The following is a 108,206-nucleotide window of genomic DNA, read 5'->3' on the forward strand; positions in this document are numbered from 1 at the left end:
ATTAAAAATCATAAAAAATTATTTATTTGGCAAAATATCACAATATTTTTATTTACATACAAAACACTGAATTCTAATCACACCTTAAGAAGATGTGATGTGAATTCAGTGAAACGGCTGTTGAAATGGTGGACATCCGTCCTATGACAAGCCCATGTTAAATTCATCGCTTCAATTTTGCACCACTTCCGAATCAAAAAAAGACACTTTCAGTACTATTTTGGCGACGCTTTTTTGCTGGGATATGTAGATTTGTATACTGGGATCATGTACATATATAATATCGTATCCGTTGACGACCAAGTTGACTTTTTGGCAGGATCATATTTGTGCCTTACATGATGTTTTTGTTCCCATAATAATTCTCATGACGAACACTTTTCCTAGCGTATGGAAACAATCCAGAATTATACCAATGTCTAAAAACTCAAAGGAATTCCGTCCCATAGGTATTCTCTGTTATTTTTCAAAGCTTCTTGAATGGCAATTTTTAATGTTTGTCGTACGTCTCTGGAATTCTCTTCCTCATGATCTGCAAACCACCAGTAACGCGATAATTTTGAAGGACAAACTTTTAGAATACTTTAAGCAATTATGATTGTTTAATTGAAAATAATAAAATTTTGTTAAGTTTAATTTTTAATTTTTTTTTCATTATTTCTTTTTTAATTGTCTTATTTCTTTGTTCTGTTTTTTACAAAGAAAGAAAAAACAGAACAAAGACAGAAGACTATCTTTGTTGTTTGTCTCTGTGTGGACTGTCTCTCTTAAAAAAAAATTAAATTTAGCAATGTCAAAGAATTAAATAAATATGGTAAAGTACATATAACATAAACTACTGCTCCGAATTTGAGCCCACAGTGTCCTCTTCAATTGGCGTACATATGACTTTCTTAGCTTGGAAATTATATCTACGAACTTCATTGAGCTCTTTTTTTACGTTTTTATTTCTCATCACACATATTGTCTTGAATTCTCGTTTCTTTTGCAAATTTATGGCTTTTCTCAATTGATCCTCGGCAGGACCAATATGATTTGGAGGATTTGGTATTGCAGCTGAAATGTATAATGTTTTTTTTTACATGTTAGCGAAGCGAAGCAAATAATACTCTTTAATCGTTATTTACCCAATAAAACACTGTAAAAGTTCTCTAAATGTTTTAGTCCCTTTTTACCATGTACACCATCAATATTGTACTGCAAGGTAACTTTGGCATTTAAGACATATCTAAGATTTTTGCCAACACCAGCTGGATGTAGCAGGGAACGCAGGATTTTCAACTATTCAATACATTGAGAAAAGGTTGCGATTAATAAACGCATAAGTTGGCTTTGTTTTCATTGCTTACATATTCAGCTTTATTATCTTCGTTTATGGACTCATTGATTTCCTCTAGTTTTTGTGATGTTTGTATAGGAAATTGACTGCGTATTTCCAAGGTATCTCGGGTAAAGTGTTTACTTAGCATATATTTATGCTCTTTGCTATTATCGATAAGAATTTTCATTTGAGCTGTTTTCAAAGAAAGAAACACATTTTTTTAATTTTTGATTATTAAATTTTGGTTGTAGAAATCTTACCTTTCATGGCTTTCATCCTAGATACTAGTTCATTACATCTACAATGACTGGAAACTGAAAAGTTTACACAAATATGTATAGAGGAGTTTAGAGCTTTAGAAAAACAATGATTGTTTTTTTTTTCTTCTTATAAATTTAAAGTAAAGAAAATGGGTACCTGTGTTTGATTCTTTTAATGTTTTCGATTGATTGCGCCTTCCCGAACTTCGAGTGTTTCTTGATGCCTCCATTGATGATGACTGTTTGTGAGTAACAAAATAAGTTTCATTAGAATAGAAGATCAGTACAAAATATAATTAATCTGTTTGATATTCTCAATTATTTTTCGGACTATATCAGATTGTAGTCCCATATAATGTGGACCAGCTTTGGGTATACTACATAAGGTCATATGAAAATGTTCGTTGCTTAATTCTAAATCTTGCTTAATTCTAAATCTCTAAACAAGTGAGTAAAGTAGAAAGTCGGGCGGGACCGACTATATCATACCCTAAACCACCCCTACTGAATTAGTAAACATAAGCATTTGTTGGGTATCATTGAAATAGGGTTAGGAGATAAAGCGTATTTTCATATTTAAGAAAATTAAGGGTTACATGTTTATTTTATTTATTTATTTTATTTTTATTTTCATCATGTAATTTGAAGCCACTTAGCGGCCAATTTATATAAATTACAACGGACTACTATGAATAAAGTACAAATAAAGTTATGACAATGTGAGAACATATGCGTGTATGCGTGTATATAATAAATATAAATGTGTACACACAAAAAAATTTCACGAAAATTTTTCCAATTAAAATTTTAATTGAGTTTTAAAAAAATATTCAATTAAAAATTTAATTGATTTAACAAATTTTTTAATTGAAACAAAAATCAATCATAAAAATAATAGTATCAATTAATTTTTTAATTGGATCAATTAACTTTTTAATTGACCTTCAATTAATTTTTTAATTGATACTATCATTTCTGTGATTGAAGACATTTCAATTAAAAATTAATTGGATCAATTAATTTCGTGATTGAATCAGAAAAAAAAATTTTTGTGTGTATAAAATAGTATAAAAATAATTTAATTAATAAATATAAATATGTATAAAATAGTATAAAAATAAATTAATTAATAATATTAAATCAACCACAACAAAGCAACACTACTAACACGAGGTTGGATAACCTTCATGTAGATGATCCAAGATGATCGAGTAATTTTTTTCGATAAGTCGAATCAGAAATCGAGAAATCCTTTAAGTTAGTAGGGAGACAATTATATGATCTGGCGATTCTAGACTGAAATGACTTATCCATATAACCTCTGGCAAGCGGCATAACAATCTGATTTCGCCGCGAGCGGCCAAAAGTCCACGAGAAATCGAGATGACTGAGCACTGAAAATCTTGTGGAAAAGAACAAGTGACCTAAAGTCAATAAAACTAGAAAATGGGCACCCACGGAAATCCTGGGCATGAGGAGAAATATGGTCATATCGACGAAGTGAATATAGATAACGGACTATTCTATGAATTGCTAGTTTAACCTCCCTTATGTTACCAGCATTTGTGCCACAAAAAACCTCAATACAGTATAGAATATTGGGCATTGCCAAAGCAGTACAAGTCTTTTCTTTAATGAAAATGGCAGCATCAAATCAGAGTTGTACAATTGGCGTAGAGTCAAATTCGTATGACTAACAACATTGTCTATATGTACATCAAATGAAAGTCTATCGTCAATGGTAACACCCAAACATTTCAAATGGTGTACAACCTCAATATTACACCCATTGTAAGAGAGAGTTAGTCCAATATCAGGATGAGATGAAAAAATCAATGCTTTTGTCTTAGAACCATTGACGGAAAGATTATTGAGACACATCCAACTGTATAAATTACTAGTTACAAAATCAATCTTAGCTTGTAAGACATCTATATTCTTAACATCCCCCCGAAAAAGCAACTGAACATCGTCTGCGTACGAAAAAGGGGAACAAAACATATCAAGGCTTGTAAATAAATCATTAACAAAAAGTATGAAAAGCATTGGCCCAAGAATTGAGCCCTGAGGGACTCCACTCCTTACCGACAATATATTTGATATTTTCCCATTGATCTGGAAATATTGCTTCCTACCTGTAAGGTATGAAGCAAGAAGTTTGCAGGCACTAAAGCCGAAGCCGAAATATTTGTGAAGCTTTTTTAACAATATCAAATGATCCACACGATCGAAAGCTTTTTCCAAGTCTAACGAAAGTAAAACGCATAATTTATCATGCGTGAAATTCCCCCTTATAGCGTCGGTTAGTCCAAGCAGTAACATCGCTGCGCTTCTATGACTTCTGAAGCCACATTGACAATTGGAAAGCAAATTGTTAAATTCCAAATAATCATTAAGTTGCTTTTTCAAAATATATTCGAATACCTTAGATAAAACAGGCATTAGCGCTATTGGCCTATACTCCTGACAATTCGGATTTGACTTTTTCTTAATCGGACACACTCTTGCCGTTTTCCACTCTCGAGGGAACTTAGAGGTCATGATAATGGTGTTGACCAAATGAAGGAAGTGGTCGGCGATATAGAGTATTACTATTTTGTAGAATTTAAGTGGAAATCCATCATTTCCAGAAGCATTCGACTTAACGAACGAAAAAGCACAAATGACATCGTTAATAGTAACACAGTTGAATGAAAATCCCGCTTCACCAAGTGAAGAAGTTAAAAACGATCCAAAGTCCCCCACGACACTTAATTGGTTACTTACAAATTCCTCATTCAAATCATCAGCACTAATAAAATTAGCTGTAGAGTTGGAGATATTTCTCCAATTATACCGTTATCCCTAATTATGCTCCAAAATGCCTTTGGGTGTCCACAGCGATCAAACATAGCGGCATGACAATTCCTCTTTAATCTTCTTTTGACATTTTTGGCACGATTTCTGGCCCTACAATAACTTGACCAATTCTCGTGATTCCTGTCACGAAGAAAGGTTTTGTAAGCTATATCAGCCAATGACTGGTGGTAGCGTACAAGGGGAGACTTAATCCAGTCATCACGACTGTTATTGGAAAACTTTACTCTTCTTTTAGGAAAAGCAGTATGGATTGTATCAATCCCAGACATGAGCACACGCAGATGTACATCAACATCGGAGGTTAAGTATATAAGCGAGAAATCAACACACGAAATAGTATTTCGCAACAATTGATGGCAACTCCTTCATTAAGAAACAGGTGTTCAAAAAAGAAATAAAATTTTGGAAAAAATGTTCTATAGAAATAAAATTTTGGACAAAATGTTCTATAGAAATAAAATTTTGGACAAAATTTTCTATAGAAATACAATTTTGGACAAAATTTTCTATAGACATAAAATTTTGGATAAAATTTTCTATAGACATAAAATTTTTGACAAAATTTTCTATAAACATAAAATTTTGGACAAAATTTTCTATAAACATAAAATTTTGGACAAAATGTTCTATAGACATAAAATTTTGGACAAAATTTTCCATAGGTATAAAATTTTGGACAAAATGTTCTGTAGAAATAAAATTTTGACAAAATTTTCTATAGAAATAAAATTTTTAGAAAATAAAATAAAATTTTGAGAACTTTTTCTATAGAAGTAATATTTAGATAAAATTTTCTATAGAAATAAAATTTTAAAAAAATTTTTCTATAGAAATAAAGTTTTAACAAAATTTTCTATAGAAATAAAATTTTGACAAAATTTTCTAAAGTATAAAATCTATCTCCTGTCAACACAGTAATCATCAAAACCATCATCTTATGGGCAAGCAAGTACCACTCCGGAATGGCAGGCAGCATACCCGGCAAGTCTGAACAGAATTTACGAGGATACTTTAGCTGAAGCGGTAAGTAGCTACGAGAACAATCCTGTTCTCTGAACCCAACCACCGCCCATAGAACCGGAGGAGAGAAACCTCGCGCGGCCCAATAGGGAAGCTTTGCTCCAACTAAGATAAGACAGGATAGTTGACGTAGGTCCTATCTATAACCAAGGGCCACACCTTTTCGCTTGCTCTGCTAAACATAGCCGACAAAACACCAGATCACTCTGATATGGGTACAAGCCGATATACTTCGTAGCATTTACCTCATCCGAAACATCCATACTATCATCCTGGTCATCCTCACTTTGTATATATCTTCTCTGCAAGTCAGCTAAAGGATCGTCATCTTCTTGCTTAACATTTAAACATTCGGATATTATGTATTCTCTTGTTTTGCGTCTTTTACTAGTTGATGAGGGCACATCGGCCACTGTGAATGAAGGTCCTGGTCCGATATCGTCCTCATTTTCTTCCGCTTCAATGTCAAAGAAGGCTCGTAAATTCTTTTGAGAATCTTGTATTTGTTTAAGAAATTGATATGTTTTATCCAGTTTCTCTATACATTCCTGGCATATTGTTTTTGGTAGTGGACCAGAATCGAGAATATGAAGGCGACAACAAAACAATATCTTTTCAGCATTTTCATCAGAGCTGCTGGTTATTTTAGTTAATGATGGCTTTAAAGAGGCACACAATCGGCACATTCCAGCCATTATTTGCAGGATATTTGCGGCACGAATTCACTCTATATTTACGATTTTTATAAACAAAATTACTGTTTTACTATCTTCTTCTTTGTTTTCTAAGAAATTCACCGTGAAACGTTAACAGGATGCCATACTTCTATGCTGAAACTACCCAATAAACACAGGATGAGCGTTTTTCAAATGCAACAACTTTTCAATTTGAGGGTAACTATAATTATCAACATAAATTCAACTTGACTTGAAACAGCTCATATTCAATACATCTTCAAATTGTTTGCGAATTACTTCCAATTTGCCAAAATATTGACGAAATCTTTGAAAAGGGGTTGAAGATCATATGAGAAAACTTTGACAAAACACTACCCTAAAATGCAACGAAAAAACCATGTGGTTTTCAATACTTGTTTGTGCAACGAAGTTCGTGGTCAATTGAAAGAAATAAAAAACATTTTAGACAAAAAACTGAATTTACTCCAAATAGTTTCTAATAATACGTAAGTGAAAATAAAAAATGATATGAAACTTTAAGGAAGACACTAAATTATATCTCTTTGCCCAAAACTAAAATTATGGACTCTACGTTCTTTAAAACATTAAAAAGCTGACCGATGAAAAAATGTTGGACAAGTAACTGGAACTGCTTCAAATAGTTTATAATAATTGGTAAGTCAATATGAAAAATTAAATCAACACTTTAGAGAAGTCACTAAATTTAAATCTCATTGCAGAAAACTAAAATATTTGGATGCTGCATTCTTGGAAACATTAAGAGGTTGACCAATGAAAAATGATGGTGGCTTATCGAAAAGAGAAAGTTTCCATAAATCAAAGTACAATGAATTAAACTTGGTATTTATGCTTTTCCATATCAACTACTGGGTGATAATTCGCATCACGCCTATAGTTTAATTTACATCGCATCATCGGTTTAATTTGATATTTTGTGAATTGAAATTGCTGGAAATTTATTCTAACTCTCTAGTCATCAAGTTCCTTGCTAATTTCCCGAATTTTAATGAGTTTTACAACAATTTTGTGACACCAACGTTCTTGAGGAATTTTGTGGTTTTCAATACATTTTGTGCCACGAAGTACGTGGTCAGTTATTTTTATTGACATAAAACTGAAATTAATCCAAAACGGTAATTATAATTGGTAAGTCAAAATAAAAAGTGAAATGAAAACGTAATGGAAATCACAAAACTCGATTGTTTTGCAGAAAACTAAAATCATTGTATGTTATATTCTTGGAAGATGTTGGCCGGTGAAAAAATGATGAAGGAAACAACAAAGAAAAGATTCCAGAAAACTTGCAAAGTGCAACCAATTAAAACAAAGTAATCATCCAAACCACCATCTTATGGATACACAACCACCACCCAGGAACGTAAGGGTTGATATACATAATCTAGAGCGCGAGATCCAGCGCTATAAAAGAGAGCCTATAGATCAAGCAGCGTACCAGGCAGGTTTGAACAGGATTCATGAGGATACTGTAGCTGAAGCGGTGAGAAGCTACAAGGTTAATCCTGTTCTTGGAGTCCGACCACCGCCCATAGCACCGGAGGAAAGAGACCTCCCACGGCAGACTAGGGTAGGTTTGGCCCAATTAAGATCAGGCAAGTGCAGCCGCCTCAATTCCTACTTATCGGTGATTGATAGCAGCGTAGCTGACGTTTGTCCAGTTTGCAACCAAGGGCCACACGACACGCGTCATCTTTTCTCTTGTCCAGCCAAACCAACCCGACTTACCACCAGATCACTCTGGACACACCACACCTTAGTCGCAGAGTTCCTTGATCTGCCAACAAGCTGATGTACCAAGCGTATAACATGAAATGGATGAGATCACAATAAACTGTTACAACAACAACAAAACAAAGTGCAACAGTTCCTAAATCAAGGACTTCTGGATGAAAATGTGCATTACATCAATTTACATTCCGTCATCAGTTTGATATTTTGTGAATTCCTCTTGATGGAATCTATTCTAACACGCAGGCCATCAAGTTCCTCGATAGTAATTATTTGAAATTGTCAGCATATTAATTAATAATTAATTAATTAACAGTTATGTGACACCAACATTATGGGGGAAATTATACATGAAAAATGTTTAAGTTATTTAAAGTTGTATTGATAGTTTTAGCTATTAATACCTTTAATAAGATAATTATGTTTTGATTGGTATTATAACATATTATTATTTTTATATATTGTTAATGTTATTTTTAATATTATTATATTTTTAACGAAAAAATTAATAAAATGTACAAAATCACTAGAAATTTAGTGTTGACTTTCAGTAAGAACTGGGATTGACTTTCATGCAAATTGTGGTTAGAAAATATTCGCAGCAATATTAATTTTTAATTTGTCTCACATTGGAAACTGTTTGAGAAATTATTGAGTAGCAATGCATTTCAATTTGAGGATTACAATTGAGAGATTATTGCTATTGTGTTGAATTTTACTGTTGAGGGTAATGTCTGTTTTTTGTTGAGAACGCGATTTTCTCAACAATTTCTCAACTTGAATATTACCCTAATCCTTTGAAAAAATGTTTGAAAAATTATTGCATTTTAGTATTTTTCAAACGTTTGTGTTTATTGGGTAAGGGTAACGAGAGATGCCAGATTTGTTGGATGGAAGGAATATTTACGTTATTAAAAAAAGTTAATTTTAACAGTACAACTCATAATGCGTCTTACAGACTATAAGTTTTTCGGAATGTTTGTATTTGTAAAGAATCTGACAATACGTCCAATCGATACGACAATTGGTTGATGACTAAATAATCGGTAAATGTGTTATCGATCCCATAAACATGCAGCGGTATCGATTAAGCCTTCGGACTTAACTTATAATGTGGCTAATATATGGAATACTAGCGTAACCCGGCCCGCTTCACTGCGCCTTCCGAAGCGTTTTTGTAGGAACATTTGGGGTTAACTTCGTTTATAGGTACAAATACGGCGGATATGCATATGTAAAACGGTTCGTCTTAAAAAATGTCGGGGAGAGGGTGTACCCTTTCCACCAATTTTTTTAAATAATTTTCTGTATTCAAGTAGTTGGACAATCTCTATATTTCTTGTGAATTTTAAGTGTGGTTTATCAAGGGAAGATATCCTCCTCCTCAACATATCCGAAAATTAAGCACTATGTTATAATAACATACAAATAATTACTGTTTCCCATCCAATAAATCGGAAAAAGCAAAAGTAGTAAAAAATGTTACCACATTAACATTTGCTAAAATGTTGGAAAATGATGCACCCTCTACGCTGGCTGCCAAATTCATGTAAATTTAAGTTCTTTACTAAAAATAAGTCTGGCAGAAGCTCGTTCAAAAATCATAAAATTATGTACCGATTCCCATTTACGGACAACCCTCTACTTTCAAGTTAAGAAAAAAAACGAACAAAAGGGAACCCTCTCCCCACCTTCGCTCCACTCCGACCTGATATCGGACTATCACGTACCCTATATTAATTTCACAACTACTCAATGGTCCCTATAAATTCTATCGAAGTAAATCGACAAAGTTTATTTCAATTTTCCCCTTCCCCAACCAGATATCGAAAAATTATATACTAATTTAAAAATCATGTACAAATTTAATCACCTCCTCCCACGTTCCTTGTAAATTTCAAGTAGATCGGAGATGTTAAAATTTTTCTCTATTGTTTTAAAGGGACGTCACTGTCCCGGATATAATATCGACTAAGTTTCCCTGAAAATTCTTGAAACTTTCCTTCAAGTGTGGGGCAAGGAAGGTTGCCTCTTCGTTCATAATCTTCCCCCACTGCCTTTGTAAATTTCAAGAAAACTTAAGAATTTTTGTTTTATTTTTTTTGCAGTTTTAGAGGAGGACCTCCGACCAAATATATAAAAGTGATGTGGCGTATCTTTTGTAAACGTCCCAGAAAATGTCAAGCAAATTATAAGCCTAAAGGGGCGGCATCTCTTCCGTCCAAATAACCTCTCCCCAGTCCTCTGTAAATTTCAAGTAACTCGGTAAAGTTTATTTGTTTCTCTGTATGTACTTAAGAGAAGCGGATGTCTCCCTATGCCCTTTTGTTTTTATTAAAAAAATCTGGAACCTGAAATACATTTCATAACCTCACCCATTTTTTCCGTAAAATTTCAGTCGGGGAAGTTTAGTTTTGTTTTCACTGTACTTTAAAAAAAAAAGTCGGGCAAAGGGGTGGTCCCCCTCCCCGACAAAATATCGGGGAGGCGGATTTTTGTCTAAATGCCAACCCCAACATTCAATGAAAATTTCAAGAAAATCGCATAATTTTGTTCCAAGTTTCAAAAAGTAGGGCAAGGGGAAGGTCCCCCTCCTTGTCCACATATGAAATCATCAGGTACCCCATATTAATTCCATAACCTCACCCCATGTTCTCTGTAAATCTCAGATAATTTAGAGAATTTTAGTTTTTTCACTGTACTTTAAACAAAGTTGAACAAAGGGGAGGTCCCCTCCGCATCCAAATATCGAAATATAAAGTATCGGATCTTTATCTAGATGCCAACCCCAACATGCAATGAAAATTTCAAGAAAATCGGTCAACTTTGGTCCAATTTTCAAAAAGTCCGACAAAGGGGAGATCCCCCTATTTTCACCACATGAACGCCCCCTACGATCTCTGAAAGTTTCCAGTAAATCGGTTCAGCCGTTTCGGAGTCAACTCGGAACATACAAACAAACAAATAAACAAACATAGATTGAATTTTATATATATAGATAGATAGATGTTCGACACGACCACTACCGTCCGGATAAACTTATAGTCTGCAAGGCGCATAAAATACGAAGAGAATTACTTGGATTCTCTAAAAAGAACACACATTTGGTAAATTGTGAAACATTTTTTTTACAAAATTTTCTATGGAAATAAAATGTTGACAAAATTTTCTATAGAAATAAAATTTTGACAATATTTTCTATAGAAAAATATTATGACAACATATTTTAAAGAAATCAAATTTTAACAAAATTGTCTATAGAAATAAAATTTTAACATAATTTTCTATAGAAATAAAATGTTAACAAAATCTATGGAAATAAAATTTTGAGAAAATTTTCTATGGATATAAAATTTTGAGAAAATTTTCTAGAAATAAAATTTTGACAAAATTTTCTATGGAAATAAAATCTTGACAAAATTTTCCATAGAAATTAAATTTTAACGAAATGTTCTATAGAAATAAAATTTTGACAAATTTTCCATAGAAATAAAACTTTGACAAAACTTCTATAGAAATAATATTTTGAACATTTTTTTCTTATAGAAATAAAATTGTGACAAAATTTTCTATAGAAATAAAGATTTAACAAAATTTTCTATAGAAATAACATTTTGAGAAAATTTTCTATAGAAATAAAATTTTGAGAAAATGTTCTATAGAAATAAAATGTTGACAAAATTTTCTATAGAAATAAAATGTTGACAAAATTTTCTATAGAAATAAAATTTTGACAAAATTTTTGATAGAAATAAAATTTTGACTAAATTTTTGATAGAAATAAAATTTTGACAAAATTTTCTATAGAAATAAAATTTTGCAAAAAAATTTTATGTTCTTTCTACCTATCACCCAGATAGCCATATGATGTCGATTTACTTTTTTCACGAATTTAATTACCCACTCATCCAATTTTTTATTGTACCCATCGAAGAAAACGTTATCGCACACTGCTTCAAGTGTGACTTACAAAAAACAAGAAATCGAGCCAATTAAATATTTAATTGGTTTGAAACCGCCTTGCATACACAAGGTCGTGGGTTCGATTCCTGCTTCGACCGAACACCAAAAAGTTTTTCAGCGGTGGATTATCCCACCTCAGTAATGCTGGTGACATTTCTGAGGGTTTCAAAAGTTATATAAGTGGTTTCACTGCAATGTGGAACGCCGTTCGGACTCGGCTATAAAAAGGAGGTCCCTTGTCATTGAGCTGAACATGGAATCGGGCAGCACTCAGTGATAAGAGAGAAGTTCACCAATGTGGTATCACAAAGGACTGAATAGTCTAAGTGAGCCTGATACATCGGGCTGCCACCTAACCTAACCATGATCCGGACCATAGCGGGGTGGAGACAGAGGGATCAGCCGGATATATTACATCACAAGACCAAATACTAGGTTATTCAACAAAAAAATGTATTATGGCGATTTCGATTGGGAAAAAAGTGCAACATTCTCGAAATTGATTGCAACATATCAAGGACACTGTCATAGATTCTGGATCCTTTATACCTCACAATATTATAAATTAACAATAACTTTAGAATTACACTATCATTTGGGCGAAATGTCAATTAGGGAAAAAAGTAGTGTAACACCAAGGCAACATATTTTTAGCGAATCGAAAACGCCCTTAGTTATCCAAATATGGTAAAATTCTGGATTTCATCACATCAATGAATTAAAATTAATGCATATCCTACGAATAGGCTCCACAGAAGCATAATTCGAACGTTGAAAATCAATGAAAAGAAACTGTTTCCTTATTTGTTTTCTTTTTCCTACCAAATAACGAGTAAAAAATAAATTTATCATGCAAGATTTTTGTGGTTTTTATTGTCCCAAACTGGGGACCATGACCTGTTCAATTGGATGTGACGTAAAATCATTAGTTTCATTTGTATACGCATTTATAGTTTCCGTTATGCTATCATATATGTTATCACTTATGCTTTCGTTCATGGTTTCGTTCGTGCTTTCGTTCGTGCTTCCGTTCATGCTTTCATTTTTTTTCGATACGCATTTTGACCTGAATGTACGTTTCTTTACCAGTTGTATGGCTTTTCGTAGCTGATCTTCTGCAGGAGCATTATTATTTGGGGGGTTTGGGATGGCAGCTAAAATGAAAAGTATACATTTACAGTCAAAATTCCAGTAAAAAGAAACCTCATAGTTCAATAGTTTGACCAAATTCAATGTCACTGCGTTTGGTGTTGGAATTGCCAATATGAATAGCAGACTTTTATTTATTTGGTTTTTGAATTTCTTACCTAACAAAACCTTGTAAAAGTTCTCTAAACGCTTGAGACTCTTTTTGCCATGTACACCATCAATGTTGTATTCCATGATAAGATTGATACCTAAGATAAATTTTAGATTTTTCCCAACACCAGCTGGATGCAATATGGAGTGAATAGTATTTACCTAAATGAGAGATAATGCAGATACAATTTGAGATAACGAAATGTGATTTTTCAATACACCTACATAATCAACGTTATTGCTTGCATTTATGGATTCGTTGAGTACCAATAACATTTCTTCTGTGTGTATAGGAAATTCGCTGCGTAATTCAATTGGCTCATATTTTAAATGTTTTCTTAACATAGTTCTTTGCTCTTTACTACCATCAATAAGAGTATTTATTTGAGCTACAAAGAGATAGAGGCAATACTAAACATTCATTCATACTATAGCCAAATCCAATTAGGTATGGACTATTTACCTTTCATATCTTCAATTTTAGATAATAGGTCGTTGCATTTACAATGTTTAGATCCTGTAAAACATGAAAGAATATGCTAAAGTTGTTCTCAAAAAATATATAAAAAGATTTATGGTGGATTTATAAAGCTTACCAATATTATTTTCCATTGTAGTTTTTGTCCAACGGTTAGTTTCTGACTTTCGTTTGCTTCCAGTTTCGTGGAAAGGTATCTGTTTGCAATAAAAAAATATTCGAAATATAGGTAAGAAAAATTTTATTTCTACAGAAATTTATGGCAAAATTTTATTTCTATAGAAAATTTTATTTCCAAAGAAAATTTTGTCGACAATTTATTTTTATAGGAAATTTTGTCAAAAATTTATTTCTATAGAAAATTTTGTCAAAATTTTATTACTATAGAAAATTTTGTCAAAACTATTTCTATAGAAAATTTTGTCAAAATTTTATTTCTATAGAAAGTTTTGTCAAAAATGTATTTCTATAGAAATTTTTGTCAAAATTTTATTTCTATAGAAAATTTTGTCAAAATTGTATTACTATAGAAAATTTTGTCAAAACTATTTCTATAGAAAATTTTGTCAAAATTTTATTTCTATAGAAAGTTTTGTCAAAAATGTATTTCTATAGAAATTTTTGTCAAAATTTTACTTCTATAGAAAATTTTGTCAAAATTGTATTACTAAAGAAAACTTTGTCAAAACTATTTCTATAGAAAATTTTATCAAAATTTTATTTCTGTAGAAAGTTTTGTCAAAATTTTATTTCTATAAAAAATTTTGTCAAAATTTTATTTCTATAGAAAATTTTGTCAAAATTTTATTACTATAGAAAATTTTGTCAATACTATTTCTATAGAAAATTTTATCAAAATTTTATTTCTGTAGAAAGTTTTGTCAAAATTTTATTTTTATAAAAAATTTTGTCAAAATTTTATTTCTATAGAAAATTTTGTCAAAATTTTATTACTATAGAAAATTTTGTCAATACTATTTCTATCGAAAATTTTGTCAAAGTTTTATTTATATAGAAAATTTTGTCAAAATTTTATTTTTATAAAAAATTTTGTCAAAATTTTATTTCTATAGAAAATTTTGTCAAAATTTTATTACTATAGAAAATTTTGTCAATACTATTTCTATAGAAAATTTTGTCAAAGTTTTATTTATGTAGAAAATTTTGTCAAAATTTTATTTCTAAAGATATTTTTTTGAAAAATTTATTTCTATAGAAAATTTTATGATAATTTTATTTCCATATAAAATGTTGTCAACATTTTTACTTCTATAGAACTTTTTTAAAAATTTTATTTCTATAGAAAATTTTCTCAAAATTCTTTTTCTAACGAAAATTTTCTCAAAATTTTATTTCTATTTAAAATTTTGTCAAAATTTTATTTCTATTTAAAATTTTGTCAAAATTTTATTTCTATTTAAAATTTTGTCAAAATTTTATTTCTATAGAAAATTTTTAAAATTTCTTTTCTTTAGAAAATGTTGTCAAAATTTTATTTCTATAGATAATTTTTTTTGAAAATTTTATTTCGGTAGAAAATTTTATTACTAAAGAAAACTTTGTCGGAACTATTTTGTCAAAATTTTATTTCTGTAGTAAATTTTGTCAAAATTTATTTCTATAGAAAATTTTGTCAAAATTTTATTACTATAGAAAATTTTGTCAATACTATTTCTATAGAAAATTTTGTCAAAATTTTATTTCTGTAGAAAGTTTTGTCAAAATTTTATTTCTATAGAAAATTTTGTCAAAATTTTATTTCTATAGAAAATTTTGTCAAAATATTATTTATATAGTAAATTTTATGATAATTTTATTTCCATATAAAATGTTGTCAACATTTTTACTTCTATAAAACTTTTTTGAAAATTTTATTTTTATATAGAAAATTTTCTCAAAATTCTTTTTCTAAAGAAAAATTTCTCAAAATTTTATTTCTACATTTAATTTTGTCAAAATTTTATTTCTATAGAAAACTTTTAAAATTTCTTTTCTATAGAAAATGTTGTTAAAATTTTATTTCTATAATTTTTTTGAAAAATTTATTTCGGTAGAAAATGTTGTCAAAATTTTGTCATTTCTATAGGCAATTTTGTCAAAATTTTATTTCTATAGAAGATTTATGAGATACCCTGAAATCTCCCATTTACCAAAAAAATTGATTCCAACGAAGTGACCCATAGATGGGGAAGTACCCGGGTCTTGAGATATAGTCCTCGGAAGGGTCAACAAAAATATATTGATATATCTCCTTTGTTTCTTGTTCAATCTGAACAAACTTGGAATCGTATGAAAGCATATTCAATGCACTTTTATACGCAAAAAAAAAGTTTTATAGATATATAATATAGTTTGGTTTTTTACACAGTTTGAAAGCCTATATTCTGACCTTTCGATTGATGTACAACATGTCTTTATAGTGAGCTAACGCAGACCCAAGGGGGGCCAAATAGCCGGCCTTCGACCGGGGTTTAAGATTTTCTCCTATGGACAGAGTCCAAAGTGGGCTAACGCTGGCCCAAGGGGGGGAAAGTGGACCACTTCGTTGGAATCTGCTCACCGAATGACACAATATATATATTAATTTTAAGCAATTCGGTGAGGGGCCCATAAACTGCAGTTGCTTCGAAAATTTGTTTGTTGTTAAGTCGAAACTAGGATTGAACCAATGATATTTTATATGCAAGTCGTGCATGCCAATTATTGCACCACTGAGTCTTCCATCAATTGTCTCACCAAGTTTCCGAACCCTAATCATTACTCCCGTCGAGAGGATGGTCCATGGGGAAATGACTATCTTCAAATAAAAATAACAAATCTGTATAATAGCGTAATTACAGAGAACAAGTCGGAACTTCAAATTCATAGCTTATCATTTATATATCGTTTCTTGTTTTTATTTTCCTTCCCCCATATTACCTCATCAACAATCTCCATGCTGTCCACTTCATCATTTTGGGAATCGTCATATGCTTGGCCTTCACTACCAAAAAAGGCTCTTAAATTCTTTTGAGATTCTTCCACTTTTTTAAGGAATTTATATGTTACATCCAAATTATCTACACAATCCTGGCAAACAGTTTTTGGTAAAGAATTTTGACTTTCCATTATCTTAATGCGACAACAATGTAAGATTTTTTGGGCAATAGGATTTGATTTGTCGGTGATTTTAGTTACTGAGGGCTTTAGAGAAGCACATAAACGACACATTCCCGGCATGTTAGCTGGCGTTTTTTGTTACTACAATAATTTTTTGTACGAATTTAATTATGTTGTATATTTCTTTTTTTTGGTATTTGTATTGAATGGCGCTGTCCTTCACAACAAGCGATGTAGCATAAACAAGAGCTACATCTATTCTTGAAGTCGAGAAGATCCGTTTGTAAATCTGTTATAGAACGATGTCAGCCATTTATTCTCCAGAACCAATGCTGGGTGTGTTGACAATTATTTTGTATAAATTTTTCTTTGGATGTAAACAAAATTTTTCTTGTCTTCTTCTTTCTCCACTATATAATACAAATTCCCTATGAAATGTTAACATATGAATTAGAGTTACCAGACTTTTGTTAACAAATATAGTAGGTATTATAAACGAACAACAGCAACAGATAGCATTAGCTCCGTTCGAGGACCCGATAATTTTTGATAATTATTTTTACTGGAAGTCGTTCGTTTACACCAAAACGCCAGCCGAAGAGAGACTACATTTGACAGTTATGAAATAGAGAAATTGTAAGTTTTTGCTAGAGACCCTGCCAGCATTTCAAAGTTCCATTTCATCCTCATCGCTACCACAGACTCGTATGTGACACTGCAACAATCGCCAACTGTGATAGTATTTTGCCATCACTATTCGCAAGAAAGTATTTTGCCATCAATATTGTTACAAGAGCCATTTTATATTTTGTGAACCACCAAGCACAACTAGCTTCTTATAATTTATTTAAATAAAAACGATAATGAAGTGCTGAAAACATAGTTATTTCGCTTAAAATTGTGAAAGGTATATTGGTGAACAATTTTTGACTTTCCAAATGGAATAAAGTGATGGTTTTTCAAATATTTTTCCAGGCAGGCTGCCTCCATTGGGAATAAATGCATCGGCTGTAACATGTACAACATGTAACTTGCAACTTGAAACTCAATTAATGCTTTTATTAATGCATAAAAATATGTTAAATGTGATGTGATAGTCCTATGAATGTTATATTTATGAGAATTTATAAATGTATAATAAAATTAATAATCATCTAAACAATCGTGTTTTACTTGACCACAATGAATGCACTTTCTCTGATTGTTTGAAGGGGCTCTTATTGGCGTCTTTTTAAATGTATCCAGAAGGGCACCTAATAATTGCACTCATGCGATACTTTTTTGTAGTAACTTGGCGTGGTACAACTTCTCAATAGTGACGGCGCTTTTCCGAGGAGTTTTGGATATCGTATACGACTGTTTTCGACGTAGTGGGGATTCTCAAAAGCGCCCCCAAATTCAAAAAATGTTGGCAGGGAGATTTTCTCCCAGTAAAATCTTGGAAACCATAGCCCTGCCAGCATTTCAACGTTCCATTTCATCCTCATCGCTATCACAGACTCGTAAGTGACACTGCAACTATCGCCAACTGTGATGGGGTAAATATATCAAAAAGTACAAAATGTACATGGAAGTATTTTGCCATCACTATTGTTACAATAGCCATTTTATATTTTGTGAAACACCAAGCACAACTAGCTTCTTATATTTTATTTAAATAAAAATGATAATGAAGTGCTAAAAACATAGTTATTTCGCTTAAAATTGTGAAAGGTATATTGGTGAACAATTTTTGACTTTCCAAATGGAATAAAGTGATAGTTTTTCAAATATTTTTCCAGACACGCTGCCTCCATTGAGAATAAAAGCACTGGCTGATAGACGCTACAACATGTAACTTGACACTTGTAACTCAACATCAATCTTTTATTAATATATAAAAATATGTATGTATGTAAAATTGTCTTAAAGATTTTATCTAGTTTTTTTTTTTTTTATATATATACCATTGTTGAAGTTTATATTTTATTATAATTTTGTGTGATGCAGGATTTTAGGTCTATTTATTGACTTTTGTATCACTTCGTACGATAATAAATGAAAAAATGAAAATAAATGTGATGTGATAGTCGTATAAATGTTATATTTATGAGAATTTATAAATGTTTAATAAAATTAATAATCATCTAAAAAATCGGGTTTTACTTTACCACAATGATTCTTTTACAACTATCTTACAATTCACTTTTTCTGATTGTTTGAAGGGGCTCTTATTGGCGTCGTTCTAAATTTATTAAAAAAGTCACCTAATAATTGCACTCATGCGATACTTTTTTGTAGTAACTTGGCGTGGTACAACTTCTCAATAGTGACGGCGCTTTTCCGAGGAGTTTTGGATATCGTATACGACTGTTTTCGACGTAGTGGGGATTCTCAGAAGCGCCCCCAAATTCAAAAAATGTTGACAGGGAGCATACGTAGCTGGTTATTGATAACAAATAAAGTACCAGTACAATGTACATGTTCGGCAACTACGATTGGAAGTTAATTGATACGGTTCGTGTACTTTTCAGCAATTTTAAGCAAAGAGAGTTATACTACATTCGCACTAGACACGAAATCCTCCTAGATCTCAGTAGATTTGCAATAGGCAAATATCAGCTGGCTCGTAGAGGATTTCAACAAAATATCTATCAAAATCCCCTATACTGTACAAGGCAGTATATAGTACGTGGTTTTAGTACAACCCTGCCCCAATTTTCCTTGTAGATGAATGTGTGTGTGCATGTGCACACACGGGTTTGTGTTTGTATTGATATATTTACAAACAGCTGTTAAATCCTCAAATCTACGAAATCTCGTTATTTTGCCAGTCTGAACGCTTGAGTTTTGTAAAGAGATTTTGGTTCTAATGCTTAGTACTAAGTTCGTTTCTGCGAAAAACGTTTATCTTCATCTATCTTTGTACATAGGCTCTCAAACCCAGGGATGTTAAATTATTTATGCGAAATAATATGCCTGCCTATTTTTTCGTACGAAAAATCCAGGGTTGTATAAATATGTGTTTGAAAATGCTCAAAACGAAAATTTCGCATTTATTCCGCGCTAACGTTTTTTATATGGAGTATAACAATTTTTCGTGCGAAAACGTGATCTTAATACTAGGCTTAAATAGCGAGATTTCGTGACTAGTGCGAACGTAGTACTAAATACACTCTTACTAGTTTTTACTGGAAAAGTACGCGAACAGACCTAATATTTTATCTTGAACTATTCCCAACAAACACAAGGATGAGCATTTTTCATAGGTAACGCAATATCAATTTGATAGTGAATCCCATCTTCAACATAAATTCAAATGGCCTTGCAAATTGATTGCTTTCAACAAATTTTCCAATAGGTTTGAAGCATTAAAATGAAATTTAGTTTGAAAAGTTGTTGCTAATATGTTGCGAAATTGTTGCTAACGTGTTGAATTCTACTGTTGAGGGTAATGCCTTTTTTTGTTGAGAACGGTATTTTCTCAACAATTTCTCAAATTGAATTCTAATCAAATTCTTTGAAAAAATGTTTGAAAGCGTATTGAATATAAGCATTTATCCAATGCTTGTGTTTATTGGGTTTTATTTCTTTTGAGATGCGAAATGTATTAATTATACACTTCGAAAATCCACTTTAACTAGATATCAACTGTCCATTGCCTTATAAATGAGGAATTTCAAATCCACTTTTAATAGATTTCGAACCTAATGTCTATGAGTTGTTAGACCAAAAAAGTTGAATGCCAAAGTGATGTGTGTAAAACTTAACAATCGGAATGCTTTCTCCGGACATGTTTCTTAAAATTTGAGGCGTCGGTAAAGGTTTTTGGACAATGGGTGCAAGCAAATTGTCGAATTCCACTATGAACCTTGAGATGGGCATTTAATGCACTACGAAAACGAAATCTCTTCTCACATTGTGGGCATTGTAAAGGCATTTCTCCTGTATGCGTCCTTTCATGTGTATTCTTTTGAACTTTTGTAAGAAAACCTTTCGAACAAAAATCACATTTGAAGGGTTTTATTTTTGCATGGATAAGTTGGTGATTTATCAAAATGATATCGCTTTTAAAACTGCAAGTAGGGATATTAATTAAGCACAAAAATACAAATAATTTGCTTTGGGGATAAAAAATTACCTTTTCTGGCAAATGTGACAAATAAATTGCCTCGTTGTATCATGTGTATCAATATGGGCTTTTAAATTGGCTTTAGTAGAGCACACTTTATCGCATTGAGGACATTGATACTGGGGATTATCTATATGATATAGGAGAATAGTAAACATTCCGTATTCATTGTATTCAAAACTTACCGGAATGTATTTGCTTATGATTCCTTAAGCTGCTTTCCCAAGAAAACTGTTTGTCACATTTTTTACATTGATATTTTTCTTTTTTTGACACATCCTTGGTATGTTGCATTCGAATATGAGTTTGTAGTCCATTATAGGATTGAAAACTTTTACCACAATATTTACATGGCATTGAAGCGGGGTAGGACATTGCATTTGGACAATTGGTTACGCGATGTGATTCATAACTTTCAAAATCATTGCACTGAATATTACAAGCATCACATCTTAGTTTAAGACCTGGATGGTGTATCATGCGTATATGATTTAGAAACGATGAATAACTATTGATACTACGTTGACAATCAAAGCAACGATATTGGAATGTCTCAATATCATCTACTCCATGTGCGATTTTTGCATGTTTATGTAATTCAATGATAGATGAAGTCTTTGATCCACAGGCGGAGCAAGTATAGGGATAAGAATTCCAATTGGTGATTTGAAGATGGCAAGGTAGTGATGAGAATTCCTAAAAATAGAAAATATTAGAACCGAAACCTGAGCTGAGTACCATCAATTACCAACCCTTTTCGCATGGCTTTCCTCAACTTCTTCATTTTCTTCCTCTTCCTCAATATGCATTTCTTCTTCGGTTACTTCCTCCTCAATTTGCATTGCCTCTGTATTCTCACATTCAACATCAACCAAATTCTCGTCTACATTGACTATCTCAATTTCTTCAAATTGTTTGGGATGTATATCGTCTATGTCATCATCAGTTATTCCAAGTATATCGTAAACTTCTTCCATATAATCTTCATTGTCGGTATTGGCCACTGTCTCTTGTATTATGAAAACATCATTCTTCGAGGAAGAATCCTGACGTGCCTTGTGTAGGTTATTGTTAATAATGTTGGGTTCATTTCCAGTTTGCTTTCTCCTAACATGAACGTTTTGCTCTGGAGCTTTTTTTACATTTTTAGTTTTTATAGATTGCTTGACCTCTTTAGGACTTAATGATTTGGAAATTCCACTCTCTGTTTGTTGTGGTATTAGCGCATCAATTCGGGTGATCTTAAATGAGCTATCGCTTGTTTCATTCGTGGCATCTTTGTTTATATTTTTCTCATTTTCGATTTTCAAATTATTTACCTGATCTGGCGGATCATTAGGGTCTTCCCTCTTTGATTCCACTCCGGCTTTCGTCACTGTTTGCAAAGAACCATTATCACTATCATTAGTAGTAGTGGGATAAAATGCCTCTAGAATTTCTTGGGATTCTTTTACTTTACTGTAGAATTGAAACGATGTATTCAAGCATTGTAGACACTCCTGACAAACAGATTTCGGTAATGCATCATTTAAATCAACTTGCAACTGACAACACTTTTCTAATTTTTGACAAATGTTCTGTTCCGTAATTTCCAGCAAGAGTTCTGGTTTCTTAAGAGAAGCGCAAAGACGACACATGGCAATCATTGTTAGATGAATTTTTTTTTGAAGACGATATTTCTATAAATATTTTTCTACTTATTAAGCTTCATTGATAAGTTGTATGCTACCAAAGCATGGATTTCGTTGAATTCGAGCCTTCCTTTACCGAAAATTTCAATTGAAAGAATCTAATTTCTCTCTATTTACAAACAATGTTAGTCTTCTTCTTGATATATACCATGCAATGTTAGCAGAATGATAGCAGAGATGGGATTCTTTTCTTTCAGAGTAAATGTGTAAATATAACCATAGCGATAAGCGGCAGGCGAAACATTTTGTCCGCGACGACAAATACAATAAGCATGTCGGTACAAATTTCATCTTTTCTTGTTTTTGAATGTTTTTGTTTGTTAATATAATATGATTTATCAACATTTAATATTGGAGTCGCATAAAAAAATGTAATATCTTGTCATTTGTTGAGTTATTTAAAGAAAGAGACAACAGCAATGCCCCTCCCAGTATTTCAAGTTCCATTTCATCCTCATCGCTACCACAGACTCGTAAATGTCACTACAACAATCGCCAACTGTGATGGGGGAAACGTATCAAAAAGAACAAAATGTACATGAAAGTATCTTGCCATCACTATTGTTAGGAGTACCATTTTATATTTTGTGAAACGCCAAGCGCAACTAGCTTATTATAATTTATTCAACTAAAAAGGAAAATGAAGTGCTTAAAACATAGTTACTAAGCTTACAATTGTGAAAGGTATATTGGTGAACAATTTTCGACTTTCCAAATGGAATAAAGTGATTTTTTTCAGATTTTTTCCAGACGCCCTGCCTCCATCGAGAATAAACAAACAGCTGATAGACGCTGCAACATGTAACTTGCTACGTTTAAACCAAAACCATTCTTTTATTAATGAAAAAGTTATTTAAATGCAATGAGATAGACGGAAAAATTTCATATTTATAAGAATTTATAAATTGTTAATCAAATAAATAAACATCTACACAATCGTGTTTTACTTGACCATAATAATTCTATTATCTTAAATTCACTTTTTCTGATAGTTTGAAGGGGCTCTTATTGGCGTCGTTCTAAATTGATCTAAAAAGGCACCTAATAATTGCACTGATGAGAAACTTTTTTTTAGTAACTTGGCGTGGTACAACTTCTCAATAGTGACGGCGCCTTTCCGACCAATTTTTGATGTCGTATATGTTACGATTGTTTTCGACGTGGTGGGGATACTCAGTAATGCCGTCAAATTCAAAAACTGTTGGCAGGGTACCTATATGATAATATTTACACACTAAACGTACGACGATTCACTGTAATCGTGGTACAGAAGAGAGAGTATTAAACGTCGGCATTTTTCGCAAGAGGCGCATACCGGCCTTTAAACTTCATTTCCGTTCAAGCTGAAAACCACCTTGTTTTCACGGGTACCTTTTTGATTCAATTAACTTATAAAATTTTTTCGTCCGAAAACGTGAGTACAAGGCTTAAATTTGCAAATAACTAGAGAAACAGATAAGAATAAAATCCGTGATATGCGTGTTTGTTACAAAATCCCCTAAAAGTTATGGTAATACCTATTTTAACGCAACACTTTGAAATAGAGTTGAAAATTAGTTATTTCCCAATCGATTCTATATCCGCTATTTGCTCAATAACGGTGACGCTTTAAAACGAGTTTAGATAGGCTACCGTAAGGGGCTACGTCACTTTACTTTGACAAGTAATCAAGCTTTTATAGCCGCCAAATGCCAGCCATTTTGTATTTAACGATTTGTTTTATTAAAATTTAACAACAATTGCGAAAGACATTCCAGTCCAAGTATAATAAAAAAAAAACTTCCTGAGTGATACTACTACCTACAAATCCTCAAGGTTAAAACAAAATCATCAAGAGAATAACGATGTGGAATAATTTTGATCAATCACCTTTAGAGGATGAGACTATTTCTAATGCATTTTCCTCCAGAGGAATTTTTCGTATTAGCAGTGATGATGAAGTAAGGCCTATAGAATTCCCATTAAAGTTTGTACATACATGATAATTTTTATCCGATTTCTTATAGATCGTTAAAACTCCAACAGTCCAGGCATCCGTTCAAAATAAGAAAATGGTTGTTGGTGTCGATAAGACGATATTCCTTTTGGAAGATGAACTTGTTGCCAAATGTTTTGTGATCTCCTTTAATTCACACATTGATGTTATGGCCATATCACATACGGGCAATCTGATTGTTTGTGGTTTAAGTGATGGTGAAATTCATGGTATATTCATTAAAGGCACCCCACTCTTTAACCATTGCATAAAAGTTGAAGATACGCATCCGGCAGGTGGTAAAACATTTGCAGGAATACAACAGGTGGACAATAGATTTTGTATTACTTGCAGCAATGGAAGTGTATATAGGTATATAAGGAATAAAATTGGTTCTAAAATATATTGAGGACTAAGTCTTCTTGGGGGAACATTTTTTAAATCATTTTGATCACGGATCTATAATATTTGAATTCCTTAACTAATTTTATTCAAACTTATGTTACTTTAGTCTCACAGGTATCGATGAATCCTCATTGGAGGATAAACTAAATGAGTCATTGGTCGAAAGCGATATAGCTGAGTTGGAGAAACAATTCACTGGTGTTAGCCTACAACGACTATTCACTGTCAGGGGTTTAAATGAAATCAATGCCACATTATTGATAAATCAAAATAATAATTACACACAATCCCAAGAATTGGATCTTCTTATGATAGCTGGCACTCAGAATGCAATTTATATGAGAACCTCTCTAGAGGTAGTACGTTTAAATCTACCTGATGTATACCAAGGGGTAAAATCTATTTATAATTTTGATAACTATATGTGAGTATTCTAAATAGCGCTATTATACGAACAATTTAAAAGAAATAATTTTTTTCTTATGTTTTAGAGTAATACTAACTCATTCAGGACATTTACTTGAGCTATGTCCCTTTACAAAAATCTTATATCATCCCTCCGGAATTGCTGATCCTGACATTTTGATAGATGATCTGATAGTTATGGATTGTAATGATGAACACATAGAATTATTAATTCTAACTAAAAGTTCAAAGGAAAATGAAAAATGCATTAAAATTATTGATTATCCAAGTAAGAGATTTTGTTTTTACAATTTTAATTTTTCTAACGACCACAAATTTTCATTTCTAGGTCTTAAATGCCAAAATGAATTGGATGTTGTTAAACATTCTTGGCTTGTCCAACAACCCAAATGCTCTGTAAATTTATATTATCTATCTGGTTCACAGTGTAATTCAAATGATTTGCCTACCATTTTAGAAATGGTTTTAGTTTCGGAAACTCATCCTAGCGAAAGATTTAAAAAACTAATAGCTAAGGGCCATCTAGAAGAAGCCGAAGATTTTGGTGTACAATTTGAACTATGTTTACAGCCTATATATGAGGCGAAAGCAAAGAAAATTTTAATGGAAATGAGTACAGTTGGAGACGTAAGTATACAAATTAACATAGACTTTAAAATCTATATATGTATCTCGTTAAATTTCAGAATAACCCTGAGCTTTTAAATGAGCTTTTTACTAAGCTAATGGTTCTATTACAAAAAATTGAGAATAAAGAATTTTTCCGTCAGCATCGTATGTTTAATATACCATCACGTATAATATTGGAGAAATATTTGAAAGAAGTCCTTAATCATTTGGATGAAGAGGTAGTTAAACTGTTTTTATATTTCTTAATGATTTTGATTTTGTTTTTTGTTTTTCTCAACTACCCTTTAGATCGATGAACAACATATTTTGGAAATCGTAGAACAATTGGATCGTTTGAAAACTTTGGCCATTTTCGATCCCTATGAAATCAATATGGATTGGCAAAAATTTGTATATCATTCGAATTTGGTGAAATACATTAGTTCATTGTTTAAAAGTGATGTGGGTATGGCTTCGTTAATATGGAAACGTCACTCATGCTCTATAGTACCACAAACTAATGAAAAAGAATTGAAACAGCTATTAGGTTTAATACCCAATGATACTAAACCCTTTAATATACTCCAATGGTTAAGGCAATTCATACCGGTGGTCAGTAATACACATCCCAATGTAATGCCTTTCATAACTGATTGGAGCATAGAGAAAACTAGATCTTTACAATATGCCGACCATTGGCCTGAAATTGGTCTTGAATTTTCCACAAAAGTTACCGAAATATTTGAGGAGACACAATTTTTACATTCTGATGTCCGGAGACAGCATGAGCGTAATTTAAGCAAATTACGAGATTTGGTTAATGCCCTACAAGATTTGTTTGTTCTTAAGAAGAGTTATAATTTGATATTTACATTGGATAATTATTTGCAAGTAAGCCAACAAGATATTACAACAAAGAATATTGTATTAAATAGAAACCTTTTTCTCTCCCAGGACAGCATAGATGAAACAGCCAAATGTATTTTGCTACGTGTCCATTTGGATAATCTTAAAAGTTTGGTAAATGATTTCCTATATCCCATCTATCAAGAAAAAGGCCAATCGCCTGTAGCTGCCATAAGACGTTATATATGTCAATTGGTGGCCAGTAGAAATTCTTTTTCTACATGGTTAGAAAGATCTGTGGCTTGTATAGAACTTCTACACAATGAAGATGATAGATTGGAATCGGCCTTATTGGTATTACAGGTATGCAGAAAATTATTAATATATCAAACACAAAAAAATTAATATGGTTAATATTTTTTTTTTAATAAAATTTTAATTGAATTTAAAATTTAAATATAATAATTTTTTTACAAAAAAAAAAAACAAAAAACGATCAAAAACACAAAAAAGTATGACCTATATTTTTAAAAGAAAATGTTAATTTAATTTAAAAATTTTGATTAAAAAATTAGTTTAATAAATGTTAAAATTAAAACAAATGAATTATCGAAAATAAAAAAAAATAAAAGCGCATATTTAAAAAAATAAAATCTTAATGAAATTTCAAAAAGTTCACTTAAAAAATTAATTTAATAATTTTTTTTTATAAAAAAATCGTTTATTGAAGCAGATCTTTCTTTTTAATGAAAATCGTAATTTAAATTTAAATTTTTTATTAAAAAATTAATTTAATAAATATTTAACAAAAACAAATGAATTATCAAAAATAGATTTTATATTAATCTCCCTTCCGTTTCTTTCTAGAATTCTCCAGTTCCATGGCCTGATACCGTAGATCCATTGATAAAACTACGCTACTCGACTCATCCTTTAGCTATGAAAATAAATACCGAATATGAAATTCAAGTTATTAAAATAATGAAGGCCAAATATAATTGGCCAATGGATAATTCTTCGGATATGAATTTACATTTATTCATGTTTCGTATTGTTAAAATGGATTTACCCGATATGTTGGATGATATTCGAATATTAACAAAAGCAGCACCAGAAATTGCAACAGCAGCAAATTTTAATTGTTGTTATCAATTGGTACGATGTGGTAAACCTGATGTGGCTTCACAATTTTTTAAGTCATTGAAAGCTGAGGGTAATTCTAAACATGCCACTGAAGTTTTGGATTTATTTACGGTAAGTGGAGCGGAGTAAAATAGTCAATAGTCAATAAAGTTTTATAACAAATTATTGTAAAAGAAAAAAATCTACACTTTAGGTACGTGAATGCTATGTTACCATAAATCGTATGAAAATCACGGTTGCCATAGTTGGTAGAATTCTACCAAAAATGGTAGATTTTTTACTGTTTGATAGATTGGTAGAATACTTAATATTTTTGTAGAATTTGCAAAATATTCTTAAACTATTTCACAAATTGTCTATAGAAAAATACTTTCTATAGAAATAAAATTTTGACAACATTTTCTATAGAAATAAAATTTTGACAAAATTTTCTATAGAAATAAAATTTTGACAAAATTTTCTATAGAAATAAAATTTTGACAAAATTTTCTATAGAAATAAAATTATAACAACATTTTCTATAGAAATAAAATTTTGACAACATTTTCTATAGAAATAAAATTTTTACATTTTCTATAGAAACAAAATTTTGACAAAATCTTCTACTGAAATAAAATTTTGAGAAAATTTTCTATAGAAATAAAATTTTGACAACATTTTCTATAGAAATAAAATTTTCACAACATTTTCTAAGAAATGTACAGAAATAAAATTTTGACAAAATTTTCTCCAGAAATAAAATTTTGACAACATTTTCTACAGAAATAAAATTTTGAGAAAAATTTTTATAGAAATAAAATTTTGAGAAAATTTTCTATAAAAAAATTTTGAGAAAATTTTCTATAGAAATAAAATTTTGAAAAAATTTCTATAGAAATAAAATTTTGACAAAAATTTCTATAGAAATAAAATTTTGAGAAATTATTCTATAGAAATAAAATTTGAGAAATTTTTCTATAGAAATAAAATTTTGACAAAATTTTCTGTGGAAATAAAATTTTGAATAAATTTTCTATAGAAATAAAATTTTGACAAAATTATCTACAGAAATAAAATTTTGAGAAAATTTTCTATAGAAATAAAATTTTGAGAAAATTTTCTATAAAAATAAAATTTTGAGAAAATTTTCTATAGAAATAAAATTTTGAGAAAATTTTCTATAGAAATAAAATTTTGAGAAAATTTTCTATAGAAATAAAATTTTGAGAAAATTTTCTATAGAAATAAAATTTTGACAAAATTTTCTATAGAAATAAAATTTTGACAAAATTTTCTATAGAAATAAAATTTTGAGAAAAATTTTTATAGAAATAAAATTTTGAGAAAATTTTCTATAAAAAAAATTTTGAGAAAATTTTCTATAGAAATAAAATTTTGAGAAAATTTTCTATGGAAGTAAAAATTTGACTAAAATTTCTATGGAAATAAAATTTTGACAAAAATTTTCTATAGAAATAAAATTTTGACAAAATTTTCTATAGAAATAAAATTTTGACAAAATTTTCTATAGAAATATAATTTTGAGAAAAATTTATATAGAAATAAAATTTTCTATAGAAATAAAATTTTGACAAAAATTTCTATAGAAATAAAATTTTGAGGAATTATTCTATAGAAATAAAATTTGAGAAATTTTTCTATAGAAATAAAATTTTGACCAAATTTTCTGTGGAAATAAAATTTTGACAAAATTATCTACAGAAATAAAATTTTGAGAAAATTTTCTATAGAAATAAAATTTTGACAAAATTTTCTATAGAAATAAAATTTTGACAAACTTTTCTATAGAAATAAAATTTTGACAAAATTTTCTGTAGAAATAAAATTTTGAGAAAAATTTTTATAGAAATAAAATTTTGAGAAAATTTTCTATAGAAATAAAATTTTGAGAAAATTTTCTATAGAAATAAAATTTTGAGAAAATTTTCTATAGAAATAAAATTTTGAGAAAATTTTCTATAGAAATAAAATTTTGAGAAAATTTTCTATAGAAATAAAATTTTGAGAAAATTTTCTATAGAAATAAAATTTTGAGAAAATTTTCTATAGAAATAAAATTTTGACAAAATTTTCTATAGAAATAAAATTTTGACAAAATTTTCTATAGAAATAAAATTTTGACAAAATTTTCTATAGAAATAAAATTTTGACAAAATTTTCTATAGAAATAAAATTTTGACAAAATTTTCTATAGAAATAAAATTTTGACAAAATTTTCTATAGAAATAAAATTTTGACAAAATTTTCTATAGAAATAAAATTTTGACAAAGTTTTCTATAGAAATAAAATTTTGAGAAAATTTTCTATAGAAATAAAATGTTGACAAAATTTTCTATAGAAATAAAATTTTGACAAAATTTTCTATAGAAATAAAATTTTGACAAAATTTTCTATAGAAATAAAATTTTGACAAAATTTTCTATAGAAATAAAATTTTGAGAAAATTTTCTATAAAAAAAAATTTTGAGAAAATTTTCTATAGAAATAAAATTTTGAGAAAATTTTCTATGGAAGTAAAATATTGACTAAAATTTCTATGGAAATAAAATTTTGACAAAAATTTTCTATAGAAATAAAATATTGACAAAATTTTCTATAGAAATAAAATTTTGACAAAATTTTCTATAGAAATATAATTTTGAGAAAAATTTATATAGACATAAAATTTTCTATAGAAATAAAATTTTGACAAAAATTTCTATAGAAATAAAATTTTGAGAAATTATTCTATAGAAATAAAATTTGAGAAATTTTTCTATAGAAATAAAATTTTGACAAAATTTTCTGTGGTAATAAAATTATGAATAAATTTTCTACAGAAATAAAATTTTGACAAAATTATCTACAGAAATAAATTTTTGAGAAAATTTTCTATAGAAATAAAATTTTGACAAAATTTTCTATAGAAATAAAATTTTGAAAAAATTTTCTATGGAAATAAAATTTTAACAAAAATTTCTATAGAAATAAAATTTTGAGAAAATTTTCTATAGAAATAAAATTTTGAGAAAATTTTCTATAGAAATAAAATTTTGACAAAATTTTCTATAGAAATAAAATTTTGACAAAATTTTCTATAGAAATAAAATTTTGACAAAATTTTCTATAGAAATAAAATTTTGACAAAATTTTCTATAGAAATAAAATTTTGACAAAATTTTCTATAGAAATAAAATTTTGACAAAATTTTCTATAGAAATAAAATTTTGACAAAATTTTCTATAGAAATAAAATTTTGACAAAATTTTCTACAGAAATAAAATTTTGACAAAATTTTATATAGAAATAAAATTTTGACAAAATTTTCTATAGAAATAAAATTTTGAGAAAATTTTCTCTAGAAATAAAATTTTGACAAAATTTTCTATAAAAATAAAATTTTGAGAAAATTTTCTATAGATATAAAATTTTGAGAAAATTGTCTATAGAAATAAATATCAAACTTTGATAAAATGTTCTGTAGGAATCAAACTTTGACTACATTTTCTATAGAAATAAATTTTTAACAAACGAATATTTGAAATAACTAGAAAAATATATCGAAAACTTCAAAGAAAGATTTTTTTCAATTTGGTAGATTTGTGGTAAAATTTTCTTAAAATTTTGGCAGATTAATTTTGGCATGAGTGGCAAACGTGATGAAAATCCATTCGAAAGTGGTTTGATTGTGGCGAAAAATTCTTTTTTTTATTTCATTCAAATATTTGCCCAGTGTGACCATAACTTTGGATACCAAAATTTTTTTTTGGCCAACTACATGATTCGTAGTCAATCTTCTATGTGAATAAGTACCACAAACAAAATTTTCCCAATTTTACTTTTTTTTAGCATACAAACGTCACAATTTGGAATAACTGGATCCATGTTAATATCTATCTAAAGTAATTTCCTTTTTTGTCCATAACTTTTTTTAGGATGTTTTGGAGAACTCACCACCACCACTGACGGAACAATCTATTGAGGAGCACAAGAATTTAATCGAATTTTTCCGTTTCATAACACCACGAAATTGTCGTGCATCACAGAAACGCCTTAAGGCCATACAAAGTCGTTTTACACTACATAACAAATATGAAATACAAGTGGGCAATATTATTGATTTAACACCCTATAGCAATCGTCTTAATTTCCTTAACATGGGACTTGAGAATATTATCAAACGAAGCTTGGAATCGGATAACATTTGCCATTATTTCATAAACGAAATAGGAGAATTGGCCAATGCATTGGATTTGTCAAAAATGTTTGTGGTCCAACGTTTATGTCAACGTATGAAATGTTTAATACTCTCCTGTGCCATGACATATAGTATGCTTGATCTGTGCGACTGTACAGATGAAAATAAAAATGATTTCATTGATTTGGCATTGGTTCTCTTGGCTCAGCAAATACAATTGACAAAAAGTTCACAAAATTCCAGTACCTTAGCTGCCCTTCTAAATGATAATGATCCTTTGGCCTATCCTTTGGCTTATGAATTGCTTGTAAGAGCTTCTGTGCGTGGAGCAAAGCAAACCTTTGAATTGATGGAATTAATTAGCTATGTACGAGTGGCTAGTAATAGTTATAGTACAAATGCAATTGCCAAATTCTATGAGGGCAAAGAAAAAGAAATTTCAAAATTAATTTGTGAAGCTATAGATGCTTCGGAAATTACCGTTGGAGATATAACATTGAACTTTTCAACAACCATGAATAATTCGTTTGAGATTAAACAAGAAACAAAACCTAAGAAAAGATATTCAGTATCGGTATTTGATGAGATTGCTCCTTTGCCCCCTACACAAACCCAGGCAGTAAAGGTAAGTCCAAATTTAATTGTTTCATATATATTGAGAGAGTTTTTTGAATTGAAAAAATTTGTAATTAAATTTTATCACTTACGAGTGATGTCTTTTATATTATTTTTTTTTTCTATTAAGCCAGATTTTTATATTATAAAATTTATATTTCCGTAGGTTAATCACAGTGAACATATACACATTGTAAGATTTGTTTCCCGCACACTATTATTTATAATACTAAAAACCCCACCCACTAATTGTCTATTGGGCAAATTAAAAGAATCTTTATTTGATACGAATGATGATAAAATTAAAATTGATGTCGATGGGGCTAAAGATGATTTCTTTGTATCATTGGAACATTTAATTAAAAGCAAAATGCATATTGTTTGGTATACAATGGCAAAATATATGTTAAACTATCAAGAGCGACATAATTGTAAGCTACTGAATTCCGATCTCGTTTCTTTACAAATGGCCAGAGTATTCAGGCATATGTTGTCACAAAAGGATGTACATTTCTTGGGTAATCTATTATGAAATGATAGCAAAACAGAAAAAAATGTGTAATATTATGATATATATTTTCTTTTTAATATTTCATACAGATTTATATGTCATGCTTACCGCTGAACCTCATTCGGCTGAACTTTTAGAGAAATTACAAAATGATTTGAAAACGGATCAACAAAAGGTTAATCTATTAACTCTAACCGAAATGTATAATCTTCATTTCGAAGATACAGAGACCAAGGCAGAAATTATTCGTACAAAGTATGTTAAACCAATATTGATAATTTATGTAAAAGATCCTAACTATATATTGTGGTATTTTGTTTTTATTTTCTAGACGCATAAAACATTTCTATTATATGGAATTTTGTAAAAAGGATCCATCGATTAAGGGTAAATTTAATGCTGATATTGATCCCATTGAAAAACTGCTAAAGGAATTCCATAATAAACAATTGGATGTATCCCTTTTGGAAAGAATGAGCTCCGATTTTGATTTGGATTATCAAAAACTCTTGATAACACAGGTAAGTGCAATTAAATTTTTATGGGGCTCGGTTGCCACTCGAGCCAAAAATAATCTACAAAAATTTAGAGTATATTTTACCACAAAACTACCAAACAAAAAAATATATTTTGTCAAAACTTTGTTTCCATACAAAAATTTTGTCAAAATTTTGTTTCCATACAAAACTTTTGTCAAAATTTTATTTCTATAGAAAACTTTGCCAAAATTTTATTTCTATAGAAAATTTTGTCAAAATTTTATTTTTATAGAAAATTTTGTAAAAATTTTATTTCTATAGAAAATTTTGTCAACATTTTATTTCTATAGAAATTTTTATCAAAATTTTATTTCTATAGAAAATTTTAACAAAATTTTATTTCTATAGAAAATTTTGTTAAAATTTTATTTCTATAGGAAATGTTGTTATAATTTTATTTCTATAGAAAATGTTGTTATAATTTTATTTCTATAGAAAATTTTGTCAAAATTTTATTTCTATAGAAAATTTTGTCAAAATTTTATTTCTATAGAACATTTTGTCAAAATTTTATTTCTATAGAAAATTTTGTCAAAATTTTATTTCTATAGAACATTTTGTCAAAATTTTATTTCTATAGAAAATTTTGTCAAAATTTTATTTCTGAAGAAAATTTTATTTCTATGGAAAATGTTGTCAAAATTTTATTTCCATACAAAAATTTTACCAAAATTTTATTTCCATACAAAAATTTTACCAAAATTTTATTTCCATACAAAAATTTTTTCAAAATTTTATTACCATACAAAAGGTAGCCACCGTGGTGCAATGGTTAGCATGCCCGCCTTGCATACACAAGGTCGTGGGTTCGATTCCTGCTTCGACCGAACACCAAAAAGTTTTTCAGCGGTGAATTATCCCACCTCAGTAATGCTGGTGACATTTCTGAGGGTTTCAAAACTTCTCTAAGTGGTTTCACTGCTATGTGGAACGCCGTTCGGACTCGGCTATAAAAAGGAGGTCCCTTGTCATTGAGCTTAACATGGAATCGGGCAGCACTCAGTGATAAGAGAGAAGTTCACCACTGTGGTATCACAATGGACTGAATAGTCTAAGTGAGCCTGATACATCGGGCTGCCAGATAACCTAACCTAACCTACCATACAAACATTTTGTCAAAATTTTATTTCCATGGATAATTTTGTCAAAATTTTGTTTCTATACAAAAATTTTATCAAAATTTTATTTCTATAGAAAATTTTGCAAAATTTTATTTCTATAGAAAATTTTGTCAAAATTTTATTTCTATAGAAAATTTTGTCAAAATTTTTTCAAAATTTTATTTCCATACAAAAATTTTGTCAACATTTTATTTCCATACAAAAATTTTGTCAACATTTTATTTCCATAGAAAATTTTACCAAAATTTTATTTCTATAGAAAATTTTGTCAAAATTTTATTTCTAAAGAAAATTTTGTCAAAATTTTATATCTATAGAAAATTTTGTCAAAATTGTATTTCTATAGAAAATCTTGTCAAAATTTTATTTCTATTGAAAATTTTCTCAAAATTTTATTTCTATTGAAAATTTTCTCAAAATTTTATATCCATAGAATATTTTGTCAAAATTTTATTTCTATACAAAAATTTTGTCAAAATTTTATTTCTATAGAAAATTTTGTTAAAATTTTATATCTATAGAACATTTTGTCAAAATTTTATTTCTATAGAAAATTTTGTCAAAATTTTATTTCCATACAAAATTTTGTAAAAATTTTATTTCTATAGAAAATTTTGTCAAAATTTTATTTCTATAGAAAATTTTGTCAAAATTTTATTTCTGTTGAACATTTTGTCAAAATTTTATTTCCATATAAAAATTTTATCTAAATTTTATTTCCATACAAAATTTTGTTTCTATAGAAAAATTTGTCAAAATTTTATTTCAATACAAAAATTTTGTCAAAATTGTATTTCTATAGAAAATTTTGTCAAAATTTTATTTCTATTGAAAATTTTCTCAAAATTTTATATCCATAGAATATTTTGTCAAAATTTTATTTCTGTAGAAATTTTTATTTCTATACAAAAATTTTGTCAAAATTTTATTTCTATAGAAAATTTTGTCAAAATTTTATTTCCATACAAAATTTTGTAAAAATTTTATTTCTATAGAAAATTTTGTCAAAATTTTATTTCCATACAAAATTTTGTAAAAATTTTATTTCTATAGAAAGTTTTGTCAAAATTTTATTTCTATAGAAAATTTTGTTAAAATTTTATTTCTGTAGAACATTTTGTCAAAATGTTATTTCTATAGAAAATTTTCTCAAAATTTTATTTCTATAGAAATTTTTGTCAAAATTTTATTTCTATAGAAAATTTTGTCAAAATTTTATTTCTATAGAAAATTTTCTCAAAATTTTATTTCTATAGAAAATTATGTCAAAATTTTGTCAAAAATTTTAATTCTATAGAAAATTTTGTTAAAAGTTTATTTCTATAGGCAATTTTTTATTTCTGTAAAAAATTTTTCAAAATAATGTTATCAAAATTTTATTTCTATAGAAAATTTTGTCAAACTTGTATATCTATTGAAAATTTTGTCAAAATTGTATTTCTATTGAAAATTTTTTGTCAAAATTTTATTTCTATAGAAAATTTTGTCAAAATTTTATATCTATAGAAAATTTTGTCAAAATTTTATTTCTGTAGAAAATTTTGTCAAAATTGTATTTCTATACAAAAATTTTGTCAAAATTTGGTATCTATAGAAAATTTTGTCAAAATTTTATTTCATATACACACAACCTAAGGTGGAGGGAATAATTATTCGTTATTGAAGACGACTAATATTTTTTTCTGTGTATAACAGATATTTGCCAACATTGACATTATATGTTGGAGAAAATTGCAAAAACGTGGTTAAGTCCATGAAATTTTCATATAAATCTTTGCTTAAAAAAATCCAGGTGGTTTGTGTCTTGACTAAAACATTTTTTAACGTCATCCCATTTTTCCTAGGTTGTAAGCATATTGCAGGCTCAGGAAATGCAATTTGAAATAAAAACCGATAGTTTTGGCGATGAGGAATTGGTTATGATAACTACAGTGGAAAGTATACGAAACCTATGTCAGCCGTATATAGATGAAGTCAAAAATACAGAGTTACTAACATCAAAACTTAAACAATTCATTGATGAGGTAAGTGTAGAGCAACGGCATGGACTGTTATTAGGGACTAATAAAATTTTGTTGTTTGTTTGTTTGTTTGCTTTTTACCCAATTAAAATAGATTCACATTTATTTCTATGAGCTATATTTGTGTGTCATCGAAATCCTTTTGTATTTCGAAGCAGTGCCCAAAGAAATGCAGGTGTGGACTAGCATATTGCATTTTTTGAAACATAAAATGGTTTCGCGGCGTCGCAATCGTCCAGGTCAATTGGAGAATGATATGTGGTTTGAATCGCAAACCGAAATTGGGGTATTACCAAAAATAGCAAGATATCGTTTACCTTTCAAACCAATTGTTGAACAGCCGCTGAAGGATATTTTGGATTCAGAATTAAATGTGGATAATTGTGAATCATGGTTTCCATTGATAAAAATGCATACCGTACTTAAGGGCTCAACAGATATAGCCAACAATTGTGATTATTTCTGTATGTCAGCTGTTAAGAATTCCATAGCAGAATATAAAAGTCGGGACGATGGTGAAACATGGCATTTACAACCCACCAATAATGCCTTCCTGAAGTCGGTTCTACGTTTAGTTCAACATGTTCATAATCCTTCCAAGGCATTTTTACTATTGTATTTTGTTTCAAATTATGCTCCCGATGGAGCAGATCAAGTTGAAGCCTCATATGAATGTTACAAATATTGCCAAGAGCATGAGGAACACTTGAAGAGTGATTCCAAATGTCATGAACAATTTGTTAAGATCAAACGTAAATATCCCATTTTGAAGACTCAACATTTACTCTATATACATGGTTTAACGGATGAAAAGATTATGCGTTTAGTGGAGAATCCTACAGAGCTTATATATCAATTATATCATCATGAGCATATCCTGAAGGGTGGTAAATTGGATATAAATACGGTGGCGAAAATGATTGCTGAATTGCATAATATCAATTTGGATAATATACAGTATAAACTATTGCAAAAATGGTTATCATTTGCTGTGGATACACCCGATGGTACTGTCTTGGATGAGACTCTCTTTGAAGATCAAAATCTGGCCGATAATACACCGGAAGATTCGGGAACTGCAGCAGAGAATGTTATAAGGTAAGGTATGCAAAAAGTCAAAAATCTGGAGAAATCACTGACGAATATATCAAATAGGGCAAATTATATTATAAACAGTTGGCCCACAGAAGTGGCAGTACAATTTTTAGTGGCCCATATCTTTCCCTCGGATGGGTAAGTCAGAACTATTTTTTTTTTACTTTCGAAATTATATCATTTATTTAATTTTTTTTTTCATTACTTAGATCTATAAACACTTCGAAGCAATTGCAAATGTATGAATGCTATTGTAAATTATATGACGGCTCCAAGTCCTTTGATAATATGTTGAATCAATCCCAGTATATAACCATAAAATGTGTTCATGAGCTAAAAAAATTGGGCTATAATTCCAGTTTGGAAAAATTTGCCCAAAGCAATAAAATCGATATACTCAAGACAATATGGCAACGGAATACCCATAATCCTAATACATTACAGATTTTGGCAAATATATGTTTAGGTTTTGATATATATTTGGCCAAAGTATGGAATGGCATACTAAAGCGTATGGTTATGCTTGGTATGATTAAAGAATTGAATGCTTTAGTTGATTTGCTGTCATCGAAGGCCCAGTTGTTGCATACCGAAGGTCTTATACTTGCCTGGGATTATGTTCTAATGCATCCCTTTAAAAATGCCAATCAATCGAGATCTATGGAACAAGAGGAAATACTGCATAAAACTTTATTTAGATTACAGGTTTGTATAAAATCCTACATAGAGAGAAGTTCACCAATGTGGTATCACAATGGACTGAATAGTCTAAGTGAGAATGATATATCGGGCTGCCACTTAACCTAACCTAACCTAACCTAACCTAACCTAACCTTCATAGTGGATTTTAATTCAAATTCGAGATTAATTGGAATTTTTGTTTTTTTTTTCAGAGTTGTCCCGTTGTCCATTCCTTGAATCTTTTGAAATTTGCCGAGACCTGTGATCGCTTAAATAGGCCACATATGTCGGCTGTGTTCTTGGCGTTTTGCCGTAGCGAAGAACAAAGGCAACAAATAAAAAATGTAAGTGTAAGAATTTTGTTTTTAATATACACCCAAAGAAATTATTTCTGCTGTATCTACTAAATACAGCAGAAAAATATGGTAAACCAGCAAAATGTCTGCTAAAAAGGTAAATCAGTTGCTTTAGGTAGAAATAGCAAACATTGTCTGCTACTTTTTAATCGTTTATACAAACCCATTGTTTATTTGAAAACAACCTAACCTAACCTACGGTTGTAGAACTTTCACTTAAAGTCTCAATTTTTCCCCTACATCCTTCCTTAAATAATACAGAATACTTTTTAATATGAAATTTATTTGGTGGCCAAAAAGTAATCTAAGTAAATCTCAATTGTGCCACCATTGGTGTGGGCTTTCTGTATGTTATCATAAAGTCCTCTCTTTCTCACTTGTTTTAATTATAATTCTCCTTCTCTTTTTGCAGTTACTTACAATCCGAAATGCAAAGATGCGTCAAGATATTTTAGATTTAGAAGATGCTGGTATATTGTCATTTATTTTAAATTTTGCTTTAAAGGAATTGCAATTGTAAACTTTCATGCATCAGGGGGCGAAAAGCTGCTGCTTCTAGATTTCATGGTTTGTATATAATACTTCGATCAAATTGAATTTGTTATCATACATTTTACACATATTCATATATACCAATTAAGGTAGTATATCTCTTAAGAAATTAAATTTACAATATTTAAAATAAATGAACAATTTTGCTATTGTTATAATACATGATGAAACGGATATGCATTCTCATAACTCGGATAGAGATCGACTACTACAGTATGGATTTTTTCATACTTCATTACAAGACTTATACTTTATATCTGAAATAGTTCTCCTTATTAAACTGAACTTATGGTGCAGTAGTGGACCAGCAAGGTGTTGTAGTTCTGAAAATAATGACAGCCACGGTTACCACTCGTGCTAAAATTAATTACTACATTACTGTAACAACAAATCGAAATCTATTTTTACTCACCCAGCCAAATCTTACTAGAGACTACGCATTGGCCGACACTGAAACTCATGTATAGTCAGGCTTTTAAGATGGGCATTTGGCATTTTCTTTTCAATAGCTTAATAGTGCCAATTCCTTAATCTTCATGTCCAATTAGCTCGCATTAAAATTGTATAATTGTAAAAAAAAAAAAATATTTTGAAATTTTTGTTAAAATTCTTTTGGTTAGTATGAAAAAACAAAAATAATTATTCGTCGAAAGAAATATTTTATTTCAGTATTTGCAATATTATACATATTATTATTCCTCCTATTAACGACAATATTTTTGGGCGTATAAATATCTCTTGAATTTTATTTGTATAGAAAATTTTGTCAAATTTTATTTCTATAGAAAATTTTGTCAACATTTTATTTCTATAGAAAATTTTGTCAAAATTTTATTTCTACAGAAAATGTCAAAATTGTATTTCTATAGAAAATTTTGTCAAAATTTTATTTCTATAGAAATTTTTTATCAAAATTTTAGTTCTATAGAACATTTTTGTCAAAATTTTATTTCTAAAGAAAATTTTCTCAAAATTTTATTTGTATAGAAAATTTTGTCAAAATTTTATTTCTATAGAACATTTTGTCAAAATTTTATTTCTACAGAAAATTTTGTCAAAATTTTATTTCTATAGAAGATTTTTATCAAATTTTTATTTCTATAGAAATAAAATTTTCTCAAAAATTTATTTCTATAGAAAATTTTCTCAAAATTTTTTTTCTATAAAAAAATTTGTCAAAATTTTAGTTCTAATGTTGTCAAAATTTTATTTCTAAATTTCAAATTTTTTTATCAAAATGTTATTTCTATAGAAATTTATTATCAAAATGTTATTTCTATAGAAATTTATTATCAAAATTTTATATCTATAGCAATTTTTTTATCAAAATTTTATATCTATAGCAATTTTTTTATCAAAATTTTATTTCTATAGAAAATTTTGTCAAAATTTTATTTCTATAGAAATTTTTGTCAAAATTTTATTTTTATAGAAAATTTTGTCAACATTTTATTTCTATAGAAAATTTTGTAAAAATTTTATTTCTATAGAAAATTTTGTCAAAATTATATTTCTATGGAAAATTTTGTTAAAATTTTATTTCTATAGAAAATTTTGTCAAATTTTTATTTCTATAAAAAAATTTTCTCAAAATTTTATTTCCATATAAAAATTTTGTTAAAATTTTATTTCTATAGAAAATTTTTTCACGACAATTTCGTGTCACGAGCATACTTTAGTCGCAACGATATGTTCTTTCTATAGAAATTTATTATCAAAATTTTATATCTATTTATTAACGACAATATTTTTGGGCGTATAAATATCTCTTGAATTTTATTTGTATAGAAAATTTTGTCAAATTTTATTTCTATAGAAAATTTTGTCAACATTTTATTTCTATAGAAAATTTTGTCAAAATTTTATTTCTACAGAAAATGTCAAAATTGTATTTCTATAGAAAATTTTGTCAAAATTTTATTTCTATAGAAATTTTTTATCAAAATTTTAGTTCTATAGAACATTTTTGTCAAAATTTTATTTCTAAAGAAAATTTTCTCAAAATTTTATTTGTATAGAAAATTTTGTCAAAATTTTATTTCTATAGAACATTTTGTCAAAATTTTATTTCTACAGAAAATTTTGTCATAATTTTATTTCTATAGAAAATTTTGTCAAAATTTTATTTCTATAGAAGATTTTTTATCAAATTTTTATTTCTATAGAAATAAAATTTTCTCAAAAATTTATTTCTATAGAAAATTTTCTCAAAATTTTTTTTCTATAAAAAAATTTGTCAAAATTTTAGTTCTAATGTTGTCAAAATTTTATTTCTAAATTTCAAATTTTTTTATCAAAATGTTATTTCTATAGAAATTTATTATCAAAATGTTATTTCTATAGAAATTTATTATCAAAATTTTATATCTATAGCAATTTTTTTATCAAAATTTTATATCTATAGCAATTTTTTTATCAAAATTTTATTTCTATAGAAAATTTTGTCAAAATTTTATTTCTATAGAAATTTTTGTCAAAATTTTATTTTTATAGAAAATTTTGTCAACATTTTATTTCTATAGAAAATTTTGTAAAAATTTTATTTCTATAGAAAATTTTGTCAAAATTATATTTCTATGGAAAATTTTGTTAAAATTTTATTTCTATAGAAAATTTTGTCAAATTTTTATTTCTATAAAAAAATTTTCTCAAAATTTTATTTCCATATAAAAATTTTGTTAAAATTTTATTTCTATAGAAAATTTTTTCACGACAATTTCGTGTCACGAGCATACTTTAGTCGCAACGATATGTTCTTTCTATAGAAATTTATTATCAAAATTTTATATCTATTTATTAACGACAATATTTTTGGGCGTATAAATATCTCTTGAATTTTATTTGTATAGAAAATTTTGTCAAATTTTATTTCTATAGAAAATTTTGTCAACATTTTATTTCTATAGAAAATTTTGTCAAAATTTTATTTCTACAGAAAATGTCAAAATTGTATTTCTATAGAAAATTTTGTCAAAATTTTATTTCTATAGAAATTTTTTATCAAAATTTTAGTTCTATAGAACATTTTTGTCAAAATTTTATTTCTAAAGAAAATTTTCTCAAAATTTTATTTGTATAGAAAATTTTGTCAAAATTTTATTTCTATAGAACATTTTGTCAAAATTTTATTTCTACAGAAAATTTTGTCATAATTTTATTTCTATAGAAAATTTTGTCAAAATTTTATTTCTATAGAAGATTTTTTATCAAATTTTTATTTCTATAGAAATAAAATTTTCTCAAAAATTTATTTCTATAGAAAATTTTCTCAAAATTTTTTTTCTATAAAAAAATTTGTCAAAATTTTAGTTCTAATGTTGTCAAAATTTTATTTCTAAATTTCAAATTTTTTTATCAAAATGTTATTTCTATAGAAATTTATTATCAAAATGTTATTTCTATAGAAATTTATTATCAAAATTTTATATCTATAGCAATTTTTTTATCAAAATTTTATATCTATAGCAATTTTTTTATCAAAATTTTATTTCTATAGAAAATTTTGTCAAAATTTTATTTCTATAGAAATTTTTGTCAAAATTTTATTTTTATAGAAAATTTTGTCAACATTTTATTTCTATAGAAAATTTTGTAAAAATTTTATTTCTATAGAAAATTTTGTCAAAATTATATTTCTATGGAAAATTTTGTTAAAATTTTATTTCTATAGAAAATTTTGTCAAATTTTTATTTCTATAAAAAAATTTTCTCAAAATTTTATTTCCATATAAAAATTTTGTTAAAATTTTATTTCTATAGAAAATTTTTTCACGACAATTTCGTGTCACGAGCATACTTTAGTCGCAACGATATGTTCTTTCTATAGAAATTTATTATCAAAATTTTATATCTATTTTTTATTAAAATTTTATTTCTATAGAATTGTTTTTTATCAAAATTTTATTTCTGTAGCAAAATTTTGTCATGTGAAATACATGTATAGTCAGGCTTTTAAGATGGGTATTTGGCATTTTCTTTCAATAGCTTAATAGTGCCAATTCCTTAATCTGCATGTCCAATTAGCTCGCATTAAAATTGTAATAATATGTAAAAAACAAATATTTTGAAATTTTTGTTAAAATTCTTTTGGTTAGTATGAAAAAACAAAAATAATTATTCGTCGAAAGAAATATTTTATTTCAGTATTTGCTATATTATACATATTACGATTCCTCCTATTAACGACAATTTTTTGGGTGTATAAATATCTCTTGAATTTTATTTGTATAGAAAATTTTGTCAAATTTTATTTCTATAGAAAATTTTGTCAAAATTTTATTTCTACAGTAAATGTCAAAATTGTATTTCTATAGAAAATTTGTCAAAATTTTATTTCTATAGAATATTTTTTCAAAATTTTATTTCTATAGAATATTTTATCAAAATTTTATTTCTATAGAAAATTGTGTCAAAATTTTATTTCAATAGAAAATTTTGTCAAAATTTTATTTCTAATTATACAATTATTTTTCGAGCTTTATGGACAGATATAGATTAAGGAACATGGTTAATAGAGCCATTCAATTTGTAAGAGGAAATTTCCCAAATGTTTTCTCCATGAGGAGTTAGCATAAAGGGCCCAAAATTGAGTTATCTCTCCCAGCCAGATCTATACTAAAGGCTGTGGAAAGGTTCATTCGCCCGAACCGAAACATGTACAGTCCAGGCGTGTATAGATTGGTATCTGGCGTTTTCTTTTCAATGGCTCTATTAACCATGTTCCTTAATCTATATCTGTCCATAAAGCTCGAAAAATAATTGTATAATTAGATATAATGCATTTGGACGTCAATTGCCTGTTTCGGTATCAGGCTAACATGTAATATAATAAGCAACGATGAGCCCGTCGTAAAACTAGGAAAAACACGACTAATGTACGCGTTAGAATTGTTGTTGTTTCCTGGAAACCAGTTTCTGTTAATTGTCATATGTTGTAGTTGACTGTAGAAACAATAAGCATTGTTCGACTTTTCACCACTTAGGTGAATTCTAACAAATTAGCTTTCTAAAAATAAATTTCGTGTTGTTGCATTACTATGTAACAAAACGAAATAAAAATAAGATTAAGGGACTTGTAAGTTATATGAAAAGATGATGTACAGTGGGAGAAAAGATGATTCAATTTGTAAGAGGAAATTTCCCAAATGTTTTCTCCATGAGGAGTTAGCATAAAGGGCCCAAAATTGAGTTATCTCTCCCAGCCAGATCTATACTAAAGGCTGTGGAAAGGTTCATTCGCCCGAACCGAAACATGTACAGTCCAGGCGTGTATAGATTGGTATCTGGCGTTTTCTTTTCAATGGCTCTATTAACCATGTTCCTTAATCTATATCTGTCCATAAAGCTCGAAAAATAATTGTATAATTAGATATAATGCATTTGGACGTCAATTGCCTGTTTCGGTATCAGGCTAACATGTAATATAAAAATTTTATTTCTATATAAAATTATTGTCAAAATTTTATTTCTATAGAACATTTTTATCAATATTTTATTTCTATAGAAAATTTTGTCAAAATTTTATTTCTATTGAAAATTTCTATAGAAAATTATTACATTTTATTTCTATAGAAAATTATGTCAAAATTTTATTTCTATAGAAAATTATGTCAAAATTTTATTTTTATAGAAAATTTTGTCAAAACTTTATTTCTATAGAAAATTTTGTCAAAATTTTAGTTCTATACAAAAAGTTTGTCAAAATTTTATTTCTATAGAAAATTTTGTCAAAATTTTAGTTCTATACAAAAATTTTGTCAAAATTTTATTTCTATAGAAAATTTTGTCAAAATTTTATTTCTATAGAAAATTTTGTCACAGTTTTATTTCTGTAGAAAATTTTGTCAAAATTTAATTTGTTTAGAAAATTTTGTCAAAATTTTATTTCTTTAGAAAATTTTGTCAAAATTTTATTTCTATAGACATTTTTTATCAAAATTTTATATGTTTATGTTTTATCAACATTTTATTTCTATAGATATTTTTATCAAAATTTTATTTCTATAGAAAATTTTGTCAGAATTGTATGTCTATAGAAATTTTTTGATACAATTTTATTTCTATAGAAAATTTTGTCAAAATTTTATTTCTATAGAAAATATTATCACAATTTTATTTTTATATAAATTTTTTATCAACATTTTTTGTCAAGATTGTATTTCTATAATTTTTTTTATCAAAATGTTAGTTCTATAGAAATTTTTTATCAAAATTTTATATCTATAGCAATTTTTGATCAAAATTTTATTTCTATAGAATTTTTTTATCAAAATTGTTTATCAAAATTATAGTTCTATAGAAATTTTTTATCAAAATTTTATTTCTATAAAAAATTTTGTCAAATATTTAGTTCTATAGAAAATATTGTCAACATTTTAGTTCTAATGTTGTCAAAATTTTATTTCTAAATTTCTATTTTTTTTATCAAAATGTTATTTCTATAGAAATTTATTATCAAAATTTTATATCTATTTTTTATCAAAATTTCTATAGAACTATTTTTATCAAAATTTTATTTCTATAGAAAATTTTGTCAAAATTTTATTTCTATAGAAAATTTTGTCAAAATTTTATTTCTATAGAAAATTTTGTCAAAATTTTATTTCTATAGAAAATTTTGTCAAAATTTTATTTCTATAGAAAATTTTGTCAAAATTTTATTTCTATAGCAAATTTTGTCAAAATTTTATTTCTATTGAAAATTTTGTCAAAATTTTATTTCTATAGAAATTTTGCCAAAATTTTATTTCTATAGAAAATTTTGTCAAAATTTTATTTCTATAGAACTATTTTTATCAAAATTTTATTTATATGCAAAATTTTGTCAAAATTTTATTTCAATAGAAAATTTTGTCAATATTATATTTTGTATAGAAAATTTTGTCAAAATTATATTACTATGGAAAATTTTGTCAAAATTATATTTCTATGGAAAATTTTGTCAAAATTTAATTCTATAGAAAATTTTGTCAAAATTTTATTTCTATAGAAAATTTTGTCACGACAATTTCGTGTCACGTGCATACTTTAGTCGTAACGAAAGCTGGCAGTCTGAATTGTAATCAAAGCAAGGACAACAGCTTCACAAAACTGCTACGATAAGCTAACATTTTAAACCGATTTTTCTATGGAAGACCCAAAGTTAAAAAAAAATCCTGTTCTGTTGCTGCTTTCAGTAATATTTTGCTTATGCTTTTTTCTCTATCTTTGTGATGCATCATGAAAATATTTTATTTACCTGTGCGGATATTACCAATGGACTTTTCCATAATCTCGAATAAACAAAATTACGTATGGGAAAATTTATAATAATTGTTTATTGCTATAATCCAACAAAAGTTCATTATGGTTCATTTGGGGGGGAATGCCCATTATTGGCACAACGTGGTTTGCTTTTTATTAAATAATTTATTATCTGGCTGATATGGTCGTTCTCTCGAACGACAGAGAGTAGAATCTTTTTGTTTGACAACAAAGGCCGATTGTGGCCGATCGTTTGCCTTACTCAACTGTTTATTCATTCAGTAGAACACAACGAAATATGTGCTCCTCAGAAAGTTAATGTAAAGATTTTTAAAAATGAGGCTTGACAAGAAAATCCCACTGTTCGATGCAGTGAGTTCCCTGCATAAAGAGAGTCACCATGGTGGAGCACAATCTATGCCATCGACAGAATTCCCGACACCAGGAATAACCATTAAGAGAATAGCTTCAAGTGAACATCAAACAAAATAAAAAGATACGACCAGTCTTTTTTAATTCTACTATGTGAGAAGATAAGATAAACACAAAATTTAAGATCATAGAACGGGCGTAAGTGTGCAAAGTACTGCTAAAGAACGAACGGACTGTTACAAATTAAATACAAAATAAAAAGCAATGCCCCCGCCAACGACTACCAAACAAAAGCTAGGCGGCGGCGGCCTATCTATAACAGCAAATACGTGGACCCCAACAATATTTGCATTTTAGTAACGTAATTGAAGCCGACATGATAGCATTTAAAATTGTTAATTAGAAAAAAAAAAACAAGAACAAAAAGTGTTAACTAAAACAAAAACGAATTAAAAAACATGGGCAAATGTAAAGTTTTAATAAAGCCATGCTATGGCTTAATGATAATTATACTAATGATGGTGACAATGATCAATGGAGATGAGCAACAACAAAATAACGACATCCATGGAAAGGAAGATAGTGACAGTGATCTTTGTAATATAAACTGAATTATTCCACCAATAAAAAAAACAACTAAAATTTCTCACATCTTTTAGTGATACCCTGTTTCCTGCCAAATCCCCAATTTGATTGCCCATCAAATTCTCTTTGCACCCGAATAAATGCAACCAACCCCAATGATTTGAAATGCATTTGTTTGCAAAACTATCAATTAAATCCCCAATGGAAGGGATCCGATGACACAGTTAATTCCACTTCTGATAAAGAGGAACGTTATTGTATACCTGCTGCTGCGCATGGTAATGGAACCGAAGAACAAAGCAAAATTATCGTTTATATACGCTCCGCTTCTGATCCCCACCATTTGGTCTTTACCATTGTTATGATTCTATTGGCTGTTACATTGATTACAGCCTTAATTTATGGTCTTAAAGTTTTACGACCGATAAAGCGAACAAAGGCCGCCTATAAACAATTGAAAAATCGTCGACAAAATATAACACCTTTACAAGAAATGGATGAATTGGAATTGAATCGTCGTTATGAAATGCAAACATTTTAGTATTCTCGTTATAGAGAGAACAATAAGAAATCTAAACCAAATATACAAAAAGACTGAAATACAAAGGTGATTTTTGTTTTGTTTGTGGAGAAAAAAATTCTCTCTTAAGGTCATAAGCGTAGGAAGGCCTCTGTGGAGGGGGCTTAGACCCCCCCAGAAAAAATTTAGCCCCCCCCCAGAATTTGAAAACCTATTTACGATTTTACATTTTTATAAAAATTAAACAAGTATATACAACCGCACAAAGTTCCGCTAAAGACTTTCATGCACAATCGTGGGTCCGGAAGTGGTGCAAAATTGGCGGAGAAGCGATGAATGTAATATGAACTCGTCATAGAACGAGTTTTGAATGTGAATTAAAAAATTGTGTGATATTTTCCCAAATAAATAATTTTTATTTATTCGTTTTTTATTTGATTTTTCGTCGACCTTTTGTTAGAATTATATAAATATTTATAAAGACCTCGAGCTTTACGAAACATTAATTTATAATAATTTTTATATTTTTTTTATGATTTTTAATGCATTCCAACGCTTGTTTGAATATTTTCAAAAATTATCGATTTTATTTATTTATTTATTTATTTATTTCATAAAGAGTCAAGTCGCTAGACCATATATGACCCAAAAACTACACAATTCTTTGAATAATTGACTTGAATTATAACATTAATTAGAATAAAAAATATAATAAAAAAGAATCAAAAAAAATAAAAATAAATAAATAAAAAAAAAAGAATTTTCTATAATGGATTTAGCATTTTTGTGGCAAAATTTGAATAATTTTTACCATTTTATTTATTCTTACTCTTTTTTTAATCTATTTGAAAAATGAAAACAAAAATTACGCATTAAAATATGAAAAAACTGAAGTAAAAAACTTCCTGTGTAGTTAATATAAATAACTTCTTTGTGAGGACATTTTTGGAAGCGCTTTTAAAGTTGTGCCTTTAAAACAAATCCCAATTTTTTTGCTGGGAAAAGTGTGGAACTACTTTTAGTTGCTTTATTATATATTATTTTGATGTCTATTTTTTATTCTTTTTTATGAAATAAAACAATAATTGAACCTATGAGTTCAGTCTATAAATTTTTAGCTAGGGGGGGCTATAGCCCCCCCCCCTAGGAAAATTGTCTAGCTACGCTAATGCTTAGGGTGGGTATTAAGTTCGACTTTAGCCGCTAAAATCGTCATTTTTTCACTAAAGTGAAAACTAAATCAGTAAAAAAAGGTATAAAATTATACATATTTGTTGCAAATTTTATTATAACTTGATGGGGAATATTTTTCATATTAGCCTGATACCGAAACAGGCAATTAACATCCAAATGCATTATATCTAATTTTACAATTATTAATCGAGCTTTATGGACAAATTTAGATTAAGGAACTTGATTAATTGAGTCATTGAAAAAAACGCCAGATACAAATCTATACACGCCTAGACTGTACATGCTTCGGTATATATAGATAATTTGTTGTGAACTCCTATTAGCAGAACGTGGTTTGGATAGTTGTTGAATTGGAAAATAGGTTTCTACAGTATATATTTCTAACATCGGTTCGGGCGAATGAACCTTTCCACAGCCTTCAGTATAGATCTAGCTGGTATAGATAACTCAATTTTGGGCCCTTTATGCTAACTCCTTATGGAGAAAACATCTAGGAATTTTCCTCTTACAAATTGTACATCATCTTTTCATATAACTACAAGTCCCTTAATCTTATTTCTATTTCGTTCACAGAAAAAAATATCACCAAAATATTTCCAATTAAAAAGTTAATTGAAGTTGCAACTTTTTTCAATTAATAAATTAATTGGTACAATTAACTTTTTAATCAAGATAGAAACATTAATTTAATTAAATCAATGATTGAAAATTTTAAAATTTTTAATTAAAAAGTTAATTGATACAATTAACTTTTAATCAAATTCGGAAGACTAACTCAGTTAAAAAAGTGATGAATTTTTTTTTTTAATTTTTAATTAAAATTTTTTTCAAACAATCAATTGTTAAGCCAAATAAAAATTCTAAGCCAATTCAGAATGTAATTGAAAATAGTTACCTTTTTTTAATTACTAAATTAATTGAGTTTTGCAATCAACATCAATTAAATTTTTAATTGAATCAATTAAAAAATTAATTGAAATTTGGTAATGAAATCAATTAATTTTTTAATCAAGAATTTTTTCTATGTCCAATTAAAACTGTGATTGATACTATCATTTTCGTGATTGAAGACATTTCAATTAAAAAATTAATTGGATCAATTAATTTCGTGATTGAATCAGAAAAAAAATTTTTTGTGTGTTTTGTTACTGCAGTAATGCAACAACACGAAATTTATTTTTAGAAGCTCAGCAAATTTTCACAAAGCCCAAAGCAAATTTTCACAAAGTTTGTATTCCTTAAAATGGATTATTAAAGAAAAGTAATCGAGTTTGGCCGCTAAAAACGTCATTTTTTTCACGATTACTTTTCTTTAATAATCCTTTTTAAGGAATACAAACTTTGTGAAAATTTGCTTTGGGCTTTTCCCCATCAAGTTATAATAAAATTTGCAACAAATATGTATAATTTCATGCATTTTTCTTACTGATTTAGTTTTCACTTTAGCGATTTTAGCGGCTAAACTCGAACTTCATGCCCACCTTAAACCCCCAATTTTCAACTTATAAACCGTACAACAAAATTGATTGTAATTAGTGTTGCCGTTACCACTTTTTTCAAGCGGCGATAATTTTCTTCATACTGTGCCACTTTTTAATTTCAATTATTTTTACTTCCAGGTTTTTTGTTTTATAAATACCCTTAAGGTTACGGATATGGTTGGTGTCTTAACAAATAAATCAGTTTTGTTGTGTTTGAATCAAGGTTTATTGAACGACTCAAAAGTTACACTGCAAAATGTGTTAGTACTAATATGTTAAGCAGAGTTGTAAATAACAGGTTGGCTGATAAGTTCCCGGTCTGACACATAGATGGCGTCGCTAGTATTAAATGCATTTTTATATAGTACCAACCTTAAAATGATTCGTGTCAAAATTTGACGTCTGTAAGTCAATTAGTTTGTGAGATAGAGCGTCTTTTGTGAAGCAACTTTTGTTATTGTGAAAAAAAAAGGAATTTCGTGTTTGATAAAATACTGTTTTCAGAAGGGGAAAAATTCGGTGGAAGCAAAAACTTGGCTTGATAATGAGTTTCCGGACTCTGCCCCAGGGAAATCAACAATAATTGATTGGTATGCAAAATTCAAGCGTGGTGAAATGAGCACGGAGGATAGTGAACGCAGTGGACGCCCGAAAGAGGTGGTTACCGACGAAAACATCCACAAAATGATTTTGAATGACCGTAAAATGAAGTTGATCGAGATAACAGAGGCCTTAAAGATATCAAAGGAACGTGTTGGTCATATCATTCATCAATATTTGGATATACGGAAGCTCTGTGCAAAATGATGATTGTTGATGATTCTGATGATTTGATGATTGTTGATGATTCTGAGCGGTGTTTGCAGCTGTTAACTCGTAATACACCCGAGTTTTTCCGTCGATATGTGAGAATGGATGAAACATGGCTCCATCACTACACTCCTGAGTCCAATCGACATTCGGCTGAGTGGACAGCGACCGGTGAACCGTCTCCGAAGCGTGGAAATACTCAAAAGTCCGCTGGAAAAGTAATGGCCTCTGTTTTTTGGGATGCGCATGGAATAATTTTTATCGATTATCTTGAGAAGGGAAAACCATCAACAGTGACTATTATATGGCGTTATTGGACCGTTTGAAGGACGAAATCGCGGTAAAACGGCCCCATATGAAGAAGAAAAACAGTGTTGTTCCACCAAGACAACGCACCGTGTCCCAAGTCATTGAGAATGATGGCAAAAATTCATGGGCTTCGAATTGCTTCCCCACCCACCGTATTTTCCAGATCTGGCCCTCAGCGACTTTTTCTTGTTCTCAGATCTCAAAAAGATGCTCACAGGGAAAAAAATTGGCTGCAATGAAAAGGTGATCGCCGAAACTGAGGCCTATTTGGTATCAAAAAATTGGAAGGTCGTTATAATCGTTGTATCGCTCTTGAAGGGAACTATGTTGAATAATAAAAACGAATTTTGACAAAAAAATGTGTTTTACTTTGTTAGACAGGGGACTTATCAGCCAATTTGTTATATGTACAAGCAGTGGTACACTAAGAAGTACAGGAGAAATAAAGTGTCGCATACATCATTTTTCTTTCATTATCAACAAGTTTACCATTCGAATACTATATTTGTGAACAATTTCCCTTTTAAGGCCGGTACTCTGTTCGGTTTTCGCATTGAAACTCCATACAAAACCAAACATGCGAAAAATTTGCGAAATTTTTTCCATTTGTGATACTTTGTTTTTTCGTGTTGAAAAACTGACGTTTATAGCACGGCGCCATTTGCAATGTGAATTAAGAAATAATTTATTTATTAAAAACTATTTGTGCGGGTTTATAATTCAAACACGGACCATATTTTTGTTCCGAAACTATACAAAGGATCAAAGGAATAGCAGATCAATTGCCCAAGGAAAAATAAAATGTTATTTTGTAAAAACAAGCAACAACCACCAACTTAATCCAATATCGCTCTCTGTAAAATAGCGCTCCAAGCTACCTAAAAAAACATCGCTTTCTATGTGCGAAATAATGGTTTCCATAAAAATTTTTCGCAAGAATGAACATAGTACCGGCCTTATATAATTATGGACCGATATGGAGCCATATACTAACACCACGTATCAAATTTTAACCGGATCGGATGAATTTTGCTCTTCCCAGAGGCTCCGAAAGCCAACTCTAGGGGTTCGGTTTATAATGGGGCTATACGTAAAAGTTATCCGATATGGTCCATTTGCAATCCCATCTGATCCACATCAATACCTGCCAAATTTCAAGTCGATCTAACGGAACGAAACAAGCTATCGAATTTCACCACGACCCAGAATATATATACTTTATGGTGTCTTAGACCAATATTTCTATGTGTTACAAACGGATGGGGAGTATACAAATATGTTTTCAAAAAATGTGATTAATAGACTTGACGTTTTCGAAAATCAGCTCATCGATTGTTTATGTTGGATTTTGGCAATCATTTTTTTTTTTTTGAAATCAAAAAATCAGACTCGTCCACAAGTCTGAAATTTAATATCGAAAGCCGTAAATGTAAATTTTTGTACAACTAGCGTTGGTAGAAATTTCATGTGCCGATTCGTTACTAATTAAACCCCAACTTACAGAATTTTTACATTATCAAGACCAAATGCGTTTATAAACATTTCGAAAAAATCAATCAGTATTAAAAAATCAATCAATCAATGAAAAACCTACCCCTGACCTTAAAAATTTGCGTGTATAAATGTAAAAGCTTTCAGATCTATGAATTATGCCTTCTGAGTGAAGCAACGTTTGCTATTGCAACCAAATGGTTAATAAGAATTTAGTGCCTTCATTTAAATTACTTTTTTAGGGAAAAGTATACAGTTGAAATTAATGACGTGGATTATTCGATTAAAAAAAAAATAAAAAGTCGATTGGCCATTTACGAAATTTATCAAAAGTTGTTTTTGACAAAAAATCGATTAGTCGAAAAGATTTTCGACTTTTGGAACTCTAGCTCCAAATCGTGGAAAAACGTAATAGTCGGGCGTCAATTTTTCTTCTTTATTTTAGGATACCATTATGCATCTAATTAATATAACATACATTTCCCAAAAATCTATGAATTGGGCTTCGAATTACTTTCGCATCAGTCGTATTCTCCATATCTGTCTCCCATTTCCTGTTTATTGATCTCAAAACAAGGCTTGCAGGAAAGACATTTGCGTCGATTGAAGAACATTTAAATGTGAAAGCCGGACATCTTAACGGCCTCTATTCTGGAAGTGAATTATAAAAAAAAAGTTAAAAGGAGTTTTACTTGCATAGACCGACGACTTATGGCGCCATTTGAAGACCCAAAGGCCTTTCGTCCTATTTTATGAGTATAGTTTCCGAAAAAAAATTGCCTTGATTGTTTTGCAATCAATCCGCCTAAATTTCCCCAACAATTATCCGGATATACGAATTATGACAGCAATATATGTTGTGCGTTTTCATTTAGGTATATTCCACATGAACATCTGTCAATCACAGCTGCTTGCTGTAGCCCTTGTGAGCTGCATTATGCCGTTACACCCCTCAGCGCCCTTCTATAGAGACCAAAAATTGATTATCCAGTTCATGTTTTGTTTTTGTTTTAATTCTAACCTCGTCCGTATGGGTTTACGGCCTCTTCGTGGTTATCAAAGAGGCCGCAAGAGTTTCTCGCACAATAATAGTCAAGGAGGACTAAAACTAAAGTGAAATTTCAATGCAAAAATCCAAAGAATACAAGAAAATGTCAAATTAATTTAAGATCAATTTTAAGCTAAACAAAAACGCCTAGAAAACTTAAAACTCTGACCTCTCGCAGCAAACTTCTTCGCAAAAAAATGTTGAAAAGTGTTAAGAAGATTTTCCAAAGAAAGCATCATCTTGCTGAATTACTAGCCAAAATTACCTGCTGTATACTCTTGATTTATTCCGTTTTACCACATCGATTTGCTTCACACTATGATTACATACGTACAGAGGATATACCTGAAGCCTTGGTCAGTCAAGTGACAACAAATATCTCACAACAACATATGGAACAGTGCCATTATGAGGATATCATTGCCGAGAATCGTTATATGTACACATCCCAATATAATGTGGAAGTAATAAAACCGGAAGAGATCCTAGCCGGAGGCGAGTATTATCCGGAAGACTGTCGTGCACAGTATAGCACAGCCATTATAGTGCCTTATAGGCAGCGGGAGCAGCAATTACATAAATTTCTATCGTATATGCATAACTATCTGAGGCATCAGAATATCCACTATCGTATATTTCTAATCGAGCAATACGATCAGAAGCCCTTCAATAGGGCAAAATTGTTTAATATTGGTTCCATGATTGCAGCTGAATTTGAATTTCCTTGTCTGATATTACACGATGTCGATCTGATGCCCTTGAATTTGGGAAGTTTGTATGCTTGCACCCAACTACCCCGACATATGTGTGCCGCCTTGGATATGTGGCGTTTTCATTTACCTTATCGTGGTTTATTTGGTGGTGTAGTGGCCATACGTACGCAGCTATATCGTACCATCAATGGCATGTCCAATATGTACGAAGGTTGGGGTGGTGAAGATGATGATCTTTTCGAACGCTTGAAATCGCGCAATATTGATATATGCCGATTTGCTCCACATCTCAATGAGTATACAATGTTGCGCCACAAGCCCGAAAAGAAGAATGAAAATCGTGTAACCTTACTAAGATCTGGAGCATTACGTTACAAGACGGATGGTCTAAATTCATTGGTGTATACGGAGAAGGATAGACGTATTCACAGTTTATTTACCCATATATTAGTACAAACATAGATGGGGAAGTACCTAGTAGTACATGTTCGGGATGGGAAGGGGAAGACTAACAAGGTAGTTGATAAGCAGTGATATTGATATTGTGAGTAATTTGGTATTGTTTTCACATGAACTATGAGAAATAATTAGTATAGCTTGGCCAAAAAAAAATGGAAGTTTTTTCCATGTCATTGCCTTTACAGTACATCCAAAAAACGCTCTTGAAGAGAATTTTAATTTGAAATAATATTTAAATATATTTAAAAATTTTAATTTACCGGCTAAAGAACAGTAGGGAAAATTTAAATATGTACTGGAAATTAAAAAAAGAAAATAATATATTGGAATTTATTTAAACAGAAGAAAATTTCACGAACATTTTTCCAATTAACATTTTAATTGAGTTTTAAAAAATATTCAATTAAAAATTTAATTGATTCAACAAAGTGAAAGAAACATCAATCACAAAAATTAATAGTATCAATTAATTTTTTAATTGGATCAAATAATTTTTTATTTGCTTTCAATTAATTTTTTAATTATTACTATCATTTATGTGGTTGTAGACATTTCAATAAAAAAATTAATTTGAACCATTAATTTCGTGATTGAATCAGATTTTTTTTTGTGTATAATAAAATTTATGATAAATAAAATAAGAATTTATATTGATTTTTTTGGAAGAATGTTTTGGGAATGATTTTTAATAATTGTATCGTATTGTTTATTGTATTTATGAACACAATTTAATCTTTTTTGCTCTTCGAAATGATTAAAAAAAAACATAAAATTTTTAAGCAATTTTTTTTTTCATGTGTTTCTGAAAACAATACCAAATTGCTGCTGCTTTCCAATCGATTTGATAAGCTTTATCTCTTAGAACAAATTTCTTTTCATTAGTGATATAAAAATGATAAACAACTCTACACTTTTTCTACCACCTTTTTCTTATGTCTAAACAAGCTTCAAAGCAAATATTGTATTTTTTTTTTTGAAAAGCAACAACAAACAATCTTCTGCGCTATACACAAAAATTACTATGTATTGTAAATAGATTTTAATATCTATATTTATTTAAATAATTGTATAACAAAATTATTTTTTCCTAAGAATTTATTTAAGAAAAACTCAAAAAAAAAAAAAAAAAAAAACAATACGAATTTTGAAAATATTTTTTTACATATACATTAAAAAATATGCATAGGGTATTTACTTTTTGGTCTTATTTGTTTTTGCCTCGGTGATGTAAGATATATAAGTTTTTTTTTTGTAGTCTAGAGAAATAATGTGCTATAAATGCTTTAATAATAATAATTTATATTTATATAAAGTAGTTACTAAAGAATATTATTATTATTATTAGATACAAATTATCAAGGATGTATTGAATACCATCTAACTCCATGCTATGATGATGCCTTTTTAAATTGTTTTAAATTTAAAAGGTATTTTTTAAGAAAAAATACAATATTCTATAACACAACAAGAGCAATTAGTAAATAATTTTTTAGTCAACATTTGAAATTATTATAATACGCGAAAGAAACAAATAAAATTTTGAAATGCAACATTAACACGAAATGCAAAACACAAAAAAAAAAAAAACTAACACTCAAAAGCAAACGAAGGCAATAAATAATGACAAAAAAGAACAATATATTTGAGTTTTATTTGTATAGTCAAAAATGTAAATCTATAGGAAATTTTGTCAAAATTTTATTTCTATAGAAAATTTTGGCAACATTTTATTTCTATAGAAAATTGTGTCAAAATTTTAATTTATAGAAAATTTTGTCCAAATTTTACTTCTATAGAAAATTTTGTCAAAATTTTATTTCTATAGAAAATTTTATCAAAATTTTATTTCTATAGACAATTTTGTCAAAATTTTATTTCTATAGAAAATTTTGTCAAAATTTTATTTCTATAGAAAATTTTGTCAAAATTTTATTTCTATAGAAAATTTTGTCAAAATTTTATTTCTATAGAAAATTTTGTCAAAATTTTATTACTATAGAAAATGTGGTCAAAATTTTATTTCTATACAAAATTTTGTCAAAATTTTATTTCTATAGAAAATTTTATTTTTATAGAAAATTTTGTCAAAATTTTATTTCTATAGAAAATTTTGTGAAAATTTCATTTTTTATAGAACATTTTGTCAAAATTTTATTTCTATAGAAAATTTTGTCAAAATTTTATTTCTATAAAAAATTTCATTTTTATAGAAAATTTTGTCAAAATTTTATTTCTATAGACAATTTTGTCAAAATTTTATTTCTATAGAAAATTTTGTCAAAATTTTATTTCTATAGAAAATTTTGTCAAAATTTTATTTCTATAGAAAATCTTGTCAAATTTTTATTTCTATAGAAAATTTTATTTCTATAGAAAATTTTGTCAAAATTTTATTACTATAGAAAATGTGGTAAAAATTTTATTTCTATAGAAAATTTTGTCAAAATTTTATTTCTATAGAAAATTTTATTTTTATAGAAAATTTTGTTAAAATTTTATTTCTATAGAAAATTTTGTCAAAATTTCATTTTTTATAGAACATTTTGTCAAAATTTTATTTCTATAGAAAATTTTGTCAAAATTTTATTTCTATAAAAAATTTCATTTTATAGAAAATTGTGTCAAAATTTTATTTCTATAGAAACTGTGCCAAAATTTTATTTCTATTGAAAATTGTGCCAAAATTTTATTTCTATAGAAAATTTGGTCAAAATTTTATTTCGATAGAAAATTTTGTCAAAATTTTATTTCTATAGAAAATTTTGTTAAAATTTTATTTCTATAGAAAATGTTAAAATTTTATTTCTATAGAAAAATTTTTCAAAATTTTATTTCTATAGAAAATTTTGTCAAAATTTTATTTCTATAGAAAATTTTGTCAAAATTTTATTTCTATAGAAAATTTTGTCAAAATTGTATTTCTATAGAAAGTTTTTTCAAAATTTTATTTCTATAGAACATTTTGTCAAAGTTTTATTTCTATAGAAAATTTTATCAAAATTCTATTTCTATAGAAAATTTTATCAAAATTTTATTTCTATAGAAAATTGTGTCAAAAATTTATTTCTATAGAAAATTTTGTCAAAATTTTATTTCTATAGAAAATTTTGTCAAAATTTTATTTCTATAGACAATTGTGTCAAAATTTTATTTCTATAGAAAATTTTGTCAAAATTTTATCAAAATTTTATTTCTATAGACAATTTTGTCAAAATTTTATTTCTAAAGGGTGATTCTTTTGAGGTTAGGATTTTCATGCATTAGTATTTGACAGATCACGTGGGATTTCAGACATGGTGTCAAAGAGAAAGATGCTCAGTATGCTTTGACATTTCATCATGAATAGACTTACGATCTGCCACAACGTCGAATTTTCAGTGAATGGGCCCTAGAAAAGTTGGCAGAAAATCCGTTTTTTTATCGACAAATTTTGTTCAGCGATGAGGCTCATTTCTGGTTGAATGGCTACGTAAATAAGCAAAATTGCCGCATTTGGAGTGAAGAGCAACCAGAAGCCGTTCAAGAACTGCCCATGCATCCCGAAAAATGCACTGTTTGGTGTGGTTTGTACGCTGGTGGAATCATTGGACCGTATTTTTTCAAAGATGCTGTTGGACGCAACGTTACGGTGAATGGCGATCGCTATCGTTCGATGCTAACAAACTTTTTGTTGCCAAAAATGGAAGAACTGAACTTGGTTGACATGTGGTTTCAACAAGATGGCGCTACATGCCACACAGCTCGCGATTCTATGGCCATTTTGAGGGAAAACTTCGGAGAACAATTCATCTCAAGAAATGGACCGGTAAGTTGGCCACCAAGATCATGCGATTTGACGCCTTTAGACTATTTTTTGTGGGGCTACGTCAAGTCTAAAGTCTACAGAAATAAGCCAGCAACTATTCCAGCTTTGGAAGACAACATTTCCGAAGAAATTCGGGCTATTCCGGCCGAAATGCTCGAAAAAGTTGCCCAAAATTGGACTTTCCGAATGGACCACCTAAGTTCACCACTGTGGTATCACAATGGACTGAATAGTCTAAGTGAGCCTGATACATCGGGCTGCCACATAACCTAACCTAACCTAACCTAAGACGCAGCCGCGGTCAACATTTAAATGAAATTATCTTCAAAAAGTAAATGTCATGGACCAATCTAACGTTTCAAATAAAGAACCGATGAGATTTTGCAAATTTTATGCGTTTTTAAAAAAAAAAAAGTTATCAAGCTCTTAACAAATCACCCTTTATAGAAAATTTTGTCAAAATTTTATTTCTATGGAAAATTTTGTCAAAATTTTATTTCTATACAAAATTTTGTCAAAATTTTATTTCTATAGAAAGTTTTTTCAAAATTTTATTTATATAGAAAATTTTGTCAAAATTTTATTTGTATAGAAAATTTTGTCAAAAATTTATTTCTATAGAAAATCTTGTCAAATTTTTATTTCTATAGAAAATTTTGTCAACATTTTATTTCTATCGAAAATGTCCAAATTTCATTTCTATAGAAAATTTTGTCAAAATTTTTTTTCTATAGAAAATTTTGTCAACATTTTATTTCTATAGAAAATTTTGTCAAAATTTTATTTCTATAGAAAATTTTGTCAAAATTTTATTTCTGTAGCAAAATTTTGTCAACATTTTATTTCTATAGAAAATATTGTAAAAATTTTATTTCTATAGAAAATTTTGTCAAAATTTTATTTCTATAGGAAATTTTGTCAAAATATTATTTCTATAGAAAATTTTATTTTTATAGAAAATTTTGTCAAAATTTTATTTCTATAGAAAATTTTGTCAAAATTTTATTTCTATAAAAAATTTTATTTTTATAGAAAATTGTGTCAAAATTTTATTTCTATAGAAACGTTGTCAAAATTTTATTTCTATAGAAAATTGTGGCAAAATTTTATTTATATAGAAAATTTGGTCAAAATTTTATTTCTTTAGAAAATTTTGTCAACATTTTATTTCTATAGAAACATTTGTCAAAATTTTATTTCTATAGAAACCTTTGTCAAAATTTAATTTCTATAGAACATTTTGTCAAAGTTTTATTTCTATAGAAAATTTTGTCAAAATTCTATTTCTTAGAAAATTTTATCAAAATTTTATTTCTATAGAAAATTGTGTCAAAAATTTATTTCTATAGAAAATTTTGTGAACATTTTATTTCTATAGAAAATTTTGTCAAAATTCTATTTGTATAGAAAATTTTATCAAAAATTTATTTCTATAGAAAATTTTGTCAAAATTTTATTTCCATAGAACATTTTGTCAAAATTTTATTTCTATAGAAAATTTTGTTAAAATTTTATTTCTATAGAAAATGTTAAAATTTTATTTCTATAGAAAATTTTTTCAAAATTTTATTTCTATAAACAATTTTGTCAAAATTTTATTTCTATAGAAAATTTGGTCAAAATTTTATTTCTATAGAAAATTTTGTCAAAATTTTATTTCTATAGAAAATGTTGTCAAAATTTTATTTCTATAGAAAATTTTGTCAAAATTTTATTTCTATAGAAAATTTTATTTCTATAGAAAATTTTGTCAAAATTTTATTTGTATAGAAAATTTTGTCAAAAATTTATTTCTATCGAAAATCTTGTCAAATTTTTATTTCTATAGAAAATTTTGTCAACATTTTATTTCTATAGAAAATTTTGTCCAAATTTCATTTCTATAGAAAATTTTGTCAAAATTGTTTTTCTATAGAAAATTTTGTCAACATTTTATTTCTATAGAAAATATTGTAAAAATTTTATTTCTATAGAAAATTTTGTCAAAATTTTATTTCTATAGGAAATTTTGTCAAAATTTTATTTCTATAGAAAATTTTGTTTTTATAGAAAATTTTGTCAAAATTTTATTTCTATAGAAAATTTTGTCAAAATTTTATTTTTATAGAAAATTGTGTCAAAATTTTATTTCTATAGAAACTTTGTCAAAATTTTATTTCTATAGAAAATTGTGGCAAAATTTTATTTCTATAGAAAATTTGGTCCAAATTTTATTTCTATAGAAAATTTTGTCAACATTTTATTTCTATAGAAACATTTGTCAAAATTTTATTTCTATAGAAACCTTTGTCAAAATTTTATTTCTATAGAACATTTTGTCAAAGTTTTATTTCTATAGAAAATTTTGTCAAAATTCTATTTCTATAGAAAAGTTTATCAATATTTTATTTCTATAGAAAATTGTGTCAAAAATTTATTTCTATAGAAAATTTTGTGAACATTTTATTTCTATAGAAAATTTTGTCAAAATTCTATTTCTATAGAAAATTTTATCAAAAATTTATTTCTATAGAAAATTTTGTCAAAATTTTATTTCCATAGAACATTTTGTTAAAATTTTATTTCTATAGAAAATTTTGTTAAAATTTTATTTCTATAGAAAATGTTAAAATTTTATTTCTATAGAAGATTTTTTCAAAATTTTATTTCTATAAACAATTTTGTCAAAATTTTATTTCTATAGAAAATTTGGTCAAAATTTTATTTCTATAGAAAATTTTGTCAAAATTTTATTTCTATAGAAAATTTTGTCAAAATTTTATATCTATAGAAAATTTTGTCAAAATTTTATTTCTATAGGAAATTTTGTCAAAATTTTATTTCTATAGGAAATTTTGTCAAAATTTTATTTCTATAGGAAATTTTGTCAAAATTGTATTTCTATAGAAAATTTTGTCAAAACTTTGCCCCCCTCTATAAAATGAAACACTAATATTCTTGCTTGTTTATCGATACATGTTGTATATATTTTATTTTTTGTTTTATATATACGTTAATATATGTACGTAGTATCCCCACATACATTATTTATTTTTTATTGTAATGCAAATAAAATATGATACAATTTATTTTCTCTTTTTGTTTGTGATAATTTGTTAATATAATTTAGCTAAACTACAATAAAACGCATAAAATTGCATCCTATGATTGATTTTTATAATAATTTAAAGTTTTCTTTGTTTATTTTTCGTTAATTTTGTATAATCATATGTTTAATTTTTTGTTTTGTTTTCTTATCTCTCTTACTTTCATTTATGGGTTCGTTAACAAATTGGAATTGTACATTTAAGATAATCTCCAGCGAGGAAGGTGAATTTAACACCATTTAATTCCATCAAGTTTAAACACATTTCAGTTAAACATTATCGACAGCATTCAATCAAATTTCAAATTTCTAAGGTTCGTATTGCCTCAAAATTTCTTTTTTTAGTTAGAAAAAAAAATTGTATCTAGAGTTTTTCTTATGCAAAGACAACTGCACAGAAAAAACATAGTTTTGTATTAAATCACAAAATTAATTGGCGCATTTAATTTTCAATTGAAACTGCTTCAATCACTGAAATAATAGTGCTTCAATTAAAAATGAATTGATCCAACAAAAAATTTTATTGATGATAAAAAATTTTAATTTTTTTTGAGTTAAAAGTTTAAGTAAAAACATAGGGGTGATTTTTATTTATTTATAACAATTGATTATACAAGTTTGTTTGTGCGCCTTTTAATTCCAATTTTTTTCATCAGATATTTGTTGAGCAATTAGTTATTACAGAGATCGTTTTTTGGAGTCTAGATTGCATTATGTTTAGAATGTATGTGACAGCCCGAAACTTGATAGTGGTGTTTTCATTACATCTCATGGAATCTACTCGAATTTAGTAATGCCAAAATGTGTTTATAGTCAATTTTATAAGAGCGCTGGCCCTTCGACAAAAATTTCCATAGAAATAAAATTTTGCAAAAATTTTCTATAGAAATAAAATTTTGACAAAATTTTCTATAGAAATAACATTTTGACAAAATTTTCTATAGAAATAAAATTTTGCAAATATTTTCTATAGAAATAAAATTTTGACAAAAAATTTCTATAAAAATAAAGTTGTGACAAAATTTTGCAAAAATTTTCTATAGAAATAAAATTTTGCAAAAACGTTCTATAGATGTAAAATTTTGCAAATATTTTTTATAGAAATAAAATTTTGCAAAAATTTTCTATAGAAATAACATTTTACAAAAATTTTCTAAAGAAATAAAATTTTGCAAAAATTTTCTATAGAAATAAAATTTTGACAACATTTTCTATAGAAACAAAATTTGCTATAGACATTTTCTATAGAAATAAAATTTTGCAAAAATGTTCTATAGAAATAAAATTTTGCAAAAATGTTCTATAGAAATAAAATTTTGACAAAATTTTCTATAGAAATAAAATTTTGTAAAAATTTTTTATAGAAATAAAATTTTGCAAAAATTTCCTATAGAAATAAAATTTTGACAAAAATTTTCTATAAAATTAAAGTTGTGACAAAATTTTGCAAAAATTTTCTATAGAAATAAAATTTGCAAAAATTTTGTATAGAAATAACATTTTACAAAAATTTTCTATAGAAATAAAATTGTGACAAAATTTTGCAAAAATTTTCTATAGAAATAAAATTTTGCAAAAATTTTCTAAATAAATAAAATTTTTACAACATTTTCTATAGAAACAAAATTTGCTATAGATGTAAAATTTTGCAAATATTTTTTATAGAAATAAAATTTTACAAAAATTTTGTATAGAAATAACATTTTACAAAAATTTTCTATAGAAATAAAATTGTGACAAAATTTTGCAAAAATTTTCTATAGAAATAAAATTTTGCAAAAATTTTCTAAATAAATAAAATTTTTACAACATTTTCTATAGAAACAAAATTTGCTATAGACATTTTCTAAAGAAATAAAATTTTGCAAAAATTTTCTATAGAAATAAAATTTTACAAAAATTTTCTATAGATGTAAATTTTTTTTGAATTTTTTACAGAAATAAAATTTTACAAAAATTTTGTATAGAAATAACATTTTACAAAAATTTTCTATAGAAATAAAATTGTGACAAAATTTTGCAAAAATTTTCTATAGAAAAAAAAATGTTGCAAAAGTTTTCTATAGAAATAAAATTTTACAAAAATATTCTATAGATGTAAAATTTTGACAAAATTTTTTATAGAAATAAAATTTTACAAAAATTTTGTATAGAAATAAAATTTTGCAAAAATGTTCTATAAAACAATGTTTAAATGTTCTATAGAAATAAAAGTTTGCAAAAATTATCTAAAGAAATAAAATGTTGACATTTTCTATAGAAACAAAATTTTCTATAGAAATAAAATTTTGCAAAAATTTTCTATAGAAATAAATTTTTGACAAAACTTTTTATAGAAATAAAATTTTGCAAAAATTTTCTATAGAAATAAAATTTTCCATAGAACCAAAATTTTGCATAATATTTTTTTGTTTGTTAGTTTTTTAGTTTTGGCGCGAGTGGCACCCGTGGTTCTGAATCGCTGCCGTATTCACGTCCTCCTATTTCGCTTTTATTCCCTCATAACTGGCATCGCCCATCAGGTGAATTGATTCTAAGTCCTTCTGAAATCGAACTGGATGGCCTTGGCTCTTTCAAAGTGTGCCCTAATGGAACTAGGTTAGGTTAGGTTAGGTGGCAGCCCGATGTATCAGGCTCACTTAGACTATTCAGTCCATTGTGATACCACATTGGTGAACTTCTCTCTTATCACTGAGTGCTGCCCGATTCATGTTAAGCTCAATGACAAGGGACCTCCTTTTTATAGGCGAGTCCGAACGGCGTTCCACATTGCAGTGAAACCACTTAGAGAAGCTTTGAAACCCTCAGAAATGTCACCAGCATTACTGAGGTGGGATAATCTACCGCTGAAAAATTTTTTGGTGTTCGGTCGAAGCAGGAATCGAACCCACGACCTTGTGCATGCAAGGCGGCCACGCTAACCATTGCACCACGGTGGCTCCTCTCATGGAAATAACATGGACGGGTCCAAACTTTCGGGGCCCGCGGGACACGCGAACAATTGTTGAGGCCAATGAGTTGAGGCAAATGTCAACACTTTCAGAAGCGAGAATAGCGTCTTAGCATTGACTCTATACCTTTTGTACGATAAATGAATTCCGGGACAAATTGAAGAGTCTGGGGCCAAATCACCGCAGTCGAAATCGAGTACTTCGTCATCGTATGTAGTTTACGCGGATCACCGCAGTAGTTATCGAATTGTTTCTACTCGAAGTTGAACACGATAGGTAGCATGCTATCGAAAACGAAGTATGTAGTGATTTTAAACAGAAAAAGGTAAACAAAAAGAAAAAAGTTGTTGCAAATGTAATTATTATTCTATTTTGGCAAAATACATTTAAAAAAATATAATATTACTTGCATTTAGGGAAACGGATCAAAGAAAGGAATGCTCAGTAGCCGCTTCAAAAAAACTTATTTTTTCAAGAACTCTTTTTAAATCTATGGATGTTAAAAACACTCACTTCAAAATAGAACCACTTACTCTACTTCAGGCAATGCTAAAGGACTGCTTTTGTCACGAATATTTTTCCTTATTAATGCCCCTTTGTACTCATCCTCTGAAGCTTTGAAGCCGAAGCGAGGAAAACCAAAAAACACTTGAATTCATAATATATTTTTACACATATATTTTAACACACAAAAACAATATAAATATCTCAGAAATACCCTAATTTGGTAACAAAAAATTATTTTGAAATTCTACTCTCTTCCAATTTCTTATTACCATATGTCTACAGCAATGTAAAAAAAAGTAGTAGACAAAATAAATTTCGATCGAATGCGGTGATTTAAAAATTTAATGCGATCGAAATGTTTCTCTATACGAAACAGAACTCGATGACGAATGTGGTGATTTGGCCCCTGATCTGTTAATATATGGTAAATTCCTGAAAAAAAGAAAAAAAAAAAGACAAAGAAAATTTGAACATACGAGGTCGAGGTCTGTTAACTATCTTGTCCCCCTCAGATGTCACAGTTTTTCCCAAGCTTCTGTTTCTGTTTTTCTTTTAATCAATTTCCTCATATACACCAAGCATCGATGTGTGGGCTGGTGCATGTCATACAAAATACGAACTCGTATTCCATCAAAATCGAAAGCTTAAGCCAATATTTTGGGGGGGGGGAATTTTTTTGGAAAATCCATATATATATTTTAAAGTTTTTTGCTTTGATAAAGCGAACCCTAATCTTATAACTAAAGGCAATTTATCCTAATGACTTAAATAAGATTTGCATAATAAGTGCATAAAATACCGCTTCATTTAGAAGTGATCGTTCGACAACTTTTGTTACATATTTCATTTTAATATAGATCATCATACACACAAAAAAAAAATGTTCACTCACAGTTTTCTTATATATCTTTAACTCTTGCATTGGTTTTCATGAGAGGATAAGTGTTTTATGAAACCAAAGAAGAGATACAAAAATACATTCGTTAAACGACAAAATGTAGAAAAGGTTTACATTCATAACATCAAATAAATAAATATTTAAAATAATAATAATAATACAATAATAATAGTAATAAACTAGAAAAACAAAATACAACAACAATTAGATTAAAGTTAAAAAAGTGTGGGATTAGAGTTCTTCCAAAGTGGAATATGGGAATGTTTTGGTTTGACACGAGACTTTTAGTTTCAGTTGAGAATTCACACCATACTCGAAACACATATCATCTATGTGCTCTCAAATACCTTTATGGCAATTAATTCAAAAAACTTAAAATATCCTGTTGACTTAAGGTATTCAAATTACGACTATCTTGTGACTGTTGATTATTCATAGATGATTGTGGCATTAGAGGTGTTGCTGACATAGCATTCATATTCATTGTATTGTTAATCCCCATTAGGGGAGTATTTGAATTGCTCTTCATGGCATTGTAACCCGTTGGATAGATATAGTCCACTGTGGGTTTTTGTAATGTAAATGAATTTGCTTGTGGTGTTGCTGCAGACATGGGTTGCTTTTGTTGTTTATTGCCTCCAAATGGATCTAAATCATCTAAAGATGAAAAATTATTATTTGCATTTGTCGATGTCAATGATGTAGAAGAACTTGAGGCTGTGGGTGGTGGTAATTGATGATTCATTACTAGAGGATTAGCACTGTGCCAGGAATTCTGTTGCCAAGAATTATCATTGGTGCTAGGGCTATAGGGATTGTGTAAGGTCTGGGTTGATACCAAAGGATTGCCAGCTGAAGGAGGTTTTGGTATAGCACTATTACCCATATTGTTAACATTGGAATTCATAAGTGACGATAAAATATCTGGTTTTGCTGTAGAATTATGCGAAATCCTATTATGGTAAAAGAAATTTGTATTTAAAAAAAATTAAATTGTCTTCTAAGTGCAAATGCCTCAAGTACATACTTTAACTGCTCTCTGGGTTTATTGTTAACTGGCTGTGTTACTCCTGCTCCTAAGGTTGAAGAAGAATTCTGTGATTTATTTCCCACTTGATTACTTAGCGAGAAACCCGAAAACATATCCTCATCATTAGAAGAGGACATTTTGCTGCCTGTAGTGGATTTTTCCATTTCAGCAGCTAGAATTTCTGAAGCATCTTTGGGTCTAGAAAATAAAATGAAAAATATATTTTTTTATAATTAACTTGTTTTTCATGGACTTACTTATTATCCCTTTGTATTGTTGATAGTTGTTCTAATTTTTCTCTTTGCTCTTTTTCAACTCTGGCAAACATTTCCTTTATTAAGGCTACAATTGTATTGAATTGAGCAATTGTTAAACCATTCTCAACACTCAACGGTATTAGGAATGGTATACATTTATGGGCCATCACATCCTTCGTAATACCCAATTTGGTATTTGTCATTGCAATTTTATATATTCCTGGAAGAGAATGGAGAATAGATTATCATTTAATTATAAATACTGGATACAAGAAGACTTTAACTCAAAGTATTAAGGTCGAATTCAAAGTTAAGCGATCTTTAATCTCTGCATAATAATCGAAATAATTTTTTGCAAAAAATTGAAAATTTTGAAAAATTTTTTATATAAATAAAATTTTGCAAAAGTTTTCTATAGAAATCAAATTTTGACACAATTTTCTATAGAAATAAAATTTTGCAAAATTTTTCTACAGAAATAATATTTTGACAAAATTTTCTATAGAAATAACATTTTGACAAAATTTTGTACAGAAATAAAATTTTGCCAAAATTTTCTACAGAAATAAAATTTTGCCAAAATTTTCAATAGAAATAAAATTTTGACAAAATTTTCCATAGAAATACAATTTTGACAAAATTTTCTATAGAAATAAAATTTTGACAAAATTTTCTATAGATATAAAATTTTGACAACATTTTCTATAGAAATAAAATTTTTCAAAAATTTTCTATAAAAATAAAGTTTTACAAAAATTTTGTAAAGGGTGATTTGTTAAGAGCTTGATAACTTTTTTTTTTAAAAAAACGCATAAAATTTGCAAAATCTCATCGGTTCTTTATTTGAAACGTTAGATTGGTCCATGACATTTACTTTTTGAAGATAATTTCATTTAAATGTTGACCGCGGCTGCGTCTTAGGTGGTCCATTCGGAAAGTCCAATTTTGGGCAACTTTTTCGAGCATTTCGGCCGGAATAGCCCGAATTTCTTCGGAAATGTTGTCTTCCAAAGCTGGAATAGTTGCTGGCTTATTTCTGTAGACTTTAGACTTGACGTAGCCCCACAAAAAATAGTCTAAAGGCGTCAAATCGCATGATCTTGGTGGCCAACTTACCGGTCCATTTCTTGAGATGAATTGTTCTCCGAAGTTTTCCCTCAAAATGGCCATAGAATCGCGAGCTGTGTGGCATGTAGCGCCATCTTGTTGAAACCACATGTCAACCAAGTTCAGTTCTTCCATTTTTGGCAACAAAAAGTTTGTTAGCATCGAACGATAGCGATCGCCATTCACCGTAACGTTGCGTCCAACAACATCTTTGAAAAAATACGGTCCAATGATTCCACCAGCGTACAAACCACACCAAACAGTGCATTTTTCGGGATGCATGGGCAGTTCTTGAACGGCTTCTGGTTGCTCTTCACTCCAAATGCGGCAATTTTGCTTATTTACGTAGCCATTCAACCAGAAATGAGCCTCATCGCTGAACAAAATTTGTCGATAAACACATTTCGAACCGAACACTGATTTTGGTAATAAAATTCAATGATTTGCAAGCGTTGCTTGTTAGTAAGTCTATTCATGATGAAATGTCAAAGCATACTGACCATCTTTCTCTTTGACACCATGTCTGAAATCCCACGTGATCTGTCAAATACTAATGCATGAAAATCCTAACCTCAAAAGAATCACCCTTTATAAAATAAAATTTTGACAGAATTTTCTATAGAATTAAAATTTTCTATAGAAATAAAATTTTGAAAAAATTTTCTATAGAAATAAAATTTTGACAAAATTTTCTATAGAAATAAAATTTTACAAAATTTTCTATAGAAATAAAATTTTGACAAAATTTTCCATAGAAATAAAATTTTGACAAAATTTTCTATAGAAATCAAATTTTGACAAAATTTTCTATAGAAATAAAATTTTACAAAATTTTCTATAGAAATAAAATTTTGACAAAATTTTCCATAGAAATAAAATTTTGACAAAATTTTCTATAGAAATCAAATTTTGACAAAATTTTCTATAGAAATAAAATTTTGATAAAATTTTCTATAGAAATAAAGTTTTGACAAAATTTTCTATAGAAACAAAATTTTCTATAGAAATAAAGTTTTGCAAAATTTTCTATAGAAATAAAATGTTGATAAAATTTTCTATAGAAATAAAATTTTGACAAAATTTTCCATAGAAATAAAATTTTGACAAAATTTTCTATAGAAATAAAATTTTGACAAAGTTTTCTATAGAAATGAAAATTTGCAAAAATTTTGTATAGAAATAAAGTTTTACAAAAATTTTGTATAAAATAAAATTTTCTATAAAAATAAAATATTGACAAAATTTTCTATAGAAATAAAATTTTGACAAAATTTTCTATAGAATTAAAATTTTGACAAAATTTTCTATACATATAAAAATTTTGACAAAATTTTCCATAAATAGAAAATTTTGACAAAATTTTCTATAGAAATAAAATTTTGACAAAATTTTCTTATAGAAATAAAATTTTGAGAAAATTTTCTATAGAATTAAAATTTTGAGAAAATTTTCTATAGAATTAAAATTTTGACAAAATTTTCTATAGAAATAAAATTTTACAAAATTTTCTATAGAAATAAAATTTTACAAAATTTTCTATAGAAATAAAATTTTGACAAAATTTTCCATAGAAATAAATTTTTGACAAAATTTTCTATAGAAATCAAATTTTGACAAAATTTTCTATAGAAATAAAATTTTGACAAAGTTTTCTATAGAAATAAAGTTTTACAAAAAATTTGTATAAAATAAAATTTACTATAGAAATAAAATTTTGACAAAATTTTCTATAGAAATAAAATTTTGACAAAATTTTCTATAGAACTAAAATTTTGACAAAATTTTCTATAGAAATAAAGTTTTGACAAAATTTTCTATAGAAACAAAATTTTCTATAGAAATAGTTTTGAAAAAATTTTCTATAGAAATAAAATGTTGACAAAATTTTCTATAGAAATAAAATTTTGACAAAATTTTCCATAGAAATAAAATTTTGACAAAATTTTCTATAGAAATAAAATTTTGACAAAGTTTTCTATAGAAATGAAATTTTGCAAAAATTTTGTATAGAAATAAAGTTTTACAAAAATTTTGTATAAAATAAAATTTTCTATAGAAATAAAATGTTGACAAAATTTTCTATAGAAATAAAATGTTGACAAAATATTCTATACAAATAAAATGTTGACAAAATTTTCTATAGAAATCAAATTTTGACAAAATTTTCTATAGAAATCAAATTTTGACAAAATTTTCTATAGAAATCAAATTTTGACAAAATTTTCTATAGAAATAAAATTTTACAAAGTTTTCTATAGAAATGAAATTTTGCAAAAATTTTGTATAGAAATAAAGTTTTACAAAAATTTTGTATAAAATAAAATTTTCTATAGAAATAAAATGTTGACAAAATTTTCTATAGAAATAAAATGTTGACAAAATATTCTATACAAATAAAATGTTGACAAAATTTTCTATAGAAATAAAATTTTGACAAAGTTTTCTATAGAAATGAAAATTTGCAAAAATTTTGTATAGAAATAAAGTTTTACAAAAATTTTGTATGAAATAAAATTTTCTATAGAAATAAAATTTTGACAAAATTTTCTATAGAAATAAAATGTTGACAAAATTTTCTATAGAAATAAAATAAAATTGTCCATAGAATTAAAATTTTGACAAAATTTTCTATAGAAATAAAATTTTGACAAAGTTTTCTATAGAAATGAAATTTTGCAAAAATTTTGTATAGAAATAAAGTTTTACAAAAATTTTGTATAAAATAAAATTTTCTATAGAAATAAAATGTTGACAAAATTTTCTATAGAAATAAAATGTTGACAAAATATTCTATACAAATAAAATGTTGACAAAATTTTCTATAGAAATCAAATTTTGACAAAATTTTCTATAGAAATCAAATTTTGACAAAATTTTCTATAGAAATAAAATTTTACAAAATTTTCTATAGAAATAAAATTTTACAAAATGTTCTATAGAAATAAAATTTTGACAAAATTTTCCATAGAAATAAAATTTTGACAAAATTTTCTATAGAAATCAAATTTTGACAAAATTTTCTATAGAAATAAAATTTTGACAAAGTTTTCTATAGAAATAAAGTTTTACAAAAAATTTGTATAAAATAAAATTTTCTATAGAACTAAAATTTTGACAAAATTTTCTATAGAAATAAAGTTTTGACAAAATTTTCTATAGAAACAAAATTTTCTATAGAAATAAAGTTTTGAAAAAATTTTCTATAGAAATAAAATGTTGACAAAATTTTCTATAGAAATAAAATTTTGACAAAATTTTCCATAGAAATAAAATTTTGACAAAATTTTCTATAGAAATAAAATTTTGACAAAGTTTTCTATAGAAATGAAAATTTGCAAAAATTTTGTATAGAAATAAAGTTTTACAAAAATTTTGTATGAAATAAAATTTTCTATAGAAATAAAATTTTGACAAAATTTTCAATAGAAATAAAATGTTGACAAAATTTTCTATAGAAATAAAATGTTGACAAAATTTTCTATAGAAATAAAATGTTGACAAAATATTCTATAGAAATAAAATGTTGACAAAATTTTCTATAGAAATAAAATTTTGACAAAATTTTCTATAGAAATAAAATTTTGACAAAGTTTTCTATAGAAATGAAAATTTGCAAAAATTTTGTATAGAAATAAAGTTTTACAAAAATTTTGTATGAAATAAAATTTTCTATAGAAATAAAATTTTGACAAAATTTTCTATAGAAATAAAATGTTGACAAAATTTTCTATAGAAATAAAATAAAATTGTCCATAGAATTAAAATTTTGACAAAATTTTCTATAGAAATAAAATTTTGACAAAGTTTTCTATAGAAATGAAATTTTGCAAAAATTTTGTATAGAAATAAAGTTTTACAAAAATTTTGTATAAAATAAAATTTTCTATAGAAATAAAATGTTGACAAAATTTTCTATAGAAATAAAATGTTGACAAAATATTCTATACAAATAAAATGTTGACAAAATTTTCTATAGAAATAAAATTTTGACAAAATTTTCTATAGAAATCAAATTTTGACAAAATTTTCTATAGAAATAAAATTTTACAAAATTTTCTATAGAAATAAAATTTTACAAAATGTTCTATAGAAATAAAATTTTGACAAAATTTTCCATAGAAATAAAATTTTGACAAAATTTTCTATAGAAATCAAATTTTGACAAAATTTTCTATAGAAATAAAATTTTGACAAAGTTTTCTATAGAAATAAAGTTTTACAAAAAATTTGTATAAAATAAAATTTTCTATAGAACTAAAATTTTGACAAAATTTTCTATAGAAATAAAGTTTTGACAAAATTTTCTATAGAAACAAAATTTTCTATAGAAATAAAGTTTTGAAAAAATTTTCTATAGAAATAAAATGTTGACAAAATTTTCTATAGAAATAAAATTTTGACAAAATTTTCCATAGAAATAAAATTTTGACAAAATTTTCTATAGAAATAAAATTTTGACAAAGTTTTCTATAGAAATGAAAATTTGCAAAAATTTTGTATAGAAATAAAGTTTTACAAAAATTTTGTATGAAATAAAATTTTCTATAGAAATAAAATTTTGACAAAATTTTCAATAGAAATAAAATGTTGACAAAATTTTCTATAGAAATAAAATGTTGACAAAATTTTCTATAGAAATAAAATGTTGACAAAATATTCTATAGAAATAAAATGTTGACAAAATTTTCTATAGAAATAAAATTTTGACAAAATTTTCTATAGAAAAAAAAATTGACAAAATTTTGTATAGAATTAAAATTTTGACAAAATTTTCTATAGATATAACATTTTGACAAAATTTTCTATAGAAATAAAATTTTGCAAAAATTTTCTGTAGAAATAAAATTTTGCAAAAATTTTTTGTAGAAATAAAATTTTGCAAAAATTTTCTATAGAAATAAAATTTTGACAAAATTTTCTATAGAAAGGAAATTTTCCAAAAATTTTCTATAGAAATAAAAATTTGACTAACTTTTCTATAGAAATAAAATTTTGCAAAAATTTTCTATAGAAATAAAATTTTGCAAAAATTTTCTATAGAAATAACATTTTACAAAAATTTTCTATAGAAATAAAATTTTGACAAAATTTTGTATAGAATTAAAATTTTGACAAAATTTTCTATAGATATAACATTTTGACAAAATTTTCTATAGAAATAAAATTTTGCAAAAATTTTCTATAGAAATAAAAATTTGCAAAAATTTTCTGTAGAAATAAAATTTTGCAAAAATTTTCTATAGAAATAAAATTTTGACAAAATTTTCTATAGAAATAAAATTTTGACAAAATTTTCTATAGAAAGGAAATTTTCAAAAAAATTTCTATAGAAATAAAAATTTTACCAACTTTTCTATAGAAATAAAATTTTGCAAAAATTTTCTATAGAAATAAAATTTTGCAAAAATTTTCTATAGAAATAACATTTTACAAAAATTTTCTATAGAAATAAAATTTTGCAAAAATTTTCTATAGAAATAAAATTTTACAAAAATTTTCTATAGAAATAAAATATTGACAAAATTTGCAAAAATTTTCTATAGAAATAAAAAGGAAATTTTCCAAAAAAATTTTGCAATAAAATTTTGCAAAAATTTCCTATAGAAAAAAATTTTGCAAAATTTTCTATAGAAAACAATTTTGAAAAAATTTTCTATAGAAATAAAATTTTGCAACACATCTTTCTTTTCTTTCTAACATATCCTTTCTGTGGCATCTTCTATGATATTTATCTGTCGCATATTCTAAAGATAATGGGAGAGCATGAGCTTTTAAGTAGGCTGCATCAAATCAATCCGTTTTAAACATATATGTTAATTAAGCACTTACCTATAATAGCCATTATGATGGCCGGTTCACGACTCTGTATCTGTTGTAAAAATGGTAATATTTCATCCAATACCAACCATTTGTCCAAATTTTCCAATAGTTTACCAATCGATATCAAACAATTAACTTTGACCGAAACATTTGTGCTGACCAAGCATAATTTCTTAATCCGTGGTATAACCGAATTTTTCATGGCATTATAATCAATCAACGTAGAGAAGGTTGGCAAAACATTCAAACATAATTCTTGTATTTGTGGCATATCACATTCCAACGACCGATATAGCAGTGGCAACACATGCAATTTAACTTCCTCGGCTGGTGTTAACTTTAAAAGTAAATCCATTTTTTGCATAAATATGAGTAGAATTTGTATGGGATCGGTGAGTTTAAATATAGGTTTTAGGTGGGGTAGGATATGGTCACAATATTCTTTTTGGCTACTCATTTCAGCAATGAGTAAAACATTGGGTAATACAAATGGTATCATTGGTGAATTTACAAATTCCTTAACCAAATAGGGTAATATTGAATGTAGATTGACTCGATGTGGTAGAGTGGGTATTATTTGTGGTAGTCCTTTGTAAAATTTCGATTTTTGTAGATTATCCCATTGATAAAGGGAATCCAAGTAGCTGAGAGTCTTAACACCAACATCATGGAAGTAGGTTACCTGCAATGCAACAATAATAGAGATAATGCCAGTATGTCCAATCAGTAATTAATCCAAATGGGAATGAAATCATAAAATGATAGATTTCTATGAATTTCTAATATTGAGATGAGATGATGGAAGCGATAAAGCTGCAGTGAAAGCTCTTAGAATTGGACACACACGGTCATCTAGAGTAATTTTCCAAAATTAGGAGGTGTCCTGTAATGAGAGTTATGTTTTTGTGTCATGCAATTACAATGAAACCTCTCAAGCTTGGACACTCAGAAAACCGGACACCTCCCAAATGTGAACAGTTGTCTGGGGACGTTTGTTATATTAACACATTAAAATTAAGCTCTCATAAATTGACACCTCCCAAATATGGATAAAATTTAGGCGACCATAAGTGTCCAGCTTTCAAAGGTTTCACTGTATATCCTTTTCTCAATGTGTCCAATTTTGAGAGGTTTCACTGTTACCTCAAACAGCCCTCCAAATTTATATTATTCCCATAAACAATTTACCTCCTTTAAGTCATGTAATTTTGGCCTTAAGTGAGGACTAGGATGCAGTAAAGCCTTTAGGCTCTCGGTCAATTCACTTGGCACTGCATTCATGGGTGGATATTTACGTTGATTCAAATCATTGGCATGTCGTCTAAAAGCACTGTAATCCGAACCGAATAACTTTAATGGTTTACCCGAATAGATGGTGAATATTAAAATGCCCAGGGAAAACAAATCACTATCCGTAGAATTGATATTATTTAAGGCAATCTCTGGAGCTGTATACTCCAAACTGGGTTGTGCTAACATATGCATTGACGTGGAATATTCTTTGCAGGGCCAATAAGGCTTGCCATCGGGTTGAGGCTGATTGGCTACACAAAAATCAAATCCAAATAATTTCCAGCTACGATTCTTATTGATAACAATGGTCTCAGCCGATATGTTACGATGGACAATCTTAGCATCATTATGAAGAAATTGTAGACCATCGAAGAGCTGCAGAAGTCCATGTCTTATTTCCACATCGTATAATTTCTTTTCGGCCCTCACTTGATCGCCCACAACATTGGCGAGGGAGGCAAAAACGGGTTCTGTGGCAAAAGCCAATGAGTCACGACTCTCTTCCAGAGGATGTTGAACGGTAAGTACATGCGGATGTCTTATTTTTGTTATTTGTTGCACACCTCTACGCAAAGTCTCCAATATGGCTTCCCTATCCTCCTTGGACCATCGATCTAGGGCTTTCTTTTCGAACACGAATACCGACACTTCTTGTTTGGTGGACTTTTTAAAGCCATTGTAGACCTTCCATAGTTGGCCAATACCTGCCGTACACACTTGGTCTAGAACTTCATATTCTCTTGTAACATTATTTCCAGGCAATACTCCCGACAATTGTGATACCGTAGTGTGTACAGTAGAATAGAATTTGTTGATTACATCCATTGCGTTTTTGTTGAAAAATTGAAAATCGTCGCGTTTTATTGCACTTTTCAGGAGTTTAGGATCAATGGGTGGCCTATTAATATTTTGTACCTCTTGTTTTTTTTTTCGCCTCTTGTACCTATTGTTTGCATGGGTGTGTTCAGTTAATGTCGCTATGAGTTGTCAATTTAGAGTGCTGCTGTAAGTAATGCCTGCTGCGATTTTCGAACTTGGCATCACTTTTTAAAACTGTTAAATTGAAAGCAGTTAGGGGGTGCGGTTCAAATTAGAAATAAAGGAAAATGATTTCTTTTACCCACTTGCAGCAAGGAGAAACCGAATATTTGAGCCCTTATAAGTTAAGAAATCAAAAAATATGCTAATATTAGAGGTCCAGGCATTTTAAATTTAAAAATTTGTGAAATTTATTTATTTATAATATTTAGCATGTAAAGAATTTTTATTTTACATTTTAGAAGAGTAGAGAGAATACTAGGGCAATTTTAACTCTAAGAGCCCATGTAAACCAATTTATGAAATTAACTTCATGGATGTTGATTTTTCGCCCATTCGGCTTGTTATTGGTAGATATTGGAAGCGCAAATTAAAAATGATGGATTTTTTCAAATGTTTGAGAATTTATTCCGAGAAAAATTGTAACGTACTGATCAATCGAAGTATTGCCCATTACTACACACTTTTTTCTTATCATTCAGACAACATACAGATATCGCAAAAACAAAAAAAAAAACTACTGTAGGAAAATTTTTCAAAACTACAATAATATAAAATTTTATTTCTATTGCAAAACTGTTGTCAACATTTTATTTCTATAGAAAATTTTGTTAAAATTTTATTTCTATAGAAAATTTTGTCAAAATTTTATTTCTATAGAAAATTTTTTTCAAAATTTTATTTCTATAGAAAATTTTTTTAAAAATTTTATTTCTATTGAAAATTTTTGCAACATTTTTTTTTTCTATAGAAAATTTTCTCAAAATTTTATTTCTATAGAAAATTTTCTCAAAATGTTATTTCTATAGAAAATTTTGTCAATTTTTTTGAATACAAAATGTTGTCAACATTTATTTATTTCTATAGAAAATTTTGTAATTTTTTTTTGAAAAAAACTTTTGTCAAAATGTATTTATTTCTATAGGAAATTTTGTCAAAATTGTATTTATATAGAAAATTTTGTCAAAATTGTATTACTCTAGAAAATTTTGTCAAAATTTTATTTCTACAGAAAATTATGTCAAAATTTTATTTCTATAGAACATTTTTGCAAAATTTTATTTCTATAGAAAATTTTCTCAAAAGTGTATTTGTATAGAAAATTTTGTCAATATTTTTTTGAATAATAAATTTTGTCAACAATTTCTGTAGAAAATTTTGTCAAAATTTATTTATTTTTATAGAAAATTTAGTAAAATTTTTTTCTATAGAAAATTTTTGCAAAATTTTATTTCTTTAGAAAATTTTATCAATATTTTAATTTTATAGAAAATTTTGTCAAAATTTTATTTCTATAGAAAATTTTCTCAAAATTTTATTTCTATTGCCAAACATTTGTGAAAATTTTATTTGTATAGAAAATGTCAAAATTTTATTTCTATAGAAAATTTTGTAAAATTTTATTTCTATAGAAAATTTTGTCAAAATTTTATTTCTATAGAAAATTTTTGCAAAATTTTATTTCTATAAAACAGTTTTACTAAATTTTATTTCTATAGAAAATTTTGTCAAAATTTTATTTCTATAGAAAATTTTGTCAAAATTTTATTTCTATAGAAAATTTTATCAAAATTTTATTTCTATAGAAAATTTTTTCAAAATTTTATTTCTATAGAAAATTTTGTCAAAATTTTATTTCTATAGAAAATTTTGTCAAAATGTTATTTTTATAGAAAATTTGGTCAATTGTTTTTGAATAAAAAATGTTGGCAACATTTATTTATTTCTATAGAAAAATTTGTCTTTTTGTTTTTTGAATAAAACATTTTCTCAAAATTTTATTTCTTTAAAAAAGTTTTGCAAAATTTTATTTCTATAGAAAATTTTCTCAACATTTTATTTCTGTAGAAATTTTTCTCAAAATTTTATTTCTATAGAAAATTTTCTCAAAATTTTATTTCTATAGAAAATTTTCTCAAAAGTGTATTTGTATAGAAAACTAGCGTAACCCGGCCCGCTTCGCTGCGCCTTCCAAAGCGTATTTGTAGGAATATTTTGCGTTAAGTTAGTCAACCATATCCTTCGTGCTGAAAACAAATTCGAAAAGATTTGAATTCTTTCAAACAAATCCGACTACGTGCTTTTTCGTTTATAGGTACAAATACGACGGATATGCATATGTAAAACGGTTCGTCTTAAAAAAGTCGGGGAGAGGGTGTACCCTTTCCTCCAAATTTTTTAAATAATGTTCTGTATTCAAGTAGTTGGACAATCTTCTATATTTCTTGTGAATTTTAAGTGTGGTTTGTCAAGGAACGGTATCCTTCTCCTCAACATATCTAAAAATTGAGCACTACATTATAATAACATATAAAGAATTACTGTTTCCCATCCAATAAATCGGAAAAAGCAAAAGTAGTAAAAAATTTTACCACATTAATATTTGCTGATGATGATGCACCCTCTACGTTGGCTGCCAATTTCATGTAAATTTAAGTTCTTTACTAAAAAGAAGTCAGGCAGAAGCCTGTGCATAAAATATGTCATAAAATTATGTATCGAGTTCCCATTTACAGAAAACCCTCTACTTTCAATTTAAGAAAAAAAAAACGGACAAAAGGGAACACTCTCCCCACCTTCGCTCTACTCCGACCTGATATCGAACTATCACGTACCCTATATTAATTTCACAAACTATTCAATGGTCCCTATAAATTCTATCGAAGTAAATCGACAAAGTTTATTTCAATTTTCCCCTTCCCCAACCAGATATCGAAAAATCATATACCTACTAATCATCAATCATGTATACATTTAATCACCTCCTCCCACGTTCCCTGTAAATTTCAAGTAGATCGGAGATGTTTGCTCTATTGTTTTAAAGGGACGTCACTTTTCCCGATTCAATATCGACAAACACCGTAGTGAATAGCATCCCTAACTTTCCCTGAAAATTCTTGAAACTTTCCTTCAAGTGTGGGGCAAGGAAGGTTTCCTCTTCGTTCATAACCTTTCCCCACTGCTTTTGTTAATTTCAAGAAAACTTAAGATTTTTTTTTGTAGCTTTAGAGGAGGACCTCCTCCCCGACCAAATATCGAAAAGTGATGAAATGTAAAGCAAATTATAAGCCTAAAGGGGCGACCTCTCTTCCATTCAAATATCACAAAATCAGGTATCAACTATTAATATCGTAACCTCTCCCCAGTCCTCTGTAAATTTCAAGTAACTCGGTAAAGTTTAATTGTTTCTCTGTATGTACTTAAGAGAAGCGGATGTCTCCCTATGCCCTTTTATTTTTATTAAAAAATCAGGAACCTGATATAAATTTCATAACCTCACCCATTTGTTCCGTAAAATTTCAGTCGGGGGAGTTTAGTTTTGTTTTCACTGTACTTTAAAAAAAAAGTCGGGCAAAGGGGTGGCGCCCCTCCCCGACCAAATATCGAAAAATAATGTAGCAGATTTTTGTCTAGATGCCAACCCCAACATTCTATGAAAATTTCAAGCAAATCGCATAATTTTGTTCCAAGTTTCAAAAAGTAGGGCAAGGGGGGGGACCTCCCCCGTCCACATATGAAATCATCAGGTACCCCATATTAATTCCATAACATCACCGCATGTTCTCTGTAAATCTCAGATAATTTAGAGAATTTTAGTTTTTTCACTGTACTTTAAAAAAAGTCGAACAAAGGGGAGGTCCTCCTTCACCACCAAATATCGAAATATAAAGTAGCGGATCTTTGTCTAGATGCCAACCCCAACCTTCAATGAAAAGTTCAAGCAAATCGGTCAACTTTGGTCCAATTTTCAAAAAGTCCGCCAAAGGGGAGGCCCCCCTCCGCGACCAGGTGTCAAAAAATGAGGTACCCTATTTTCACCACATGAACGCCCCCTACGATCTCTGAAAGTTTCAAGTAAATCGGATCAGCCGTTTCGGAGCCAACTCGGTACATACAAACAAACAATCAAACAAACAAACAAATAAACAAACATAGATTGAATTTTATATATATAGATTGACAATTGTTTTGAATAATACATTTTGCCAACAATTATTTATTTCTACAGAAAATTTTGTCACTTTTTTTTATAGAATATTTAGTAAATTTTTTTTCTATCGAAAATTTTTGCAAAATTTTATTTCTTCAGAAAATTTTATCAACATTTTGTTTCTATAGAAAATTTTGTCAAAATTTTTATTTCTATAGAAAATTTTATTTCTATTGAAATTTTGTCAAAGTTTTATTTCTATAGAAAATTTTGTCAAAATTTTATTTCTATAGAAAATTTTGTCAAAATTTTATTTCTATAGAAAATGTTGTCAAAATTTTATTTCTATAGAAAATTTTGTCAAAATTTATTTATTTTTATAGAAAATTTGGTCAAAATTTTATTTCTATAGAAAATTTTGTCAAAATTTTATTTCTATAGAAAATTTTGTCAAAATTTTATTTCTATAGAAAATTTTGTAAAAATTTTATTTCTATAGAAAATTTTGTTAACATTTTATTTCTAAAGAAAAATTCTCAAAATTTTATTTCTATAGAAAATTTGGTCAAAATTTTATTTCTATAGAAAATTTTCTCAAAATTTTATTTCTATAGAAAATTTTCTCAAAATTTTATTGCTATTGAAAATTTTCACAAAATGTTATTTCTATAGAAAATTTTGTCAAAATTTTCTCCAGATTTTACTTTTATAATTTTTGGCCTGTATGTTTTTTTTTTTACATTCGTAGCTCCCACCTCATAGCAACGTATCTGGCTTGTATGAATGACATATTACGTTGGGGCTGCTTTGATGATTACTACAGCTATGGTATGTGAGTGAAATTTTTTTGCGTGTGTTTGTTGTGGACATCACTTTCAGGAAGTTAATTAAAATTTTAATTGGGAAAGCTCTGGAAGCTGAAGCTGAGAATATAGTGAATATTAGCATATTTTATGAATATCTTAATTACATCAAGGTCAATAAGATTTCGTTGGGAATCCATAATGGCAATTCGCGAGTTCCTTCTTCTTCTTCTTCTTCTTCTTCTTCGGTTACAGAAATCCGGTTAGTTTAATGATATTTTCTCTTATTGATTTGTATATGTAATTTTGCTTATATTATGAGCTGATAGTATTTGTATTCCGAATGGATTGAATGATTCATATGTTGAATACAAGGAACAGTGTTGTGCTTTACATAATTTTATGGCAATTTGAAATGTGTGTTATTGTCTTATTGTGTTCCAATAACCTGCACAATAAGAATTATTTTAATATAATTACAAGACAGCTATTTTTTTATCAATAACAATATCCTTTGGTTAGGTTGGTTGCAGAAGATGACAATCCTTGAATCGAATTACTTCCTCGAAGTAATTTTCCCAACTCCTTCTTCGTGAAGTCGCTCAAGAACTTCCATTTATCCGTCTTCCTTAAAGTTGCCTAAAACATCCAACCAGAGGCCCCGATGAAGGCGAGTATGTTCCTTAAGCTACACTCCGTGAGGTCAATGAGAGCCTAAGAGGATCCCATTAGAACCCCACTAAAGTCAACGAACCTGGTCAAAATTTTATTTCTATAGAAAATTTTGTCAAAATTTTATTTCTATAGAAAATTTTGTCAAAATTTTATTTCTATAGAAAATTTTGTCAAAATTTTATTTCTATAGAAAATTTTGTCAAAATTTTATTTCTATAGAAAATTTTGTCAAAATTTTATTTCTATAAAAATTTTTGTCAAAACTTTATTTCTATAGAAAATTTTGTCAAAATTTTATTTCTATAGAAAATTTTTGCAAAATGTTATTTCTATAGAAAATTTTTGCAAAATTTTATTTCTATAGAAAATTTTTGCAAAATTTTATTTCTATAGAAAATTTTTGCAAAATTTTATTCTATAGAAAATTTTGTAAAAATTTTATACTATTTCTATAGAAATAAAATGTTGACAAAATTTTCTCCAGATTTTACTTTTATAATTTTTTGCCTGTATGTTTTTTTACATTCGTAGCCCCCTCCTCATAGCAACGTATCTGGCTTGTATGAATGACATATTACGTTGGTGCTGGTTTGATGACTACTACAGCTATGGTATGTGAGTGAAATGTTTTTGCGTGTGTTTGTTGTGGACATCACTTTCAGGAAGTTAATTAAAATTTTAATTGGGAAAGCTCTGGAAGCTAAAGCTGAGAATATAGTGAATATTAGCATATTTTATGAATATCTTAATTACATCAAGGTCAATAAGATTTCTTTGGGAATCCATAATGGCAATTCGCGAGTTCTTCCTTCCTCTTCGGTTACAGAAATCCGGTTAGTTTGTTGATATTTTCTCTTATTGATTTGTATATGTAATTTTGCTTATATTATGAGCTGATAGTATTTGTATTCCGAATGGATTGAATGATTCATATGTTGGATACAAGGAACAGTGTTGTGCTTTACATAATTTTATGGCAATTTGAAATGTGTGTTATTGAGTGTTTTATTGTGTTCCAATAACCTGCACAATAAGAATTATTTTAATATAATTACAATACAGGTATTTTTTTTTTTTTTTGATCAATAACAATATCCTTTGGTTAGGTTGGTTGCAGAAGATGACAATTCTTGAATCGAATTACTTCCTCGAAGTAATTTTCTCAACTCCTTCTTCGTGAAGTCGCTCAAGAATTTCCATTTATCCGTCTTCCTTAAAGTTGCCTAAAACATCCAACCAGAGGCCCCGATGAAGGCGAGTATGTTCCTTAAGCTACACTCCGTGAGGTCAATGAGAGCCTAAGAGGATCCCATTAGAACCCCACTAAAGTCAACGAACCTGGTCAAAATTTTATTTCTATAGAAAATTTTCTCAAAATTTTATTTCTATAGAAAATTTTGTCAAAATTTTATTTCTATAGAAAATTTTGTCAAAATTTTATTTCTATAGAAAATTTTATCAAAATTTTATTTATATAGAAAATTTTATCAAAATTTTATTTATATAGAAAATTTTGTCAAAATTTTATTTCTATAGAAAATTTTGTCAAAATTTTATTTCTATAGAAAATTTTGTCAAAATTTTTGTTTCTATAGAAAATTTTGTCAAAATTTTATCTCTATAGAGAATTTTGTCAAAATTTTTTTTTCTATAAAGAATTCTGTAAAAATTTTTTTCTATAAAGAATTCTGTCAAATTTTATTTCTATAGAAAATTTTATTTCTATAGAAAATTTTGTCAAAATTTTATTTCTATAGAAAATTTTATCAAAATTTTATTTCTATAAAACAGTTTTACAAAATGTTATTTGTATAGAAAATATTGTCACAATTTTATTTCTATAGAAAATTTTGTCAAAATTTTATTTCTATAGAAAATTTTGTCAAAACTTTATTTCTATAGAAAATTTTGGTAAAATTTTATTTCTATAAAAAAATTTTCTCAAAATTTTATTTCTATAGAAAATTTTTGCAAAATTTTATTTCTATAGACAATTTTTGCAAAATTTTATTTCTATAGAATTTTTTTGCAAAATTTTTATTTCTATAGAACATTTTGTCAAGGTTTTATTTCTATAGAAAATTTTGTCAAAATTTTATTTCTATAGAAAATTTTTGCAAAATTTTATTTCTATAAGAAATTTTTCAAAATTTTATTTCTATAGAAAATTTTGTGAAAATTTTTATTTCTGTAGAAAATTTTGTCAAAATTTTTGTTTCTACAGAAAATTTTTACAAAATTTTATTTCTATAGAAAATTTTGTCAAAATTTTATTTCTCTACAGAATTTTGTCAACATTTTATTTCTATACAGAATTTTGTCAAAATTTTATTTCTATAGAAAATTTTGTCAAAATTTTACTTCTACAGAAAATTTTGTCAACATTTTATTTCTATAGGAAATTTTGTCAAAATTTTATTTCTATAGGAAATTTTGTCAAAATTTTATTTCTATAGAAAATTTTGTCAAAATTTTATTTCTATAAAAAAGTTTGTCACAATTTTATTTCTATGGAAAATTTTGTCAAAATTTTATTTCTATAGAAAATTTTGTCAAAATTTTTGTTTCTATAGAAAATTTTGTCAAAATTTTTATCTCCATAGAAAATTTTGTCAAAATTTAGAAAATTTTCTCAAAATTTTGTTTCTATACAGAATTTTGTTAAAATTTTATTTTTATAGAAAATTTTGTCAACATTTTTTTTCTATACAGGATTTTGTCAAAATTTTATTTCTATAGAAAATTTTGTCAAAATTTTATTTCGATAGAAAATTTTGTCAAAATTTTATTTCGATAGGAAATTTTGTCAAAATTTTATTTCTATAGAACATTTTATAAAATGTTTATTTCTGTAGAACATTTAGTCAAAATTTTATTTCTATAGAAAATTTTATAAAATGTTTATTTCTATAGAAAATTTTGTCAAAAGTGCATATCATCAAGGACATTCTAAATGGCTAAAATCAATTAAAGCATCTTTTTTTTAAGCCATAATATTTAAGTCACGATCTTTTGATGTTTCATGCAAATCTTTGCCATCAACTTGATTTATATTAAAGATCAAACATTGTCCACATCCATTGCACAGAGAATACAGAGCAAAGGCTTTCAATTTGACGAAACTCCAGACACAAAGCTTTCAAGCATCATAAATCGTCCGATGGCATAAAATCCGGGGAAAGACATTAAACGCATCATACATCAAATCGTAAACAACTTAATCAGCAGGGAATTACACAAACGCGCACAATCAGACATCGACAAATCTACGCATGCTCATTGTTCTCTGGTTTCAAGAACAGAGTAGTTCTCTTTTTTTTTTTGATTTTCCAGAAGGGGATTCAATTGAATTCTTTGCAATTCTATTAAAAATTCAAAACGTATAATCAAATTTGAACATTGCAAACAAATGTATTTTACACCACCTAACCAAGGGGATGGGATGGACAATGTCTCGATTAACTCATTATCGTCCTCTGTTTCTGTACGATGATATTCTGGTTCGAGATTGTTTCGCTGGTTGTTTGCTTGCATCCATATTCCCCACCACTATGACTAAGAGAACCAGAAAAAATATTCCATGAATGGATAAGATTTAAAAGTAATAATGTGCGCTATCTTATGGAATGCATACGGAATTAATGTTCATTAATGTTCTATTGATTGAATTGATCAGTTCGACCATAGCTAATACCTTCTGTGCATACATATTAAGACGTAGAGGTGGTAAGACTTTCTATGGCAAGCTCTTTGAGAGATAGCAGCATATTAGACGACGAACTCCGTATGGGAATAACATTTTTCTTTGGCGATCTTCCACCATGACCCGATAAAGATCAATAATGTTTTCATAAATGTTGTTTTGGTCAATGGTATCTACACTGAAAAAACCTATTTAGCTAATATCAAAGATTATGCAATCTAAATTTGAAGACACACAATTTAATAAGCTCACTTTTTTTTAAATAAAGAAGTTTTTTTTTTACAGAAAGTCTATAAATTCGTTTATATTCGGTGGTGGATGAGAACGTCCCTTCGTCGATGATCGGTAGTTGATTAGGACTTTGATTTGCTAATGAGGAATTCGGTTCGTAGGTGATTGGTAAATTATGAGAACTTCGGTTTGTAGATGGGATCGGGGTCTGTTGCATTTATTGGTAGCTGGATTGGTTGTAGCAGAGTAATTCGGTTCGTTGATGGTTGGGAAGTTGTACGTTCTTCTATTTGCATAGGGAACTAGTCGATTTCCGAAGTTCTCAATGCAGGAACTGTAGGCTAATAGGTCTCAGTGGTGGAACGCTAGAACCGAATGTCTCAGTGGTGTAATTGCAGATCCGAAGGTCTCAGTGAGGGAACTGTAGACCCGAAAAGATCAGTGGGGAGAACTGTTGGCCCGAAGGTGTCAGTGGTGGAATTATAGATTCGAAGATTTCAGTGGAGGAATTGTATGGCCGAAAGGTCCTATGGGAGAATGGTAGTCCGAAAATATCAGTGGGGGAACTGTAGACTGGAAGGTCTCAGTGGTGGGACTGTAGACCCGAATGTCTCAATGGTAAGACGCTAGGACCGATTGTCTCAGTGGGGGAACTGTAGGGGCTGAGGTATCAGTGGTGGAATTATAGATTCGAAGATTTCAGTGGAGGAATTGTATGGCCGAAATGCCCTATGGGAGAACGGTAGTCCGAAAATATCAGTGGGGGAACTGTAGACCCGAATGTCTCATTGGTGAGACGCTAGAACCGATTGTCTCAGTGGTGGAACTGTAGGGGCTGAGGTATTAGGGCCCGATTAAATTTCAGGCTTACTTAGACTATTCAGTCCATTGTGATAGAGGTATTAGTGGTGGGACTGTAAACCCGAACGTCTCAGTGGTGGGAGTGTAAACCCGAACGACCCAGTGTTGATACATTAGGCCCGAAGCTCTCATTGGGGGAACTGTAGGGGCTGAGGTATCAGTGGTGGAAGTGTAAACCCGAACGACCCAGTGTTGATACAGTAGGCCCGATTGTTTCAAAGGGAGAACTGTAGGCCCGAAGCTCTCACTGGTGGAATTGTAGATTCCAAACTCTCACTGGGGGAAGTGTAGGACTGAAGGTCCCACTGATGGAAATGTAGACTTGAAGGTCTTAGTGATGGAACTGTAGATCCGAAGATCTCAGTGATGGAATTGTGAATTCGAAGATATCAGTGGGTGTGGGAGAACTGTAGGCCCGAAGGTGTCAGTGGTGAAATTTCAGATTCGATGATCTCAGTGGGGGGAATTGTAGACCCGAAGAGATCAGTGTGGGAAATTTTGGCCCGAAGGTGTCAGTGGTGGACTGTAGACCCGAAGATTTCAGTGGGGGAACTGTAGGTCCGAAAGTCGTAGTGGAAGACTCGAAGATCTCAGTAGTGGGACTGTAGGCACGAACGTCTTAATAGTAACACTGTAAGCCCGATCGTCTTAGTGGAGGAACAGCAGGCTCGAAGGTATTAGTGGGGTAACTGAAGACCTGGAGGTCTCATTGGTGGATCTGTAGATCCGAAAATATCAGTGGTGGAACTACAGGGCCGAAAGTATCAGTGGAGAAACTGTAGACCAGAAGGTATCTTTGGAGGAACAGTAGGCCCGAAGGTCTCAATTCTGGAATTGTAGATCCGAAGATCTCAGTGGTGGAGCTATAGGCGCGAAGGTCTCAATGGGGGACTATAAAACCCGAAGATCTCAGTGGGAGAACTGTTGGCCCGAAAGTCGTATTGGGAGAACTGTAGGCCCGAAGGTATTAGAGGGGGATCTGTAGGCCCGAAGGTATTAGTGAGGGAACTGTAGACCCGAAGGACCGAATGCCTCAGTAGCGGCACTGTATTGTCGAGAGTCTTAGTGGTGGAACTGCAAATCCGAAGATTTCAGTTGTGGATGTGTAGAATTGGACATATCAGTGATGGAACAGTAAATCCGAAGATCTCATTGGTGGGATTGTAGATCCGAACAGGCTCGAAAGTATTAGAGGGGGGACTATAGACTCATTGTTGGATCTGTAGATCCGAAGATCTCAGTGGCGGAATTATAGCCCCGGAGGTATCAGTGGTGGAACTGTAGGCCAGAATGTATCTGTAGGGGAACAGTACGCTCTGTGCTGGAATTGTAGGTCCGCAGATCTCACCGGGAAGCTGTAGGTGCGAAGGTCTCAGTGGTGGAATTGTAGATCGGAAAATCTCAGTGGTGGAGCTATAGGCGCCAAGGTCTCAATGGGGGACTGTAGACCCGAAGATCTCAGTGGGAGAACTGTTGGCCCGAAAGTCGTATTGGGAAAACTGTAGGCCCGAAGGTATTAGAGGGGGAACTGAAGACCCGAAGGTTTCAGTCATGAAACTGTACACCCGAAGATCTCAGTGGTGTCGCTGTAGGCTTGAAGGTCTTAATGGGGGAATTGTCGGCCCGAAGGTATCATTGATGGAACTTTCGACCCGAAGGTCTTAGTGTTGCGAATGTCTCAGTGGTGGAAATGTATGCCCTTATGTATCAGTGAGGAAACTGTGGACCCGAAGGTCTTAGTGGTTGATATGTAGGTTGGAAGGTCTCAGTGGTACGGCTGTAGAGCCAATGGCCTCAGTAGCGGCACTGCATGCTCGAAAGTCTCAGTGCTGGAATTGTATATCCGAAGATTTCAGTTGTTCTCAGTGTTGGAACTATAGGCCCGAACGTATCTGTGGGGGAACTGTAGACCCAAAGGTCTCATTGGTGGATCTGTGGATCCGAAGCTCTCAGTGGTGGAACTATAGGCCGGAATGTATCAGTGGAGGAGCTGTAGGCTAGAATGTATCTGTGCAGGAACAGTAAGCCCGAAGGTATCAGTGGTTAATCTGTAGGTCCGAAAGTTTCAGCGTGGATCGAAGTAGATCGAAGATCTCGAAGTAGATCGAAGATCTCGGTTGTGGAGCAGTAGATCCGAATGTCTCAGTGGTGGAAAAGTAGAACCGAAGGTCTCAGTGGGGGAACTGAAAGTCTCATTGGCGGATCTGCCGATCCAAAGATCTTAGTTGTGGAACTATAAGCCCGAAGGTATCAGTGGAGTGGCCTGAAGATATCCGTGGTGGAACTATGGGCCCGAAGGTCTCAGTGCGGGAATTATAGTTCCGCATATCTCAGTGGGGAGCTGTAGGTGCGAAGGTGTCAGTGGCGGAATTGTAGACACGAAGATGTCAGTGGTGGGGCTGTATGCGCGAAGTTCTCAGTGAGGGACTGTGGACCCGAAGGTGTCAGTGAATAACTGTCGGCCAATAGGTATCAGTGAGGGAACTGAGAGCCTGAATGTCTCCGTGGTGGAAATGTAGGCCCAAAGATGTCATTGGGGTACTGTAGACCCGAAGGTATCAGGGGGGAACTATGGGCTTGAAGGTCTCAGTGGTGGGACTGTAAGCCTAAAGGTATCAATGGTAGGCGGAAAGTCTCAGAGTAGGAACTTCAGTCCCGAAGGCCTCGGTGGTGGAATTGTGCTCCCGAAAGTCTCCGTGGTGCAACAGTAGGCCCGAAAGTCTCAGTGGAGGAACTGTCGGCCCGAAGGTCTCCCTGGTGGAACTGTAGATTCAAAGATATCAGTGGTACTGTGGGCTCGAAGATATCAGTGGTGGAACTGTAAGCCTAAAGGTATCAATGGTAGGCCGAAAGTCTCAGTGGGGGAACTTTAGTCCCGAAGGCCTCGGTGGTGGAATTGTGCTCCCGAAAGTCTCCGTGGTGCAACAGTAGGCCCGAAAGTCTCAGTGGAGGAACTGTCGGCCCGAAGGTCCGAAAGAAAGATATCAGTGGTTGGAAAAGTGCGAGAAGTTGTAAAAGTCGATAATACAAGGTTGATTTTCAAATAATCGATAGCAAAATACGATTGTCAAGAATGAAATTCGATTTACTTTCCAGTAAAATCGTGAAACACACGGTCACTTCTATCCGACTGTCCGTCTATCTAAACATTGAAGATTTTGGTTTAAAGAGAATAATTTTTCGTCAATCGAGATCGAATTTTGGTATAGCTCACCTTACTTTAAAAATACTTGGAGATTTCAGAAAGATGGACGTACATGTGAAAATGGAAATTATGTCAAAAAAGACATTTTTGTAATCTTCCAATTGGACTAAGCGTCTCTTCAAAATGTTTAAAGTCTGTATTCACCAAAATCGAATTTAAAAAAAAATGACTTTCGAAATTTTGAACAAGTCGATTTTTTCGAATTAAAATTCCTATATAGGATTATATTAATTATTTATCAATCGATTAAATTACCTTCGGACAAATTGTTTATAGCAAAATCTACGAATACATGGTGCATTTGTTATAAACAAATATAAATTAGATTATCAAATGATACCAAACTTTTATTATTATTATTTGCCATCATCTCTTCCAAAAATATAGCGATTAAGCCATTGTCCGCGGATGTGATGGCTTCTTCGTTTTGAGAGAAGTTAATGAACTCTATGGAAGTGGTAAGTAGTCCAACCGGTGGTAGTTTCCTATTGTTTATGGTTTGTTTTCTAGTGTCATTTATGTAAAAATAAAAATTTTACCAAAAATGTAAATTAGACCAGTTATTTGATTTTATTCTATGTCATTTAAATAATTTTGGGCAAATATTCATTTTCTTTTCTTGTTTCGAAACTTTTTCATATTACGATTTTTTTTTAGCAGTATGAGGCAACATTTTTTTTTTTTTTTGAAATGGTGGACATTCCAAAACGATGGCCCAGATAACCTTCATGTGAGAGTAAAAGTTTAATGAACCTTTGACAACGAATTGTTTTCTACTTCCTAAAAAAATAAAAGATATCTTTTTGTAGAATTGATTTAATTTATTTGGTTTGATTCGGATCCGATCTTTGGTTAAATTGTGATATTAATCATTCGCTTGGGATTTAATTGCGTATTTTGTTTTTAAAGTTTTGATGTAGTTTTGTTATAAATTAAAATCAAATAAAGAACACCTTTATTTAAAGAATTTGAAATTAAAATTGCAAAGTAATAAAAAACATTTGCAAAATTTTTGCTAAGCACTTAATTCCCTTCTAAGATCGACTGATATTAGGGCATTGACCTTGTGGCAAATGCGTAATAAAATGTTGAAATTTTGCAAAACATATGCAAGAATTTAAATATTAAAAAAAAATAGGTTTTCATTTAGTTTTTTATTCGTGCGAATAAAAATATGCTTAAATTAGAATGTATTCTGGTTAAAACTGAATTTTTTCGGGGGAGGGGCACAATTAAAGAAGGCAACATAGGTCATTTAATGGTCTTTGCATGGGATTCAATCTCTACTAAATCCATTGCCAATGGCAATGTACTGGCGTAGTGTAATTGCACACAAAGAAAAATACTTTATTCCAGAACGAAATTATTGTATCTAGCACGGTTCCAACGGCTAGTAGATTTTTTTATGTTCTTGAAGTTTTGATAGTTTTTGCAAAAAATCTCCTCTCCAACTAAGAGGTACTTCAATATTCTATAGAAATAAAATTTTGAAGAAATTTTCTATGGAAATACAATTTTGAGAAAATTTTCTATAGAAATAAAATTTTGACATTTTTATACCCTGCTCCACACTGTGGAACAGGGTATTATAAGTTAGTGCATATGTTTGCAACACCCAGAAGGAGACGAGATAGACACATGGTGTCTTTGGCAAAAATGCTCAGGGTGGGCTCCTGAGTCGATATAGCCAAGTCCGTCTGTCCGTGAACACATTTTTGTAATCAAAGTCTAGGTAGCAGTTTTAGTCCAATCGACTTCAAACTTGGCACAAGTATGTGTTTTGGCTCAGATTAGAACCCTATTGATTTTGGAAGAAATCGGTTCAGATTTAGATATAGCTCCCATATATATCTTTCGCCCGATATGCACTTATATGGACCCAGAAGCCAGAATTTTACCTTGATTTGCTTGAAATTTTGCACAGTGAGCTCAAGTAGTAGTGTAGTCAAGTGTGCCAAATTTGATTGAAATCGGTTCAGATTTAGATATAGCTCCCATATATATCTTTCGCCCGATATGCACTTATATGGACTCAGAAGCCAGAATTTTACCTTGATTTGCTTGAAATTTTGCACAGTGAGCTCAAGTAGTAGTGTAGTCAAGTGTGCCAAATTTTATTGAAATCGATTCAGATATAGATATAGCTCCCATATATAGCTTTCGCCCGATTTAGACTCATATGACCACAGTGGCCAATCTTTTACTCCGATTTAATTGAAATTTTGCACAGGGAGTAGAATTAGCATTGTAGCTATGCGTGCCAAATTTGGTTGAAATCGGTTCTGAGTTAGATATAGCTCCCATATATATGTTTTTCTGATTTCGACAAAAATGGTCAAAATACCAACATTTTCCTTGTAAAATCGAAAAGTTGTAAAAATGACTCTAATTTTCCTAAACTTCGAATACATATATATCGAGCGATAAATCATAAATAAACTTTCCTTAAAATTGCTTCAGATTTTTTTTGTTTTTTTTTTTTTTTTTTTTTTTAAATTTTGAGTCTATAGATTTTGTAGAAGTCTATCAAATTCTGTGCAGATTGAGTGATATTTAAATGTATGTATTTGTGACAAACATTTATATATAGCCCCCAACACATTTGACGGATGTGATATGGTATCGAAAATTTATATCTACAAAGTGGTGCAGGGTATAATATAGTCGGCCCCGCCCGACTTTAGAGTTTTCTTACTTGTTTTTTTTTTTTTATAGAAATGAAAATTAGAGAAATTTTTCTGTGGAAATAAAATTTTAAGAAAATTTTCAATAGAAATAAAATTTTGACTACTTTTACTATAAAAATCAAAAATTGAGAATATTTTCTATAGAAATAAAATTTTCAGAAAATTTTCCGTAGAAATAAAATTTTCGTTTTGTTTTGTTATTGTTGGTTTTGTTCTTTAATCATTTTTGTTGTTTTTTATAAGATTGTACGAATTTATTTCGGCATAAGCCGGCTATCATGTAAAACCTTTTTTTCGGAAGGTTCAAGTGTGGTTCATTGTTGGGTTTAATGAACTGCCTGAATTTATTCTGATAATTGGTTGATTGTTTAGCTGCAAGTAGAGGATGCTTATGAGGAATGTGGTAATTCCGAAACGTGCGTCCATCCAACCATTTTGCAGTCTATAGGACTTTGCCCAAATAAATTTGACAAACATTCTTTTCCACTGTTGGTTAAGCTACACTTGTAGTTTAGTCAATGCATGGTTTTAAGCTGACATCAAAAAAAAAAAAACAACAACAACGAGTAAAGAACAAAACCAACAATAACAAAACAAAACGAATGAAAGAAGAGGATGGACGCTAAACCCAGCCAACTGCACTCAAATCGATGATTTCACGGTGGCAAAGGAAAAGAGATATGTTTGTACGAATCTATTTCGGCATAAGCCGGCTATCATGTAAAACCTTTTTTTCGGAAGGTTCAAGTGTGGTTCATTTTTGGGTTTAACCCTTTCGACCCTAAAGTTGCCTGTGGGCAACTTTTTGTGTTTTGAGACTCACTGACAGCGTTGTTTTTGTTTTTGTTCATAAAACTGTAACGGTATCGAAAGCTACAAGTGTTTTCTTCAAGTTGAATGAAAAATCAGCTAATTTGGTTGTCAATTAGCAAAAAATTTTTCATTAATACGCACGTACCTCAAGAAAAAAATATTTGCGAATTTAAAAAGAGGTTTTTATACATGTGACTTTTTTCAAAAATTACAACTAAAATGTTGAAAGTTTTTATTAAATCTATTGTAGTACATGCTAAATAAAATATTTCTGGAAGTCAAATCTTAGAATTGCAAAAAAACAACAGATGGGAAATTTTTAAAATTGAAAAGTTGCCTGTGGGCAACTTTGGGCAATTGTGGTAGTAAAATTACATATTTTTGAACATAAGACCTAGAGAAAAAAGGTTTGAAAAACAATGATTTTGAAAAAATTTCGAACTTCAATTGGGATGTCCCAGTGACGAGAAATGCGGCGATGATGTGGAAAACATATCTGCAGTGCAGTGGAGAATTTGGAAGGAATCGTAAAAAGGGAGGAAGCCACTTCTTGGCAACATACTAGTGGATTAGCACGAATATTGACGCTTTATAATGCTTTGGTTTTTTACACCGCCAGTTAAATTGACATGGGTCAAAAACAAAAAAAAAACCAAAACATTTTCGTGAGTCACGCGTGATTCACGCGAAGCCGTGAATGAAATTTAAACGAAATCTCGTGAATGAAATTTAAACGAAACCTCGTGAATGTGCGTGAACGGGATTAAAGAAAAATGTGTGGCGCGTGAGCGTGAGTAAAAATCAAATTGTGTTCGTGATTGTGCGTGAGTAAACTTTCTCCGAAATCACGCTCCCGATAAAAATTTACTTTCACGATCCAATCCACGCTCAGGATAAAATTCACGTTAACAATAAAATTCATATTCACGATAAAATTCGCACTCACGGTAAAACAGACACAAAAAGTCACAATCACGAACAAATTCACGTTCACGATTAAATTCAAGCTCACCGATTTTAATCACCTTTACATATTTAATCACGCTTAAGATTTCAATAGCGTGAGTCACGAGAAATTTCGTTAATTACCAGAATTTTATTGAGCCACGAAAATTGTCGTGTTCCGAAAATATTCGTGACTTACGAGATTTGTCGTGAATTACGAAAATTGTCGTGAATCGTGCGAAAGCGTGAGACATAAACATTGTTCATGTGTGAGCGTGTGCGAGTATGACTTTTCATTTCGTGACCGTGAATTCCTACCCACATGGCATGCGTGAGTACAAATATTTCTTCGTGAATGTGTTTGAGCGTGATTGAAATTCCACTCACGAGCGCATCTAAGTATATATTTACTGTAAAATAACAAAAAACTTAACAAAATTCCAATAAAACGTAATACGTCTATCATTACAAAACAAAATAGTTTGTAGTCACAATTGCCTAAAGTTGCCCACAGGCAACATTCTCTACCGCCTAAACGAATGGGCGTAGCGACCCGAAATTTTGGCTAGACGCTTCTTAAATGACTTCAACATGTTTAAAAGTAAAAAAAAAAATTTTAGCGATACCTATAAAAATTCGGGGTCGAAAGGGATAATGAACTGCCTGAATTTATTCTGATAATTGGTTGATAGTTTAGCTGCAAGTAGAGGATGCTGATGAGGAATGTGGTAATTCCGAAACGTGCGTCCATCCAACCATCTTGCAGTCTATAGGGTTTTGCCCAAATAAATTTGCCAAACATTCTTTTCCTCTGTTGATTAAGCAACACTTGTAGTTTAGTCAATGCATGGTTTTTAGCTGAAATCAAAAAAAAAAAAAAAAAACAACAGAAATAAAATTTTGACAACTTTTTCTATAAAAATAGAAATTTGAGAAAATTTTCTATAAAAATACAATTTTGAAAAAAAAATCTAGAGAAATAAAAATTTTCATAGAAATAATATTTTGACAACTTTTTTTATAAAAATAAAAATTTTCTATGGAAAAAATTTTTTTGACAAAATTTTCTATAGAAATAAAATTTTGAAAAAAAATGTTCTTAAGAAATAAAATTTTGACAAAATTTTCTATACACACAAAAAATTTTTTCTCTGATTCAATCACCAAATTAATTGATCCAATTAATTTTTTAATTGAAATGTCTTCAATCACGAAAATGATAGTATCAATCACAGTTTTAATTGGGCATAGAAAAAATTCTTGATTAAAAAATTAATTGATTTTTTCAGCAAAATTCAATTAATTTTTTAATTGATTCAATTAAAAATTTAATTGATGTTGATTGCAAAACGCAATTAATTTATTAATTAAAAAAGGTAACTATTTTTAATTAATTAGTTAGATTGGCTTAGAGTTTTTATTTGGATTAACAAATGATTGTTTGAAATACATTTTTAAATAAAAAATTAAAAAAAAAATCAGCACTTTTTTAACTGAATTAGTCTTCCGAATTTGATTAAAAAGTTAATTGTATCAATTAATTTTTTAATTAAACATTTTAAAAATTTCAATCATTGACTTAATTAACTTAATGTTTCTATCATGATTAAAAAGTTAATTGTATCAATTAATTTATTAATTGAAAAAATTTTCAACTTCAATTAACTTTTTAATTGGAAATATTTTGGTGATATTTTTTTCTGTGTATAAATTAAAATTTTGTCAAAATTTTCTATAGAGTAAACATTTTTCTATAGAAGTAAAAAATTTTGACAAAATCTTCAATGGAAGTAAAAATTTTAATAAAATTTTCTATAGCAATAAAATTTTGAGAATATTTTTTACAGAAATAAAATTTTGAGTACATTTTTCTATAGAAATGAAAATTTGAGAAAATTTTCAATGGAAATAAAATTTTGAGGACATTTTCTGTAGAAATAAAATTTTCTATAGGAATAAAATTTGAAGGAAATTTTCTATAGAACTATAAATTTTTTGACAAAATTTCCTGTACCCGAATAAAAATTGAGAGATCTAATTTGATACAATGAGATATGAGTAGACCCGAAAAATGGTAAGATCTAATCACATCTTATTACTATGGAATTAGATCTGATCAGATCCCAATATTGGCCTAGATCTAATGTCTTAGATATGATTATATCTATCCCAGCATATAGTTGGATCTAAAGTTAGATCTAGTCGTATGTGGATTTATATAAAATTATATCTAATTCTGTCTCATCATATAAAGGAAAATCTGCTTAGATCTAAAGTGGCCAATTTTTAGATCCAATCATATCTAATTAGATGCCCTAATTATTAAGCGGGTAGCAATAAAATTTTGAAAAAAAAAATCTATAGAAATACATTTTTGTGAAAATTGTCTATAGAAATAAAATTTGAAGACAATTTTCTATTGAAATAAAATTTGGAAAAAAATCTATAGAAATAAAATTTTGAGAATATTTGCTATAGAAATAAAATTTGAAGACAATTTTCTATTGAAATAAAATTGTGACAAAAGTATCTATAGAAAAAGGGAGCCACCGTGGTGCAATGGTTACCAGGCCCGCCTTGCATATACAAGGTCATGGGTTCGATTCCTGCTTCGACCGAACACCAACAAGTTTTTCAGCGGTGGATTATCCCTCCTCAGTAATGCTGGTGACATTTCTGAGGGTTTCAAAGCTTCTCTAAGTGGTTTCACTGCAATGTGGAACGCCGTTCGGACTCTATAAAATGGAGGACCCTTGTCATTGAGCTTAACATGGAATCGGGCAGCACTCAGTGATAAGAGAGAAGCTCACCAATGTGGTATCACAATCGACTGAATAGTCTAAATGAGCCTAAATGATACATCGGGCTGCCACTTAAAGGGTGATACGGTCAAAATTTGGTCAATATAAACTTGACGTATTTCTTTCAATGTTGCATTTAAAAAACCTGAACACCCCTCATTTTGAAGGTGTGTGTGTAGAATGTTGCTCCTATTTTGATTTTGGAATTCACTCTTCAGTTGTCAAAATGCCGTCCAAGCAAGAAGAGCAGCGTATCAAAATTTTGCTCGCGCATCGCGAAAATCCGAGCTACTCGCACGCAAAGCTGGAAAAATCGCTAAAAGTTGCTAAATCAACCGTTACAAATGTAATTAAAGTGTTTGGGGAACGTTTGTCGACAGCCAGGAAGTCTGGATCGGGGGGAAATCGAAAACCGGAACCTAACCTCTCTCTCCGAGATGCCGCAAATAAGCTGGGTGTATCGTCTACAACCGTGCATCGAGCCAAAAACGAGCCGGACTATCGACTTACAAGAAGGTAGTGACTCCAAATCGCGATGATACACAAAATACGACGGCCAAAGCGCGATCCCGGAGGCTGTACACGACGATGCTGACGAAGTTTGACTGCGTGGTAATGGACGACGAAACCTACGTCAAGGCCGACTACAAGCAGTTTCCGGGACAGGAGTTTTATACGGCAAAAGGAAGGGGAAAGGTAGCTGATATTTTCAAGCACATAAAACTGTCAAAGTTCGCAAAGAAATATCTGGTTTGGCAAGCCATCTGTACGTGTGGCTTGAAAAGCAGCATTTTCATAGCTTCCGGGACTGTCAACCAAGAAATTTAGGTGAAAGAGTATTTGAATAAACGTCTGCTGCCTTTCCTGAAGAAACACGGTTGTTCCGTACTGGATTCAGCATCTTGCCATTACGGTAAAAAGGCCATGGAGTGGTACGCCGCTAACAACGTGCAGGTGGTTCCCAAGGACAAGAACCCTCCCAACACACCAGAGCTCCGCCCAATTGAGAAATACTGGGCTATTGTCAAGCGGAACCTAAAGAAGACCAAAAAAACTGCTAAGGACGAGCAGCAGTTCAAGGCAAACTGGCTTTCTGCGGCGAAGAAGGTGGCTGTACAAAATCTGATGGCAGATGTCAAGCGTGAGGCCCGGCAATTCGGATTTGGAAAAGCGAAAGCCTAACTGAATAATTTTCTTGAATTTTATACTAATTGAACTTGAAAAAGAAATTTAATTTGATTTTTTAAATAAACGATTTCACCGATTTACACGCGTTTTCCCTTGATCAAATGTTGACCGTATCACCCTTTAACCTAACATAACCTATCTATAGAAGTTAGAATTTTGTAAAAAAATTTTTTTAAAGTTAAAAGTTTTCTATAGAAATAAAAATTTTGACAAAATTTTCTATAGAAGTAAAAATGTTGACAAAATTTCGTCTAGCAATAAAATTTTGAGAACATTATCTATAGAAATGAATATTTGAGAAAATTTTCAATGGATATCAAATTTTGAAAAAAAAATCTATAGAAATAAAATTTTGACAAAAGTTTCTATAGAAATAAAATTTTGAAACAAGTTTCTATACATTTTTATAGGAATTAAAAGTTTTCTATAGAAGTAAAAATTTTGACAAAATTTTCTATAGAAATGAAAAATTGAGAATATTTTCTATAGAAATCAAATTTTGAAAAACATTTTCTATAGAAAAAAAATTTTGAAAAACATATTCTATAGAAATAAAATTTTGAGAAAATTTTCTATAGAAATAAAAGATTTCTATAGAAGTAAACATTTTGACAAAATTTTCTATAGAAATGAGAAATTGAGAATATTTTCTATAGAAATAAAATTTTGAAAAACATTTTCTATAAAAAAAAAAATTGAAAAACATATTCTATAGAAATAAAATTTTGAGAAGATTTGGTATAGAAATAAAATTTTGAAAAACATTTTCCGTAGAAATAAAATGTTCAAAAGATTTTCTATAGAAATAAAAGGGATATTTATATACCTAAAAAATTATCGCTAATAGGAGAAATAAAACATATATGATATTGCAAACTTCTTTCGAAGAAAAAAAATTGTTTTTCATACTAACCATAAACGTTTGATCAAAAACTTCAAAATAAGATTTTTTGCATTTAGTAGATTTTTGGTAAATTTTTCTTTAAAGTTTGGTAGATTGACAGACAGTGGCTGTCAGACGACTGGTTAAAAATGATAGAAACCTGGTTGCAATACATATAGGTACCCTGTATGGGTTCCCATGTCAAGATCAAGTTTGCACTATGGTACTTTTTTACACAAAACATATTAGAAAAAGTACCAGTATTATCAACCCAGCATCCACCGTGGTGCAATGGTTAGCATGCCCGCCTTGCATACACAAGGTCGTGGGTTCGATTCCTGCTACGACCGAAAACCAAAAAGTTTTTCAGCGGTGGATTATCCCACCTCATTTATGCTGGTGACATTTCTGAGGGTTTCAAAGCTTCTCTAAGTGGTTTCACTGGAATGTGGAACGCCGTTCGGACTCGGCTATAAAAAGGAGGTCCCTTGTCATTGAGCTTAACATGGAATCGGGCAGCACTCAGTGATAAGAGACAAGTTCACCACTGTGGTATGACAATGGACTGAATAGTCTAAGTGAGCCTGATACATCGGGCTGCCACATAACCTAACCTAACCTATCAACCCAGGATCAGGGCTACCACTATAGGGAATTTGAAATAATGAAGTACAGTGAATCCTGAAAAAAACCTTTCCTCTTTATTCCACGATGGATTTGTGTTTTGAAATCTCGTTGTAAATCGCAAACTGGCATAACAACATTTTGAGATTTATTTAATATTTAAATTATTACGGATTTTCTGCAGACAAAACTTTCAAACTTTGGGGACGAAAGCATGCCAATGTGGGTCAAGAGTCAGGAAAATACTGGCAACACTGTTTAGGATTATGTATTCCTCTCTTTCTCTCTCTCTCTCTCTCTCTCTTTGAGTTCTCCTGTTCTACTAATAATCTCCAAAATGTTCATCAAATACGCAACAAAGTGTTTATGCTTTAAATAGGACAAACTAACAAAAATTCATTTCGAGCCTTTTTTTGAGGATATTTTGCAAATGACTAGTGTTCAACTTCTATTGAACCATTGCAACAATTTTGGGTTTTGTTGCTACTATTGTTTAAAATCGAAATGCAAATAATTTCATTTCCATATGAATTGATTTCCTTTGTATACCTCCCCTACCATCCCACTGCCAATAACTCAAGTCAGGTGGCTAATTCCTAGAGTGCATACGCATGAACAAATCCTATTGACTTCAATCTAAATTCCATTCCAATGACTTTGGGGCAAACAATTTTTCATAGGTCAACACAGGCATGCTGTTTCAAAATGCAAATGGTAATAATGTCATGCATTCCCATTCTCATATTCATTGAGAAAAATCCATTTGCACATAGCATCAGCTATTTTCCACGTGAATTGTTCTAGCAACAATTCTAAGTTTGTTTTGTTTTATTTTTCAAAAACACAAAAAAAAATATGAAAACTTTTCCCCAACCAATTCCCCAAACACCCGAAAATCCATACAATATGGCTATCCATCCTCACATTTATTTACTTAGTTCATAGAGTAGTTTGGTGTATTTTTCACTTGTTCCTTTTTTCAAAATCAATTAACGCTCTTCATATGTGAAAATAATAACTAAAACAATATATATTTTTTATAGTTTTTTTTGTTTGTTTTCAAAGTTGTCGGTTTATTGTTTTTGTTTTTTTTTACTATTTCGTTTTGTCTAAATCTAATGCATTATTTCATATTGTCAACAAAAAACTTGAAAAGCTTTTAGAAATTGAATATCGAAACGATGCCAAAATTGCATTAAAATAGAAAAAAAAAAACCTTTTTTCCACACTAACAGTCGATATAAATCCATTTGAACACTTGACATAGAAATGTTTTTTTATTTTTTATAACGATATAGCGTTTGGATGTCCCCTTGTAAGGGCTGGTTTTGGTGCCTAAGGCTTAACAGTAGTTTGTAATTTGAAGGCTTAAGATCTAAGGATTATTATGTGTATTTAATGAACATATTGAAAATTTAGTAAATTAAATCCTTATCTACTTCACTTAAATCCATCACTAAATTAAATAAATCATTAATTTTCCCCATTAAGATTATCAAAAGTCTTGTCATTTTATTTCTATAGAAAATTTTCTCAAAATTTTATTTCTATTAAAAATTTTTCTCAAAATTTTGTTCCTATTAAAAAATTTTCTCAAAATTTTATTTCCATAGAAAAATTTTGTTTATAGAAAATTTAAATAAATTTTCTTTAGGAGGAAAGTTTTGTTGCAATTTCATTTCCATAGAAAATTTTGTCAACATTTTATTTCTACAGAAAATTTTTGCAAAATTTTATTTCTATAGAAAATTTTCTCAGCATGTTATTTCAATAGAAAATTTTAACACAATTTTATTTCCATAGAAAATTTTTGCAAAATTTTATTTCTATAAAAATTTTTTGCAAAATTTTATTGCTATAGAAATTTTTGCAAAATTTTATTTCTATAGAAGATTTTCTCAACATTTTATTTCTATAGAAAATTTTAACAAAATTTTATTTCTATAGAAGATTTGTTTCAATAGAAAATTTTTGCAAAATTTTATTTCTATAGAACATTTTTGCAAAATTTTATTTCTATAGAAAATTTTGTCAAAATTTCATATCCATAGAGAATTTTTGCAAAATTTTATTTCTATAGAAAATTTTGTCAAAATTTTATTTCTATAGACAATTTTGTCAAATTTTTTTTGCTATAGAAATTTTGTCAAAATTTTATTTCTATAGAAATTTTGTCAAAATTTTATTTCTATAGAAAATTTTGTCAAAATTGTATTTCTATAGAAATTTTGTAAAAATTGTATTTCTATAGAAATTTTTTCAAAATTGTATTGCTATAGAAAATTTTGTAAAAATTTAATTTCTATAGAAAATTTTGTCAAAATTTAATTTCTATAGAAAATTTTGTCAAAATTTTATTTCTATAGAAATTTTGTCAAAATTTAATTTCTATAGAAAATTTTGTCAAAATTTAATTTCTATAGAAAATTTTATTTCTATAGAAATATTTGTTAAAATTTTATTTCTATAGAAAATTTTAACAAAATTTTACTTATTCTAAATTTACTTCTGTAGAAGTTTTGTTTCAGTAGAAAATCTTGTCAAAATTTTATTTCTATAAAAAATTTTGTCAAAATTGTTATGCTATAGAAATTTTGTCAAAATTTTATTTCTATAGAAATTTTGTCAAAATTTTATTTCTATAGAAAATTTTGTTAAAATTTTATTTCTATCGAAAATTTTGTCAAAATTTTATTTCTATAGAAAAGTTTTGTAAAATTTTATTTCTATTTTATTTCTATAGAAAATTTTAATAAAATTATATTTCTAAAAAAGATTTGTTTCAATAGAAAACTTTTGCAAAATTTTATTTCTATAGAAAATTTTTTCAAAATTTTATTTCTATAGAAAAGTTTTGTAAAATTTTATTTATATAGAAAAATTTTTCAAAATTCTACTTCTACAGAAAATTTTGTTAAAATTGTATTTCTATAGAAAATTTTCTCAACATCGTATTTCTATAGAAATTTGCTATAGAAATTTTGTCAAAATTTTATTTCTATAGAAATTTTATCAAAATTTTATTTCTATAGAAAATTTTGTCAAAATTTTATTTCTATAGAAAATTTTGTCAAAATTTTATTTCTATAGAAAATTTTGTCAAAATTTTATTTCTATAGAAAATTTTTTCAAAATTTTATATATATAGAAAATTTTGTCAAAATTTTATTTCTACAGAAAATTTTTGCAAAATTTTATTTCTATAGAAAATTTTAACAAAATTATACTTCTATAGAAGATTTGTTTCAATAGAAAATTTTTGCAAAATTTTATTTCTACAGAAAATTTCGTAAAAATGTTATTTCTATAGAAAATTTTGTATAAATTATATTTCTATAGAAAATTTTTGGAAAATTTTATTTCTATAGAAATTGTTTCAAAATTGTATTTCTATAAAAGGCTTTTGCAACATTTTATTTCTATATAAAATGTTCTCAAATTTTATTTCTATAGGCAATTTATAAACATTTTCTATAGGAGGAAATTTTTTCAAAATAGCATTTCCATAGAAAGTTTGTTGCAAATTTTTTTTTTCCATAGAATTTTTTTTTTTGCAAAATTTTAATTCAATAGAATTTTTTTTTGCAAAATTTTATTTCTATCAAAAATTTTTCAAAATTTTATTTATATCGAAAATTTTTGCAAAATTTTATTTATATCGAAAATTTTTGCAAAATTTTATTTCAGTAGAAAATTTTTGAAAAATTTTATTTCGATAGAAATTTTTTGCAAAATTTTATTTCTGTCAACACTTTTAATAAAATTTTATTTCTATAGAATTTTTTTCAGAATTTTATTTATATATAATTTTTTTTTCTCCAAATTTCGTTTCAATGGGAAATTTCAACAAAATTTTACTCCTATAGAAAATTTGTTCAAAATTTTATTTCTATAGAATATTTTCTCAAAATTTTATTGCTATAGAAATTTTTGCAAAATTTTATTTCTATAGAAAATTTTCTTAACATTTGATTTCTATAGAAATTTTGTAAAAATATTATTTATATAGAAAATTTTTGCAAAATTTTATTTCTATAGAACATTTTGTCAAAATTTCATTTCCATAGAAAATTTTTGCAAAATTTTATTTGTATAGAAAATTTTTGAAAAATTTTATTTGTATAGAAAATTTTGTAAAAATTTTATTTCTATAGAAAATTTTGTCAAAATTTTAATTCTATAGAAAATTTTGTCAAAATTTCATTTCCATAGAAAATTTTTGCAAAATTTTATTTCTATAGAAAATTTTGTCAAAATTTTATTTCTATAGAAAATTTTGTCAAAATTTAATTTCTATAGAAAATTTTGTCAAAATTTCATTTCCATAGAAAATTTTTGCAAAATTGTATTTCTATAGAAAATTTTCTCAAAATTTTATTTCTATAGAAAATTTTCTCAAAATTTAAATTCTATAGAAAATTTTTGCAAAATTTTATTTCTATAGAAAATTTTGTCAAAATTTCATTTCCATAGAAAATTTTTGCAAAATTTTATTTCTATAGAAAATTTTGTCAAAATTTCATTTCCATAGAATATTTTTGCAAAATTTTATTTCTATAAAAAATTTTGTCAAAATTTTATTGTTATAGAAATTTTTGCAAAATTTTATTTCTATAGAAAATTTTCTCAACATTTTATTTCTATAGAAAATTTTAACAAAATTTTATTTCTATAGAAGATTTGTTTCAATAGAAAATTTTTCAAAATTTTATTTCTATAGAAAAGTTTTGCAAAATTTTATTTCTATAGAAAATTTTGTCAAAATTTTATTTCTATAGAAAATTTTGTCAAAATTTTTGTTGCTATAGAAATTTTGTCAAAATGTTATTTCTAAAGAAAATTTTTTCAAAATTTAATTTCTATAGAAAATTTTGTCAAAATTTAATTTCTATAGAAAATTTTTTTAAAATTTTATTTCTATAGAAAATTTTTGCAAAATTGTATTTCTATAGAAAAAATTCTCAAAATTTTATTTCTATAGGCAATTTATAAAAATTTTCTATAGGAGGAAATTTTTTTCAAAATAGCATTTCCATAGAAATTTTTTTGCAAAATTTTATTTCTATCTAAAATTTTTCAAAATTTTATTCTATCGAAAATTTTTGCAAAATTTTATTTCAGTAGAAAGTTTTTGAAAAATTTTATTTCAGTAGAAAATTTTTGAAAAATTTTATTTCGATAGAAATTCTTTGCAAAATTTTATTTTTTTTTTTAATATTGCATTTCTATAAAAAATTTTTGCAACATTATATTTCTATAAAAAATTTCTCAAATTTTATTTCTATAGGCAATTTATAGAAATTTTCTATAGGAGGAAATTTTTTTCAAAATAGCATTTCCATAGAAAGTTTGTTGCCAAATTTTATTTCCATAGAAATTTTTTTGCAAAATTTTATTTCTATCTACAATTTTTCAAAATTTTATTCTATCGAAAATTTTTGCAAAATTTTATTTCAGTAAAAAATTTTCGAAAAATTTTATTTCAGTAGGAAATTTTTGAAAAATTTTATTTCGATAGAAATTTTTTGCAAAATTTTATTTCTATTAACAAATTTTATCAAAATTTTAATTCTATAGAAATTTTCTCAGAATTTTATTTATATATACAATTTTTTTCCAAATTTCATTTCAATTTCAACAAAATTTTATTTCTATAGAAAATTTGTTCAAAATTTTATTTCTATAGAAAATTTTATCAAAATTTTATTTCTATTAAAAATGTTTATCAAAATTTTATTTCTATAGAAAATTTTTGCAAAATTTTATTTCTATAGAAAAATTTTGCAAAATTTTATTTCTATAGAAAGCAGAATTTTGTTTCTTTAAAAAAATGTTTACCAATATACCATACCAAATGTACCATTTTAGGTAGAATTCTACCAACTGTGGCATCTGTGTGGATATAAAGACACGTGAAATCTTTATTTAGCTATGAAAAGAAAAATTCTATTTTTATTATTCAACCTGAGGAACATTTCATAGTTATTAAAATGAGAAAATTTGTCAATCCATTTAGTGACCATTGAAAAAAAAATAGACAAGGGTCAAAAATTACCTTTCCATGGCCTCTAAGGGACTTGGGTTCATAAAGCAAATATGTACATGTTAGCCATCATCCACTACCATGGCTAGTGTTTATCTCTTTGCGGCTTCTTCGGTAGAGGGTTTTTCATCATTTGGTTGTCCAAAAACACCACAAGTCAACTCTAGGAACCTTTACGGTTTGATGTGTAAACATGTGGTCATAATGTTTAGATGAACAGTAACATTATGGGCATTGACTGGCTATGGCATAAACTTTAGTGGAAAAAGGTGTTTATGTTAAAATAACTATGACAACATTATTTTTGAATTCTCCAAATGGTTGTGAAGCCGATGATGATGATGGTGACACTGGTGGAGCATAGTCTGCTGACAATTATGAGATATGGGTATAGAGTTGTTGTAGTCTCATGGATTCCATGTAACCATTGTATCCAAATATGGGATCACCCATAGAAAATGTGAAAAATTTTCACTGTCAAAGAGTCTACGAAATTTGATTTAAGTTTTTTTGTGAATCAATAATGGATTACATTTCTTGGTCAACCTCTATAGATATGCTACTTGAGTGGGCGTTATAGGAAATTTGAGAAGACAGATGTTGTAAAATAGTTTGAAATATGATTTAAAGAAAATAAATTGTGACTGCATGGGTATTGACTAACAAAATTTCATTTCTATAGGAAGAAATTTTCAAAATTTCATCTCTATAAGAAATTTCAACAAAATTTAATTTCTATAGGTAAATTTTGTCAGAATTTCATTTCTATAGGAAAATTTTGTCGAAATTTCATTTCTATACGAAATTTTGTAAGAATTTCATTTCTATAGGAAATTTTGGAGAAATATCATTTCTACACGAAATTTTGTTAAAATTTCATTTCTATAGGAAATTTTGTCAAAATTTCATTTCTGTAAAAAATTTTGTAAACATTTCATTTTTATAGGAAATTTTGTCGAAATTTCATTTCTATAGGAAATTTTGTCGAAATTTCATTTCTATAGGAAAATTTTGTCGAAATTTCATTTCTATACGAAATTTTGTAAAAATGTCATTTCTATAGGAAATTTTGTTAAAATTTCATTTCTACACGAAATTTTGTTAAAATTTCATTTCTATTGGAAATTTTGTCAAAATTTAATTTCTATTGGAAATTTTGTCGAAATTTCATTTCTGTAAA

At 28.3% G+C, this 108,206-nt stretch overlaps 7 protein-coding genes and 1 long non-coding RNA gene across 9 annotated transcripts; 4 read left to right on the forward strand and 4 right to left on the reverse strand.

The window, feature by feature from the left end:
* Positions 1-621: 621 nt before the first annotated feature.
* On the reverse strand, positions 622-6,248 carry LOC142220380 (uncharacterized). Its single transcript, XM_075289480.1, has 6 exons — positions 5,706-6,248; positions 1,739-1,820; positions 1,582-1,635; positions 1,350-1,513; positions 1,128-1,281; positions 622-1,056 (listed from the first exon to the last, which is right to left on the reverse strand). The coding sequence occupies exons 1-6, from the start codon at positions 6,153-6,155 to the stop codon at positions 836-838; spliced, it is 1,125 nt and encodes a 374-aa protein (XP_075145595.1). The 5' UTR covers positions 6,156-6,248; the 3' UTR covers positions 622-835.
* A 202-nt stretch (positions 6,249-6,450) lies between these two features.
* On the forward strand, positions 6,451-7,602 carry LOC142220381 (uncharacterized). 2 transcript variants are annotated; one of them, XR_012717863.1, is made up of 4 exons: positions 6,451-6,643; positions 6,751-6,812; positions 6,878-7,304; positions 7,369-7,602. It is a non-coding gene; the product is annotated as an uncharacterized LOC142220381 (long non-coding RNA). The 2 variants fall into 2 exon arrangements; XR_012717862.1 differs by having other exon boundaries at positions 6,454-6,812.
* Positions 7,603-12,711: 5,109 nt separating this feature from the next.
* On the reverse strand, positions 12,712-17,165 carry LOC142220382 (uncharacterized). The gene is made up of 6 exons (XM_075289481.1): positions 16,564-17,165; positions 13,763-13,841; positions 13,630-13,683; positions 13,392-13,555; positions 13,175-13,328; positions 12,712-13,021 (listed from the first exon to the last, which is right to left on the reverse strand). Exons 1-6 carry the CDS (start codon positions 16,861-16,863, stop codon positions 12,738-12,740), a joined length of 1,035 nt encoding a protein of 344 aa, XP_075145596.1. The 5' UTR covers positions 16,864-17,165; the 3' UTR covers positions 12,712-12,737.
* Positions 17,166-20,265: 3,100 nt separating this feature from the next.
* LOC142220383 (uncharacterized) lies at positions 20,266-22,676 on the reverse strand. The gene is made up of 4 exons (XM_075289483.1): positions 21,607-22,676; positions 21,040-21,550; positions 20,864-20,984; positions 20,266-20,798 (listed from the first exon to the last, which is right to left on the reverse strand). The coding sequence occupies exons 1-4, from the start codon at positions 22,498-22,500 to the stop codon at positions 20,489-20,491; spliced, it is 1,836 nt and encodes a 611-aa protein (XP_075145598.1). The 5' UTR covers positions 22,501-22,676; the 3' UTR covers positions 20,266-20,488.
* A 1,584-nt stretch (positions 22,677-24,260) lies between these two features.
* rod (kinetochore component rough deal) lies at positions 24,261-39,788 on the forward strand. The gene is made up of 19 exons (XM_075289484.1): positions 24,261-24,485; positions 24,552-24,892; positions 25,032-25,349; positions 25,417-25,619; positions 25,680-25,978; positions 26,038-26,199; positions 26,270-26,851; positions 26,915-27,169; positions 27,674-28,060; positions 31,865-32,752; positions 32,909-33,260; positions 33,343-33,508; positions 33,585-33,774; positions 36,758-36,937; positions 37,029-38,032; positions 38,090-38,167; positions 38,239-38,734; positions 38,923-39,054; positions 39,479-39,788. Exons 1-19 carry the CDS (start codon positions 24,390-24,392, stop codon positions 39,584-39,586), a joined length of 6,237 nt encoding a protein of 2,078 aa, XP_075145599.1. The 5' UTR covers positions 24,261-24,389; the 3' UTR covers positions 39,587-39,788.
* A 7,323-nt stretch (positions 39,789-47,111) lies between these two features.
* On the forward strand, positions 47,112-48,423 carry LOC142220385 (uncharacterized). Its single transcript, XM_075289485.1, has 2 exons — positions 47,112-47,829; positions 47,892-48,423. Exons 1-2 carry the CDS (start codon positions 47,691-47,693, stop codon positions 48,356-48,358), a joined length of 606 nt encoding a protein of 201 aa, XP_075145600.1. The 5' UTR covers positions 47,112-47,690; the 3' UTR covers positions 48,359-48,423.
* A 6,148-nt stretch (positions 48,424-54,571) lies between these two features.
* beta4GalNAcTB (beta1,4-N-acetylgalactosaminyltransferase B) lies at positions 54,572-56,202 on the forward strand. The gene has a single exon (XM_075289486.1). The coding sequence runs from the start codon at positions 54,868-54,870 to the stop codon at positions 55,843-55,845; it is 978 nt and encodes a 325-aa protein (XP_075145601.1). The 5' UTR covers positions 54,572-54,867; the 3' UTR covers positions 55,846-56,202.
* Positions 56,203-66,845: 10,643 nt separating this feature from the next.
* LOC142220387 (SCY1-like protein 2) lies at positions 66,846-77,543 on the reverse strand. Its single transcript, XM_075289487.1, has 5 exons — positions 76,491-77,543; positions 75,312-75,984; positions 68,376-68,595; positions 68,116-68,316; positions 66,846-68,041 (listed from the first exon to the last, which is right to left on the reverse strand). Exons 1-5 carry the CDS (start codon positions 77,418-77,420, stop codon positions 67,447-67,449), a joined length of 2,619 nt encoding a protein of 872 aa, XP_075145602.1. The 5' UTR covers positions 77,421-77,543; the 3' UTR covers positions 66,846-67,446.
* Positions 77,544-108,206: the final 30,663 nt, after the last annotated feature.

This window comes from Haematobia irritans, chromosome 1, assembly GCF_050003625.1.
Source record: "Haematobia irritans isolate KBUSLIRL chromosome 1, ASM5000362v1, whole genome shotgun sequence".
Taxonomy (NCBI): domain Eukaryota; kingdom Metazoa; phylum Arthropoda; class Insecta; order Diptera; family Muscidae; genus Haematobia; species Haematobia irritans.

Bases quoted from the DNA above. Each gene is read 5' to 3' on its own strand.
- beta4GalNAcTB (XM_075289486.1), top strand. From the start codon at position 54,868: ATGTTGAAAAGTGTTAAGAAGATTTTCCAAAGAAAGCATCATCTTGCT.
- LOC142220380 (XM_075289480.1), bottom strand. From the start codon at position 6,155: ATGGCTGGAATGTGCCGATTGTGTGCCTCTTTAAAGCCATCATTAACT. The intron at 1,821-5,705 runs GTAAATGCTACG...ACTCACAAACAG, and splicing joins GTATGGATGTTTCGGATGAG to TCATCATCAATGGAGGCATC. The intron at 1,514-1,581 runs GTAAGATTTCTA...CTTTGAAAACAG, and splicing joins TAGGATGAAAGCCATGAAAG to CTCAAATGAAAATTCTTATC.
- LOC142220387 (XM_075289487.1), bottom strand. From the start codon at position 77,420: ATGGATGTAATCAACAAATTCTATTCTACTGTACACACTACGGTATCA. The intron at 75,985-76,490 runs GTAAATTGTTTA...GTTGCATTGCAG, and splicing joins AATTACATGACTTAAAGGAG to GTAACCTACTTCCATGATGT. The intron at 68,596-75,311 runs GTAAGTGCTTAA...ATTCTCTTCCAG, and splicing joins CATCATAATGGCTATTATAG to GAATATATAAAATTGCAATG.
- LOC142220382 (XM_075289481.1), bottom strand. From the start codon at position 16,863: ATGCCGGGAATGTGTCGTTTATGTGCTTCTCTAAAGCCCTCAGTAACT. The intron at 13,842-16,563 runs GTAATATGGGGG...TATTGCAAACAG, and splicing joins GCATGGAGATTGTTGATGAG to ATACCTTTCCACGAAACTGG. The intron at 13,556-13,629 runs GTAAATAGTCCA...ATCTCTTTGTAG, and splicing joins TAAAATTGAAGATATGAAAG to CTCAAATAAATACTCTTATT.
- LOC142220385 (XM_075289485.1), top strand. From the start codon at position 47,691: ATGGGCAAATGTAAAGTTTTAATAAAGCCATGCTATGGCTTAATGATA. The intron at 47,830-47,891 runs GTAATATAAACT...CACATCTTTTAG, and splicing joins AGATAGTGACAGTGATCTTT to TGATACCCTGTTTCCTGCCA.
- rod (XM_075289484.1), top strand. From the start codon at position 24,390: ATGTGGAATAATTTTGATCAATCACCTTTAGAGGATGAGACTATTTCT. The intron at 25,620-25,679 runs GTAAGAGATTTT...TTTCATTTCTAG, and splicing joins TAAAATTATTGATTATCCAA to GTCTTAAATGCCAAAATGAA. The intron at 26,200-26,269 runs GTAGTTAAACTG...ACTACCCTTTAG, and splicing joins TTAATCATTTGGATGAAGAG to ATCGATGAACAACATATTTT.
- LOC142220383 (XM_075289483.1), bottom strand. From the start codon at position 22,500: ATGATTGCCATGTGTCGTCTTTGCGCTTCTCTTAAGAAACCAGAACTC. The intron at 21,551-21,606 runs GTTGGTAATTGA...TTCTATTTTTAG, and splicing joins AGGAAAGCCATGCGAAAAGG to GAATTCTCATCACTACCTTG. The intron at 20,799-20,863 runs GTAATTTTTTAT...CCCTACTTGCAG, and splicing joins TGTCACATTTGCCAGAAAAG to TTTTAAAAGCGATATCATTT.